This window comes from Harpegnathos saltator, unplaced genomic scaffold, assembly GCF_003227715.2.
Source record: "Harpegnathos saltator strain DR-91 unplaced genomic scaffold, Hsal_v8.6 scaffold51, whole genome shotgun sequence".
Taxonomy (NCBI): domain Eukaryota; kingdom Metazoa; phylum Arthropoda; class Insecta; order Hymenoptera; family Formicidae; genus Harpegnathos; species Harpegnathos saltator.
In genome coordinates, this window is record NW_020230327.1 from 865,001 (window position 1) to 992,896 (window position 127,896).

The 127,896-nt window shown below is 42.1% G+C and overlaps 6 protein-coding genes across 16 annotated transcripts in view; 3 read left to right on the forward strand and 3 right to left on the reverse strand.

Moving 5' to 3' along the window:
• The window catches only part of LOC105189503 (uncharacterized), a 96,635-nt gene extending 67,655 nt beyond the window's left edge, over positions 1-28,980 (forward strand). Inside the window, exon 5 of the mRNA XM_011151627.2 lies at positions 21,212-28,980. Within this exon, the coding sequence (XP_011149929.1) occupies positions 21,212-21,532 (321 nt within the window). The 3' untranslated portion in view covers positions 21,533-28,980. The remainder of the gene's footprint in view (positions 1-21,211) is intronic.
• A 30,551-nt stretch (positions 28,981-59,531) lies between these two features.
• On the reverse strand, positions 59,532-64,384 carry LOC105189500 (E3 ubiquitin-protein ligase MARCH5). 11 transcript variants are annotated; one of them, XR_003113549.1, is made up of 10 exons: positions 64,082-64,384; positions 63,112-63,325; positions 62,941-63,027; positions 62,637-62,802; positions 62,044-62,252; positions 61,526-61,844; positions 61,259-61,424; positions 60,560-60,727; positions 60,448-60,488; positions 59,532-60,099 (listed from the first exon to the last, which is right to left on the reverse strand). XR_003113549.1 is itself a non-coding variant. In XM_025302719.1 (9 exons), the coding sequence occupies exons 3-9, from the start codon at positions 63,284-63,286 to the stop codon at positions 60,569-60,571; spliced, it is 1,281 nt and encodes a 426-aa protein (XP_025158504.1). In that variant the 5' UTR covers positions 63,287-63,325; positions 63,890-64,081; positions 64,171-64,384; the 3' UTR covers positions 59,532-60,568. The 11 variants fall into 11 exon arrangements, 8 of the variants coding, with proteins under 8 accessions (XP_025158504.1, XP_025158509.1, XP_025158508.1 ...); XR_003113548.1 differs by having other exon boundaries at positions 60,448-60,491; XR_003113547.1 differs by having other exon boundaries at positions 60,448-60,727.
• A 2,452-nt stretch (positions 64,385-66,836) lies between these two features.
• LOC105189501 (uncharacterized) lies at positions 66,837-75,572 on the reverse strand. The gene is made up of 2 exons (XM_011151625.3): positions 75,318-75,572; positions 66,837-68,275 (listed from the first exon to the last, which is right to left on the reverse strand). The coding sequence occupies exon 2, from the start codon at positions 68,171-68,173 to the stop codon at positions 67,469-67,471; it is 705 nt and encodes a 234-aa protein (XP_011149927.1). The 5' UTR covers positions 68,174-68,275; positions 75,318-75,572; the 3' UTR covers positions 66,837-67,468.
• Positions 75,573-88,057: 12,485 nt separating this feature from the next.
• LOC112589444 (NADPH--cytochrome P450 reductase-like) lies at positions 88,058-89,599 on the forward strand (the record flags this gene model as incomplete). The annotated part of the gene is made up of 5 exons (XM_025302731.1): positions 88,058-88,157; positions 88,230-88,561; positions 88,650-88,911; positions 89,038-89,266; positions 89,360-89,599. Coding segments are annotated over 5 exons (1,068 nt in total), but the record flags the coding sequence as incomplete, so codon positions are not given.
• Positions 89,600-92,287: 2,688 nt separating this feature from the next.
• On the forward strand, positions 92,288-94,948 carry LOC105180556 (cell cycle checkpoint protein RAD17). Its single transcript, XM_011136694.3, has 9 exons — positions 92,288-92,518; positions 92,968-93,355; positions 93,441-93,597; positions 93,685-93,807; positions 93,922-94,100; positions 94,169-94,258; positions 94,341-94,528; positions 94,596-94,714; positions 94,792-94,948. Exons 1-9 carry the CDS (start codon positions 92,504-92,506, stop codon positions 94,907-94,909), a joined length of 1,377 nt encoding a protein of 458 aa, XP_011134996.1. The 5' UTR covers positions 92,288-92,503; the 3' UTR covers positions 94,910-94,948.
• LOC105180557 (U4/U6 small nuclear ribonucleoprotein Prp31) lies at positions 94,872-97,335 on the reverse strand. The gene is made up of 8 exons (XM_011136696.3): positions 97,122-97,335; positions 96,814-97,011; positions 96,537-96,741; positions 96,249-96,418; positions 96,024-96,181; positions 95,666-95,956; positions 95,349-95,573; positions 94,872-95,252 (listed from the first exon to the last, which is right to left on the reverse strand). The coding sequence occupies exons 1-8, from the start codon at positions 97,237-97,239 to the stop codon at positions 95,148-95,150; spliced, it is 1,470 nt and encodes a 489-aa protein (XP_011134998.1). The 5' UTR covers positions 97,240-97,335; the 3' UTR covers positions 94,872-95,147.
• Positions 97,336-127,896: the final 30,561 nt, after the last annotated feature.

Below are 127,896 nucleotides of genomic sequence, written 5' to 3' on the forward strand. Positions count from 1 at the left end.
GAAATTCAAAATAGCGCGTTTTGCAATTCCCCGACAGCGGGACTTCTTTTCCTTGCCGCCTTGCCCCCAGCGCTCTTTTGCACTCTCGTCGAATCTTTGGCTACACGAAGCTACAAAAGCAATTTTCGCCGTCGCTGACTCGCGCGTATAAAGCTGCGCGCGCTTCCGTGACATCCGATCTTCAACAATATTTCAGTATCCGTAAAAAGAATGGCACGGATTTACATATACATGCGTGCATTGCAATCCTAATATTAGTTTCTTTTAGTCGCTAGACACGTATGTTTACGACACACGCGAATCGTGTCGTAAAAAAAATTGCGATGATATATGTTTATCTGTCCAGCAGCATTATCCATCCACGCACGCACGCACTAAAAATTTCGAGAACCAGGATTAAATGAAATTAGGATTAAATAAATATTTGCTCGTGCCATTTTCTTCAATAAGAAGCAATCGATCGTTTATTTCGTTTTATTTCATTGATGCTGATAGTATGGCAATCTTCGTAAATGTGCGAAAGAATTGTAAGATTAAACGAACTTACAATTCATTCACTTAACAAGTAAAGTTCGATCTTAATTATGCCTGGTGTCTCGTCCGGATGGACTTTCATTTAACTTTTCCCCTGGAATATACTTGCCGATGGAGGACGAATATTCCAAGGATAAAGGGAGACCCGCTCTCGTGAGGAAAAGGGAGAAGAAGTATGCGAGAAAGAGTTACCGTGTGCTCCATCGCGACATCTTCTCAAGTTCGAAAAAGTTGCAGCATGAAAAAGAGGAAATGCCGTGTAAAAAGCGATCCGGTATTATCAAGTTACCGAGAACACAAGATACGCAGCATCACAAACACTTTCCATACACCCATATATACACACATGCGCGCGCGTATGTTGCACATGTATAAAATACGCAGTAAGCTTTGATTAATGTGTGTGGAGTTGATTAATGTATAAAATATCTAATGAATTCATTTGATTAATGTTTCACGTGCGTATCTCGCGAAAACCATGCCTGTCCGAGTTACATTTAATTATTACGCCCCGAATAAATGCTATACAACGAAAATTTGCTTTGAGAGTCGCTATATATTCATGACACTCTGAAATTCGTTATAATGCGGTTGTTGATATATATGAATGAATACGGGCTTTGATTAAAATCTGTAAAACGATAATAATATTCGTGAGCCTTTAAATAAAATATTGCTCAATGAATGACGCTATATATACACATACGCTATGTATACACATACACATACACACACGCACACGAATGCGCCACAGCTTAGCTGCCGGATAAAATGTAACAAAGTAATACACACACACACACACACACACACACATACATCACTATTATTCATTTTCCATCAAATTTTCATAATAAGCAGGGAAGAAAAAGAGAGAAGTACGTATACTTTTTCGGCGTTACCGTAGAGATCCATTACCGCTATACAAGGATACGTGAGACTCCGAAGCTCATCGGAATTTCCATCAATGTGAAACGCATTCATGATTACTACACGCCGTGTGTCGAAAGACGAGCGCAACCGCCACAAAGGGTGAAATGTATGGATCGGCTGATTGATCGTTTGGTTTCGCAGTCGGTTGGCGCGAGGCAAACCGAGGCCGAAGGGGGTGTTAAACGACGTGGCGATTAGCACGTCGTGAAAACGGTTAAGGTCGATCGAGCGTGAAAGGGAGACGGTGCTTTTTGCTAACCGATAAATGGCGGAAAGCATTCGCGACCAATTACGGAACGGATACTTCTTCCTGCGGTCGGACCGACCGGCGCATTCGCCTCTTACCATTGCGTCTGAACGGAAGCAGCTGTTACTACTGTGCCGCGCGTCTCCACCCCGCGTCCGACGAGCCTCTCTCCGCAGTCGACTTATATTTTCGTGGAATATCTCTCTCTCTCTCTCTCTCTCTCTCTCTCTCTCTCTCTCTCTCTCTCTCTCTCTCTCTCATCAAAAATAAAAGCCGCGGGTCACATTTTATTAATTAAAAATTGTCGATAAAATTGCATCTTCGTTCTCGTAATCAACACGAGGAACCCGTGTAAAATCAGAGGATTCTCATTGAGCTCGCATTCGTAACATATACGTTGTGAATGGGAAGTAATCAATTTCCTACCCACGATATAATTAGTGTACTGCAAAATAACGCTTTCCATCCGAAAGATTAATTTTTTGCTTGCTTTTACCTTTTTTCTTTGAAATTCCGTTTTTATCATCGTTATACACGTTATGATTCTCGGTATATTATCAGCAGTTATTTTTTTCTTGATTTTTTTTTTTTTTTTTTTTTTTTTTTTTTTTTTTTTTTTTTTTTTTTTTGTTGTTTTTTTTAATCGCCACAAGCAAGTCAATATATATGAATTTAATGAACGCTCGAGCGGAAGAAAAGAGATTGATTGTTACCGATGAAAATAGCGTCGCTAATAAATAAAAGTGAGGTTTAATGTTTCGTATAATTCAACGCCGCCCGCCTGATAGATTCTCGTTTTGTTTACGGATTATCGAGACAAAATTTCATCGCTCGACATCATCGCGTATTTTCAGTGACACAAGATGAAATTTTGGATTACGATCGCGCGTGCATTATATTTACTTGAGGAAAAGTATCAAGAAAGGAGGCATTTGTGTTTGCGATATTACTATTTTTAACACTTATTCGACAAGCTTATTCTTATTCAAGCTGTACGTGTTAATATTATCGCGCGATGCAAATGCATCGCCGACTGATTTGTTGAAATTGCAAAGAAAGTGGAGGGAAAGAGAGAGAGAAAGAGAGAGAAAGACTGTGAAATAACGTCCCCCAACTTTTCGATATAATTTAACTTACAAGAGCTTTTAGCACGCTGCTATACATATGTAATTCGTGTTTAGCTATCCGCACGTCTCCGAAACCGAAAGGAAGGTCCATTCGCTCGTTGGTGCGTCAAAAAAGAGAAAAGAAATGAAAGAAAAATATAATTTTACGAGGGAGACTTGTCACGCGGCAGAGCGATGAATGGTAATCCATCCAGCGGAAACACGCTGCGAAATGTCCTCACGGCACGGTTGAATAACGTGGCTCGTCGCGTAAAGTTTAACGACGTCTCGACACGTTGAGGTCGTAGTCACGCGCAATAAACGCCTTAATTACGACTATCGCGCTCGCGTTAGATCGCGCAAAGTATTGCCGCACCCCCTCCTCACCCTCTCGTCTCCCCGCCCGTCACGGTGACGGGTCGGATCGATGGATGGATCGCGCAAGAGAAAGCTCGCGAGAAACAGAGGGGAAGAGAGGAGAGGCCGTATTTCTCGTACTTTGCGATCCCAAGCAAGGATCGGGAGAGATCGACGAGCGACGTTGAGCCCCGGAACAGACGAGATTCGCTCGTACGAGCCGCGGCGCGTACGGCGCGCGCTTAAAATCGACGATAAAACGAAGCCGGTCGAGGCGCTGCCGCGGATTTATAAGCCTTATAAAGCCCCATTGATCGAGCACGAGCTCGCAAAGTACCATAAACCCTACCCCATTCGCGCGCTCATCCCTCCCGCGCGCTTCGATCGTCTCCCGGCGCTCGATCTCGCGCATCTCCGCTCTTCGAAAGAGAGAGAAGGAGAAAGAGAGAAAGAGAGAGGGGGAGAGGGAGAGACATTCTCACCCCTTTTGCCCTCTGCTTTTGCCAAGCCTCCTTTACTGCCTCTCCGTGGCCCGCAGAATAAAAGTTTATTTCTTTCATCGCGCTCGAGACAAAGAGAGAGAGAGAGAGAGAGATAGAGAGAGAGGGTGGGGGAGGAGGGAGAGAAAACCGACAAATATAACAATCTCCGATGCGCGATCGCGAGTCACTGTCATTTTATATCACGAACATGAAGATGTCGCCCGCTGCCGGAGAAATTATGCATCTGCCGTCGCATCGGGTCCAGGAGTCGTTTTCGCTGTTATTGTTGTTTTATTGGCCAAGTCGACTGACCGTCGGCCGATGTGACTTTAACGAGTCGATCTCCTCGCCAAGGCGAATTACACGCATAGATGTGTATATCGAAGACACGACTCTCGAGAATATACTGCAAGACGTCTGGATATCTTAGATTTGATTAAATTCGGCGCAGTGATGAATGAAATGAAAGAACCGGCGGCGCATTGCTCAGTTAATTTTACCGCTGCAGCGAGCAACTCTTGAGGTTCTTCTACGATGACACGATTTTGCCCTCGTTCAGGACACGCGACACCTTCGCAACTGTACGCCGTGGCGGCAACCGCCACGGTGGCGTAGAAGAGCGTCGTCACCCAGACAATAATAGGACCGGGTCCTAAATTCGACGACACGCCTCACAGGATTAGGTATCGAATTTCATCCTGCGACATCACCGTGGAGTTCCATCCAAGCTGCGCCGCCGGTGAATCAAAATTCAACCGGTACGTCAAGCCGCCGACCATCGCGCAAATGGCGCATGCGGATGAATTATGCAGTGTGTCATGTCGTGGCAAGCGACTCATCAAACTTACACGCGTGTTCGCACATCGGAGAAGGCAGGGATACATAGAGTGCGTGCTCCGCAGAGGGAATGAACGCGGACGTGCGGGGACGGCGCGAGAGATAGGCGTGGGAACGAGTGCGCCGGGTAAGAAGAACAAGTATAACGCGAGTGCGCGATGGAAAACGAAGGGTGACCAGACAGTGGAGGGTTGGGGGGAGGTAGGTGTGCGGATTGTTGACGCGATACCGTGACCACGCGCGCGCGGGAGGCGTGATTGATTGGTCGGCATCGAGGTTCTACTTGTTGGTAATGTCAATTTGGACTTTTGCAATTAGACGTCCGCCAGCGCGCGAGTGCCGTAATTAATAAATAGAATTCGTGAGTCGCGATTAGCAGCGTCGAACCAATTAGAGAGAGAGAGAGAGGGGGGGGGAGGGGGCGAGTGAAAGACTGAAAAGCGGATTATTCGAATACTTCACATCTTTGAAATCAGTCGCGAAGCGTGTGCCCGTGAAAGCCGTCGCAGCGTCTGCTATTTCGTTGTAATTAACATCGACGATATTATAATCAGAGTAGAATGAATAGCGTCGTTTCGGACGCTGCGCAAATTGGTCGCAACGAGCGGTGTAAAGAGTGATCACAAATTATCGTGTTTTCTAGCGATAGATTCAAACAGAGAATCAATGGCTCGATAGATGAACCAATGTCAAGCCATGATATCGGCGAGGTTGAAGAAACAGCTCGTTGCCGAGATATATCGCTATATTCTTGATCATACAAGTTGAAATATTTTCTTTTTATTTTTTTCTAGCAGAGACTTGTCTATTTATACACTGAGAAAAAAGTATATGATATTTGGAACTATAATGATATAGTAACTAAATTATAGTCCGAAACATCATATTTATAGTGAGTATTACCATAATATCGGTAATAATTACGATATAGGCGTAGTATAACCAACCATATAATATTTTTACTAAGAATTATAGTAAGTTAAAGTAAAATTATTGCATGGATACAAATATAAAATAGTAGGTAAAGTAACTCTTTTATATAGTCGATATCACCAGAATATTTGCTAAATGATGACTGAGATGTAACTATATGAATATTAAATCTCACTATATTTGTGAATGAGAAATTATCATATATGTGGTAAAAGTAACTAAACAATTATTTAAGACAATCATTGACTATATATTTGTGTTTATTCTACTTTCTATTTTGCAGGTTCCACGAACTATAAAAATATGCTTGACACCAAAATGAACTATAAAATATAGTGAGATTATAGTTAATTCAACTATATTTTTTTATCAGTGTATGTGTACGTTGGAGACGGCGAAGCGTGGTTCACGATGAGTTGAAATGAAAATTGGAGATAATAATAATGTAACAACAACAACCGGTGATAACGGAGCGGAGCGGAAGCGAGGTGCGCGAGTGAAAAAGCGTGTCGCGTTTAAGAAACTCGAGTTCGCCATAACGTCCACGAGTCCACAAAGTTTTCACGAAATGATGCTTTGTCAGGCCTCGGACCTGTGTGCGTGACGAAAACGTGAGTGTTGGAGGTAGACGAGAGAAATCGCAAACTTCTATCGCGCTTTCTACCTTCTACTGGGGGGAATCTACCAGCCGATTTTTTCTGGCGGTTCTATAGAGAGAGAGGGGGAGTAAGGGGGGGGTGAAATTAAAGCCGATGGTAAGAGAGTAAGAGAAGTAAAAGAAGAAACGAAAGAAAGAGGAAGGAGGAAAGGAAAGAAAGGAGGGAAAAGAATGCATGAGAGCCTGTTAATGTACGAAGTACGGACCGTCGCCGCCGCTGTTCCACCACTTAATCTTCGTCGTGGCAATGAAGACAGAAGTCTCGTTCACGGCACGGAAGAGGAACCAACCGAAGGTATACGGAGCGATGAAATGAGCGCGAGAAAATGATCAAAGAAATTCTCACTCGTCGGTCAAATGTACTGATTATTTTTTATCGTCACACCATTAATCATCACGTCTCCTGAACAACAGACGTGGTAGTTTTATAATAAGTGTATAAGTGTAAGTGTAAGTTCTTCTTACATGTATGCCAATTTCCAGTGTTGACAATGAAAAGTCTTGCCGCGAGTTGACATTTCGATTCTACAAGCTAATCCTGCAAGTTCTGTCGCAGAAGAATAACAAATTTACGAACAAAGAAAAGAATAACAAAATTAAAAATAAAGATTTAAAACAAATGCGAAGAGAAATAAAAATGTTAATAACTCTTGTGTTTCTTTCAACATGAAGAACACAGAAGGCAGTAAAGAAACATTTCTAGCACCAAAGTTGTACGATGTTATGTTTCTCCTCGATTCTTCAAATTAGTGTCTCAATTGATATTTCATCGGTGCCAAAATTTCGGCTCAGATTCGGCCGGACACGTGAGCCGAGATTTCTTGTATCTTTTATGTTTGTAGAAAGTAACCAGAAGCGATTATCAAATGGATATTTGTCGCGAGTTCGATAGCGGAATTTCAAAAAAGATCGACGACCAATTAACACTAGCGATTTTTAGCGACTACATCAACAACAAGTTAAAACTTGTAATATAAATGTCGAGGGAGACTTTTTTAGTGTTCCCCTACGCGAAAGACTATACGTCGTGCATTTTTGTGTAGCGAGAGAGCAGACGGTAGAAGATCGCTGGGCAAACAGACGCGGTTATTTTTTCCACGGTGGGTCAGTAACGGGAATAAAAGCAATTGCGAAAAGGAAGTGAATGAGAGTCAAGCAGAAGAAGAGGAGACGAAGACTCAATAAAGTGCACGAAACCCGGGCTTGGCTGCGTATAGCAGCCACACCGCTTAATCTCTGCTCTGGAAATGAAAACCTCGAAGGAAAGGGGGAGAGCCGGCGCACCGGAGGAAGAATCAAGTCGCGTGGTGGATGACAATGAGAAAGGATCTGACAGTGCGGAGAAGACTGAATAAAGACAGGGTCAATATTATCGTCATGAAAATACAGCGAATACACGAATGTATTGTCGTTGCGTATAAGCCGTAGCGAGAAAAGACAAGTATCGACTTGATATTGCAGTAATATCCCGGCGCGCTATTGCTTTCAGCATTATTTGCACAACACTTTTAGAAACCGCGGACACGTGGCGAACGTGAAAACCAAAACATACGATCCAACGGGAATCCAATCCGGATTTCGTCTGAATACAATCTAGACGAACCTCGTACCGCTGCCCGTCAGAGTATTCTCTCTACGGTACGGATCCAGAGTTAGGGTTGAATGTAAGGGTTAACTCCGGACGACGTATAGCTTCGATCACTTAATCTCTGCCGACGCAACGGGCACCGAGAAAAAAAAAGAGGATAGACACCGACACCCCGACTAGAGGAAAGGGATAAGGGCGAGATGAGAGAAAAGGGAGGAGACTCTGCGAGAGAGGACACAGGAATCAAACGGGCAATGGTTGAACGACCGCGCAGACAAAAGCTTGCCAAGGCGAGGAGACGAGACGAGGAGCTAAGCCGGAGAGACAAATCTCCAGCGGAAACCTCAGTACGCTACCACCAGCGACTATTCGAGAGAGAGAGAGAGAGAGAGAGAAAGAGAGAGAGAGAGAGAGAGAGAGAGAGAGAGAGAGAGAGAGAGAGAGAGAGAGAGAGAGAGAGAGAGAAGGGGGGGAAGAGGGCGAAAATTAAATTTCGTCTTTAGTGCTGTGGGGTATCGAGATAGTTGGTGAATCGAGAGGAGAGTCCAACTTTTAACGAGTAATCAACAATGGAGAATGAGAAGAAGAGAGGGAGAGATAGACAGAGAGAGAGAGAGAGAGAGAGAGAGAGAGAGAGAGAGAGGGAGAAGGGAAAATCTTGCGGGTGTCCTGCTTTTCGATTCACAACGTCGTCGTCGTTTAGCCGGACGATGCAAGCGGTGCGAGAAAGTCGCGTCCTTGCGAGCAAATAAGAATCTCGAAGCGAAACCGGAAGAAAAGTCGGGAGAGAAGCTCAGAAGTTCGGGGGAAATGGAAGCGGAGGCGATCATATGCGAAGAAGCGATGTACGTATACGTCCGTATCCGCAGGGTAGCAAATCGGGTTTATCGGGTTGTGGAGGATACAGTCAATGCACGTATAGCACGGAGTAGAAGCGAAGCAAAAAAAAAGGGGACAAAGTAGAACAGTGAAGTGAAACATAAAAGAAGTAACGCGTTGCGGGGTGAAGGACGTAATAAGAATACAAAGCGAACAAGCACACGCCAAAATTGTAAAATAATAAACTTGGAGAAATACCCATAAGATATGTGTAACAACTTGTAATTTGAACCACATTGTAATATATATATATATATATATGTGTGTGTGTATGAGAAAAGAAAAGAGGAATAGGAATATAAAACTTTCGATTTGCACAAAAAAGAAAGGGAGAAAAGTTAAGCAGAATTAATATACATCAAAATGAAGTAAAATGCAGAGTAAGTAAAGACGAGACGAGGGCGTACACAGAGAGCGTGCAAAAAGAGGAACGAAGACAACGAACGAAGATAACATATGTACGTCATAAAGTGGATAATCAAAGAGACTGAGAGTTTGAGAGAGGGACCAGAGGAAACGGAAAAAATAGCGGAAGGGACGATGTACCGACTTACCGGGCATATATATTTTACCGTTGAAACCGCAAGTTCGCGCGAGCGTTACTAAGCGGGCGAAAAATGATTCGCATTTTTATTCGCGAGCAGAGAAGACGAATATATAAAGCGAGGCGAATACATTTTTCACATGCAAATACGTCGGAGAGAAAGGAAGGAAACGGACCAGAAAGATTTTGAAAGATATATTCCGTGCTCGTTAAAATTGATCATTGAATTTTTGCAGGACTACCCATCTGAAAAAGATATCCCCTCCGCCCTTTTTGTTTTTGACTCGTGAAGTACGTTGTAAGAAAATTGTGAGAAAGTGACAAGCTGTGAGAAAATATATTTTCGAGATGAAGGCGCATTTTTTCTTGCAACCGTCTTAAATTGTTATTCAATTTCGATCTTGAGTTCTCGGTCTCGTGTTCTCGATCAGAGCGCGCACTTTGCACCAAAATATAAGCGATTATGACATCAAACTATACTGTAATATCTTACATGACAAGATATTTTCTTTGATCTTTGATGAATGTATTTCTTTAAAGTAACAAAAGAGATGATAAACCTTTTGTTAGAAGCAAAGAATGTAGAGAACACAATTAGCAGTCAACAGGATTAACCGTAACGATCGTAAAGCAGAATTGTTTATAACGGGAATCTCCGAAAAATCTAAAGTATTTCACGTCTCAAGCAGCGTTAGTTAGCGTCTTAACGCGGTATGCACGGGACCCGATTGTGAGGGAGACAAATCTTATTCCACCTCCGCTTTTGCTTCTTGGATGTTACACCTTTACTGTGCCAACAACTGTACGGCTTTAAATGAACGTAATATTTCGCGGATACATAATTTTGAAACAGAAAGGTGCACCAAGTTAGGGAAAGGGAGAAGAAGGGGGACTTTGCGGGGGAGGGGCGAGCGTAACATTCAAGATGGAGAGAAAGTGGCAGGTAACGAAAGGAAACGGAAACAGCGATAGACCGCCGGGGGACAGTGGATTAATGGATCGATGCAAAAGGCGAGAGAGTTGAAAGAAAGAGAGGTGTTGAAAAAAGTGAGAACGATAAGGTGAGAGACACACCGGGCGTGCAAAGCGTTGCAGACGAATCCCGTGGTAGGGTGTCGTCGGCAAATTGCGCGTGGGGAAAAGTTTCGTTGTATCGGAGGGAGGGCTACGGAGAGAAAACACGCTGATAACGAAGCGCGTCTCGCCGCGTCCTCGCCGAATCGAGTAGCGCGACTGCCGTCTCGTATAAAGCGCGAGAGAAGCAGCCAAAAGTCCGAGAGGAGATCTCGGGCGAATATCTCATGCATTTGCGGGATGCGCAACTTTGTAAATGCCGCCGGATTTATCCCGCAGTCGCGCATCTCGATTCTCCCTCGTTTCTGTGAGGCTGCTGCGTGAATATGCGAGAGAACCGCGTGCAAATCTTCCGCACGTATCTGAAGAATCTGATCGCGAAATTATCTGCTTGTACGCTGTGGATATATTGACTCCTGATCACACACGTGTGTGCGTGTTCGATATAGCATTGTGATACGGTATCGTGTAAATATTACCGAAAATTATCTTCCCATGTGAGAAATATTTTGCAAATATTTGATAATTATGATAAATTTCTAGAGTAGCTTATGAAGAACATTTCAAATTCTTTCGAGTTATATCTCTTTATACAACCTTTATACATTAGGGTGTCCCAAAAGTAACGGACCACCCTAATAACTCTTTAGTATTGAAGTTTCAAGGAAAATTATCTGAATAAAAGTTGTAGGGATTTAAGTGAGCTACCTTATAACGACCTTGACTTTGATCTTGACTTCTATTTTCAAGGTCATTTGAAGGTCAACTTGCGTTTTTTAAATGGGAACCCTTATTTTTTATTACACTGTTTTTTTTTCTACTAGTTAATTTGAGCAACCTTTGTCTAAAACATTTTTTTATTTGTCTAATATTTTTTGAGATATTTGAGAAAAACTTGATAATTTTTTCAATACTTAATTTACGATATCTCGCTAACTGTTTGTCAGAAGAAAAAGTGGTACGAGATTTTCTTGCTTTATTTAGTCTCAAAAATATATTGCTACAATAGCGCCATGATTTTTGTTAATTTGATGATTTTGAAATTTCCAAAAGCCAGTAAATTAACAAAAGTTAGGGCGCTATTGTAACAATATATTCTTGAGACTAAATAAAGCAAGAAAGTCTAGTACCAGTTTTTTTTCCGACAAATAGTTAGCGAGATATCGTAAGTTAAGTATTGAAAAAGTTATCAAGCTTTCCTCAAATATCTCAAAAATACTAGACAAATAAAAAAATGTTTCAGACAAAAGTTGTTCAAATTAACTAGTAGAAAGAAACATTGTAATAAAAAATAAGGATTTCCATTTTAAAAACGCAAGTTGACCTTCAAATGACCTTGAAAACAGAGGTCAAAGTCATCATAAGGTAGCTCACTTAAATCCCTACGACTTTTATTCAGATCATTTTCCTTGAAACTTCAATATTGAAGAGTTATTAGTGGTGGTCCGTTACTTTTGGGACACCTTGTATATCTTTATATATATATATATATCTTTATAAATACCTTTATATATATTTATATATTATATAGTATTTTACTCCAGGTAAGTAGAAGTAACGATAGACGTTAGACAAGAACAAGATAAGAAATGAAATCACGATTATCCTCGTGCTTTTCTTCAATCAAGGGACACTTCTTGAAGCATCGTTCGGCTGACGCGGCGACGAAACGTCTAATTTCATGCAAAATTGTTTAAGAGACGCGAGTTTCACGGGCTTCGCCACTGAATACGTCGAGTTGAGACGGGGCGTTAAGATGGAAAATCGTCGGAACATTTAAACGCGATCGTGAAACGAAATAGCCGGGAGCGTCGGAAATGAGCGACACCGAGGCTTCCGCGACAACTTCCGAGACTTTACCTCGTCTATTCGCGACAAAGATAATCTCAATCAGACGCAGTTGCTTCTCCCGCGATTAAATCACGCTAGGGGATTGTGCTTTCGTGTTATATATATATATATTTTTTTCTCCCTTTGTCGATTGTTACGTCCCTTCTTTCAAAGCGACGTGAGATCGGCGTGAGTGCGGTGCAGCTCGCTGAAAAATCGCGTCGGTGTGCACTTTTCTATCCGTGTCTCGGAAAAATGAGCGAGGTTCGCTAATTGAAAAGATTCTGATTTTGAAACAAGCTGGCCGCGTTGGCGGCTTTCGGACGTTGCAATTTCGTGATTCTTCCGAGCGATATTTTTCACGACGCCTTCGAGACGGAGACAAAAGTACTTTCTTCGATGACAAAAACCTATATTAGATTTTGCGGGCAATTCGAGCTCCGCGAAAAGCCGGTAAGTGAATTTGCCACCAGGTAACTTAACGAGAACGGACGTTTCATTACTAGCTTCTTACGCGAAAGGAGCTTCAGCGGTTCAAAGAACTTTTGAAAGGTTTGCGCGCTTAATCGATAATCTTATCCATATCGATGCTTTGGCTTATAACGGCATCTCATAAAAGCATTTCAAAGGCAGACTTTATCTTATTACATCTGGATACCTTGAAATCCCACAACTTACATATTACATCATAAATTCGTTTTGTACTTGGTGTCGCGAGGAAAACGATATCGTCGCGTTGTTGTCAATTACCTCTTACCAATGGGCTTGTGCAAGGTTTCGCTAGTTAATTTTGATATTCACGTTATTGATTTATATTGATTTCTCGTTCCTCTACAGAACCAATGCTATAACCAGCAGCTATGTTTTTGCGATCGAGAAATTTACAAATATGGAAAATGGATCGGTAATGTGCCGTTGCATAAAATCCTATCGATATCCCATTAGAATGACAAAAATCGAAGCCTTTTACCGCGTTGATCGGTATGTATAATTCATCGAACGCATCGAAAAGTAGCGTGCTCGTTACGACGGCGTCGACGTCGCAAGATGACGTTCGCGGATTCGGCGCGACTCCGCAGCTCGTTATTCGCGAAATTCGATTCAATATCGCGACACGCCGTTACCGCCGGCCGCCCATCGCCCACCGCCGTGTCCGCGTAAATCAACGATATCAGGCATGCACGAATTACCATTTAGGAGCGATTGTTATTCGCTCCGCGAGACAAATGTCTCGGCCGACGCCTCTTCCTAGCCCCCTCCTCTTCCACCCTCGCGCCCGAATAATGAATGCCGGCTTTAATGAAAACGGCGAAACGCGGCCGTTACCTCGAAAGATCAATCTCGGATAATCCTTTTAACATCGCGACGCAATTGTAGCGCTGCTGATCGCGCAAACGTGGCGAAGGCCACGCAGGAATTGAATTGTGGTGACGGCCGTGAGAAAAAATGGAGCGAAGGAAAGAGAAAAGTGACTTTATTCGCGAGAAGTTCGCGAGTCGGCGAAGAATTATCCCGCCTCTCCCGCCGAAGATGATGTGTCATCGAAGTCGTATGAATTACGACTACGTTACAAGCGTGGGTGTAATTGCACTGATAGAAAAATATAGTTGAATTAACTATAATCTCACTATATTTTATAGTTCATTTTGGCGTCAACCATATTTTTTGTAGTTCGTAGAACCTGCAAAATATAGTAGAATAAACACAAATATATACCGTCAATGATTGTCTTAAATAATTGTTTAGTTACTTTTACCACATATATGGTAATTTCTCATTCACAAATATAGTGAGATTTAATATTCATATAGTTACATCTGTCATCATTTAGCAAATATTCTGGTGATATCGACTATATAAAAGAGTTACTTTATCTACCATTTTATATTTGTATCCATACAATAATTTTACTTTAACTTACTATAATTCTTAGTAAAAATATTATATGGTTGGTTATACTACGCCTATATCGTAATTATTACCGATATTATGGTAATACTCACTATAAATATGATGTTTCGGACTATAATTTAGTTACTATATCATTATAGTTCCAAATATCATATACTTTTCTCTCAGTGTGTCGTCCATGCGAAGCATTCACTCGGTGTGATGCGCGACTCTCGGTCGCGCCCGTCAGCGATACTCGCAACCTCATCTGAGTCGAAATGCATCTGAGACTTTTTTGATTTACATTCTTCGGCGGTAGACGCGACGCATCGCTCGCAACCTTTTGCGAGAGCCTCTGTTAAGCGCCGCGCGTTGCTCGGACATCCTCATGCAAAGATATCGGAAAGTATCAAAAGACTATCAATACGGAAAACAGGTCGAATGTGTGTATGTCTCCTAGGATTGCGAGACGTCAGAAAATTTGGAATAAGTTTTATTTTAAATATATACACACGTTGGCCTTTCTTGAGTTAATATGTCGTCGTCGAAATTGAAATAATACTAAAATTGCGGTCGAAGACATATGTACAAAGTTTTTCACGAATGTCTCCGTGAATTCCTCGGAGCGAGGAATTCACGGAGACATAGAGCGGATTACGATAAATATAAAATTCCCATACTATTTTGCGATATTCGCAGTAACTCTCGAGTTATTAATTATAGGAATGTAACGAATGAGCACGCGCCGTCGTTTTCGTCGTCTTCGTCGTCATTTTCGTCGTCATCTTCGTTGTCTCCGTTGTCACCTTCGTTGTCTTCGTCGTCTTTGACGTCGTCTTCGTCATTGTCTTCGTCATCTTCGTCGTCGTCGTAAAAATTGTTTGGTAACACCCTGTATGCAGGGTGTCTCCTAACAATTATTGCAGAGGTCGTGGAGACATAGAGCGAGTTAATACAAACATAAATGTCCCATACTGTTTTGCGATATTCTTAACAGTTATGCAGTATTAATTACAGAATTCTAACGAATAAGCGCGCGCCGGGATGAATGATTGGAGAAACGTCGCAGCCGTTCGGGTCACAGCGTGGCTGTAAGATTGCGAAGCTATATTCGAATGGTACTTTTACTTTGTCAGAATGATTCATTAACAATAACATATAGAACTTTATTAATCTGTACCTCTTTACATTTTTGAGACACGGCTATCTTCTCCAGTCGTGTGTGAGCCACGTCTGTCAACGGTCACTCAGGCACTCGCCTGACGGTGACCAATGCCCGGCAGCACAGACTTCAAATTCTCCAACAGTCTCGAATCTCACGGATTACAATTACACACCGTTAAATGCAGAGCGCAGCGGACGATGTCAGAAACGTATTAATAATCGCCTATGGTCGAAAGCGCACCTCAATTGGAACGATAAGGCTATACGCCGAGAAGCTAAAGAGCTCGAATAACTCAAAACACTCTTCGATCCAATCTTCGCTAATATAATATCTCAATCACCAAAAGACAAGATAATAAAGATCTCCTCGTCCACTCTCGTCTCCGCATATATACATATCTCTACCTCGTCAGAGGTCGCGCGGTTATTATTGCTAATATTGTTGGGAATGTTGCTTACCACAGATGGCAACACTAACCCGTTCCCGCGATCTGATATCTTACAGTGGCCTACTCGATTCAGCAACTACTGGCGGCGGGCGTGCGTCGAGAGACGTAGGAGCAGCGGAGATCAAACATGAATAGCGGCGTGTTGTCTTTCCCCTCACCTCGCACCAACAATAGTTGCTAGTTGTATTATCATGAGCATAGCTAAAGCAATCGATATTATCATTGCTCCTCAATTACCACCGGGCCCCTCCGGGCCCGCGTGGTTGATACGAAAATTTACCCAGAGCTGTCAGTCTTCATATTACCTCGTCGGTGTCTGGCGTTAAGAAGCACGAGCACAAAGCAACCGGAAGAAACCGTTGCAATACGCGCGATGTTAGCCGGAGGCACCGTTAAAGCAGATATTACGGAAACGTTGTTTTAACGTAAGCTATAATATGTACGAACGGCACAGCTGCCGTGCCGTGTTTTGAGTTTTGCCTTTGCCTCTCGTATTGTGCAAGCGAGTCATCCGAAACAGCGTTACAACACAGAGCATGTTACATTATTTTCCGTGGGTCTAGCGCGGGAAGGAGATGAGCGCGATAAGGCGGCGAAGGATCTTCGTTCCTTCGTGCGCGCGCGAAAAAGGAGCTCCAAGTTTGGGATAATATTATTTTTTGCGAGTTACGTAATCTCTCGAATAAAGATTAAGATCTGAGAAGAAACGGATACTTCTGCTGAAGCTATTTTCTAATCAAACGCTTTCTGCCACGCCAGGACTGCACGTCGTTGTAACATTTTGTAATTTTCATCAGGAAAAAAATAACGGACCGGAAAAGCAATGAGGCGGGCGGCGGACGGGAATGGGAGAGGGAACGGTGCGAAGGACTCTAGTTAAACTGCGAAATATTCCTCTTGAGTAATCTCTCCAAGAGAACTTTGTTAAAAAAATATATATGTATATATATATATATATATATATATATTATATATATATAAAATGTGTATTACACAGCATACATACGCACATACGTACGTAGACACGCCTGCACGCGCGCGCGCAGTCTGCGACACCAACGTGTCCGCGCCGGAAATGAGGATTAACACTGTTCTTAGCCAGCTAGCTAGAATACGTATACATGCGCGCTAAAAATGGACGGAATTACTTAAAAAAAAATACAATTGCGCGCGCATGGCGCCGCGGTAGTACGCAAGCTTCACTATTCTCGCGCACTTTTCACCCTTACCGAAAGTTGTCGTTTGCGCCAGCCTGAGAAACACGAGCAAATAGAAGCAGCGTAAAATCCATTTTTTCTCGCGCCGTCACAACAGTATATCGTCGATGTGCTTTTTAATAATGAAATGTATATATGTCGCGTATATTTGTGATGTTTTTAATTATCGATTGATATGTTCCTTGAGCGAGAAGAAATATAAAGACCAACACACACACACACACACACACACACACACACACACACACACACACACACACACATCTCAACGGGGAAACGTTCGAACTTTTTCGGGAATTACTTCACGCGCATTCCGACAGGAAGGAAAGAAAATTCGCGTTTCTCGATTAAATTTATCTGGACTCTACGGGGAATTAGACTCTTATAGAAATGTTGGACTTCACAGCCGAGACATTTAACGCATTTAATGTTGAATAATACCGCGCGATGGTCACAGCGGTGACTGGTGTCATGTTACTTGAGGTAAACTCGAGAGATTTCTACTCGGCAAGGAGATTCGTTTCCCAAGCCCGTCGGCTCCCGTTGCGACACAAGAGAGAGGGGAGGAAGGAAGAAGAAACAGAGAAGGAAAAGTTTGCCCGGCGACACGTCCCCCTCTTTTCGTCGAATATGATAATTCGATGGGGGCGGGATGTATGTACGCACTTGGGCGCAACTGCGCAACCTAAAAATCCGCGCGGCATGCCAGTGCCCCCCCGTCCCCGTCCCCGTGTTCCCCTCGCAGGAATGCATATTACACGTACGGTTTCCCAATCGCTTCCCATTGTCGCGCGAAAGCGCGCTCGTTCGGTTGGCCGACCGACCGCTCGCGCGAGATTCCGGTCACGATCGGCGATCGAACAATGGATCCTTCAGAAATTGCGGCAAATCGCCCTTATGGCCACGGCGGGCCAGGTCCGCGGGCCGTGGCAAACATTGTTCGACAGGATGAACCGTTCGTGGTGAAAAGGCGGAGCACAATGCGGCGCGTACGACGCGAACGCCGAGAACGACGAACAATGATCTTCCGGTATCCCGTGCGGACGTGCATAAATCACCGATATGACGTCGGGCCAATCGTCGAGCCGTGCGCGGGAGGTCGGTGCTTGTCGCTGGGCCTCGACAACGGCCTTGAAATATCGCTTGCGTCGGCATACCACGACGATTGACTCACGTCGCTGCCGATACAACTGCCTTTCGAAGGTTCAGCGGCGATGGCCGCCGCGGTTCTCATGGTCGGCGATCGTCAACGTACACCGATGAATGCATCTTGATCGCCGTCTTGGTCGCGTCGCGTCGCGCCACGCCACGCGTGCCGTGTGCGATACCTCAGAATCGAAAGCGAAATTAACGCGGGATCTCGTCCGAGATTAAGCTCTCGATATTTTTCGCGATACTTCCTCGCGTGATACGCGGGGCGTAGGACGCGGGGCTAATTAGCGCGCCGTTCTTTTTCGCGTTACGCCGCGCACCCGCGTATTATGTCGGTGAAATTTTCACGCAGGAAGCGAGAAAATGCGAATTTAATTAAACGATATTACATCGCGGCGGTAATTAGTGCCGAGAAAGGAGCGCTTCGCGAATGATGTGCACGGTGCCGAAATCGTATTATAAATAATGTGCACGTCGTAACGAGGGCGCGCTATCGGCGTCGTACGTTAAAATTCATTCAATTATCCCGAAATTCTTCACACTCAATGACCGCACCATAACAGCGGTGATAGCTACGATGTTGTCGTGAGAGAAAGAGAGAGATAGAGAGAGGTAGAGAGATAGAGAGAGAGAGAGAGAGAGAGAGAGAGAGAGAGAGAGAGAGAGAGAGAGAGGAGGGGGAAGGAAAACATTCGCAAAATCGCTTCCGCATTATAAATACGCGTGAGAAAGAAAGCTAATAGGGTCGAAATTTACAAGCGCGTACCGCGCGTTTATGTGTAACGCGTCATACATAGTTATTACATTCCTGAAAAACAGAGCGCTCTTGAAAAAGCTTCGAGGGCCGCGCATCGCAATAAAACGTAATAACGAATAAATCAAAAGGACGCCCTGGCCAATATATTCGATTGAACCGGTTTTGCCGCATCCGTTAAAATCCCACCCCGACTCGTACGCGAGAGACACTCGGACGCGCGACGTTGCGCAAAATGCAAAACACAGAACGATATAATGCGTCAATAAAGCAGACGGTCGTTGCGAGTGCAAGCTGCAAATGCAGTTAACGTGTGTAACTGACATTTTCGAGAAATCAAAAAAGAGGAAGAAAAAAGGGGAAACAGGTCTCTCGGAGGACGGCCGAGATGGTCGCATCATGTTCTGCGACGTACTTTCGATGAATTTTTCATTAATATATCAACGGTATGTATCGCGTGTCTCGGTTATTTTGAGGATGCAGAGAGAGAGAGAGAGAGAGAGAGAGAGAGAGAGAGAGAGAGAGAGAGAGATTGTTTGCGCAACGACCGTCGTTTCGTACGTAAGAATCTCGAGTCACGCGGTGTCCATTATTCTCGCTGCCTCAGTATGCGGAAGTTATTGGTAAGTAAGACGGTTGGGGGAGCGACCGGAGCATTATCTACAAACAGTAGTTCTCCATGGACTAGCTTTAACTTTGGAGTCGGGGCGATCCTCGCCACAAAGCGCGGACAATAGTTCGCTTCGGTTCGGTCCAATGTGCCAGTTCGATTAGTCACATGCTTCGTACCGCGACTTATGGTTAACATCGAACGTTTAAAGCCAAACACCCGCGATCCTTCACCGCATATGTATGCGACTCGGCATTTCGCAGGCGATTCTATGATCTGCCCAAGTCTTCCGAAAACTCTCCCAACAATCGCCCGTCTCACCCGAGCGATCGCCGTGGAAAACTACTGGTAACATATATATCCGGTTTGCGTGACAGTTTACTCATCAACAACATTTGTTCAAGTCCGTTCTTTAGATAGAAATTACCTCAACGACATTCAACGAGGACATGCGATGAGTGTTTAGAAAAACCGTTCTTTTTCACTCTGCGCATTTTGATGCGGAGGAACGATGCATCGCGTGAAATATTGTGAAGAAAGTCAGTCGGTTAATGGCTGTCAAAATTTGGTCAACGAAACGAACAATTATCCGAGTGCCGGATTTATGACGTTGTCAGAAATTAAAGCGGACACGGTACGATTCCTCGGACTCTCATCTCGGTGTGAGCCTCGCCTTTAATACGCGAAACAAAAATTTCAGCTCGTCTCTCATCCGCAGCTGCGGCTTTTCTTTTCTTTTCTGTAGTCTGGCACGTAATAAACGTATCGTGTGTTGTGTCGACCAACACACAGTGAAATTTTTCTCTTATTACCGTCGCACGCGTGTGCGTGTGTTTGCGTACAAATCTAACACTCGCCCTGTACGCCAATTCTAATATATAACGAAAACGGATAATTTGAGCCGACGTTGTTGAAATTGATCATATAAGAGAAAAATAATCGGTTCGTGCCATTTTTCTTTTTTTACGCAATCACATGAAATGAAGAAATTTATATATTTCTTGTTGAATCAATTGTAATTGTAAATTGAAATTGTAATTATATATTCAATGCACAATGATCCAAATTCTCTTGGAGAATATCGTATCTCTTAAAAATATGAGAGTAATTGAGAGAGAGAGAGAGAGAGAGAGAGAGAGAGAGAGAGAGAGAGAGAGAGAGAGAGAGAGAGAGAGAGAGAGAGGGGCGGGAGATAATACAATAGGAGATTCTCTTCCGAAATTAAGTACGGAACGCCTCGACAATTCGTCTCGCGAAATCGTACTTTCATGAAAACGTGACCAGACTTGGTTTCCCGTTTTACACAAGTATACCCATTCAATAAATCCTTGAGAAAGTCCTCCCCTATTCTTCGATTTTCGCTCGCATTAACGCGTATAAAGTACTATATCGTGTATTTCAATATAAAAAAGATCATCGAGGGACCACAAATATTTCTGTAAACTCGCCCGACAAGAACACATGTTACAAGAATATTAACCCGATGAAAAAAAAAGCTAAATTACATTCTGTAACCCCTTGTGTCGTTATAACTCTCTGTAACTTTCGAGTTGCACACCCACGTGTGCATCTGTATTTTTTAATTAAATTTTGCTTGTTCGCCACTGTGCGTTATTGTGATTCCGAGCCGGTAGTAATATCACACCAAATAGTCGGTTTATAACAGCAGTTATTAATAGATCCCCCATTTCTCACGATAGGGACGTTGGCAATGTTTCAAAGAAACAATAAAATATTTGCGGATACAAATTTAACTATTGATTTATATCCTATGCGGGAAGGGGGAAGAGACCGATGCTCGCTGCTTCCCCCGCTGCGTTTTCTTTCTTTTTTTTGCAAAAGCAAAACGTTGAGCTGAGGGAAAGAGGGGTCAAGCCAAGTGAGAGTAAAAATGTCCACGGCGGGTCAGCGGGTATACAACATTCAAGTATCGCCGCTATTCTACCGCTAATTCCGTCGGATCACATCTTTTGCAGGTGCCGCACGAGAACACTGTCCAGCATCCGCCGTTGGCACCCTTCAGCACTGGCGGCATTCCGAACAGTCTCGGGCTGCGACTAGAGGCCGAGCCGCGACACTTTGAGAGCGGCGGCGGTGGCGGTGGTGGCCTGGTGAAGATCAAGTGCTTCGCGGAGGTGGGCTCGCGAGTGTACGAAGCCGAGCGCACGGTGCCGATGGCCTACGTGAATAACCAGAAGCTCAGCGCCGGTGATCACTTGCACGCGGCCGCGCGCAGCGTCCGCGCCGATCTACTCGTCCCGTTCGCAGTCTTCGCGCTTCTACTCCTCACGACGTGACCGCCTATCGCTGCTCTCGCGTGAGTCGGCTTTCTCGGGAATAACGTTCTAGCGGGCGCTCGCGCTAGCGCAACCGCGCGGCAGGTTCAGTGTCAGTTGTCCGATCCTTACGTATAAAAAGTTAGGCTTAGCGCGATTAAGCGACGACACGCTCGGGCACGGCGATCGCACGACCGATCGCCGAGCTCACGTCGGCGGAGAGATCGAGCCGCGACCGACGATCGAGGTTTGCACTCACGATCCGATCGCGCTCGCTCGCGCGCGCGCATCCACCACTCACTCACACCTATCCATGCATACACACACAGCCATAACGAAAGATACAGATTTCGTCGTTCGTTCGCCGATCCCGTAAAATAATTCCCGTAAAAATAAAGTGAAGGATGAAAATCTGGTTGAGACGAGACGATCGTACGTACGACGGTGCGGTGAGGAGGTAAATTCGCGGTCAGTTGCGTGACAGTTGTGTGACTGTGCATTTTAATTATATTCAATTGATTTCAGATTGCGCTGTGTACTCGTACTCGATGTCTGTTATTTTCATTTATCGTCACGTCAATTGTTGAGCTTACGGACGTTGCACCGCATCGATTTCTGGATAAAGAGTCTTTCTCTCTCTCTCTCTCTCTCTCTCTCTCTCTCTCTCTCGCGAGAAATTACGCGTTCGGGATCGATACATAGCGCGCTAGTAATTTTGTAGACAGGAAGTAGTCGGACGAGCGCGCTTCTCCGCATATTTTAAGCGACTTTATAGATCAGTATTCCCCGTTCGTCGGATACTTAGTCGAAAGTTTCCCCGTAATTTTCGCAGCGGTGGCGGCGGCGGCGGCGGCGGCGGCTCTCACTTCGATTTCTCCTTATCATATTTAACTCCCGATCCTTTTAACGAGTTCCAGGTTGGGGGACTCTTTTAAAGTTCCCATCGATTGCGGCTCGCAGTCGTCATTAACTTCTCATTCGAGTTTTAAGATTTTACTGCTAATAGCGAATGTCGCAAGCCAGATAGCAGATAGCACGAGCAGAAAGTTGTCGTATAATAATAACGATCGGCGATCGAATTTGACGTCGACGTCTCAGGCGCATTCATTCGAAAAATGTCACTTCATCTCAAATTTTGTTGAGAAACGGTAGCCTTTACTCAGACTGTACGTTCGAACGTGTAAAAATTGATTTCACGTATCAGACTGCGATGTCGATTCAACAATCAGCATTACTATAGATTCATCTCTGTGCGATTTTGCGTTGACTAAAATCGTCCAACTTGAATAAACTTGCGAAACTGCGATTCATTGAAATTCTTTAACAAGGATATAATTTGTAAATTCGCGCTTGATTCGCGTCCGATTGTCTCTCTTGGTATCCGTTCTGCTTTACTACTCAGCACGACAATTACAGCCGTGGGATTTAGATCGAATCGACTGTACTTTACACGACATACAGCGTCGTACAGCGGGGTTATAAATTCCGGTACAATGCGTGCAAATTCCGTTTTACGGCACGCGTGAGATTAACTACCGAAACGCATATAAGTCGCCGTGGCTGCTATCGTGCGAAACGCGCCTGCGAATTACGCATAAATCGATAAATGGATTTACCGTCCTGTCGTCCCGACAAAGCGAAATTAATATTTCGGATACCGCGCATTGCAAAATGTGATTATGCGACGGTTACAATTACGAATAACAATTTTATCGAGAGAGTGACGAAGAGGGAGACCCTCAGCAGGATCGCATGTATAAATTAAAAATTCGCGATTATTCCGACGAAAATGGTTTTTACGTCGGTTTTCGTGCGACATGAATAATGACTCGGAATAGCGTGGAAATTTTAGTCAGGACTCGATACATTTATTCTGTCATAATGAAAGAATATAAAAGCATAACGTCACGAGGCTCACGCACGAAATTAATATACTAACATATTCATAGTTCAGTGTGTGTATGTGTGTGTGTGTGTGTGTGTGTGTTGAATTGTCTAATCAACAATTTATTTTGTCGGGATTTTATTTCTTTTTGATATTTTTGCAAGTTAAATTGATCACAGCGTATTCGTTATTTCGTTCGCGAACAAAACTTACTCTTTTCAATTCGCGCACGCATGCGCGAGCGTGGTCATTATCACGGAGAATATTTCCACGCGGTTGTGAAACTGTATGGATTTTCCGCAAGTTGAGAATATTCGGCGGAATATTTGGTGATCTTTGAACGCGTCACGTACGATCGTCATTGACGAGTCCAATGGATTTCCACTCCGGCGAGTGTAGCCGGTGCAGTTTCACGTGTCTCGTCGTTGACGACAAAAGGCGTTTGGTTGCGAGAGAAGCGAGCACGGCGAGCGCGAAGAAAAGAAAATCCTGAGAAAAGATTCCACGAGGAGGAGGAGGAGGAGGAGGAGGAGGAGGAAGAAGAGGAAGAGGAAGATGAGGACGGTCCATTCGACTTCGGTGCTTTTCGGTGAGGACGTTATAAAGTAGAAGTAAGCGTGGCAGGAAAGTAAGAGAATGCGAGTGCGAGAGCGAGTGAAACGACGGAGAAAGTGAAACAAAGTTCGTGCGATCGGGGAAAGAAAGAGACGTGCAAGAAGAATAATACAAGAGCGAACAGTAGGGAGACAGAGACACGTTGTGCGCGCGATCCAAGTAGAAACACGAAGTTTGACTTCGAGAATGAAAGTAGGTGTGATATTCTAGTATCTAAGGCGTGACTCATCGGTCTTTCAAAGTGGCCATCTTCGTGTCGAAATCGCGGGATTCCCCTTCCTCCTCAGCAGGTGATTTTTCATAATCGAAAAATTTATTTTTCACGATTTACTTTATTGCTCACACGATGCGCAAATCCATCGGGCTATATCGCGCCGATATCCTATTGTTGTGCTGTTTTTGCCGCCTGCTGCTCGAGAGCGAATTCTTTAACGACGAGATAACGTCGTATGTTTCAATCTCTCAGAATTGTATAAATCTGATCGCATGCGTATTACACACATATGTACACGGAAAACAGACCTTTTTGATCGACGTATAGACACCCAAGGTCCGAAATTACCGAAGATGGCCGACTTTCGAAGAAAGCGAGTGACTATGGAAATAAACGGTAAAACGCGGGGGCGTACTTCAGGTGCGAGTGAAAACGTGAGAATGAACACGACTGGCCTCGCCGCACATATCACATCGCGACGACACGTTAACACATGTTCAACACATGCGCACAAACACACACACACACACACGGACACACACTGCACATGGCCTCACGTGCGCGCACGTGTGTCTGGATTAAGAGATGGAAGGAGGAATTATCACTCCTGCTCCCTCTTCTCCGCAGAGTGCGCAGGATGCGCATATATCACGAGGCAGTTTCCTTTCGATCTTCGCTCTATCGCTCATCGAGCCGAGTATTATTATTTATTATTGACTGTAAAATAATTTACGAGTTCGCGAGGGACTCGCTGCGTGTAAACGTTGCTTCCGGCCATGACTTTCGGTGCGTAGGCGGTGGGTATACGTGCCATTTATCGACCCGCAGAAAATTCCGGCGCGCATATTTGACAGCCACTACGGTAGGGAAGCGCCAACAACGAGACCGACATTTTTCGCACTCTCGCCTGCATCGTTTCTCCGATCGGACCCATTTATGCGCGTGACAGCGTGGCAAGAGGGAGTTTCGTTCATAATAATTGATAAACTGCCACTTCTTTTCGTATACAATCTGTAGTCAATCTCGTTGACAACGATGTCGTGCAACACTTTTAATCTTCTCATGCGATATTTTGTCGAGAGAAAGAGAGAGAGAGAGAGAGAGAGAGAGAGAGCGGGGGGGGGGTACGACACTTTTTGCACGCAAGATGCACGAGACGCAACGCGCGTTCGCGCACTAGACGCGTAAAAGTCGAACAGCGGAAACTCTGAAGGAACGGTAAAATGCGGGGTGACGTTTGTTGTGACGAGAGTCAAATGCCTCGACGAGGTGAGCAAGAATCTTCGAGATATGCTTTTGTAGGTTCGAATATAGATATGCACGTCTCTGTCTCTGTTTCTCTCTCTCTCTCTCTCTTTCTCTCTGGAAGAGGATGTTTCTTCTATCCCTTTACGTGTTACCGCAATCAATAGGCACTTTGCTTTTATAGGTCTATAAAGTTTGACACGGGCGCTGAAGTTCGCGGCGGGTGCAGCTTATTCTCTCACACGCGAGCCGAACGAAACACGGATTTATCGCGCTTGCAGAGCGCTTTTGTTAACGATAAACCATTCGTCGATAAATGGCTCAAGTTTGCAATGAGAGAGAGTTTGCCTAATCGCTCGAAATGTTCGAGTCGGCCCGTGTCGGTCGAATCTTCTTGCAATGGTTTTCTCGTAAAATCGTTACTCATACGCTCTCGACAGGGTGTCAAAAGCGATTTATCGCAAAAGTCGTGCGTTATTTCTCATAATTTGGTCATATTCGAGAAAATTTGGCCCACCGGCCAGTGGGATACATCAGCGAAATTAATTTCTTCGATCAAACAATCCGGAGCGTAACGCCGTATTATTTTGACTAATTCACTCGTATGTTGTACTAATCCGGCTAGTCATTCTCCGAATGAAGTAACCTGTATTCGAACTAACGTTCCTCCTTCGTATTTCAAATACGAAATATCTTATCGTTTTAAATATCGAGTATATAGTACAATTGTGCATATCGCGATTTTATTTCTACTCTAGTAACTTAGTGTGAATACACACACACACACACACACACACACACACACACAGTTTTGGCGTAATTCCGAGTCGAAAGTTTAACTTTACGCATGCCAATTAAGTAATTTACAATTCAGCTATCATTCCTTCCTTTGCGACATATTGGTACGATAATATTCGAAAAATAATAATATATATATACCGCAAATCTAATTTTCATACGCATGTATAATTCGAGCGTAATAATTCCACGATGATACTCGTATCGCGTGAGCAGAAGCATGGCGATATCGAAAGCGTTTGTGCAATATCGGCCGATCGCGAACATAACCGAACGCTCTCATCGCTGAAAGTTCCTATATTTGCTTAACGTTATTGGTGTCGCGAAAATGCAGCTGGTCCCAGGTGAACGTCTAAATCGACACAACGGTAAGAATTTTCTTCGCCGCGACCTCTCGCGATCGATATCCCAATTTTACGGCCCGTCGAATCGCAAAAGCTGGAGGCAGGTTCAAGGATCCTCTTTGGTGCCGCGCGGCTAGATCCCTCTCGCGTTCTCCGGAAAGACTTAAATGGATTCCTAGTGGAAACTTGGATGCAGCAAACGGTTTCCGTTTCGACGACGGAAGATACTGCCATCGAAATTTCTGTGCGGGAATTTCTGTATCTCGTCGCGCGGTTTTCAACTCGCAGTTTCTCAATCGCGTTTGTCATTCGTACGTTCAAATTACTGGCCACGTCTTATCGCGGAAAGGGTTTAAGGTGTAAATCGGAATAACACCCTAAGCTGCAATGGCATAAATTTGCATCCGACGTTAACAATTAATAATCTCGCCTTGCAATAGGAATTTACCGACGATTAATATTTTCTTCAAAATACACATTGTCTGGGAAGGACGCTTCAGTACAAGGAGTGGAAAACTGTAAAATTTATAGCTGCAAAGCTATTTCGGTAGCAAGATCACCAGTTGATATTTCAATTTTACAGTCTGCCGAGCTCCAAAATTCGAAGACGCGCGAGACATCGACTGGAGAATGTCTTCGAGATCCCCTCCGGATCCCGCAAATTTGCGTCTCGTTGAAGAATCCTTCACTGGATTCCTCGAAGAAACTTTGTTACTTCTCTCTCTCTCTCTCTCTCTCTCTCTGCGTTTTTAGATCTCGAGTTTTACGGATAGAGCAAAGCTCAAAATAAAACTTCCGCGCAATTTATGACCCCCAATTCTTTTTGTTTGTCATCAATTAAATATAAACTCATGTAACATTTATATCTCATGTATACGGTATACGATATACTATGTTCTCACAAGATATCCTTATGTCCTTCACTTACTGACCGAACTTTCTTACACGTTCTATATTCGATGTTTTTCGATGTTTTCGATGTTACAACAACGGGAGAAACATGCGTAGCTGAAATCGATTCATTTTAATTATAATATTATACATATACATATATCCTTGGTCAGAGGTATATCAAATCTTTGGCATTCGAACACTGCCACGATAAATATTATCCAGACTGATCGGAAAACATCTTACAAGAATTTTAACACGACTTGCAAGGCGATTCAAACTTCTTATCAGGATTCGTTTGTATCGGAAAACGAAAGAAACATCGGCGCCTGGCATAATCCAACAGTTATATACCTTCAAATTAATCTGTTTGTGAAGGAGAACGAGAGAGAGAGAGAGAGAGAGAGAGAGAGAGAGAGAGAGAGAGAGAGAGAGAGGGGAACATAAACACGCAACTACTTTTTATTCCGGGTCGATGGAACTACGCGCGTTCGCACATATCGTACGGGGTTAACACACAGTCGTAAACATTCTCTCTGTTCGCCAATCTCCAACCAAGTGTGCTGGCGAATCCGATAAAATCGTAGATCGAAGAGCAAAACGGAATCTCTTTGTATGGGCGCGATCGATGCCGCGATTTTATGAGCCGACGACCGACGAAAGCTCGCGAAAGGCTACGTAGTCGAAATTCGCTCTCTACTTCGCACGTTTTGCCGATTCCTTTCGTTACTCGCCGCGCACGAATCCCCGCGTTGCGCTGTAAAATGCGACGACCTTAAAAAGACCGTTGAGAGAGGCGACGATCGTACGTATGCGCGGTTCTCGCGTATCGTTGTGGCATTTTTCAGATCGCGCAAGTTGGTCCACGATGGTTTCGATCGCGACGGATGACGCCTACTATCGATCACGTCGCGTGGATCGCTATTGTAAGGTTTCCTCCTTTTTCTCTCCCTCCTGAGCACCCTGTGGACGCTGCGTGCGTGATGCTTGGCGGTAATCACACTGATACACATTCACAGAAGGTACCTTCTGAAAACATATAGTGCACACAAAATGTACGTTACCGGTCTACGAGAACGTTAGATAGGAGATTAAAAGTCCCTAGCGATACGCGTTTAACATTAATGTATAAATCGTTACAAAAGTATTAATTTAATTAATTCAAGTGTTAATCCCCTTGTAATTATAGAAGCGCACTTGCGAGCCACGATCAAATCTTGTTAGTACATATAGTGTATTCAAAGATATCCGTATTTGATGTAATCGTGGATCGCGAAGGTTCTCAAGCACCTGAAGGAAGGTTCAAGGATTACGATCGAGTTAGATTAAACTTTCCTGGAAAAACTGAGATTCACAATTATCTTTCGTTGCACTAAGAATTGTCAGCTTCCCGAGGACAAAGGGACTTGTCTAGTGAAATGAAATCAAAGTCTCTCTCTCTCTCTCTCTCTCTCCCTCTCTCTCTCTCTCTCTCTCTCTCTCTCTCTCTCTCTCTCTCTCTCTCTCTCTCTCTCTCTCTCTCTCTCTCTCTCATTTTCTTCCGGATAATCAAAATTATATCAATTTGCACCGACCTCGATGAGTTGGGATCGACGAAATGATCTCGATCGATTTCGTAAAATTATTCAATATACGGAAAGATGGATTTAGATATGCGAGTGAGATTCAAGATGAGGTTGACGGAAAATTGTAGGATCTAACGTGAACGAATCCATGAACCTTCGTTCGTTGTCCTTTGTATTTTTGAGCTCATGGGTGCGCTATCAGGATTTATGGCAACTTGGTGAAAATTGTGCTAGGGACATTATAGCTGTCAACGTGATTATGACGAAAGATTAAAGTAAAACATATTACTTAAGTAGCTCACGCGTACTGATACAAGGTGTTCCGTTACATTCGGACGTCGATTGTCCATAGCGAATTTAACGAAAAGTCTCTCTTCGGCGCGAAAAGTAGACGGATGATTCAATCGAGAGAAACAATCTTGCATTAAAGATATTTCCATTTCTCAGTTGAACTTAGTTGAATTCCGAAAATGGACCTTTTTTCAATTTGCTATTTCTCAATTTGAGAAGGGGAGATACAGAGAAAAATTTCAAATCCACGAAGAATTCACTTTAAGCTCAACCAACTCTCTGTTAGCGACGAGACACCTGGTATGTACGTACGCGTGTATGAGAGAGGTGATCTTGTGCGATGCGATATACTTTATTATGTCGATTAAGGACACGCGCGGGAACTAGCGTAACTGACCATATAGTATGGTGCGAGCGTGAGAGACGAAAACGGTAAATATTCTTCGTACAATGTAAGTATACACATGATGTAAGGTGCTCCTACGAAAGGAGGAGAGTATTCGACCGTGTGTAAACGCGCGGGTACGCACGCAATGTGTAGGCGTGTGCCGACGTGCCTGCGAGCGGTTAAGTGTTTCAAATAATCTAAGAACACACGGACATTTGTGTGTGTACGTATAAGTAATATTAATTGTAAAATGAATATATCGATGAAAAAGGAAGAGAAGAGAAAGATTCAAAGATTACACACACATACACACACACACGCGCGCACACACACACGCGCGCACACACACACGCACGCACATACACACACACACACACACACACACACACACACACACACACACACATGTACATATATATATATAAAGATAAAGATAAATATATAAATATATAAATATAAGTATAAATATAGATATAAATATATATATAAATATAAATATATATATTGCAATAATTGCCACTATAAGTTGTCGAGTGTTTTACGCGTACATATATGTGCGAATGTATGTGTGTGTGTGTGTGTGTGTATGTGTGTGTGTACGCGTGCGTGTGCGTGTGCACATACATCATTGAATATATATTTTATAGGTTAGACCACATACGTTTTTGCTAAATCGTCGAATCAAACGACAAAGTTATTACGACAGTATGCTCGTAACGACACTGGATGATTATTGGAAGGGACGATATACCTTTCTGTTTAATTTCTTTTTGGTGGATATACATTTTTCTATGTATTTACTTGCTGCGTTTAATACTGTAATGTAATACGTATCGTTTGTTGACTTTTATCACGATTTATATCTGCATACGTTCTTCGCTCATTCATTCGTTTACGTAGACCCATCTAGATTTATATCGCGTATCGAAATATCTGTGATTAAACGATTGATTTGTAATTTTTATTCCTAGGGAGATTATACGATATAGCATATTAAATAAATTGGATCAATTAAATATGACTTGAGATATCTCGTAAGTGAATCGACCAAATTCACGCGTTTCTTTGTTCCTCATCCAAGTTCTTTCCAAGTTTCGTCTGTACTTTGCACAGCAATTACAATTAAATTTAGAATAATTTTTCGCCCCTTGGACTCAAAGGTTCGGTTAGATTCGAAGATTTAACCGTAGCATAAAATATATAATAAATTTTTTCTCAGTGTACCATTTGTTTTTATTATTTGATTCGAAAACAACATCAGGAAGTACGCAAAGGACATTAAGCACATGCTGCGATAATTCGAATAAATTTGAACTTCGATTATCAAGGAACAACTAGCTTCGTTTAAACGTTTATTGATACCGAATAAAATCCTGCGAAATCCCGGCTTCTCAGCGGCCATGGAAATCACCGCATAAATGCGAACAAAAACGATAAAACAGAATCCACGTGTGAGCATGAGTACGTGACGATGTTACCAAACTCGGTCACTTGCTGTCTCCCCCCAGAGTAGTTGCGGCATTAAGTTAAAAGAGCTGCTTTTACGAGTGAGGCGAGATTTTATTCTTCCGTCATAGTCTCACGTCACGCTCGAATTTTCGTCGGAACAATAACACGATAGCAAACGAAGCGCTGACTGTGCGAGTAAGAGGAAACGCGCATGCATAGGTCAATGTGCACGTATGAGAAGATATAGGATTGATGTCTGAAATAACATACCGATCTATGCCGATAACGCGATTCTTACGAGAGGGATAAAGATTCTCTCCTGCGATTTCTGCGGCTATATGGTTCTCTCTCTCTCTCTCCCCCCCCTCACGAAATATGTAACGATAGAACCTTAATTGCACTTAATTTGCACACATACACACACACACACACACACGAGTCGTCGTGCCTCGAGTTTATGAATTTCACGACTTTGTTATAACACTGCACGAGCAAATAACAGCGCGAAACATACGCGCTTCATAATTATGCAAATCATTCGAAATCAGGAACGAACAGTCGAGCTGAGACTTTGAATTACTTGGTGCGGCGCGAATAAATCATTGTGAGTTATCGCGGTGATACAGTGGCGCGTGCATATTTGATGTGTCATCTGCATACACAATGCTTATTGTCGTCGTTCATTGTAAGAAGCCGAAATACGCTACTTGGGCAAAGCACAAAACGCCGCATCGAGCGGTCGTAAAAATAGCAGACGTGACTGGAGCATAACGCGCGGCGAAGATTACGAGAAGAAAACGGAAGTAGATTCGGCATAATGCGGACTGGCGCAGGCGCTCTCCTGTACGGCACATTATTTTTGCGCTCCGCTCCGCCGCGCCGGGGTCGTCCGGGGAAAGGATGTGCATTTGCATGTAATTCTACGCGTGCGAATACCTGTATACTACATACGTATACCTCGTATACGTACCTCAAAGTGCACGCAGATTCACGTGCGAAGAACGGCACTCGCATCCCAGCTGCACGATACACGCGCGTACGCAATGTGCATACAATAAATGTTTTCCCGTATATGCGTGTATACGCGAGAAATGCTGCAGATCTCTACAGAATGTCCTCTTAATAATAAATGTGAGAAGGCGTGGTCAAGTAAATGGCAATTATTTCGATATTAAAGATGTGAGATAATTTTACTAAATTTCTCGACTTTTTACTCACTCATTCACTCTCTCTCTCTCTCTCTCTCTCTCTCTCTCTCTCTTTCTCTCAATTTTTAAATTATATATAAAGCCGATAAAAGTATGCTTATTGATAATTGCATTTTTATTTGTACTTTACTTTTACGCACAGACACCGCCGATTGTTTAATGACAAAATTATTACAATGTAAAAGAACGAGCGAAATTAGAGCAAATATCAGTTTTTGTCCGTTTTTTTTTTTTTTTAATTTTATTCAAAGTTGTACGGCTATGCAGGAACCATGATAGATTCGCGACACGTGTGCGTACTTATGTGCGGTGAACGATAAAAATATCCGTGATATATCCACGTTTTATCTCGGCGTATCTTCTCGTAGAGTCGACGACGCGCACAATTTCCCCACGCAGTTTGCACGTCGCGGGATGAGCCCGGCCACGATATAATGCACGAGATACTAATTACGAGTCAACTGTCCGACAAATGTCTATTCTTACAATCGTCTATTCTACTACGGGATCCTGATACCTAGAAAGGTATTAGTGATGACACCAAAGATTGGAAACTTAAGGCGCGCGCGATACTCGATATCTCGGGAATTGCGATGCTTGTTTTGAATTGCCGGCTGCAATTTGCAAATAGCCAAGCATCGCACCGCTTCTCTGTAGAACTTATCGGGGAATTTGATCTCGATACAATCTGCGCACAAACTGCAGCTCTCGTCTCACTGTGCACACATACGCATACATAAACGTAATTTATTATCTTTAGAATTCCTTCATAAGTATTAAAATTGTTGATTTACCATAGTTCGATATCAATGTAATCATATATATCTCGAGTACAAAACAAGAGTATAATATAAACTAAAATAATATAGCGCACGCTACTGATGAATATATAAAATATTAATAAGCGTAATAGAAAAGGCGAAAAGAAAAGGCGGGGAGATTGGAGATCGAAGGGCACTCGGGCACTTGGAACAGCTGTAAAATAAGTGTCGTGAAGATTTAGCGTCAAGATAGCTACTTTTTGACAGATCGTTGATTGTATCGTAAGGCGAAATGATACGGTAACATATTTGAAGAGTTACCGCATAGGAGGAAGCGGCATAAATTTTAATGCCGTCGTGCCGTCGTCCGATAGCAACGATGTGCAGAAATAAGAATGGAAACGGAAGAACAACAGAGAATCTCAAACTTGGACGATACGGCAGAATTCGCAAGCGGCGGCAAACTTGAGAGAGTTGAGCAAAGGTACGAAAAACTCTTTGTACCTTAAACTTGCGGAGCGACCGAGAGAAGGGAAAAAAAAACCGCGCCATCGCGCGCGCTGCAAACGCGAACGAAACTTGAAATTTTAAGAGCAAACCATGGAGATTTGCATAACCAGATAAACGTCTCGTTCATGACGTTCGGAACAGTTAGGACTTTGCGCGTAAAAATAAGAGTGACGATGATCGAGTCTGGTACTTGTACTAAAATTTCACAAACGTACTAGGTGCTATCGACATTGACGAGTCGTTATAATAATGGCATACATACCGTTATTGATTTATTAAAATCTACAAAACTAACGCTCTTTCTCTCTCTCTCTCTCTCTCTCTCTCTCTCTCTCTCTCTCTCTCTCTCTCATCGAATCTCGCAACAGACCATGTTACGTAATCCCGAGAATTACCACATCATTTTATTAAGCATAATATTGATATGTCTATGCCTGCATATGTCTAAATAATCATAGCTAATGGAAAGGTAATAAAAGTCTGATTAAACAGTTTGCAGGTGCGTTTGCTGCATTGATACAAAGCACGGGTACAACATATCGTTGCGATCGTCAGGCTTTAATATATTAACGCAAGAAATAACCGTTGGCCGATAAATCGCGGACACAATGTATTACATCCGTCGAATGCACATTGCGCGGATCCGACAAGTAAGAAAGATGAATGTTACAACTAATGAGTCATAACAAGTACGAATGGGGTAACAACAAGTGAAATTGGTCGCAACGACGTTATGTGCGCGGTTTTGTACATCGCGCGTCGACTTTACATCGTGAATTGTACGGTGTTGCGTATGTATACGTGTGTAATCGTACGATCGCGTTTGCGACAGAGAGAGATTAATCGGCGAGATCCGCATCAAACGAACGTTTCTTTGGACGACTTTGGAAACACGTGCGTTGGCACGTCGTTTTATTCGAGATATAACGCCGGTCCCGCCATTATTATCCGGAAACTAGATTAATAAAACATTATTGAAATCGCTTTGATTGAAAAGGAATCGGTCACTCGGTGGAAGACCGAGGAGGTATTCACGATGTGGGTCGAGTCATCGTCCAAATTGTATATGTAAGAGATTAGAGGAATTTAAAGTAATACATATAAATGAAGCGCCGAATACATCCCAAAAGCGCATGACCTTAATTTCAGTGGCAGGTTCTCTCGCCGATCTGGAGCAGATATTTAACGTCGAAACGTCGAGGTCGAGAGAGGTCTGTACTTTTCAGATTGCAAGATAAAACTCGGCTTTTTCGGCTGGCACAAGAATCGTTGGATGTGTGAAATCATACGAAGGGAATTTGGCGAAAGTCGAGCGCATTATCTCATCGCGAAATTTTGTAGAATTTTTTTGCACGGATTATCGTTTCGCTGTCTCGCGGAGTTGACTCTTTGTCGCTTCGGATCGATCCGGTTCCCGTCGCGGGGGAATAATACGGTGGGTTAAAACGGATATCGAGAGGCTTTACGACGATTCTTCTTCCTGCGGCAGATTAACAGATATCGCGGAAGCGATAATTGCGCGTTCGCTTGTGCAAACGTCGTCCAGTTTAAATCACATGCACGGAGAGCAACCGAGAGAGAGAGAGAGAGAGAGAGAGAGAGAGAGAGAGAGAGAGGGGGGGGGAGAAACAAAACGCATGTTCCAAACGAAGCTGGCGTAACACGCGTTACGCCCCGGCTTGGTTGCAATGCTGTATCTCACCGCGATAAAGAACCGCGATTGGATAAAGTCGATAGAGTACAAGCTGGAGATAATTCGTACATATATATGTGTACATGCGGTGTCCCTCCGTCGGAATCACGCGTGACGCTATTAAGGCTCGTTTCGTGCGTCAGTATTAATTTAGCTGACTGATAGCACTAACGGTCGACATCGGAAATTCCGCGTGTTATCTCGCGTTGACGCGATTAGGATTGTTTCGCCATGCATTTTCTCACATAGTTGCATAGTCGCAGAATCGCACGTTCCGTCGCGCGATCGACGTCTACGAATCGATTATAATAAACAATAATGCCCGATGCTGCTGCTGCTGCTGCTGCTGCTCTTGTCGCTCTTTTTGTTGTTGTCGTTGTTGTTGTTGCTATTGCTGTTGTTCGACGATCCGCGATCCGCGCTATTTCGCAGTTGTAACGCAATCCGAACAGTGAACAGAACATCGAATCGATGAGAAAAGAACATTTAGCGCAGTACGTAGTGAAATTTAATTGAAATGACGTACGACGTCTACGACTTTGTAGCCAATCGAGAAATATTCAATATTCAACCATCGATGGAGGAAAGAACGCTCCTGATGTCGAAAATACATTACCGTTATATCGCACAATTCTTGCTCGCGCTCTGATACAACGTTCAATTAAAATTTAAATCAAGCTCCTGTTTATCCATTTATTAACATTTTGTTCCGCGACTTTTATTCTTCATTCGCTTATTATGTGATTCCAGCGGTGCGTTACGCGATACGAAATATTCGGCGATAGCGTGGCCCGAATAATAGCAATGGCGGCATGCAAATTCTGATTTCGCAGGGATGGTGGAGGAGAAGGATGGGGAGGAAGAAGGGGAAGGGGATAGGGACGATTGCACTTTTCCGTGCGTCTCGCGGCTGTGTCATTTAACAACGAATTAGCGCCGTGGTACGGGGGGATCTGTCCGGTATATTTGATAGCGTCACGCGAGATTAAACGATGTTGGCAAACACCTGGGATTATTTGTCCCGGAGAATATTGGATACGTGCCAGCTTTCCCGCGCGTCGCACCCCCTTAGGTCTTATCATCGAGATAAACGCTGCATCCGAGCCGGCTCGAATCGGCTCGAAGCAGAGCGCGGCTTTTTTCCGAAATAACAAATTTTCCCAGGTAAATATTAATCTCGACGTACAACGCCATTGTAAACGGATACACGCGGTTGTGTGTAAGTCTGGCGTAAAAATAAACACGTTTATAAGCGAGAGAATAACGAGAGAGGAAGCTTGTACATACGCACACCTGATACTTACGCGTAAGAAGTTGGCATGCAACAATCGTTGGCTGTAACAATCGAAATTTTGCGCGAACTAAATGCGAACTGTGAAATAATAGAATAGCGGATAACAGATCGGAACGTGCGCGAGCTTCAAATCACTTTGGACGCTCATAAGACTCGGAAAAGTATTGTAACCTCGACATATTTTTTCGCACTACGATTTTTTACTTCAATTAAAAGTGTGCCAGAGAGAGAGAGAGAGAGAGAGAGAGAGAGAGAGAGAGAGAGCTCTTAAGATAAAAGTTGTGCGATAACTTTAGGACGTTACAGCTTTGAAATGGTTAAAAATTCCGCGAACCTCGTCGCAAAGCGACGAAAAAGATATTAACCAAAGTGGGAGATCGTATAAAATATGAAGGTGGATTGCTTCGCTGCAAGTCGCGCGTGATTTGCAGCGCAAACGCAGTTTTGATTTCCTTCCTGCGGGCTTTAATAAATGTTTGTATTGGCCTTCCGTGTAGCGCGCGTAATTTAACGCGAAAGTAGAATATATTCGACGCTGATTAAAGTCGTTAAAAACAATTGCAATGGCAGGATTACGCGGGTCATGCGATAACGCGCGATACGCGCGCCGCGCGTAATAACGTCGTTCATAATCTCTATGTTATATTCGCGTGCGCGCAGAAGTATCACCCGCGTTACAACCGCTCAAACAACCGGTTACGCGAGCCTGGAACAGAAATTTGTTCGACCGGAACCAGTCCGGCAGCGTTGTCGTGTTACGCACAGACCACTCGAAATTTGACGATCGCGCAATAACGTTGTAATTCCCTCTTCTCCGATTACATCGGATTTGATCTTACACAAGGGCTCAAATCGAGCGGTGCGCGTTCTCCGCTCGCGAATTAATCCGCGATCCCCCGCGATCTCCCCGACTTACAGCCCCGTCGGATGCTTATCTATGGTGTAACGATCACAAATGGGAATGAGTTTTGGATGAAGGAGAACACGAATAATGCGTTTAAAATTGATCGTTCCGGGCCAACGAGATGCGAATTTGAAATCCGATTAATAATGAGGTAATTAATAAGGAGATTAACGTGCGATTAACATACAGGCGCAGGAGGGATTTTAGCGCAATTAAGAGGGGAAAAACAAGTGCATCGGCGCATCAGCGATCGGTAATTGCGGATAAAATATTCGAATGCGAGATATATAAAAGTATAATGCGGGCCATTATTATAATTTCGGCACAAACAACTTAAAATTTCATCGCGAGTCGCGAGTATAACAAGACAGTTTTTTTCTTTCTTTCTTTTTTTTTTTTACGTCTACTCGCTGCGGGATACGGGTGCGTGCTCGCCGGATTCGAGATTACATTAAAAAATGTAAACGCTTGATGAGGCCAATGGAATGCAAGTCGCGTACGTAGATGCGGGAAATAAAAATTTCCCGGGTTGATGGAATTCACCGTGCTTTCATTTGCAATGTTCGTCAATTAGACCGGCTGATTTCATTTCTTCTCTCCGCATTCTCATTTCGCGGCTATTATATCGTGCGCCCATCGCATGAAATTGTCCCCGACCGGTTAGTAATTTAAAGGAAAATCCAGTTTTATATCCGGAAATAACTCGTTTTAATACGTAGCGCGTCGCCTCCTTAATCGCGTTTCGTCAAAACACAAAACTGGCGCGCGAGAGAGAGAGAGAGAGAGAGAGAGAGAGAGAGATTTTATCGATCGTCGAATGCACGCCTTTGTTCAACGATACGGAATGATACGAAATGTAGGAAATGTAGAAGGCGGTAGAGCGGTCGTACAGGAAAGCGAGGGAGAAAAAAGTAAATAGAAAACTTGCAACAATTGCAATAAAAGTCGGCGCTGAAGCCTAGATAATAGGACGTGATTGAACTTTCGCGATCCACTTTCTGCCCGTTATCGCGCGCTAGAAATAATAGCGAAAATCTACCGTTACCACTGCTCGTGTCTTTTTCCACTTGGGCTTTCGTGCGGCGCGCGGCTACCGCGTGCTGATGGCTCCAAACGATTGTGTCTAATACCTCGGCGCTAAGATCTTCAGTCTTAGCGCCCCGCTAAAAAGATTTATCGTTAACGACGTTAAGACGTTGCGCGTTGTACCGAAACACCGTGAGCGAGTCGGGTGAAAAATCTCCGACAACGATCGAGCACGAGAGAAATGACGCGATCGCGACGCGACGCGTGTATACTATGCGTGTTGCTGCACGATGGTGCTAGTCGGCACAGCGGAATTGAAGCGGAGCGCAAGAAAAAGTCGAGTGATGAGCGGAAGATGAGGAGAACAAGGAGTGAGTCCACGGGAGGAGGGAGGGATGTGAGAGGAAGGATGAAGCGAATAACTTGGGCTACGTGACTTTCTCGGGCATATCGAAAGATGGATACACTTCTTTCGTCACTGTTACCGCTCGCGAGATGAACACCGGAAGTGCTGAGCCGGTGCGGATGGGAAATTTGCAGTGAAATTTGCGCAGAAATAGCCAACTCGCGCTCTTTATAAGTGCCCCATGTGCTTCGTGCATGCACCCATCACATTGCTTTTTCGATCCCATCGATCATCATTGATGCACCGAATATTCCGAGCGACAGCTCGGAACGCGAGGAGAGTTCAAATCGACCCGAAACATCGATCGAAGAACCGATTCTCGAGATGTTCTCAGGTACGATAATTCAATTTTATTCGGATCTTCCGTACAATTAATTATTCAACGATACTCTTCGTCGAGAACGTTCAATTCTACGCTCATCGTTCCGCTCGCACATTCAATTCGATTGAGATATTACGGACGAGACGATTGTCGACGAGTCCGAAAGAAACGGAGCGACGTTTAAACAATGTCGTGCCTACCACCACTCTCCCGCTCTTTTCCAACGCCAATCCACCTTGGATTTTTCTTATTGATCGTCGGCATTTTTACAAGGAGTACGTGACAGTTCTCGCGAATTGCTGCTCCGTAAGTTGCGAGTTGCATTTCTACAAAGAGCCCTCGCTCCCGCGGACTGGATAACGATCCCTTTTCGCGTGCACGTTTTATACATATCATTGCGCCGCGCCGCGGAATACGACGAAAATACCCGCGAGGATCCTCCAGCGCGTAACCCGTTACTTTTTAGTTTAAATCCTGATAGTATCCTCAAGCTATACGAAATGCGAACGGATAAAATACGATGTACAAGGCGCGCGGAAAGATACGGTGCACGAACATTTTGCCTCTGGGTCTGAGGGGCGCGACCGACGACCTGCACGATAAAAGTATCGGCGGCGAACGCGCGGAGCGATGCTATGTGCTAATTCGCCGTGTATGCTGCCGCGTCGGCAACATTTAAGAAAATGCCTGCAAATCGGAAGACGGATAAAGTCGTCCGCGTTTCACTGCGCTTAATTTATGCGTTCGCGTCGAAATAAACGCGCGCTCGCTTAAATCAAAATCGCATGAAAATTCAGATTACGCCATTGCGTTTTCAGAAAAGCGAGATGTTTTCTGCCCAAGCCCCAAGTTGATACTCCCCATCCCATCTCGTCCTGCTCGGTCCTGTCTCCTCTCACTCTCCACCTCGTCCCGTCCCGTCCGTCTCGCATCCATTTTGCATTGCGACTTTGCGGGGAATCAATTAACTACGTTCGTTACGAGCGGCGCGATTCCTTCTCGCCTCGCATTGAAGGGATGCTTCAAGTTATATAGACGCCACTTTAACGAGGGACTTTTGAGTGTTGGTTTTCTCGCGCAGCGAGCACGAATGAATTATTTATTCGCGAATGTCTAATGAGTCTCGTCGATACCGCGTACCGCGAGTCCCCCAAAACGCGCGCGCAATCCCTCAAAAAAGGGGGATACTACTCTCTCTCTTCATTATTTCATCAAATAACAACGATAAAAACACAATTTTGTATATGGTGGAGAATATTTTCTCGGCGAATAAAAGTATTCTCATGTCGCGAGGAAAGAATAAAGAGAGTATTTTTCTCATTCTCCGAATGTGAGCCGAGTATGAAAGATCATTGATAATTCTAGCCATATAGCTATCGCGAGATACAACTCTGTCGCGCTTTACGCTCCACCTTAATATCCTCGCGTCTTGCGGTATTAAACGCCGCTGCGAAAAAAAAAAGAAAAAGTATCCACGCTGTGCCGTACACCCTTCGGTATTCTTCTGCGGATTCGCTGCCATTGTCTCAAATGAGGGTCCACGGAGTTGGGATAACGCGATGCTTTCGCGAGCATTTATTTTAGGAACATCTGAATTATTTATTTGCAAATGCCTAACGAGCCGTCGCCGGTCGCTCGGTCTCCTCTTCTCTTTCTTCCGTGCCTCGACCTTTCTCCCTTTCTCCGATCGTGTAATTTACGCGCGACCTGGATACACCGCGGTCGGTGTTGCAAGAGGACACAGGGGAGGTTCGCGAAAGGAACACGGGGAGAGCCACGGAACCAAAGTGCAAAGGAAGCCGAGAGAACGAACTTTCGCGTTGCCTGTCCATCGAGCCGTTGCTGTTGCGGCGTAGCGGTCGTTGTTACGAAAAAGAAAGGCAAGCGAAAAGAAAAACGCAAGAGACGGAGACGGGAGGCAAAAACGTGAGAGACAGAAAGACAGGGAGAAGAGGGAGAATGCGAAAAAGAAAACCGAAAAATTGTCTTGATTGAGTTAACAATTGAGTAGGTACTATGCCAAGGTCAAGTTCTAATCACGGCGCAGGAAATATCAAGGTAAGGCGCGACTCTCTTCCGTGTAACTCGTAAATTCTTTCTTCGATCTTAACTTTTACCGTTGATTTATAATATCACCCTCAGTCTTCTGCATTTTCCTTGATAGTGTTTTAACTTTATTCGATAAAACGTCGGGAGGTTGAACTCGATATCACCGGAAGGTATATTCCGTGTTTCACGTTCGGTTATTGCTAACACCAAAGACTCTTGTTATTTACGCTATAAAAATGTGAACGTGAAAAGAAAATAATACGCTCGTTCGTGCGACGTGTCGTTATCGAAAAATTATCGTGTAATTCGTCGTGCCTGAAAAAATACTACTTCGTATCTAGATATCTGTAGCGCTACAAAGAATACATCTCAGTATCGTCGAAGTTAACAATTATTGAAAACTTCACCCCGTTAATGCGAAGGGCACCTTGTGGCATTTGCTATTATCCTATCGCAAGGTATTATCGGGCGGGCATAAGCAACGACTAAATTCCACGGTAACATGCCGGAGGTCGGCGCAATTGTCGGCTTACGATAAGCCGACAATAGAAGAAAAATCGCTGAGCAGCGCGCGGGTTACGATGATGAACGATTCGCACATTCCACAATATCCGATGGTCCGAAATCGTATATATCTGCGCAATCCGTCTAAACACGAGAAGTAGAGAACGGAAGCGGCGATGGACGTCGGTGTAGTAATTAAGTATCTGGCTCAACGCAACAACATTATTTAAATAATATCATCGACGGAAATTCGTCAACGACTTGAGTCGCACCTTCTCTCTCTCTCTCTCTCTCTCTCTCTCTCTCTCTCTCTCTCTCTCTCTCTCTTGAAAAGAAAAAATTACGTGACGCAATCAAATAATTAATTTTATACCATGTAACAGACAACGCAACGCATCCCGTAAACGTGCGAGATCGTATCGGCCTATTTTAACGCCATTATCCGTCACTCTTCGAGCTCGCGCTCTATGTACTAGTAATAGCTTGCAGCTAGCACGCGGCATCGTTGCAACATCTTGACAATCATAAGCGCACGTTTGTGATTCATCCGATTATCGCACGTGTTCCCTCTCCCATCGACAGGTCCTCGTACAGGTACAGTTCTGACTTTTATACGTCCGCTTTATCACAGAGCGGCCTGAACGGTGAGATACGCTCACCGAGATAGCCTCGAGGAAATTGTTTTCGTCAAGCCGGCCTATACACCTACGCACCTGAACACGCGACGCAACGTGTTGCTGCAGGTGCAGAGCCGCGGCGCTCGGGCCGAGTATCGGTGTCTAATGGACTCTTACGAGCGCAGTCTTGCAGGGGCAATTAACGTAAAGCGAGTTTAATGGCGTGAGTAATCGTTATATCGAGGTACGTTTCACTACGTTGTAACGCGACGGTAAGAGTATAACACGCAGCCGCGCAATTTTTATCCACAGCGTGCTAAGCACTCGCCGAGTGCTTCCCCTCTCTTCCTAAAAAGCGACAGATTCAATCGTTTCGCCTTCGTGATCAGCCGCCAGATTCCAACCAAGTTCAATCGACGAACCTCTTCCTCTTTATAGGCGCGCGTGCGAACGACGTGCTTTTCGTGCTTTTCATCGTTTTTTATTGTCGTCGTAATAAACACTTCTTTTCCCTCTTTCCGCTCGCGAACTAATGTCGATAACGACATCGCGGCGAGCGAATAATCGGTTCGCCTTATAAGTGGAAACTTTCGCGAATGCAGCGCGGCTCCTGAATTCCACGAAAAAAAACTTTGCCCTTATTACTGATCAGCGGACGGGCGGACGGTCGCGTCTTAGCTCCGAGAGCCAGCCTTCTTCTTTTTTCCTCCGCCATTCGAGTTGACTCTCCTTTGGTCCTGCTCTGTCCGAAGAAGTTTCGAGTCTCGTCCGAGCAGGAATATTCGAGACACGGCGACCTTCGCCTCGTTCGATGCTACTTGGTGTTTCCGATAATATCCCCTAAAATAACAAGGCGATTAAGAAGAAAATAGACTGCAAGTAAAATCCGAATTGTTGAGGATTGTCCGCGAGGCGGTCGGCGCACACGAAAGCTCTCTCTCTCTCTCTCTCTCTCTCTCTCTCTCTCTCTCTCTCTCTCTAGTTCACGTCGATGGCACTGTTTTCCGAAATATTCCGATGGATCTTGATGAGAAATGGGGATGGAAGAGAGTAGCGAATAGCTAGTGTGGAAATACGTATTTCTTGTATTCTCCCGCGAGCCGAGGGCGTACACGCGACTGTACGCGGCAAGGAGCTTAAAATAATCCACGTTCCGGGAACGAGTAGATTTTTCGCACTGTGACGCGACGCCAAAGTGATCTTCTCTCTGAATAACCGATACTTCGCACCGTGCAACCATCGCGATCGCGATTATTTCCGCAGCAACGGTTCCCGGTAATACACGATTATACCTACAAGGCGATAAGACGCGTTCTCCGAAAATGTAATCACCGTTCGCGTGGCCGTTATTTCTGCTGCGCGGTCCAAAGTCGACAATGTAAAAGTAACAGTGTGGAAGAACAGCTAATACAAGAAATTTTTGTTTAACGCCAAGAGCTGAAGTTACAAACGCACTGCTTTAATTAGTTTCTACAGAGAAACCCTCCGCTAATAAATCACAAAAGGATATAACTCTCGGAGCCGAGTTTCGTGAATTTGACGGTTTTAGCTGTTGGTTATTGCGAAACGTAAACGTACCGGTGAAGTTAAAATAAAATATTGTGTCTCCTGCGTAAAAAGTTTCGCAGCTCGGTGAAACTTCCGCGACGAGAGCGAGTCTCGGTTTACTCCCTTGGATCTTAAATTCGTCGGGAAAGTGTGCCTGACGAGCGCCGCGAATCACAGACGTGTCAAGGTGCATCCGCGTGAAAGTCAGCCTTAAACATTTTGGCGTTAAGTCGCAGATGCATTTTCTCGCTTACTCAAGTTGTTTCTGTCTTCAAGTTTGCCAAGTAGTCACGGGAAATGCCGGACGCGGACACAAAGGCCCTTTTCCGCCACGATTTTAACCGCTTAAATGAATAAAGATCCGAAAGTTTCAGTCCGGCAAAAGTACGATATTTACATATCACGATTCACGCCGCTTAATAAAACCGGAATAGAGGAGCGCGCGAGATAACGCGTATATTACGATAGACGTCGGGGCTGCCGTAACGACGTACATTCAAATGGCAGAAACGTCACGACTATTATTTTGCACGTAGTATAAATCACGGGGCGAAACAGCTTATCAAAAGGCCTTAAATCAAAGGCCAGCTTCGCGCTTTACGCGGTTGTACAAAGGACAAGCAGCGCATAACGATTCGCGGAGAAATCGTATCTCCCAACACGGCGCGGTGTCGAGATTTATCGATCGATCGAGCCGTTTAAGCAGGCCGTGATGTTGCGCACCTTCGCGTACCTTCGATTCAATTTCCCCTCAGCGAAGGTGGTTTATGATTTGTGGCACATATTTCCGAGGCGCTCTCCGTGCACGCTTCGCCGCGATGCGGAATCCTCGCGACGATGAAATTAACAGAACAGCGCTACCTGCGCCATGAATATGAAATAGCTGGTGGTGTGTAGAGAGAGAGAAAGAGAGAGAGAGAGAGAGAGAGAGAGAGAAGCGTCTACCTCGCTGCGAGATTAAAATCCTTCTCGCTCCGTTGCAGTCGTTGTAGGCAAACGGCGGCGCGTCTTGGATTAATCTTTCAATTATCGAATCAAGACCTCCATTCTTTGTGCGCGCGCTCTCTCTCTCTCTCTCTCTCTCTCTCTCTCTCTCTCTCTCTCTCTCTCTCTCTCTCTCTCTCTCTCTCTCTTTCTCTCTCTCTCTCTCTCTGTCTCTCTCTCCCTCTTCCATGTATATCTTTTTCGCGCTTTTATCCTCGTCGTGCCTGACCGCGTCTTAAATCATGCGCGCAATAAGTCCGCACACGATAGCGCAGAGCTCCTAATAACGGAACGGGTTTTGCGATAAAAATGAGGATCACGTTCGTCGAGTTAAACTTCTATAGTCGGCGCGCGGCGTATCCGTAATTTATCAGACGGAAAATATGCTTCGCCGCAAACGGACGTCTTTATTCCCTGCGATAATTTGTTCCCGTTACATGTGCCCCTTTACACGATGTGTCTCTTTGCGCCAGCTCCTTTCCTCGTGCTTGGATCTTACTTTTTTTACCGAAGATTCGTTTTGTCGTGATAGAACACGATCCTGAAACAATCGGATCGTACTTGCGGGATGGATTCTCCTCTCGAGCTAGTTGCAACAGTAATTTTATAAATTTAACGAGAATGTCGAGAATACATCCCAACAAGTCTTTGCGTGTAAATTTAGTCTCAGAGCTGCGAATACCGGAACTTTTCGAGTGTGTTGTTTCAAGTCCTATTTTAGTAGAATTTTATCTTGCAACCTACTTGCAGCCAAGATATTCAACATTGAAAACTGAAGAGATTTCTCGTTTGTGCAAGCTTCCAATTACAGCGATATTCTCGTTACGGAAAAACCGTCCACAGACCGTCGAGAGGAATTCATTTGAAAAAATATGAGAGGGAAAGAGGGAAAAGGAGGGATCTCTCTGCAAGTTTGTGAAATACACGATACGACGGCGTCGTAGCCTTCGATCGCGCGTCCCATCTCGTCCAATTCTCTTTACATCGATCCTGATAAAATGCTTAAACAATGTCTCCCAGTGGGGGAGACGAAATCGCGTGGGAACCTGTTGAGAGGCACGGAGAACACCAAGTTCGCGAAAGAATGAAGACGATGTCTCCGCTTCGTCTTGGAGAGACGCTCGTTCACTCGCTTCCACGTTGCACGCTTATACTTTGCTTTCTTGCTCTTTTTCCCTGCGTCGAATATATTTCACTGCAGATCCGAGGGAGAATGAGGGATGAGTTGAAAGCTTTCGTGTGTCAGACGTCAGACACGCTGATTTCCCCGGTAGTTCATTTTCTATTTCTATTTTTGTATTCTTTTTTTTTTCACTCACGTCACTCATCTCTCGTATTGCGCGATCTTTCTCGCGATTATTCGCGATATCACTTCTCGATGTGACAACGACGTGTGTTTTCGTATATTGCGTAAGGCACCGATGCACACAGGGGCAAATATCAGCGTCGAATAATATAAAATAAAACATTCCTATCGGACATACAAACGATTCTACAAACGAATCGCGCGAACTTTACTCGACCACCAAACACGCCAAAGAACTGCAAAAAGCCGAGCGTTTCACATTAAATAACAATGCTCTATGCATCGATATAGCGAGCTCGACGAACTTTATGCGAAACCGCGTTGTGAAATGCGAAAATAGTGTTTTATATTCAGTCGTGAAGACAGTAAATAATGCGGATATGAAGAGAAGAAAAGATAAAAGGACGCGATCGTTAACATCGATCTGCGTGAATTGAACTCGAGAAATCCGACCAATATGGAGCAATATGGAGTGCAATCGCGCAATGCCCGTATAAATTATTGCTCTCCGTTGCACTCCGTATAAATTATAAGTAAATTACTCAAAGCTGAGGTGTGTCGTCTCTCTTACATCCTCGCGAATTATTTTCATCCGCTGGATTTTAGATCCAGAGAAGAAACATCAGACGCGCGCGTTCCCTCCTCTCCCACAGATTTATATTGATCATAATTTATCACGAGTCTTGTCTAGCATGCCTCCCTCCTCCACACCCCAGTCCATTCTTCTATGCTCTTTAACGCAACCTTCCGTCCTGGATGAAGTTTACGGCCTTGAACGGCCTCTATTGTTCCTAAGTTTTCCGGCCATCGATCATCCGTCCGAACACACGGCAGCTCTCTCGAATCCATTACCGGCTAAAACGTACGTAGCCGGTGCGCAAAGATGGATTAGACAAATTAGTAGTTATCTTTCTCACAGGCGATCTTCGAGATACATCAATCCTCCCCTCCTCCCCGCGTATTTTCGAATGCTCCACGTTCACGAACGCTTCTCTCCTCGATGCCAGAAAAAGAAAGAAATACCACCGCATTATCTGTGCGACCGTAATCGCGAATAGATTTATGATTCCTGAAAATCTCTCGACAGTAGACTTTCATGCTCTCGGCGCTTATATCTCAATTTTAAAGCGAGTTAGTATATATTTCGGCGCAATTTTAACTTGCAAATGTAACTCGAATTTATGCTGTTAAAATGTCACGCGGCGGCGTGACGTAGTTATTAATCGAAACTCTCTCCAAGTTCGCGCAATAACGTTCACACGTGCATTTCAGCGTATTCGTCGGTATATAATTAAAGGAAAAAGGAAACAAAAAAGAAGCAGACCGCTATCAACGCGGTCGTCCGAACAGGCAAACGACAGGCAAACGACGGGTTTTATGACGTCACTTTACGACTTGGTGTTCTTGGTTTTAACGAAGTTTTAACGTCTCCCCGAGAAGTTGTGATGACCGCGGGCATCTTGTATGTCCCAGATGATCTTCTTCGTGGTTCGTCTTCGTGTCACCGGCGCTGATGTCACTGGCGTAAATTTAAGAGGTTCGACAAGGAGAAAAAAAGAGAGAGAGAGAGAGAGAGAGAGCCGTCGATAGACGCGCAGGACAAGGCAGCTTCCTGATGTTCGTACTACCCTACAGGGAAATCAAGACGGGTCAACTTAGCCGCGCGACTTATCCTTCTTCCCCCGAAGCTACGTAGCGTGCCGCATCAAGTTGCGTGGCGGCGCATTTCATATCGCGAGACGAGAGACGGAGACACGGATTTCGAAATGTACTGGCAAAAAATTATGCGCATTCTTTTTCGCCTGCCGGATGATATGCGTTTGTTGTGTATAATCGCACATAATTTCCGTCTCACGAGATCTGTGTGTAATGACATGCGTATCGAACACGCATCAATCGCAATTTGTCGCAAAGTAGTTAATACGGAGAGTCAATGATTAGAAATTACGTGATTATGAAAATGATACAACGTGAAGAAGGAACATTGAACTGGAGGAGAATATATCCAAGTTGGGAAAATTAATAACTCCGTGTATATGTATCCTTCATCAATTTCTCAAGTGTAAAGGTTCACGTGCACATAGTTGGGTTTGTCTTTAGCAACGTACGAGTATTATGATATCATTGTGCAGTCGATACTCAATTGACTATAACTGGCTTATTATTATTATTATTATTATTATTATTATTATTATTATTATTATTATTATTATTATACAAGTGGTTCAGAACGATAGCGCAAACGGTAAGGGCAAGAGCACAAGCTTTTGCATAACACATAATACATAACGCATAAGAGAATAAACCAATTAATTTTCTTCATTTCCCTCCTCAAGATAGAAATGAAGAACTTTGATTGGTTGATTCTCTTATGCGTTGTGTATTATGCGTTATGCAGAAGTCTGCGCTCTGGCCCTAGTCGTTTCGTGTCGTTGACGTTTCCAGTAGACTTGGAACAAAATGACTCATTGCAAGCGAGACGCAAAGTTCTCCAAGCCCCGAGGCATTCTAATTAAGTTTCCATCCTAATGAAAGTGTTTCGCCGCAAAGTCCGTCGACGAGGCGTCGTTGAATTACTTCACTACTCTCCCGAACGGCACAAATCTTTTCTTAGGACTTGTTGGAACTTTACGACCGAAGGTGTCTGCGAAAACGATTAAACCCGGCCACTTATTCAAGCGAAACATCAAAGTCGACCGATCTCAATTTCGTTCCTACATTGTTCAAATCAAGTTCCATTGTCCACCGATAACCGAAATGTTGACGCAAACATGTATGTAGAGCAATTTTTCAAAAAATATGGAAATTGCTGTTATTTAATTTAAAGTTATTTTTCTTAAGAATCTGTAGAGAATAAAAAATGTCCACTTCTCTTACAATGTTGATCCGTTGTCTATGAATGAAGAGATTAGATGACGATGGACACGGCGGATAAAGACATTCGATGATGAATAGATCTCGATATAATTCTTCCTATAGCCAATGGCTCAGTGATTCTGTGCGTCAGAGAAAGAGTCGCCGGAAAGAAGAGACAGAGAAACCGAGAGCAGAGAGAACAGAGGGACAGAGAATACGATAAGGCGGCGGTGTTAGACGGCTGAGATAAGCCTGAAGGATCAAGGACGGAGGCGCAAAGACGGAAACCCCCGTTGGCCAAAGCTTCCAAATCTGAGGGTTGCTGATCCTTGAGCAAACTGGATTGCTATTTACATAGAATGCTGAGCGGCGTTTCAGGAACGTCAGCGTTGACTTTCGAGCTCCGTGCTCTCCTTGATCTTGCCGAGCGTTCGAACTAAAGGTCTGAGTACATTATGCCGCGACCCTTCGAGCGTACACATTGTCCTCGGGACTTCGTATGCACGGTTAATTATGGATCGGGCCAACGAACTTGGTCGCTCGCGTGTCTGCAATTTTCTCGGACGCGGTCTGGCATGATGCGCCGCCGCTGCATCTTGCGCCAGTAAAGGATGGAACAACGCGCGAAGATTGCGCCCTAATTTCTAGCCTACTGAGCCGGCCAGTCTTCGCGCCATTATCCGAAGCGGAGGAATCTACAATTTTATTCATAAATATAATATATATATATATATATGTATATATTATATCGTTTCTAGTTGTCAAGATGCGCTCTGCGCGCAGCTGGAACAGGGACAATATATACAGTCCACATGGTTGCAATTTCGCGGATGCCACGTTTTGACTTTTAATCATTTAAATAAAAAATGTACATGACATGCAAGAGGTAAAAACTGTTAAAAATAATTCGCGTAAAAATATACATAAAATCGTGCAAAGTGGAAATCACATAGCACAGATGAGTACTAAGTTGGGACACGATAGGATTCAGACAGCGATGAGAATCGCGGGAACTCGTGCGAGTTCACTCGAGAGATGTTCTCTCTCTTTCTCGTCATACGACGTGTCGTAAATGTTAAAGGCGCAACATTGCATCGTTGATACGCTATTGAAATATTTGCGAATGTTCCCCAAGCAGACGCAATAGATGAGACAGTGATAAATAACGCGTTCCAAACTCCCAATAAATTACCATAAATCCCACAACAGAGAATAAATTGTAAAATATGCTCGCCATTATTATACACGCACACGCGATCCGCGCCGCCAATAACTGCAGCCGTCCTCTCGAGCTCGCAATAAATCTGTCAGGTGCGTCACTACTGTGCGTTTCATCGCCGGCAAAAAATGATTACTGCGCGCGAGCCAAGCGTTTTCGTATAAATCCACCCTCGATCCTTCGCACGAGTGACTCGATAGCCGAGGCTGTCTACCTTGCCACGATACGTGCAGTGAGCGCTTTCGACTGCGCCCGACACAATCCGGATCGGCTTCGTTCGGATATCCGAGTATCCGGATATCTGACTCGTGCGCGCGCGTGCAGTATATACATATACGCATATCGTCACGTAAATTCGCACGAGGGGTAAGAGATTCCAGTCGCCTCGCGCCATCGACTCTCATCGCTCAGCCCTCAACATTCGGTGCAACTGACACATCCTTCGCCGAATTGGTTGCACGACCGTTAAGGCCCATTTTCTCGTGACGGCGAGACGCTACCGGTGCAGACGAACCGTATTTGTATTTGTTGTTACGTGTTATGTGTGGTTGCGCATTTGCAGGCGGAGGAAACAACGCCGTCGTTTTATCTTGGGAAGAACGGAAGAAAGAATGCTACTTTCTCATTGAACGGAGAAAAACTGCGAGAATTTTCTCTGAGCGTTACTTCCGTATCAGTTACTTTCGTAATCAGAATGAATAATCAGGCTATCCGATGTAAATATGACAAAATATCCATCTCTTTGATGGATAGTCCGTAATCATGGACCGGTGAAAGAAATAAGGTGACAGTGACGTACTCAGATTTATTTGAATCTTTCGTCTCTACCGACGTCACAGATTGTCCATTTACTTGTGTCACGACGCGGAGTTGCAAATCACGTTTGTTATATTTTGAACTCGATTTTATATGAGTCTTTGGTCCGTGTCGTAGTGTTATCCGGCTGCAATGGAGAGAAGACTTCGAACGGTGGGTTGTCGTGCGGTGAAGATTGGAATTGTCTAAACTGGAGGTATCGTGCGGGTAAACGGGACAATCGATCAGGCCGATCAATTGGTGTTAGCGAAAATCAATGGTGTAAATCAAATTTCAGACTAATTTAGTCGCTGCGCAAATCAAGCCTGATTCGATCGCTTTGACACTAATTCAGCCGAGCAGTCAAATTTTCGCTGTTGAGATGCCGCGACGTGAAATTTTGTCACGATTTGTTGCGAATGACTTGCAGCATATTAACTAAATGTTACCTCTGCGGCGTATCGCCGCGGCGATGTATCGAAAATGAGGAGGATCTTGTGTTGATTCCGCTAACTTGGCGATATATTCCCGCGTTCTACGTCCCCTTCTCCCTATTCATCGACGAAGATAGACTGTAAGACATGTGCTTAATTAGCGCTTACACGAGGATCAGAGGAAGAGCTGGGGAGGCGGAGGGTCCACGGAAGAGAGGAAGACGTAGCGATGGTGAATATTTGCATATTGTCGAGGAGGATGGGCAATTACGGTAACTTCTCCTCCCTCCTCCCATCCCCGGTACGGTAGGATCTTTAATTCTATGGGCGATTAATTTTCCCGAAGCCGGTAATCCCGCGGTCGTGTCCGGACTTGCCCTCCTCCTTCGCGTATCTGTATACTTTTATCTTATTTTCTTGCTGGTTCTCTTTCACGCGGATAGCCTCCTCCTTCGGGAGGACTTTTGGGAGAAAGCGAGTTCTCTCTCTCTCTCTCTCTCTCTCTCTCTCTCTCTCTCTCCCTCTCTCTCTCCCTCTCTCTCTCCTCTCCTCTCCTCTCCCTCCCTCTCCCTCTCCCTCTCTCTCTCTCTCTCTCTCTCTCTCTCTCTCTCTCTCTCTACTTGTGCGCGGTATGGTCTTTGTGCTCGGGAATTGTGAGAAAGGAGCGTTACTTGAAATAGTGACTGATGTGGCATGGCCGCGACTCGACGTATTTCCTGATAAATCTGCTCCCTAACGAATCTACGGCCCCGTCGTTGACTCTTTCAGCCACAAAACTTTTGATACATCGCACTTGTGCTCGCCGACCACACGCGTGCGCGCGGACACGAGTCCGAGGAAAATTACATTGGTCTACAAATTTGTACCGCATGTATTACGTTCATCGCGCTCATTAATTAACTGCTCGGTATTGAAAACACATGTGCTATTTATTATTTATATATTTTCAAGCAGCGTAGATTACTTTCGAAATAATATGTTCCAGCGTATGTACGCCATTGGGGCGCTCCCTCAAATTAATGTTTAGTGTTTACTGACAAGATATCATCTCGTCGTCATTAATTACGGATGAAGTTGAAACGTGTTGCAGTTGGGCTATTCGCTCAGGTTTAACAATGCGCGATTCGCGTTGTATTCGGACAAATATTATATTAGTGCATCAGGATATATATATATATATATACGCGAAGAAGTTTGTGTCGGTTATAGCAAACATATGACGCACTTATGTGACATGTTGCTGCGGTGTAATTGCTACAACTATATGTATTTACAGTCTGTAAAGTAAGAGCGTGTACGGCATAAATGGCAGTTGGCTTCAAATATCGTCCTAGTTTTTTTTTAGCCGTATTGTGAGGCATATCTCAAGCACAAGCTTCGAGGAAAAAAAGTGTGCACTTTGAAGCAGCTGACACGACAAATTCGTCTCATTTGGAGATCTTTACCGAACGAATACGCAGTCAACTTAGTGGAAAGTATGCCTCGGAGATGCCAGGCAATTATCAATGCCGGTGGTGACTGGACTCATCATTATTAATGGTATAGCGTTTTTCTTCTCATGGAGTACAACAAATCCATGTACTTAAAAATCATTAAAAATAAATTTTTCTACACATTAACCTGTACACGCTCTTACTTTACAGACTGTAGTGGAAAGTAGCCTCGGAGATGCCAGGCGGAGATGCAATTATCAATGCCGATGGTGACTGGACTCATCATTATTAATGGTATAGCGTTTTTCTTCTCATGGAGTACAACAAATCCATGTACTTAAAAATCATTAAAAATAAATTTTTCTACACATTAACCCGTACACGCTTTTACTTTACAGACTGTATATGTAAAAAACGATACAAGTGCTCGTGGCTCTTTAAGGGCGTCGCAACGTTGAACGGTGGTCTTCTACGCTGAGGAGTACATCGAAAGTTTGCTTTTTCACAGAGTGTCGTCTCCTCTCCTCACTCACGTAGCCGACTTTCACAAGATATATCCGAAGCGGACAAGTCTACGTGACCCTTGAACCTGTACGAAGCAGGAATTGTAGGACACAAGGACCTACTACGCGTGGACATAGAGAGCTAAGGACTTTCCTCACCACTACATCAACCTCGATTACTCCTTCCTCTACACTTACCCGGTCTTCGTAGTGGCGACCGTCGTGATACTTTCGGAATTCCCGGTCAGACCTTTATGTCTCGATACTCGTTTTTCCGCGACAGAATAACAGATCGCACCTTTCCGGTTGTGCAGCGCGGATACAGCGACTTTTCTCCGACCAACTCTCTTGATTCTCTATTCAAGCCATCGGAACGAAGTCAATAGGTTGGCTTGGCAATATTCCTTCAGCATTCGGTAATTCTTAAATTATATGTGTTATACCATTTATATTAATATGTATTAAACTGACCAGATTATTGCGCGGAGTGGGGGCACTCTATATTCGTCGTGTATAACGCGTGTAAAGTACGAAATTGCGAAAAGAATTAAACTGAATCAGGAATTCTCGTATTCTTTTGTTTTTCTTTTGTTTTCATTTCTTTTTCTTTTTCTACCGCGGATAGAATCGAAAATTCCGAACGTATTGATTTAACCCTGTCGTATAAATTGTGTGGCTCTATCTTGTTTCGATATAGATATATTTGTCTCGCTGCAATATATCACGTACGGTTTATGTTTTATAAGAACTTTATTTTATGGAATACTATTCAAGTATTCAATCATGAAGAAAACAAATCAGACGAGTAATTTGTCGCCCGAGCAGTAAAAATTTATAAAATGTTTTTAACTTTTCGCACTTTTTTCTGATATATAAGAGTACAGTTAGTTATTTGACGTGTTCGAAGAAAATCGAGAAATATAAACCGCAGGCGGAACATTCTCCATCGATATTCACGATAATATCCGACTTTTCCGCGATTCGAACGTCGCTTCGAGTTATTCCGACTCATTAATAGTGACGATAATTATTATAGCCGCTCTCGTTCTATGAGAAGTGATCGATCATTCCCGTGATGTTAATTCCGACCTTTTCCCGTCGCTTTTTAATATCGATTATCGCTAGCCCCAACTTGGTCGAGCGAGGTAAAATTTTAAATGGTAGTACTAACTAAATTACTCTTGGAGTAATGCAATCAGCTCGCGTGCTTTGTCAATTTAGGATTTAACAACTTTAGCACACTTCGTGAAAAACGCGGTTAACTCATACTCCAAGTTCGTTTCTTTACACATTTTTTCGACAGGACAGATGAAAATATCGATGAAAAACGCGTACAAAGTGAATGTAACATATGCGGGTTATTCTGGTTACCGTAGAAAAGAAAATATATGAAGCAAGAACGAAAATGTATATTTTAAAGTGTAGTTTATTATGAAATAAAAAAGAAGGTAAATATATGTATAAATTATGATTGTGTATAATCTACATGCCCGTCATAAAATTAAAACTTTACACTCGGATGTCTCTTCTAAGGGGACACCATAAGACAAGCAAACCATTCGGATATCCCCTTTAAAGAGATAATACAGATTTTATTAGTGATTATACATGATTTATACTACACTTTACATGATTACTACACTTTAAAATATACATTTTTGTTCTTGCTTCATACATTATCTTTTCCACGGTAACCAGAATATGGTAACCCGCATATGTTACATTCGCTTTGTACGCGTTTTTCATCGATATTTTCATCTGTCCTGTCGAAAAAATGTGTAAAGAAACGAACTTGGAATTTATATGAGCGGAAATTTTTCAAAAATACATGTTTCCTTGAGGTATTTACTCAAATGTCTCGAAAAATCAAATCAAAATACGTCTTCATCGTCTTCTTCGTTGTCGTCGTCGTCGTTCTTTGTCGTTCTTCGTCTGATTCTTTTTTATAGCATATTTACACTTATTATTAATTATACATAAATTTTCAATATTTTTTAAAAATATTGAAATTAAACTAAAATTATATTTTGTATAGCTTACTCTCGATTTAACCCTTTGAAGTACAGCGGCACTCTGGTGTGCCACCTTTTTTGTTTCATTTTATTACGTTTTTCAGGTATAAAACACTCGATTTTTTTTTTGGGTTTTCATTCGAGTATTATGTTATTAAGTATGTTATAATGTGCAATTCTCATAAATTGTTTATGAAATTGTTTATATAAATAGTTAAAAGCAAAAAACAGTGTTTTTGTACAAAAAATTCGTGTCAGAGAGAACAATTATAGCTATATGGCTGACAATTGATACCCTAGGGTTTTCGAGGTCGCCGATTACGAATCTGGGGTCAGAATTTCGAAATTCAAAATGGAGGATCCAATATGATGAACAAAAATGTTCAAAATCCTTCGATCTCGACAGAAATAGATACGTGGAGGTTTTTTGGGTCGCTAACTACGAATTTATTATCAAATTTCCGAAATTAAAATTCATAATATCATATCAAAGTTAGCCATTTAAAGTCGCCATATTGGATTCGCTATTTTGAATTTTTTAACTTCGACTCTGTATTTGTCATCTGTGATCGAAAAAACATATATATACTGAGTTTGATACATATCCATAATATCATATCAAAGTCAGTCATTTGAAGTCGCCATATTGAATCCGCCATTTTGAATTTTAAAATTTTGACTCCGGATTCGTAATCAGCGACCCAGAAAATCTGTATATACATAATAAGTTTCTTTTATTATTGCATAGAAAAATTCGTGCTTCAAAGGATTAAAACGGCTTTTGGCTAACTAAATTTGGGTCACAAACTTTCAATAAATTTTAACAAAATATTGCTTTTTAACGCGATTTACGCATATTTCTGAGTTTCTCATTATGACCGGGTCTCGGACGATCTATGGTATTCTACGGCCTTAGCTGGTCCTATCTTTTCTAGCATTCTTTGATTTTACCATATGTAGGGTGTATAAAAAGTACCGGGACGGTGAAATATTACAAAAACTAAGCATTTTAGAAAAAAATGTTTTAAATAAAAATTGTAGGGTTTCAAAAGATCTATTTAATGACGTTATGAGATTGACCTTGGGTGGCGTCGCTAAAGTCACCTTGAATTTTTTTAATCGGACCACTCACTTTTTAATGCATATTCTTGTAGCCTTTCTTCAGACCTTTTCAAAGTACTATAATTTTTTCACATTGCGCCATTTCGAAGTTATCGGGCTTTTTGTGATAAGATGTTTAGACAGCGGTTGGAGCAATTTCATGATTTGTATTTCAGACACATGTAATCAATGATGGGCAAGATACATTTCAAATGTATCTCGATACGGAGGTACATATGAAAAAATGTATTTAGATGCAGATATATAAATTAAAATGTATCTAGAAAGAGATACTTTAAAAGTATCTCAGGCGCATATCAAATACTTTTAAATTATATTTTATCGTAGTAATGATATTATGTACAAGGTGGGGGGTTATAAGTTTACAACCCGAAGTGTGAAGGTAAATTGGGTTAAGACAAACATAAAAGTTCGATACCGTTTTGCGAGATTCGCAATAATTATCGAGTTATTAATGACAGAAATCTGAGGTGTAGGGGCGCGCCAGCGTAGATGATTGAAGAGGCGTTGCAGCTGCTTAGGCCGCAGCACGGCCCAGAAATTGTTGCCGGTGCGCGGCGAAGGGAAAGACAATGCGCCGCTATTCGTTGTTTTATCTCGCCGGACCTACGTCTCGCCTCACGCCGCCAACAATTGCTTGGTCGAAGTCTTTTGTTCGCCTCCGTGGCGGGTGGATGTGGTTCTTGTAACTGCGCATATTTTTTGATCGTGGGGACAACGTACACGTTGTCCTTGTTTTTCTTTTACCTCTTTTATCGAGAAGAATGGCGTAGGGGCCTACTCCCACAAGCCTAGAGCCATATATTGAAGGAAGGAAGTTGCTTGGTCGAGTGAACCGCGTTATGGCCTGAGTAGCTGCAACGCTTCTTCAATCATCTATGTCGGCGCGCTCCCATTCCTCAGATTTCTGTCATTAATAACTTGATAATTATTGCAAATCTCGCAAAACAGTATGGGACTTTTATGTTCGTCTTAACCTAATCTACCTTCACACTTCAGGTTGTAAACTTAAAACCTACGTTTGTCTCACTTTAACTTGTTGCACCAGTTCAGCAGTGCAGACAAAACGAACTGGCCTATTGGAACATAACCACAGTGACGACACTTTCTAAATTTCGCGTCTCCAAAAATAAAATACACATGCGCTGTCGTGTTACCAGGAAGCGGTTTAATTACACACGGTTCATTTACCCACCACCAATCACAACTGCCTATGATCTAGAGGTTTTTTAGTGTCGGCCAGTTGCTATAGCTCGTGGGCAATTGATACCCTCTTGTGTTACCTAGCCTAACCAATAATGTTACAGATATCTTTTTCTATCTCACTTTCTCGCAGAAAAAATATGTTATGGCCGCATTCAGCAGAGAAAGCTACTTACTAAGCGCTTAGTGATAATCGTTTCTGATTAGTTCATTACCCTGGATTTGTTAAAGATCTAAAAGAATCTAAAAGAATACTCCAATCATAGATAATAATCACTAAGCGCTTAGTAAGCAGCTTTTTCTGCTGAACGCGGCCAATATAGGCCTGTTCGTTTTGTCTGCACTGCTGAACTGGTGCGTTAAGTTAAAGTGAGACAAACGTAGGTTTTCTTACTTCAACTTGTTGCACTAATTCAGCAGTGCAGACGAAACGAACAGGCCTTATGTCTCACTCTAATTTACTACACTTAGTTCAGCAGTGCAGCTAAAAAGTGCAGACCGTCTTTCTGTTACAATCGTTAACTTAAATTTCTGCTCTCTCTTTCTCTCTTTTCATCTATATATATATATATATATATATTTATTTAAATTTTTATTAAATCATATAGAGTATGACTCATTAAATGTTGCAAATGCTTTGAACACCGTATAATAGCCTCCCTGTTAGTGTTCAAAGTGTTTGTAGTCTTAAGTAGACCCTGCTTGCTATTGATTAGGTAACAAGGTTGCGCATGTGCAATTCACTTTTGGAGACGCTAACATCAAAAGTGCTGACAGAGAGTGTCGTTATTTTGGGTGCGTTCCGTTTTACGCATATGCGCGCATTTATCTATAGTTTATGTCACGTATATTATAAAAAATGCGCGCATATGCGTGAAACGGAACGCACCCTTTGTATATTGTTTTAATACTATACTATGACGACGACGACGACGATTAAGGCCGGTATTCATAGTCGGATCTTATATTTAAGACCATCTTATATTTAAGTTCATCTTCAGATACTGTATAAATTATTTCATTGCCTATGGGATATCTGAAGGTGAACTTAAGACTATCTTAAATATAAGACTACGACGACGATTAAAAGTACGATGACGACTACGATAATTAAGACTACAACTTTGTTTCCAAGAGCGTTCGCGTATGAAAAATACGCTAGGATTTCACTTTCCGCCAATACTGTCATTAAAATAGAGCTATGTTTCATCTTTATCAATTTTTATAAGGTTCCTCAGTAGAAACAAGCCTACTGGGGAAACCACTTAAAGAAAAAGTGCATCAGTAATAGTATCTTACGAGTAATGTGGAAATCTACTGTCAAAATTCTACTAATGGTTTGGCGATTCCACCATATTTTGCATACGCAAACACTCCTGAAAACAAAGCTGTCCCGCGCGATTGGCGGCTCGGCCATCAAGCCAAGAGCGATAGTAGGGAGAAAGTAAACGTCATCTCCGACGTTTGGCCAATCTAGCCGAAGTGAACACTCATCCCTCAATACTCCTATAATGACACGTATCAATATCATATAGACTCACTGACACCTGTAATCAGTAAGAAGAAAAAGACAAATATAAATTTATGTTCTTTCTTAATGTAAAAGACTGAAAAACGAGACAAACATGAGGCAGATATGAATTTTATTGTTATAGATAAAATGTAAACATTGTTGATTATCGTATTTATATTGACAAGCTTCTTTTATATTTCCTATAGTTGTTTTCCTATAGGTTGTTTTATATTAGCATTTACATGTGAAATTAGATTACAAAATACAACTTACGAATCTTACCCGTTGTAAAATACAATAGGCTCTTATATTTATATTACACCAGATTCTAGAATCACCCTTACAAATTACGGATAACAAGTATTTGTCACAACGATTCGTCGCGTTAATTTCTCTTTTCCTGCAGTATTCCATCTCCCCTATGAGCAATATTAATATTCGATCCATTGACTTGAACTACATAACTTTAATAATATAAAGAAAGAAGTTATGTCTGTTATTACTCCCATTTTTATTTACTATACAAGGAAGATTGGGAAAAATATTCCATATTACGTGTATATGTATATATATATATATATATGTGTGTGTGTGTGTGTGTGTGTGTGTATTCGTGTCTCATACAATTATGTTAAAGATGTTACCCCGTGCTTCCACACATTGCTCAACACCCTTCACCTCCTTGAAAAATATAATCTTGTATTAATTTCTGACAATGTTTTTACGTACGAAATTTTAATTTTTATATGGATATATACAGATTTCGTTATCCTACGGTATAACCAGAACGTATCCAAGGTTATCACTGAAAACATGTATGACATTGAAAGTTATTACAGCGAAAATAAAAAAAAAAAAAAACACCCGCATATATTCATTTTTCTTAGATTAATCTTGCATAAACACGAAATGAAATGTATTGGTATATTGATATATTTACCAATATATTTTATATGTGTGATATAGAAACTTATGTTACAGTGTAATATTTTCTGTGTACATTTGTCTAAAAAGGAATCAACTACGTACGTTTTTTCATCCACTGTATATCCCCCAACGATTGCCTGATTCTACTGTAAAGTTAACCCTTATGCTGAACAAGTTATACATTATATTCGGTACTTTGGATATCTATTTTAACCTTTCATTTTTAACTCGTCTGATCGCTCTCAGAATTTTGCTGCCTCTTGTACAGCGCCACGTTGCTCTCTGTGTAATCCATTACACGACGCTGACACTGTCTCATGTATTGTTGTTGCTTGTGGTAAATCTTAAATGCACCCTTTATCGTTAGGAACGCCGCACCACCCTGCGTATAATAGACAACGAATGAGAGATAAATTATTATTATTGTTGTTGCTGTTATTATTATTATTATCATCGTCATCATCATCATCATCATTATTATCATCATCATTATTACTATGAGAAACTTATATTATTATATTATTACTATGAGAAACAGTTATTCTTGCCTGTCCTCTTTTAACTTTCTCCAATTGTAATGACTGATTGATCGATAGCACACAAGGGACGATACAGAATTTCTCATATTCTCGAGATGACACCCTGTCCGAATGACGCGTTTCGTTATATTATTCAATTATTGTGTATAAAACATTAAATTGCAACCTTTCAATTTTATTCAACGTTCTGTGCCACTTGTTCGATATACGTTTCATCACAATAATCTGATATCCTAAATTACAGCGAAACAAGCCTTGAAAGCGCATCGAATTTTCAACTTTTCATTTTCACTTGTGCGATCATGTACCCTCCTTCTCTGCTTACAATCGTCTCTTGTATACATACGAACGGCGATGATATATTTAATACGTACAAGCAGCGTTCTCTGAAAGTTGGAACTTATACTTTCAAAGAACAGCTTTCCGCATATACTGGCGATTGTTGGCAACAAGAGCGCACCGCAAAGCACGCGCGTCGCAGACACAGGATCGTTCATCGGTGGTATATCCTCCGATTGCACTGTATCCTCGCTGGAATAACTGCGATAATAATTCGAGATATATTTCGAGTTGACAGACGCGCCATTTCTACCTTCTTACTTCTTACTTCGACTGACGGAACGACATATCGATGTACGAACCTACTCGGTAAGAAGTGCCTCAGGATAGGAACTTTACAGGCATGCCGCCTCAAGAAACCTAGAGCCTGATCTTCCCATCTGAGCATTTTCCCCAGAACCAACATAATTGGAATAGTCGGTAAACCAACGAGCAAGACCAAAGGATCGGCTTGTTCCATCATGGTAAGACCATCTTTGTGACCCACTACTTGCATAACGGTTACCGCACCATAAGTTACAGCTGTCCAGTATATGGATCCGACGACGATACCAGCAGCGATAAAGGGACACACCCGGAAGATAACAGTGTCGATCGTGTCGAGTATTACCACTAGTGGACCTGCGATCAATTTCGCAGCATGTTATACGAGACATTTTTGCATTGTTTCGCAATGACAGATTTATCGATTAATTTAGAGATCATCTTTTCTTTCCTTGCAACAATCGACAATTACTTATGTTTATGTCTCAACCTTTTATAATTGTACCGCTATCATCATAGGGAAAAAAACATTATGCTATTAGCTGATGCGACTTACCCATATTTGGGTAAACTATTATGTATTCCGTGTTGCACTGTGGACAGGCTACAGCATGTTCGGCATGACCTTTTTGCTTCTCGTCGACCCATCTTTGTATACAACCTTGATGAACCCATTTTGTAGTGCCTCTACAGTGGCATGGTTTGACCCATGCTGCAGTAGCATCATCCTCGTCTGTTGCGAAGCACACCCAACAATATCGCTTGCTGTATATACAAAAAAAATTCACATTATATAATGTTTTCGCATACGCGCGATATTAATAATTATATATAAAATAGTTGTTACAAACTGTTAGGAAACAGAGGAAAGTTTTTCCTCAAGTGTGTGGGTGCATGGATATGTGTTTGTGAGGGGGGGATTGTGTGGTACATCTTTAATGTACAAAAACGATTGATTTCAAATTCGTACGAAACAGGAAATTAAATAATTTGCGTCATTTCAAAAATTGTCTATTACGCATATATTCCATGGAATATATAGAATATCGGTGATTTTATGATCGTCCACCAGAGATATTGTATGAAATTATCAAATTAATTGCTTTCGTCACAACATATGTAATATACAATTGCTCCATATTAGCTTACTCTTCATCCATACTCAATGATCGCATACTAGACGTTGTATAATTTGGAGAAGACACCCCATCGGTGATATCAATGGATAATTCACGATCTGTTATATCTTCGGATATGTTCTGAGAAATTTCTTCTTCTGATGATACCACTTGTGCTTGAAAGTCAGAAGTTCCAGCTGTAAAACATATTAATAACATCTATTGAATGATTGATATGCGATCAGGTTGATGTAACAATATATTCACTTATCTACATTTCTGCACACAGTGTAACTATCCTTTTTAGAAAGACAGAGTTAATACTTTTTACGTACGTAAAATATATGACATCGGAATTAGTAAAATATATGACACATTCCTAAAGTATATGACACTCAAGTATTGACTAATGTATGAAACATCTAGATCGGAATAAAATAAGAAGTAATAAATCGGTATTGACTTTATACACGGCAGATTCAAAACATTTTTATATTGTACGTTACCGTTCGAATCATTGACTTGTCTGTCGACTCTCAAGTTTGTACTGAATCTTCTTAGAGCTTCTTCTATGCTTGGAAGACGCCTGATGTTTGCTCTCGTTATACCAGACTCGATACGTACTATTCTTCCACGGCTATCAAGCCCGTACGAAATATGTGGTAAATTATCTTCTGACATTGTCTCAGCGAAACAGAGCGCCTATGAACTCATCGTCATCTTCAAGATATAATATTATTAAAACTGTATTGCAATAATAGCGTTATCGATATATTACTGTATGCTATAATGATGTCAATATATTATTGTTATTATCAAATAGCTGTATATTGCACCGCGTATAAGTTGTGACGATAGTAAATTAAAATCGTACGGCAAACCCCGTCAAGTTCCAGCGAATCCATCGATTTTGACTTTTATATATGCAAGAGTTGAAACACAATTGAGACACTGTTGACACAAGCTATGTGAATATCGTGTTCATTTGCGCACACAAAAATTAACATCATTTTATACGTTTAACATTTTGTCAAAGTATATACTTGTTACTGAGATTCTCTAACAATATTCTACGTCGATGACGATTGCATGACTGACACGACTGTCATCGGACTTTTAACCTTGATAACAAAAATGTCAATTCGCGATATGTCGAACAACGTACGTAACATACGTCAGCGTGGCGGCGAATCGAATCGTGAATACGCGTGGTAGCGATTCGCTCACAATCTGAAATATGTGAATGCGATACAACGCACAGATTGTGAAGCGAAATTCACTTGCTTGTTATTTGCGTTGCAGCATTTTCATTTTAGCATCTTCAGATTTTCGTGACAAGCGATTCAGAGCCCCGTATTTAAATGCATTTGACAATATTGGCCCTAACGATGCGAGTCTCTCTAAGACGATACGAACTAAACGCTGCGTCCAAGATAGCATCAAACTGAAGCTGAAGAAAAGGATGTTAATTTGTACCTGCAACCGTGACGATCTTTGTATACATCTCACCGAATGTCGATAAAGAATGAGACGTTAATGAGAATCTTGTTAATAACATATCTCACTGATATCTTGCTTGGTATTTAATGACGACTTCATACATTTCGTTCGTCCTTCCATCCATTTATTCATCCACCTTATATATATATATACGCACAGTTGCCGTAGTGTTTACGAGCGACTTAATTTCTCCAACGTCCAGTGTGAGAGCGAATTTGTTGAGCCACCACGTCCGATCTGAATCTCAATGTGTCGTATATTTGATAATTCGTAGCACACACACTGCGAAAGTAAAGGTTGATTCATATCGCACAACAGTCAGCCAGAGAGGAACGTGAGAGCGGCCACAACACGGCGTTTTCGATGACACCGACTTTCCACACTGGGAAAAGGCGCCATCTGCAGGGGAAACGCATCCATTTTGAGAGGGGAACTATGATGCTACATCCACTTTCAGGTTTCGGCGGTAAAATCTGCATATGGTGGCAGTCCGTGCTACATCCACTTTCAGGCGATTTATGTCCGTGCTACAACCATAACAGCATACTTGACAAGCACGGTCCCGCACATTGGCTGCATTCAGCAGACTCAACAGTTGGACAACATTACTAGATTTTTCACTGAATCTCGCTCCTAATTGGTAAATACTTCTGGGTCTATGAAGAATCTTAAAGAATGCTCCAATCACAGATAATAATCACTAAGCGCTCTCTGATCATTTTGTTCTACTGAACACGGCCATTGTTACGCGTTTATATAACACTAGAACACTACGCGCACGCGCTACGCGCGCGCCATTTTAGTTTATTCTTATTAAAGTTTAGAATAAATATTATAAATCATAAAAATAATCCCTGTAGTGTAATATAAGTTTAATAATATCCGACTCCAATATACGATGTATTAGGCCCAGTTCCACAACTTGCTTTAAACGGAGAGTTTAAACGGAGTTTAAAGCAAGTTGTGGAACTGGGCCTTAGGCGCATACGGTTTGAAATTCCATGACATATTTTCTGCATAGTAACGCGTAACCATATAACCAATGAATTCCGACGTTTAACATTTCTATTTCAGATCATCTTAAGTTTATCTTTAGATGCTATATGCATCGTTCTATAGGCTAAAAAGCATTTGAAGATGAATTCAAGACGGTCCTGAATATAGAAGTTGACTCCCCCTTCCCTCCTCCTCTCTCCACCCTCCCTCACCCCTTTCTCCTCTCATTCTATCTCTCTCCTTCTCCCTCCTCTCTCTCCACCCCTCTATCCATCATTCTATCACTTTCCCTCACTCTTTCTTTCTTTTTAACTCTCATCCTCCCCCCTCTCTCTCTCTCTCTCTGTCTCTCTGCCTCTCCCTGTCTCGCCCTGTCCCTCGCTGTCTCTCCTCGTCTCTACCTATCTCTCTCTGTCTCTCCCTGTCTCTATCTGTCTCTCCCTCTCGCTCTTTCTCTCACACTCTCTCTCTCTCTCTCTTCATCCGCTTCGATATATTCGAGATCGAGGTTTCACGCGCCTTTTTTTGTTTTAAAGAAATCCCCTGATACAAAAACTGTTAAAAAAAGGGATGAATTAACATGTTAACATGTACAAAAAAGAAAGAATTGACATTGTATATGACTAATATCATGAAGATCATACGAAATGTTCGGTAATTAGCTGCCAACCCGAAGGATGTGAGGGTAGATTGGGTTGAGAAAAACATAAAAGTCCCATATCGTTTTGCGAGATTCATAATAATTATCCAGTTATTAATGACAGAAATCTGAGGAGTAGGAGCGCACCGACATAAATGATTGAGAAATGTTGTAACTGCTCAGGGCAGCGATCATTAATCTTTTTTCTAGCGTGAACTAGTGAAAAGTGAAAAACTTTGTGAATTAGTGAAAAATGAAAAATTTTATGAATTTGTGAAAATCAGAACATTTCACGCGACAACTGCATCGTTCAACATGACAGTTGCGTTCTGGATAATTCTTAATAAATATCAAAGAAATCAAAATGATCAAAATAATAATGTCCGTGTAGTCAGAAGGACATTACGTGACACGCAAAATCCGTTTGATATATCTAATATCCAAAGAAAATGTTTCAAAATATGTATGTACAGGTAATACATGCATGTACAGGTAATATAAACCTTATGCATCGACAAGATACTATAAACTTACATTTTTTAATTTTAAGCTGAGGCCAGATTTCGATAAGATTAAAATAAAGAGCTCATTCGGTGGCCCTGACCAGTGACTTCCTTTAAATGGTCTTTTGTCTCTTGTCGGAGGTTCGGAATTGGCCCTCACCCACGTCTACTCTTCACGGTCGTCAGTCGCTGGAATTATATGGCCAATGACACCCCAGTGGTATCCCTTGAAGAGGTGAAGTCCACTGTTCTATTTCCGAAGCTGCAGATACCAGAGGCCACTGGAACCGTACGGTTGTTAAAGGATGTGTGTCTGTTGTCAAATGCGATCGTAGGTTTACCAGTGACCGTAGTCACGTCGATTATAGTACCAGTCAGTGGTGTTAAACTGGTCATATCTAGTCATATCTAGGAGATGCCAGTGAGTTGTGGTCAGATGGCGCAAGGTACCAGCGAATGGTATCGGTAGCTTAAGTTACAGTTAAGGTATAACAAAGAAATCGACTGGGTTTCTTGGCGCGAGCAAGACTTATAGGGATAGAAATATACGTAGGCTCGAATGAGAGACAAACAACGAACTACCAATCGGTGGCAGACAATGGAAATTTGTTTATTTAACTGTAAAAATGCACAACCGACTGGGATTTACAGGTTTGTTCGAATTATAGGGATACAATGAACTGCAGAATCATATAAACTGGACAGTTAAAAAATGAAAATTTATTATTGAAAATAATTGTTCTTTTTACCTGAATGATCAGGATTGCTTGCCCTGTCTTTAACACAGTCAGGTTCGACTTGTGTTCCAGTTATCCAATTATCGATGCAATATCGGTTGGTGGGGTTAGGTTTTTTATATGTATGTGGTTTTGTGTACCCATCCCTGTTTTTACGAGTAGATTTGACCCACCCATATTGTTTCTTTGAAGGCGTAAGTGCTGTGAGACGCCTTCTCGTTTTTACCGTGACGAGTATCTTACAAACTAACCTATGCTAGTCTTAAACTAAGTAAGTATCACATAGGATACTTGTATATATGTGTATGAGGCCTTTTATATTTTATTACGGCCTTAAAAAAAGGAAGCTAGGCAACCGTGTAGTCACACTGCCTCCGTTAATAGGGTTATAAACTAAAATATAACTCGGGACACATTGCCTCCGTTATAACAAAAACAAAAAAAAGCATCTTGCTTTATAAAAAGTTGGCATATTCCTGTCGAATGTCTACAGTTGCTCTCGGGGTCGTTTCGCCTGTAGGTGTAGCTCAGCAGATGAATCGTAGTCGTCCTGCTGTATTAGAGCCTCCGTTGCTTTATCAGTTGTTTGCTCCGGAGGATCTTGTGTTTGAACCGAAATGAGACGATTTTCCTTCGAGTCGGCAGATACATCGCAACTGCCCGTATGGTGGATGTTTTCTTCGGCAGTTGAATCGTCGCGACTTGCCTGTTCGGTTGTATGTTGGTGTGTTATTGTCCCCGTTGTTGTATTAGTTGTTTGCTGTGGAGGGTCTTTGTTGTGGAGCGACCTGTAGTCGTTGTGACCGCTGGTTTCTTCGCCCCTGTTGGTTTGTCCTTGGGTAGTAGCCCCTTGGGTAGTAGCCCCCGTTGTTTCGGACTTATCTGATTGTGATTCGATAGAGTGTTCATCCTCACTGTTGTTTGGTGAACCTGTTGTTACCGCTTCCTGGTAGTTCCCTTCCGTGTCGACTGGTCGACTTGGTCCTGGAACTGGATCTTCGACTGTTTCGTCGTACTGTTGCATATACCGTCGGACATATTTGAGAGAGCGTTTGAGCTGCCGTATGGTGAACAGTTCAACCTCCAGTTCCCTTTCTAGCACTTCTTGAAACCGATAGGCTCTATCTTCCAGTTCTTCGCGTCGGTTATGCGCCTCCTCTAACTGCTCTATGAGCTTTTCAATTTTGTTCATGGCGATGCTGCAGCTACCTGTTGATGGATCTCTATGGTCCTCAGGGTTTTTGCCTTGGCTGGACTCGTCTTTGGTGTCCCGGTCCTCTGTCAGTTAGTTTACCTGCGAATGAGAAACAGATTTCTCTTTTTCGTTCACTGAGGATGTGGGTATCCAGGATTTGGACTCGGAGTTTGGAGGTTCTGAGTGTTCATCATTTATTTCCTTTTCAAGAATTATATTTATTAACTCTGACACCTGGAGCTGTAAGCCCCGGATTTTTGTCATTATAAGTTTTATTGTAGGGGATTGATTTATTTGTTCCCATATCATTGATATTTCGGCTGAGGCCAGAGAGTCCTGTGGTGGTGCGAACTCACCTGTTACTGACCAAAAGTGGGCCTGTGGATTTTCATCCGGTACTCTTGGACTTACCGAGGTTCGTGAGTCTGGAGGTTCTTTTTCCAGTTTTACCTGTTTTTTGCTATCTGAGAGACTACGATGTTCCTCCCATAAGTGACGGATGTATTTATTTATACAGGGTGATCCGAAATTCCCGCATTCTGAGTATAGGACATGATACTTTATGCTAAAACAAACAACTTTTTCCTTTAGCAAAATTGCGTCCGACAAGTAGTTTTTGCAGGAGAGCGTGTTAAATTTAACGAATAAGTGCTCTTGTCTATGTAGCGCTCAGGCCGGCGCGTGCGCCTTACTCGCGTGTACCTAGTCCGTGATTAGTAATCATAAGTAGTGTCTTTTAAGACGCTCATACGATTCTGTTGTGATTAGTTTACGACATTTTAAGACTGTGCTTAAGACAATTTTAAATAATAAGAATCAATTATGAACAATACCGAGATTTGACCTGCTTTCGTATTTGTATTGTTCAAATAATGAAAAGTTAATAAAATAAGTACTGCCTTTATTTCTTACGTAATAAATAAATAAAATATTGTCTGATTGCACAATATTATCTGAAAATAAAGACAAATATAAATAGTAATATGTTTTGCGAGCTGTGAGCGTTCTATTATTTCAAATATTGCATAATTACCTGATAATTAAATAGTATCATTAAACTCAAAGAATACGTAATTTACTGATCAAGCGTATACATGCGGGAGCAGGTATTAAAATCTCAAGTACGCCTACTCCTCCATGTTGTTCTCCCTCTTCCACGTTTCGTCCTCAGGGGCGTACTTGAGATTTTCGTACCTGCTCCCGCATGTATACGCTTGATCAGTAAATTACATATTCTTTGAGTTTAATGATACTATTTAATTATCAGGTAATTATGCAATATTTGAAATAATAGAACGCTCACAGCTCGCAAAACATATTACTATTTACATTTGTCTTTATTTTCAGATAATATTGTGCAATCAGACAATATTTTATTCATTTATTACGTAAGAAATAAAGGCAGTACTTATTTTATTAACTTTTCATTATTTAAGCAATACGAAAGCAATACGAAAGCAATACGAAAATTTAAGCAAATACGAAAGCAGATCAAATCCCGGTATTGTTCATAATTGATTCTTATTATTTAAAATTGTCTCAAGCACAGTCTTAAAATGTCGTATACTAATCACAACAGAACCGTATGAGCGTCTTAAAAGACACTACTTATGATTACTAATCACGGACTAGGTACACGCGAGTGAGGCGCGCGCGCCGCCCCTGAGCGCTACATAGACAAGAGCACTTATTCGTTAAATTTAACACGCTCTCCTGCAAAAACTACTTGTCGGACGCAATTTTGCTAAAGGAAGAAGTTGTTTGTTTTAGCATAAAGTATCATGTCCTGTACTCCGAATGCGGAAATTTCGGATCACCCAGTATAGTTCGCTTTTGTTTTCACGAAATTCTCTTTGAAACTCGCCCAGCGGTTTCGTTATGAAGCGTCACGTTCGCGGGAAATAATATTTCATGATAGGGCGGTTACCGTATTGAATCATTTGGCGCAAGAATTGAAACATTAAGACATAATTTTGTCTACCGTCGAACACTACGGGCTGTTCTTTTACCGTTAACGTGTCTAGTGAAAATTGAAAGATACGATCGTATCCCTCCTTTTTGTAAATGGCGATTTATATCGCGTATGGTATCACGTAAATTATTTTTTATGACGTCTTTGCTGGTATCTTCGAACCAAGCGTCGTTGAAATTGTAGCATAGAATCTGGCAAATTTCGCGAGTTTGATTGTCTTTGACTATTTCGCGTGGTGGACCATGATTGTTTGATTTATTGGACGGCGCAAACTCGTCTTTCTTATCAGGTAACTTTTGTTCGGCCCGAGTGCCTGTGTATGCTACAGATGGTTGTTTAGGGGGATGACGAGCATCGTACCAATCTAGGAAGGGATCGCGGGTCGATTTCGTGTTATTTGAAATATCTCGTATCTATTCAAAAGTAACTCGTAAACTTCTGGAAAATGATCAGAAGCGTCCTCCGTGTTTGCACTTCCTTCAATGTCGAGGACTATTTTGTTCCCCGATAGATCCATTTCTACCATATATTTCCTTATGAAGTTATATCCTAATATCAGCAAGGGTTGCTGAATATTTACTACAAAGAGTGGTAACTCGAGTTTTGTATTTATTTACGGTAGCTAACTCCGCTGTAAGTTGGGTTTTGCTTTTTGCTACCACCATTTGTTCCCCGAAGGCTTCTCTCAATTTTTTGCTTTAATGCGAGTGATAGGATAAAATCCTTCGGGTGGTGTTTCACACTCTCGTTCCATTATCTCTTTATATTTTTGCAGCGACTTCAAGGAGATTATCGATACTGTGGCTCCAGTGTCTATCACTGCGTTGGCTGGACAGGTCGTGTCTCTATTTACCAGTTTTAATGGTAGAATCGGTTGGCTTTTGTCGTTTCTGCCCAGTTCGAATGCGTATGCTTGTTTTTCCTCGTCGCTTGCCTCCACTGTTTGGATGACAATAAGCGATATTGGTGGTCAATAAGCGATATTTGCTCACTATTATGGTGTTTGTGACTAAGATCGCGATCTTGAAACTGTTCGAATTGGTATTCACCCACCTCTCTCTCTTCGAGTCTGTCGTATCGTCGAGACAGCGAACGGGATTGACTTTTCTTGTTATCCTCTTCTGCTTGTCCTCGTTCAGGAGTTTTGCCCTTCGAGTTCTTTCCGCTATCGTTTTGTCTCGAGTGTTGTCTCTTGTGTTCAGAAAGCTCCATTCTCTTCCTTAGACTGATAAGTCCGTTTTTCGGTCCATGGTTTTTATTCGCGTGGGCCTTCATATCTATCACGAAGGGATTGTCGCTCAGACCTTTCTGCGTTCATTGTTTTAAAGAGGTCCATGTCGTCTAATATTTTTGTTAATGCGTTGACGTCTGTTAAATCTCTATCCATTATTCTTTGTTGGATTGGTACGTCGAAGTGTGACGACATGACGTTTACAAAATCTATTTCAGACATCGGGTGGTTCAACATTTGAGACTCCTGGAAGAAGAGTTGTATATAGTCGGACTTAGCCTCATTATATTTACCTGAGTATTTGCCTAGCATTAACCGCTGATGGGCATGCGTTTGTAGCCTTCTCGACCAGTATTTTTCCTTGAATGCTTCTCTGGCCGTTTTCCAGTTTGTGAACGTTTTTGTACAGACCACCATATCGCGGCTTGTCCTCTCAATGCTTGACCAAAATGGTAAAGGTGTTCTTCGCTCGAAAATCCTTCGAACTGACCTATGTTGGCGAACCTTTTGAGGAACACCATCGGATGTGTTCTATCCGAGTGTCCTGAGAACGTCAGGGTTTGCAGTGTACACGGCGTTTCTAAACGCCCTTCGGGTTAACTCGCTTAACGGCTCTTCCTCGCCTCTCATGGCCTGCGAGGTATTCCCTTTGGATGTTCCCACGCCCTGGCTAGCTCGGCTTCATCAAACCTCATGGGTGATTCTCCCCTTGATTGTGCCATGTTGTCCTTTGGGTACCGATCTGTGGTGATGGCTGTTTGTTCTAGGTTGTCAATATACGGATTTTCCGTATGTTTTATCTCTACTACGGGGGCCTGGAATCTTCATCACCTTCTGGAGGTGACGGGTTACCCCTTAAATTATACCTGGTTCCTAACCGTGTGATCGACGCACCTGCTCCCGGAGGAGTTCGATACAACCTCTCTATTCGTGGTCCTAACTAGTTCGCGAATGTGTCTTCCGACGTCTGAGGGAATCGTGGTATCTTTGTGTCGTCTTTACTCATTTCTGAGTTTAGCGTCAAGGATTTTGTTGTCCAGTTAAGGGTAGGTGTTGGATCCGATTGTTTTGTAGAGAATAGTCAGTTTTCAGAGAGACCAAACTTCTCTAGAGTGGACTGTTGAATTTGTCCGTCTGTGTCTATGTTACCGCGGACTTGTATCTTAGTGGTTCCTATTTAGGACCTTGATAAGTTGAAGCATGCACGTTTACGCGTCTTGGGCCTCGTTTTTAGTCTTTTTACCAGTTACTGGTATAAACTGGGTAAAATTTGACGAGAGTTTCACCTTATAACTGGTGTTTTTGACAAGGTTTCCCTATGCCTATTATCTAGACTGGTGGCGCGCACGGGTTTCTACCTATCTTATGTTAATGCGTTGGAATCTCGTCCCTAGCAACATTTGTCGACGCGGTCTAAGAACAACCGACGCGCGGTTAAGCGAACCAGTGTCCTTTTAACTGGTAAGAACGAACGATGCAGTTAATTCTCACCCTCCCCAAGGTTTGCAAGTCCTCGGAGGTTTTTAGTATCAAATGCCGATATTTTGGCCTATAGACACGACTGGACCTGACGTTGTCAAAAACTAAATCCTAGCTAATGTCTTCTCCCGGATGTAACAAAGATTTCTAATTGTCGCGCTGATGTTTCTCACCATGAATCCTATTACACCAGTAATTGCCAGTGAGTACAACTATATGGTCTTTTCTTATTTACCCCCACGACTGTTAATTACGCTATTGACGAGTCTTACATCTAATGCATGCACGCTTATATCCTGTACGCGATCGCTTGTCTCTCCTCCCTAAGCGGATATGCGAGAATCGTGAACAGCCTCAGCGGAGATGTCACTTTCGCGAAGTCACGCACGACTGGATTCTTGTGTCGGTGTTAGCGATAAGATGAGAAGGACATCCACAACAAGAGTCTTGTTACAGTCGCCACGTTCGAGTTTTAGCTCACGTGTGTGCGAGTGAGTGAGTGAAATAATCTCGAGTGGACGACACGTTTAGTGGCACAAAGTCCTGTCACGGTCGCCACTTTTCGAGTTTTCGACTCACCGCTGTTGAGGAAAGAATACGAGAGGAGGTTCCTTCGACGATTTGGAAGATGTGAGATCTCGAATAAGAGAGGTGAGTGAGGTGCTGGCTTATACGTGTGACCGGGTTTCGATGAGATTAAAATAAAGAGCTCACTCGGTGGCCCTGACCAGTGACTTCCTTTAAATATTCTTTTGACTCCTGTCGGAGGTTCGGAACTAGCCCTCACCCATGTCTACTCTTCACGGTCGCCAGTCGCTGGAATTATATGGGCAACGACACCCCAGTGGTATTCCTTGAAGAGGTGAAGTCCACTGTTCTACTTCCGAAGCTGCAGATACGGCCACTGAACCGTACGGTTGTTAAAGAACGTGTGTCCGTTGTCAAATGCGGTTGTAGAAGATTTACCAGTGACCGTAGTCACATCGATTATGGTACCAGTCAGTGGTGTTGAACTGGTCTTATCTAGTTAAGAGATGCCAGTGACTTGTGGTCAGATGGCGCAAAGTACCAGTGAATAGTATCGGATTGGTAGCTTAAGTTACAGTTACGGTATAATAAAGAAACCGACTGGGTTTTTTGGCGCGAGCAAGACTTATAGGAATAGAAATATATGTAGGCTCGAATGACAGACAAAGAACGAACTACCAGTCGGTGGCAGACAATGGAAATTTGTTTATTTAACTGTAAAAATGCAAAACCGACTGGAATTTACAGGTTTGTTCGAACTACAGGGATACAGTGGGTAATTATTTAGAAGACGGGCTTCACCTTAGATTTTGCTCAAACTCACCTATCTTGTATATTTTGACGTGTAGAAGCCGAATATGCAAGTAAAAATGATCGCTCGGTTCTAGTTTGCGATAAATAAATAGTTAAAAAGTGACACATGCGAGATTAGGAAATCTGTCATGTCGGTAATACAGAGACTTATGGATATAACTTCAATGCACAACGAGAACGGGGAGGGTGCGGGAGGGGGATATGTAACAAATGAAAAAGTCTCAAACATGTATATATATACAGTACCAACATATGTACACACACACACACCGCCAAAGGCCCCCCTTGCACCCCCGTGTGTGTGTGTGTGTGTGTGTACATATGTTTGGTACTGTATGTATACATATGTTTGAGACACTTTCATATGTTTAATATTTGAAAATGGCTTTGGGGAGAGGGCTTCGCCTCTCCCCAACATGTACTATTTTACACTTTTCGAGTAAAAAGAACAGACCATCAGTCTCTGTATTACCGACATGACAGATTTCCTAACCTCGCATGTGTCACTTTTTAACTATTTATTTCTCGCAAACTAGAGCCGAGCGACCATTTTTACTTGCAGATTTACCTTCTATACGTCAAAATACACAAGATAGGTGAGTTTGCGAATTCAATGCGAGAGCGAAATTCAATGCGAGGCCCGTCTTCTAAATAATTACCATACAGTGAACTGTAGAATCATATAGACTGGACAGTTAAAAAGTGAAAATTTATTATTGAAAATAATTGTTTACCCGGTACATGCACAAGAGTCTATCCGCTATAGTATGTGTGTCTCTACACTACGGTATATGCTACAGTCTGCGCGATCTATATTCTCGTAACGGACAAAGGAAATTTCCGTGCGCGGACCCAAAATGGCGGCGGCTTCTTTTCGACGTGTCAAGATGGCGGCGGCTTCTTTTCGACGTGGCCAAGATGGTGGCGGCGCTTTCGTTACCGGATATCCGCAATGGCAGGTCCGGTAACAAGTTCGTTAATATTAACAACGCTACGCGGTAATTAACGCGAATTACGCGACGGGAGGAGGACGATGCGATGACGTTACGCTGTCTCGTGATATCGCGATGCTAACGAATTAACGGCCGGGATAATTAGTACGGCTACGCCGCACTTACCGCTATCTTAAGGAGGAGGTAGCATTCCTTGAGCGGGCCTGGCAGGTCTTACACCAGCATCTACGGCAGCTCGTACAGCCTCGATTGGCAGCTAATCCAAATATGGCACACTAGCACTAGCATTTAATCATCAAGCGTAATTACGCTCGCGTTACGCAATATTCTTTGTTCGATCGCGCGGTTTTAAGTGGTACGAATTCGATCTATACGCGGCGATTGCCGCTGTCCAACTCTCCTCGAGTTTTGTCTCGCGGTTCCTCTTATACCAGAGAGAAGCCTAAAGTTAGCGGCACACGGTGCTTGTTTTCGTGCTGGATTGCTTGCTGGATGAAAATATTGCGTTGTGATTGGTACATTTCCGAAGATGGATGGAAATGCACCAATCAGAACGCAGTATTTTCATCCAGCAAGCAATCCAGCACGAAACAAACACCGTGTGCCGTTGGCTTTAAAAGCGGCCACGCTGGCATTTTTGGCGACATGCATTTTGATGACTGATTTTAACGCCATCTGCGCCCATTTATAACTGGGAACTACGTTGACTACGCCCATTTGCAGACGCTGCCGGTAAAGTCTCTATTTGGTGCGTGTCCGTTCTACGCCCATTTAAGCCCGGTTCCATAACTTACTGTAAACGAAGTTTAACTCGTTAATCCTAGTTTAGACGAAAAATTGCGTTCCACAACTGCCTTAAACCATGGTTAACGTTGATTTCTCACAGTTAAAGTTAAACCCTAAACTTTGGGCGTTTAATGAATTTAAACAAAGTTTAACACTGTAGTACCATCAATTTGAGAAAAAAATTTATGACTATCCCGGTTTTGGAGTTCAGTTGACAAATATTTTGAACGTTTGAATACCAAAGAGATTTGGCTTTAGAATACATATTATCTTCATCTAAAGATGAAGATTTTGAAAACTTAATTTTGTCGACAGACAAGAAATATAAGAATAAGACGACCATCATATTTGGAAGAATTTGATAATGTCGATTTTCATGTACGATTTAGATTATCAAAAGAATCTGTTATTGCAGTTCTAGCAGAAATCGAGCAGGAAATTTCTCATAAAACAGAACAGTAAGTATATAAATTTAATATATAAATATATAAATATATAAATTTAATTTAAAACATTGGGTTTTTTGCTTCGATAGATTAAATTCTAAAACAGAATATAAAATTATATATAAAAGTCAATTACTATATGATAAATGCAATCAAATCAATAATATAAACTAATTGATTATTATTAACACCAGACTTCCACCTTTTAATAAATTAATACTTATATACAAATACAGCAAATGTTAATATTGGTTAGTGTTTACTTCATACAAAACAGATATATTGTTCTCTATTAGATGTCATAGCATCCAACTTATTTCAATTTTCCCTCTTTTCACTATTAGCAACAACCAATCATACTCTACGTTTGAAAAGAAAGAGAAGTCTTTGACAGTTTCTTCATACAGACTATAGGTTTAAGTAAACTACAGTTAAAAACATGATGTGGAACGCGATATAAGTTTTACCATGCCGTTAAATGTAACGTCAGTTCAGATAATCACGGTTTAAACTTGATTTTGTGGAACTGGGTCTTACTGGTAGTTCGTGTCTGTGGTACGCTTATAATTACGGGTTTGAGAAACATGGCATCGCGCACAAACTTACACCTCGTTCAACAGCACATGATTCTTTTTCTGTATATATGCATTTCTATACATATATTTATGTAAAAATTTGCATCTTCTAATTATTATTCGAATTATTATCTCTTATTACATTCGTAATTCGTAACAAGAGCAGGCGGTAATTCCTAGTCGACACAGAGCATTATCAGAATTTTGCACTCAACATGTCGCACTGTACTCCCAGTAGAAGCGGAGATATCAAAGGAGAAAGGTTGGAAAACTATAATCTTCGATATCTCCTAAACGGTTAGAGATACAGGCCTGGATCTGGCACCAAAATAAAGTCCTTTCAAAACTCTACATTTCCGACTATATTGACGACTCTCTACTCCCAGTAGAAGCGGAGATATCAACGGAGAAAGGTTGGAAAACTTTAATCTTCGATATCTCCTAAACGGTTAGAGATACAGGCATGGCTCTGGTACCAAATTAAAGTCCTCTCAAAACCCTACATTTTCGACTACATGGACGACTCTCTACTCCCAGTAGAAGCAGAGATATCGACGGAGGAAGGCTGGATATCGACGGAGAAAGGCTGGAAAACTTTAACCTTCGATATCTCCTAAACGGTTAGAGATTCAGGCTTCGGACTGATACCAAATTAAAGCCCTTTCAAAACCCTACATTTTGAACTACATGGACGACTCTCTACTCCCAGTGGATGCGGAGATATCGACGGAGGAAGGCTGGATATCGACGGAGAATGGCTGGAAAAATTTAACCTTCGGTATCTCCTAAACGGTTAGAGATATAGACCTGGCTCTGGTACCAAATTAAAGTCCTCTCAAAACCCTACATTTTCGACTACATGGACGACTCTCTACTCCCAGTGGATGCGGAGATATCGACGGAGGAAGGCTGGATATCGACGGAGAAAGGCTGGAAAACTTTAACCTTCGATATCTCCTAAACGGTTAGAGATTCAGGCTTCGGACTGATACCAAATTAAAGCCCTTTCAAAACCCTACATTTTGAACTACATGGACGACTCTCTACTCCCAGTGGATGCGGAGATATCGACGGAGGAAGGCTGGATATCGACGGAGAAAGGCTGGAAAAATTTAACCTTCGATATCTCCTAAACGGTTAGAGATACAGGCTTCGGACTGGTACCAAATTAAAGCCCTTTCAAAACCCTACATTTTGGACTACATGGACGACTCTCTACTCCCAATGGAAACGGAAATATCGACGGAGAAAGGTTGGAAAACTTTAACCTTCGATATCTCCTAAACGGTTAGAGATACAGGCTTCGGACTGGTACCAAATTAAAGCCCTTTCAAAACCCTACATTTTGGACTACATGGATGACTCTCTACTCCCAGTAGAAGCGGAGATATCGACGAATGATAGCTGGATATCGATGGAGAACGGCTGTAAAACTTTATCCTTCGATATCTCCTAAACGGTTAGAGATACAGGCTTCGGACTGGTACCAATTTAAAGCCCTTTCAAAACCCTACATTTTGGACTACATGGACGACTCTCTACTCCCAGTGGAAGCGGAGATATCGACGTAGAAATGTTGGAAAACTTTAACCTTCGATATCTACTAAACAGTTAGAGATACAGGCTTCGGACTGGTACCAAATTAAAGCCCTTTCAAACCCTTCATTTTGGACTACATGGACGACTCTCTACTCCCAGTAGAAGCGGAGATATCGACGGATGAAGGCTGGATATCGATAAAGAAAGGCTGGAAAACTTTAACCTTCGATATCTCCTAAACGGTTAGAGATACAGGCTTCGGACTGGTACCAAATTAAAGCCCTTTCAAAACCCTACATTTTGGACTACATGGACGACTCTCTACTCCCAGTGGAAGCGGAGATATCGACGGAGAAAGGTTGGAAAACTTTAACCTTCGATATCTCCTAAACGGTTAGAGATACAGGCTTCGGACTGGTACCAAATTAAAGCCCTTTCAAAACCCTACATTTTGGACTACATGGATGACTCTCTACTCCCAGTAGAAGCGGAGATATCGACGAATGATAGCTGGATATCGATGGAGAACGGCTGTAAAAATTTATCCTTCGATATCTCCTAAACGGTTAGAGATACAGGCTTCGGACTGGTACCAAATTAAAGCCCTTTCAAAACCCTACATTTTGGACTACATGGACGACTCTCTACTCCCAGTGGAAGCGGAGATATCGACGGATGAAGGCTGGATATCGCTAGAGAATGGCTGGAAAACTTTAACCTTCGATATCTCCTAAACGGTTAGAGATACAGGCTTCGGACTGGTACCAAATTAAAGCCCTTTCAAAACCCTACATTTTGGACTACATAGACGACTCTCTACTCCCAGTGGAAGCGGAGATATCGACGAAGAAAGGTTGGAAAACTTTAACCTTCGATATCTCCTAAACGGTTAGAGATACAGGCTTCGGACTGGTACCAAATTAAAGCCCTTTGAAAACCCTACATTTTGAACTACATGGACGACTCTCTACTCCCAGTAGAAGCGGAGATATCGACGGATGAATGCTGGATATCGATAGAGAAAGGCAGGAAAACTTTAACCTTCGATATCTCCTAAACGGTTAGAGATACAGGCTTCGGACTGGTACCAAATTAAAGCCCATTCAAAACCCTACATTTGGACTACATGGACGACTCTCTACTCCCAGTAGAAGCGGAGATATCGACGGATGAAGGCTGGATATCGATAGAGAAAGGCTGGAAAACTTTAACCTTCGATATCTCCTAAACATTTAGAGATACAGGCTTCGGACTGGTACCAAATTAAAGTCCTTTCAAAACCCTACATTTTGGACTACATGGACGACTCTCTACTCCCAGTGGAAGCGGAGATATCGACGGAGAAAGGTTGGGTATCGATAGAGAAAGGCTGGATAACTTTAACCTTCGATATCTCCTAAACGGTTAGAGATACAGGCTTCGGACTTGTACCAAATTAAAGCCCTTTCAAAACCCTACATTTTGGACTACATGGACGACTCTCTAGTGGAAGCGGAGATATCGACGGAGAAATGTTGGAAAACTTTAACCTTCGATATCTCCTAAACGGTTAGAGATACAGGCTTCGGACTGGTACCAAATTAAAGCCCTTTCAAAACCCTACATTTTGGACTACATGGACGACTCTCTACTCCCAGTAGATGCGGAGATATCGACGGATGAAGGCTGGATATCGCTAAAGAAAGGCTGGAAAACTTTAACCTTCGATATCTCCTAAACGGTTAGAGATACAGGCTTCGGACTGGTACCAAATTAAAGCCCTTTCAAAACCCTACATTTTGGACTACATGGACGACTCTCTACTCCCAGTGGAAGCGGAGATATGAACACTTAAATTCAAATTTCAATTAAAATTAACTTAAAATTAAAAAATGTAACCTTCGGTATCTCCTAAACGGCTCAAGATACAGGAACGCGCTTTTGCCTCAATATAGTCTTGTATCAACCCTATTCTCACCATAAACTTCGACACTCAATTCCCAGTGGAAGCGGAGATATGAACATTTAAATTCAAATTTCAATTAAAATTAACTTAAAATTAAAATATGTAACCTTCGGTATCTCCTAAACGGCTCTAGATACAGGAACGCGCTTTGGCCTCAATATAGTCCTGTATGAACCCTATTCTCACCATAAATTTCGACTCTCAATTCCAGTAGAAGCGGAGATATGAACATTTAAATTCAAATTTCAATTAAAATTAACTTAAAATTAAAAATGTAACCTTCGGTATCTCCTAAATGGCTCAAGATACAGGAACGCGCTTTTGCCTCAATATAGTTCTGTATCAACCCTATTCTCACCATAAATCTCGACTGTCAATTCCCAGTAGAAGCGGAGATATGAACATTTAAATTCAAATTTCAATTAAAATTAACTTAAAATTAAAAATGTAACCTTCGGTATCTCCTAAATGGCTCAAGATACAGGAACGCGCTTTCGCCTCAATATAGTCCTGTATCAACCCTATTCTCGCCATAAATTTCGACTCCCAATTCCCAGTAGAAGCGGAGATATGAACATTTAAATTCAAATTTCAATTAAAATTAACTTAAAATTTAAAAATGTAACCTTCGGTATCTCCTAAATGGCTCAAGATACAGGAACGCGCTTTGCCTCAATATAGTCCTGTATCAACCCTATTCTCACCATAAATCTCGACTCTCAATTCCCAGTAGAAGCGGAGATATGAACATTTAAATTCAAATTTCAATTAAAATTAACTTAAAATTTAAAAATGTAACCTTCGGTATCTCCTAAACGGCTCAAGATACAGGAACGCGCTTTTGCCTCAATATAGTCCTGTATCAACCCTATTCTCACCATAAATTTCGACTCTCAATTCCCAGTAGAAGCGGAGATATGAACATTTAAATTCAAATTTCAATTAAAATTAACTTAAAATTAAAAATGTAACCTTCGGTATCTCCTAAACGGCTCAAGATACAGGAACGCGCTTTTGCCTCAATATAGTCCTGTATCAACCCTATTCTCACCATAAATCTCGACTCTCAATTCCCAGTAGAAGCGGAGATATGAACATTTAAATTCAAATTTCAATTAAAATTAACTTAAAATTTAAAAATGTAACCTTCGGTATCTCCTAAACGGCTCAAGATACAGGAACGCGCTTTTGCCTCAATATAGTCCTGTATCAACCCTATTCTCACCATAAATCTCGACTCTCAATTCCCAGTAGAAGCGGAGATATGAACATTTAAATTCAAATTTCAATTAAAATTAACTTAAAATTTAAAAATGTAACCTTCGGTATCTCCTAAACGGCTCAAGATACAGGAACGCGCTTTTGCCTCAATATAGTCCTGTATCAACCCTATTCTCACCATAAATCTCGACTCTCATTCCCAGTAGAAGCGGAGATATGAACATTTAAATTCAAATTTCAATTAAAATTAACTTAAAATTTAAAAATGTAACCTTCGGTATCTCCTAAACGGCTCAAGATACAGGAACGCGCTTTTGCCTCAATATAGTCCTGTATCAACCCTATTCTCACCATAAATCTCGACTCTCAATTCCCAGTAGAAGCGGAGATATGAACATTTAAATTCAAATTTCAATTAAAATTAACTTAAAATTTAAAAATGTAACCTTCGGTATCTCCTAAACGGCTCAAGATACAGGAACGCGCTTTTGCCTCAATATAGTCCTGTATCAACCCTATTCCACCATAAATTCGACTCTCAATTCCCAGTAGAAGCGGAGATATGAACATTTAAATTCAAATTTCAATTAAAATTAACTTAAAATTTAAAAATGTAACCTTCGGTATCTCCTAAACGGCTCAAGATACAGGAACGCGCTTTTGCCTCAATATAGTCCTGTATCAACCCTATTCTCACCATAAATTCGACTCTCAATTCCCAGTAGAAGCGGAGATATGAACATTTAAATTCAAATTTCAATTAAAATTAACGTAAAATTTAAAAATGTAACCTTCGGTATCTCCTAAACGGCTCAAGATACAGGAACGCGCTTTTGCCTCAATATAGTCCTGTATCAACCCTATCCCACCATAAATTTCGACTCTCAATTCCCAGTAGAAGCGGAGATATGAACATTTAAATTCAAATTTCAATTAAAATTAACGTAAAATTAAAAATGTAACCTTCGGTATCTCCTAAACGGCTCAAGATACAGGAACGCGCTTTTGCCTCAATATAGTCCTGTATCAACCCTATTCTCACCATAAATCTCGACTCTCAATTCCCAGTAGAAGCGGAGATATGAACATTTAAATTCAAATTTCAATTAAAATTAACTTAAAATTTAAAAATGTAACCTTCGGTATCTCCTAAACGGCTCAAGATACAGGAACGCGCTTTTGCCTCAATATAGTCCTGTATCAACCCTATTCTCACCATAAATCTCGACTCTCAATTCCCAGTAGAAGCGGAGATATGAACATTTAAATTCAAATTTCAATTAAAATTAACTTAAAATTTAAAAATGTAACCTTCGGTATCTCCTAAACGGCTCAAGATACAGGAACGCGCTTTTGCCTCAATATAGTCCTGTATCAACCCTATTCTCACCATAAATTTCGACTCTCAATTCCCAGTAGAAGCGGAGATATGAACATTTAAATTCAAATTTCAATTAAAATTAACTTAAAATTTAAAAATGTAACCTTCGGTATCTCCTAAACGGCTCAAGATACAGGAACGCGCTTTTGCCTCAATATAGTCCTGTATCAACCCTATCTCACCATAAATTTCGACTCTCAATTCCCAGTAGAAGCGGAGATATGAACATTTAAATTCAAATTTCAATTAAAATTAACTTAAAATTTAAAAATGTAACCTTCGGTATCTCCTAAACGGCTCAAGATACAGGAACGCGCTTTTGCCTCAATATAGTCCTGTATCAACCCTATTCTCACCATAAATTCGACTCTCAATTCCCAGTAGAAGCGGAGATATGAACATTTAAATTCAAATTTCAATTAAAATTAACTTAAAATTTAAAAATGTAACCTTCGGTATCTCCTAAACGGCTCAAGATACAGGAACGCGCTTTTGCCTCAATATAGTCCTGTATCAACCCTATTCTCACCATAAATTCGACTCTCAATTCCCAGTAGAAGCGGAGATATGAACATTTAAATTCAAATTTCAATTAAAATTAACTTAAAATTTAAAAATGTAACCTTCGGTATCTCCTAAACGGCTCAAGATACAGGAACGCGCTTTTGCCTCAATATAGTCCTGTATCAACCATAAATCTCGACTCTCAATTCCCAGTAGAAGCGGAGATATGAACATTTAAATTCAAATTTCAATTAAAATTAACTTAAAATTTAAAAATGTAACCTTCGGTATCTCCTAAACGGCTCAAGATACAGGAACGCGCTTTTGCCTCAATATAGTCCTGTATCAACCCTATTCTCACCATAAATCTCGACTCTCAATTCCCAGTAGAAGCGGAGATATGAACATTTAAATTCAAATTTCAATTAAAATTAACTTAAAATTTAAAAATGTAACCTTCGGTATCTCCTAAACGGCTCAAGATACAGGAACGCGCTTTTGCCTCAATATAGTCCTGTATCAACCCTATTCTCACCATAAATCTCGACTCTCAATTCCCAGTAGAAGCGGAGATATGAACATTTAAATTCAAATTTCAATTAAAATTAACTTAAAATTAAAAAATGTAACCTTCGGTATCTCCTAAACGGCTCAAGATACAGGAACGCGCTTTTGCCTCAATATAGTCCTGTATCAACCCTATTCCACCATAAATTTCGACTCTCAATTCCCAGTAGAAGCGGAGATATGAACATTTAAATTCAAATTTCAATTAAAATTAACTTAAAATTTAAAAATGTAACCTTCGGTATCTCCTAAACGGCTCAAGATACAGGAACGCGCTTTTGCCTCAATATAGTCCTGTATCAACCCTATTCTCACCATAAATCTCGACTCTCAATTCCCAGTAGAAGCGGAGATATGAACATTTAAATTCAAATTTCAATTAAAATTAACTTAAAATTTAAAAATGTAACCTTCGGTATCTCCTAAACGGCTCAAGATACAGGAACGCGCTTTTGCCTCAATATAGTCCTGTATCAACCCTATTCTCACCATAAATCTCGACTCTCAATTCCCAGTAGAAGCGGAGATATGAACATTTAAATTCAAATTTCAATTAAAATTAACTTAAAATTAAAAAATGTAACCTTCGGTATCTCCTAAACGGCTCAAGATACAGGAACGCGCTTTTGCCTCAATATAGTCCTGTATCAACCCTATTCTCACCATAAATTCGACTCTCAATTCCCAGTAGAAGCGGAGATATGAACATTTAAATTCAAATTTCAATTAAAATTAACGTAAAATTAAAAATGTAACCTTCGGTATCTCCTAAACGGCTCAAGATACAGGAACGCGCTTTTGCCTCAATATAGTCCTGTATCAACCCTATTCCCACCATAAATTTCGACTCTCAATTCCCAGTAGAAGCGGAGATATGAACATTTAAATTCAAATTTCAATTAAAATTAACTTAAAATTTAAAAATGTAACCTTCGGTATCTCCTAAACGGCTCAAGATACAGGAACGCGCTTTTGCCTCAATATAGTCCTGTATCAACCCTATTCTCACCATAAATCTCGACTCTCAATTCCCAGTAGAAGCGGAGATATGAACATTTAAATTCAAATTTCAATTAAAATTAACTTAAAATTTAAAAATGTAACCTTCGGTATCTCCTAAACGGCTCAAGATACAGGAACGCGCTTTTGCCTCAATATAGTCCTGTATCAACCCTATTCTCACCATAAATCTCGACTCTCAATTCCCAGTAGAAGCGGAGATATGAACATTTAAATTCAAATTTCAATTAAAATTAACTTAAAATTTAAAAATGTAACCTTCGGTATCTCCTAAACGGCTCAAGATACAGGAACGCGCTTTTGCCTCAATATAGTCCTGTATCAACCCTATTCTCACCATAAATCTCGACTCTCAATTCCCAGTAGAAGCGGAGATATGAACATTTAAATTCAAATTTCAATTAAAATTAACTTAAAATTTAAAAATGTAACCTTCGGTATCTCCTAAACGGCTCAAGATACAGGAACGCGCTTTTGCCTCAATATAGTCCTGTATCAACCCTATTCCACCATAAATTTCGACTCTCAATTCCCAGTAGAAGCGGAGATATGAACATTTAAATTCAAATTTCAATTAAAATTAACTTAAAATTTAAAAATGTAACCTTCGGTATCTCCTAAACGGCTCAAGATACAGGAACGCGCTTTTGCCTCAATATAGTCCTGTATCAACCCTATTCCCACCATAAATTTCGACTCTCAATTCCCAGTAGAAGCGGAGATATGAACATTTAAATTCAAATTTCAATTAAAATTAACTTAAAATTTAAAAATGTAACCTTCGGTATCTCCTAAACGGCTCAAGATACAGGAACGCGCTTTTGCCTCAATATAGTCCTGTATCAACCCTATTCTCACCATAAATCTCGACTCTCAATTCCCAGTAGAAGCGGAGATATGAACATTTAAATTCAAATTTCAATTAAAATTAACTTAAAATTTAAAAATGTAACCTTCGGTATCTCCTAAACGGCTCAAGATACAGGAACGCGCTTTTGCCTCAATATAGTCCTGTATCAACCCTATTCTCACCATAAATCTCGACTCTCAATTCCCAGTAGAAGCGGAGATATGAACATTTAAATTCAAATTTCAATTAAAATTAACTTAAAATTTAAAAATGTAACCTTCGGTATCTCCTAAACGGCTCAAGATACAGGAACGCGCTTTTGCCTCAATATAGTCCTGTATCAACCCTATTCTCACCATAAATTCGACTCTCAATTCCCAGTAGAAGCGGAGATATGAACATTTAAATTCAAATTTCAATTAAAATTAACTTAAAATTTAAAAATGTAACCTTCGGTATCTCCTAAACGGCTCAAGATACAGGAACGCGCTTTTGCCTCAATATAGTCCTGTATCAACCCTATTCTCACCATAAATCTCGACTCTCAATTCCCAGTAGAAGCGGAGATATGAACATTTAAATTCAAATTTCAATTAAAATTAACTTAAAATTTAAAAATGTAACCTTCGGTATCTCCTAAACGGCTCAAGATACAGGAACGCGCTTTTGCCTCAATATAGTCCTGTATCAACCCTATTCTCACCATAAATTCGACTCTCAATTCCCAGTAGAAGCGGAGATATGAACATTTAAATTCAAATTTCAATTAAAATTAACTTAAAATTTAAAAATGTAACCTTCGGTATCTCCTAAACGGCTCAAGATACAGGAACGCGCTTTTGCCTCAATATAGTCCTGTATCAACCCTATTCTCACCATAAATTTCGACTCTCAATTCCCAGTAGAAGCGGAGATATGAACATTTAAATTCAAATTTCAATTAAAATTAACTTAAAATTTAAAAATGTAACCTTCGTATCTCCTAAACGGCTCAAGATACAGGAACGCGCTTTTGCCTCAATATAGTCCTGTATCAACCCTATCTCCACCATAAATTTCGACTCTCAATTCCCAGTAGAAGCGGAGATATGAACATTTAAATTCAAATTTCAATTAAAATTAACTTAAAATTTAAAAATGTAACCTTCGGTATCTCCTAAACGGCTCAAGATACAGGAACGCGCTTTTGCCTCAATATAGTCCTGTATCAACCCTATTCTCACCATAAATCTCGACTCTCAATTCCCAGTAGAAGCGAAGATATGAACATTTAAATTCAAATTTCAATTAAAATTAACTTAAAATTTAAAAATGTAACCTTCGGTATCTCCTAAACGGCTCAAGATACAGGAACGCGCTTTTGCCTCAATATAGTCCTGTATCAACCCTATTCTCACCATAAATCTCGACTCTCAATTCCCAGTAGAAGCGGAGATATGAACATTTAAATTCAAATTTCAATTAAAATTAACTTAAAATTTAAAAATGTAACCTTCGGTATCTCCTAAACGGCTCAAGATACAGGAACGCGCTTTTGCCTCAATATAGTCCTGTATCAACCCTATTCTCACCATAAATCTCGACTCTCAATTCCCAGTAGAAGCGGAGATATGAACATTTAAATTCAAATTTCAATTAAAATTAACTTAAAATTTAAAAATGTAACCTTCGGTATCTCCTAAACGGCTCAAGATACAGGAACGCGCTTTTGCCTCAATATAGTCCTGTATCAACCCTATTCTCACCATAAATCTCGACTCTCAATTCCCAGTAGAAGCGGAGATATGAACATTTAAATTCAAATTTCAATTAAAATTAACTTAAAATTTAAAAATGTAACCTTCGGTATCTCCTAAACGGCTCAAGATACAGGAACGCGCTTTTGCCTCAATATAGTCCTGTATCAACCCTATTCTCACCATAAATCTCGACTCTCAATTCCCAGTAGAAGCGGAGATATGAACATTTAAATTCAAATTTCAATTAAAATTAACTAAAATTTTAAAAATGTAACCTTCGGTATCTCCTAAACGGCTCAAGATACAGGAAACACGCGCTTTTGCCTCAATATATTCCTGTAAATNCTGTTAACAATGCGGAACTGGTTAATAAAATCGGCGAACAGTGTGACGTCGACTTGGACACTGTCATCACCCTTACAAATACGGACGGTAAGTTTGCTTTGTTACCGTTATTATCCGTTTACTGTTTTGCCTTCGACTAATTCGCCGCTTCCTTGGCAGAGGAGTCTTCGAAGAAGCATCCGTTCCCTTGTCCTTGCAGCTACAGGACAGCGTTGACACATTATTTGGACATCACTAGCAACCCACGTACACATATCCTCAAGGAATTGGCCGAGTATGCTACTGAACCCACGGACAAGGAGAAACTCAAATTGATGGCGTCCACCACTGTAGAAGGCAAGGCAGCTTATCAACAGTGGATAGTTCAAGAGAATCGCAATATCGTGCATATCCTGGAGGACATTCCCAGCTTGAAGCCACCTTTGGATCATCTCTGCGAAATCCTGCCGCGATTACAATGCCGATACTACTCCATATCCTCATCCCCGAAGGTACTTAGCTGAATCTGAAAATGAGATTTCCCTCAGAAAATGATCGTCTCGACTAGACTTTATGAAAACAACAATTCTCACCTCGTAGCTTCATCCGACCTCGATCCACATCACGGCAGTGGTAGTAGAGTACAAGACTCCGACTGGTAGGATAAACAAGGGCGTCACGACCAGCTGGTTAAAGGAAAAACATCCCTCCGATCCACCTTGCCTCGTCCCGATCTTTGTAAGGAAGTCTCAATTCCGTTTGCCCATACGTACCTCCACTCCTATCATTATGGTCGGACCAGGCACTGGTTTAGCACCATTCAGAGGCTTCATACAAGAACGCGACTTGGCGAGGAAGGAAGGTAAGAAACTGATTACATAATATGCGAGGCATGTAAAAAAAATGTATAGATTTTCATTATCTCACGCTACGACGTTCTTGATTTTGTGATGCGAAACACCAATGTCCTCAATGTCTACTTCCTCAGGTAAAGAAGTAGGCGACACGATACTCTACTTCGGCTGCAGAAGAAGCAAGGAAGATTTTCTATATCACGATGAGTTGGCACAATATGTAGAGAACGGAACGTTAACGTTACACACTGCCTTTAGCCGAGAACAACCTCAGAAAGTTTACGTCACACACTTGCTCGAGAAGAACAAGGAAGAAATATGGCGAGTGATCGGCGAACAAAACGGACACATTTACATTTGCGGGTTAGTCGCAATTTATGATCTTTCCGCTGCAATATATAATCATTTTTCGAATTCCATTTCTTCGTTTCTAAAATATTTTTATCTTCTCTTCAGAGATGCGAGAAATATGGCGCGCGACGTGCATAATATATTACTCAAGGTGGTGATGGAACGAGGAAACATGTCAGAACTCGATGCTATGGATTATATTAAAAAGATGGACTCACAGAAACGATATTCCAGTGACGTCTGGAGCTGAGCAGTAACTCGAGGCATAGAGAAGCACAATTTCCGTCAAAATCTGAAAATTGAATTCAATTCAATTTGTCAGAACGCCAGGTCGATCGACAGTAATCACACGTTTCACGAAGCCACTTGACTTTTCATCCTAGTGGATGAAAGAACTATAGTTGAATTATCGCGCGATAATCAGTACTGGCATTATTCACGTAATCCCTTTCGCAATTCCTACACCTAGTCGTACATTTCGATCATTATGTATAGTTAATTGTTTAAATATGGTTTAATATCAAAAATTTGTTTAGAAAACTTGATTTTATATTAGACAGAAGATGTATAAATTTGTATAAAAAATATATGTAATGTGTTTTTAATTTTGTTGCTCTTACGAAAAAAGTTCAATATTTTTTTAAATGAAATTAATAAGTTTTTTACTTGAACGATAAGACAAATCAGCTTAACTTATTTTCTAACATGTGATTTTCTCGCAATCTTTTAAAACGATGAGCGAAGTACCGAGTTAGTCCTGGTAATATCGCGACGCCATAAGCTTTGACGATGATACAATTACATAAAAGACTTCATTCAAGTGCTACTTCTCATTGTAGTTTACTATTTCTTGCTCATAATGCATGAAACTAAATAAAGGCTTATATGATGAATATATTATTTTTTTACAAAAATAGCATAATCGCGGTGTATAAATAATTGTTATCGTGTTGTTCAATACTGTAGGAGAATTCCGTGATCATTGAATTTCATGTACGAGGCTCTTTCTCCAAGTTTCATGTTTCGTTTAAAGATAATTATGTTGATTATATTCTAGGCACTATTAATTCATGAATGTATAATTAACATACATATCAACATATTGCGATTACATTTTATGTGATGTTTGAGAAATTTACAGCAATGTTAAGCAGTATCCGCATTTTATTTTTAATCTTGCAATATAAACAAACATAGATTCGATTTATTTTTCTCACTTTTTTTCATTTAAGGGGTTAGGGGTAGTCAGAGGCGTGAAAAAATGAGTATTTTAAATAATTTATTTTTGACAGTAATTAAATTTATTTTATAAAACTAATAATACAGAGTTATTATATTATGTTTTAACTCTACTTGACCAAAATTTCAAAAAAAAAATATTAATTGTAGATGAAGTTATCGCCATCTTTGTTGGATGCCGTTCCACAAGTAGTGTTTTGCGGTGACCATCAGAACATTTTACTGGTTCATCTAAAATCAATGAAACAAAAAAAATCATTCAGTCAAGTAAAGTTAAAACATAAATAATAACTCTGTATTATTAGTTTTATAAAATAAATTTACTGTCAAAAATAAATTATTTAAAATATTCATTTTTTCACGCCTCTGACTACTACCCCTAATCCTTTATGCCGGTTGAAACCGGTTATTTGCAGCTGCTGCCAGCTACCTGCCGTCGAGGGTCAGAAAGCCCTTCAGTAAATGTAGGATATCTCAAAAACTATTCGTTGGATTGACTTGAAATTTTCAGGTAATATTTTCAAGACATCATACTTCAAGAAAATGCAAAAAAATCGATTTTTTGAAAATTCTGACTACCCCTGACCCCTTAATACTTTTTCTCATTTTTTTGGAAAAAATTCACTTTTCTCACTTTTTCTAATAACTGAATCGTACTCATGCGAGGAATCAAGAAGCCCAGAGTTAGAAAAAGTGAGAAAAATGAGTTTTTCTAAAAATGTGAGGAAAAGTAATAAGTGAAAAAAAATGAGAAAAATTAAATCCATGCCGGATCCTGTATAAATTTCTACCATCATAAACTTTTACATTGGAAAAGTAAACATAAAATAATAGTTATGTGATTCAATTTAGTATATGATTCATCCCTTTTACTGTCAGACTCAAATATGCGATACATGCGAAAAATACCACAGTCATTTTGATATGTATGTGCCATTTGATATTCAGAGAAAAGATAATCCGAACGTAAACAAATAGGGTCGAATAACGAGCGGTAAAAGCGTTAATATATTAAATTTCAAAACGGTTTGAATATTTTTTCTCCAATGTAATTCAGTACATAACTAATAGTTCGATGAAAGAAGTTCTGAAATTTATTAAAAATAAGTTCTCTCTTGGATTATCAGCTACATTCAAAACTATATCGAAGAGAAAGTGTTCAAACTGTTGAAGTGTTGAAATTAAATATATTGGAAAACAGAATTCAAGATAAAAACACAGTAAGAATTAGAAAGAAGATATGATTAATAAATATCAATCCATATTCAGTCATTGTTCACTTGATCATAATTGCATTATAGCAATTACATATTGACTAGCACTATTGATGCTATATTAAATATTTGATCTTTGTTTAAAAATTGAATTAATCGGGAGTATCGATTCATTTCATCACCGATTTTACAATGAAATAGATAAATAATTATATGTAAATTATATATCACTGTGACAACTAATACTTATTTATGTATATTTTAAGTTTAAGATTTTGCATTGTATTAAAAGCTATATCTTATAACAGAGATGTTGAATCAAAGACAATAATATTTTTACATCATGCATAGGGTTGGTAAATAAAATAAAGATGACCAATTTATACATGAAAATAAGTTTACATTATTGTTTTAAACAACTTTATTAATATGAGAATGCTGATATATTTCTCTCCCTGATTAAAATTATCGAAAGGGCAAATAGGCAAAAACAAAAAATGGAAAAAAAATTATTTAAAAATAAAATTAACTATATAAAAATATTTAAAAAATGTTAATAACTTTTCTTACGCGCAATATTATAAATATTTTGTTATTTTCAAAACTTATTTTTAAACTTATGAGTTATAATCTTATTTTTGTTAAAAAAAAATATATTAGTATATATACGATTTTGACGTATATCATTACACTCAAAATCCTGGCACAAGGATAAGTAAGATTAAAGAAGAGAACGATCAAATTTATAAAAAAGTGTAAAATTTTATTACAATGTGACGATTTATCAAGAAGAATCATGGCATGTTCAAAAGTACGTTAACATATAAAAAATATATATGTATAAAAATCATTTTGAGAATTCTATGGATATATCGTAACATAACCTAAATTAACATAATACAAACTAACGTAACATATAAGACGTAATGGCCAACAAACATTTCATTTAAAACAATAAATGTTTTTTTGAAAAACAATATTCATAAAAACTCAATAATTAATTCTGATTTATTATATTTATTATATTTATTATATATAGGGTTGGTAAATAAAATAAAGATGACCAATTTATACATGAAAATAAGTTTATATTATTGTTTTGTATGTGAATATTATTTTGTGATTTGTAAATTATATGTTATTTTAATTAACTGAATTAGCTTTAGCTTGCATTGTCATATCCTGTGTGAATATTAATGATATTAAGTATTTTATACATTATATTTTAATATAATTGTTTCCCGATTATTTTCTTGTTAGAAAAATAGCTGGTGTGTGCCATCATTCGACAGTGCCGTCATAAATAAGCCTGTGGTAAAGCGTACTAGTTCAGTAGCATTAGAGAATGATATATTGGACAGGTCATTTACGCAAAATAAATCTCAACGGAGACATGAGACCAGTTTATCTAAACTGCTTGAAGCGTGTGAGCCACGTAAGCTCTCTGACTTGGCAATCAGCAAGCAAAAGCAAAATGAAATTTCTGTTTGGCTTCGGTATAGAACTTCGAAGGCACAGCCTTCCATGCTAGTCCTTTCTGGTCCTTCTGGTTGTGGCAAAACAGCAGCTATAAAACTGCTTGCTCAGGAACATAAATTCGACATCATCGAATGGATTACCCCACTTGATCCAGTTGAGGATGAAAACAGTAATAACAATAAATACTACATTGTTTAGTACAAGATAGAAAGTAATATTGAATGAGTTTTATTTAGTAAAGTCTTAAATCTTAGAACGCGTGATGCGACAAGGAGACCGGTTTGAGGACCATTTAATTCGCGCGACACGGTATCACACAGTACTCGGTACGTGTTCCAAGCAGTTACTTCTCATTAAAGACCTTCCAAATGTCTATCAAGAGGACCACAAAAGTTTCTTCTCACTTCTGGAGTAAGTAATATTTTATATAAATCATTTAACGCAGCTATTTAAACTTTTTCAGAGTTTGTGACATTTTTGACGAGTATCTTCTTGTAGAAAATATTTCCAAATAGGTAGGGAGCCTATAATATTCGTGTGCACGGAGGCTAGTAACTCAAGGCTGGTGCAGACCTTGTTTGCTCCAACTATAAGAGAAAAGTTTGGTATTGATTTCATTAAGTGAGTAAATCGTCATCCTTCTTGGTGGACTTGGTAATTAAAGATTATCAATCTACTATATATAATTTCACATGTACATATAATTTCAATCGTAATTATGATTTATCGGTGTAGCGTGAACGCGGTCACACAGACGGCGATGAAAAACGTGATGAAACGCGTGTCCGGTATACTGAACTCCATCGCCAGCGACATGCTGCATATTTCCCAGCAGCACATCGACGAGACGTTGTCCAATAGTATCGGCGATGTACGCAGTGCCATGTTAAATCTTATTTTTATTTCTCTCAGAGGTATATTCCTTATAAATTAAAACGATCAACCTCAGAGAACTTCTCGGCATTATTTTTACGGTTGTTAGTGCCTGAACGATGGTCGAAGAACGAGTGTGGAGTACGGGAGGAAACCTTGGGTTTGCTGCATGGCGTCGGAAGGGTCATTAATCCAAAAAGTAATTCAATTTTACACTTCGACTTGCAGATCGAATTGTATTTTTTTACTTTTTGTGAATCGACTGCAACTTGTAATTCTAGGGGACCCAGATAATCCGTGCAAGTTTGCACATGATCCCGAAGAGATAACCGGCTTCTTCCAGTCGCAAGCGGTGATATTCGTTCAATTTCTTCAAGAAAATTATCTGAACACTATAAGAACTATAGAGGAAGCCACGATGGCCTCTGATATCTTAAGCTTAGGTGACGTTTTGAATTCCGAATGGCGGGTGAGTTTAATTGGAACGTCGAATTTGCTGCTTTAAATGTCCTCTTGAATTTTCAATTTTTCTACAGGATCGTAACTTAGGTAAAGTTGCGCTTCTGTACTGCATTCGCGGCTTGATGTTAGCCAATGAGAAGCCAGTGTCTGGTTGGAATCCCACGAGAAAACCGCGGGATAACTACAGTAATATGTGAGCATCAAGACAAATTAATAATCATCTTATTCGTTCTTCTTTTAATCAATCTTTAATAACGCGTTTACTCGTAGACGTCGGTGCTTGGCGAAGGCAGAAACAGAGTGGTACGAGTCGATGATCAAACCCGTTTTGAAGGAAACGAACGAAGTGGTCGATGACAACGTCGAGATATTTATTGAAGATGATTAAAGAACAGGACGTGGAATTATATCAACATACGTTCCTTTCGTAATTACCTATCTCTCTTTTCACACATCTCATCCGTTTCCTCCACGCTTGTTTTACCAGACTAATATAAATAATTAAAAACTACACGCGCACGCGCGCTAAGAATAAAAAAGATAACTGAGTACCTAAATTCATATAGTCAGGATAATAAATACACAATGATTTCCTCTTGCTTATTTTTACATTAGACATTTCTTCTCTACGTTTTCTTGACTTTCAGGAAACCGGCTGTATTGGAGAAGTATTTTGCGTTTGCCTCGTTCACCTTTTTCTCCGCAGCTTGTGGATTGACAATTTCGAGACCCTGCAAGTCGTCATAATAAAAATAAAGTTTTGAACGTGTTATCTTAGTTACATTTTACATTACATAATTACTGTTTAAAGAATCATAGATATGAACCTGTAAAGGAGTAAAAGCTACACTGGAGGCGGTGCCAGAGACTTGTTTCTTGACGGTGGTACTGCCTCCCCATTGCTGCTGCTTCTGCAGATTCTTCTGCAATGTCTTTGATATTCTGACCTTCGTCTTCTCGTCGATCTGTGGTAACCTGATTCGCCCCGTGCCGGCCTTGCCGATTGTACCTCGCGAGTAGCCCAGGTCCTCTTGATAAGCGTCATTCTCGATCTGCAGTTAAACAAACGTGTCTCTTAGCCATTGTTAAATATCGCAAAATGCAAAGAATTTAATGTACATGATTGTACGTTGCAATAACTTACGTCCGCGAAATTCATCCTGTTGGCGTGTTTCCTGAATTCCGTAATCGCATAACGTTCCTTCATCTTACGGACGCGTTTGCCACCACGTTTCTTCCGGCCAGGGTCGATTGGCTTCGGCAGCGGCTTCACGAACTTCACGGGCGGTGGCTCCTGCAACTTGTCCAGCTTCTTCTCAATCTCCTCGCGCAGCATCTGTCCGACGTGGCCGTCCGTGCTCTCATGGCAGGCATCCACTCTGGCTGCCAACATGCTTTTAGCAGCTACCAGTCTTGCCGCTTTCCGCCGCAAATCCTGCAACGTCGTTATGTTAGTTTTTAGGATTTCTTCGTTATACTTATTATACAAAAGATAATCTTACAGGAGGTGTCTCTTGTACAATATCAGAATAGTATATGAAGCCTGTATGAGGCAGAGTGGTGACTTGCGAAAATCCAGAGAGTGTGGTTTTCTGGGATCCCAGGACTAGAACATTACACGCTGGCATCTTGGAAAGTTTTGTCAGACCACCTGCGACACCTGAATAAAAAAAATATCATACAATAAAAATTTTGTATTTCAATTCGTGTGATATAATTTTACATACCCATAATCTTAGCAGCCGTCGATGCACCGACAATTATCGACAGATTTGGTGCAATAAATGCCATTCTACTTTCTACATATTCAAATATCTTTAATTTACAATTATTCAATTCTACTGCCATGTCACATGCTTCACAAATAGCTTCCTTTTCTTCTTCTGTCAGCAACTGGCTATAATATAAATGTACAGATATATATATAATGGTAGAAGTAAAATTTATATATTTACATATACTCATACACAAATATTTATATACAATAATTATAAAGATTAATATTTGAAAATTACCCTTGAGTTGTTGATGCAGTCACAGATACTACCATAATTGTTGCCTGTGTAAGAAACTGTTGCAAAATCTCATTATTTTTTGCCCTGTCCAAATCATTGCCCAATTCCCTAACGGTCATTACATATTCTAATGGTCCTACTACCAAAGATTCCAATTCTGGGAACCTTTTTGAATACTTATCTCTTGTAAATCTATGAATAGTAGCTGAAAAATATCAGTTAGTATTTATTAGTTCATAAAGGAAAAGTATATACATAATCAACTACAGTTACTTACCTATTTCATCATCAATGTCTACAGCCATATTATTAGCTTCAACTATCAACTGATATTCTGGATCTGATTCTACAGGTCCTATAATATCGGCTGACTTTCTGGGTACTTTGCTGTACTTTTCAATCTGTGATATCACTTTCTGCAACTGTTCTGAGTCTCGTAACTTAGCTAACTCTCGCACAGAGGCTACTTTTATTTCTGCAAGGAGAAATAACGAACTATAAAATTTTATTTTGAATGTGTAACATTGATAATTAATTTCTCTTGATAAAATGTAAAATAAAATTGTGAAATATCTTAAACCTAACCTTCTTCTATGACTTTGGATACCGAAGTCGGGATAAACTTCGGCTCCGGTTCTTCCATAGGAACGTCAGAGTCATCATTTTCTTCAAGATCAGCAAGAAGCTCGTCTGCTAAAGACATGTTTGTTTCTCAAATTTACTATAAATCACTTATTCCAAATAGGAACCTAAGAACGGCTAACACAGTGTTTTCGACCGAATTTCCGCACTGGGAAAGGGCGCCATCTGCATCCATTTTGAGAGGATAACTACGAGGCTACATCCACTTTCAGGTTTCGGCAGTAAAACCTGTATGTGGTGGCAGTCCGTGCTACATCCATTTTTAGGCGGTTTATGTCCAAGCTACAACCATAACGTACGTAACCATGACGTACTTGACAAGCACGGTCTCGCACTTTGTTACGCGTTTATAACATGAATTAACATATTAACATGTGCAAAAAAAAGAATTGACATTGTGTATGATTAATATCATGAAGATCATACGAAGTGTCCGGTAATTAACTGCCAACCCGAAGTGTAAGGGTAGATTGGGTTAAGACAAACATAAAAGTCCCACACCATTTTGCGAGATTCGCAATAATTATCGAGTTATTAATGACAGAAATCTGAGGAGTAAAAGCGCGCCGACATAGATGATTCGAAAAGCGTTGCAGCTGCTCGGGCATCGATCATGAATCTTTTCCCTAGCGTGAACTAGTAAAAAGTGAAAGACTTCTGTGAATCAGTGAAAAATGAAAAATTTTATATGAATTTGTGAAAATCGAAATATTTCACACGACAATTGAGTCGCTCAACATGGCAGTTGCACGTCCTGGATAATTCAATGAATACCAAAGAAATCAAAATGATCAAAATAATAATGTCCGTGTAGTCCGAATTAAGGATATTACGTGACACGCAAAATCCGTTTGATATAATATCCAAAGAAAATGTTTCAAAATATGTATGTACAAATAATATAAACCTTATGCACCGACGAGATATACTACAAAGACTGATGGCCTGATGGACGGGATTTAGCGCACCAGAGAAATTTCTCTGGTGAGGCACCGGGCGAAAGAGACCGTCTCGCATTTAGCGCAGTAAAATTTAATGGAAACTAATACTTTTCAATCCTTTTCTTCGGGTCAAAAAGATTCAGAATTCAGACATATTCAAAATGTCAATACTTTTTAATACGTTTCAATTCGACATTTTATACAGGGAAGCAGGAAGAAGGGAATGCGATGCGGGCAACGATACATCATGCGTCTTCAGACGTATCAAATCGTTTATTATAGAGGAGACTTTGATACGGCAACATGTATTCGAATATTTAATCGTCCCATGGACCACTTATATATAATAAAGGAAAAAAAAATTAACGCGGATAAATGAACGATTCGTATCAATTTTTCCTTCTCTTATAGAGCAATAAAAGAGTAAATCAGTATCGAAAATCGATACTCTCTCTCTCTCTCTCTCTTTCTCTCTCCCCTTCTCCCTCTCCCTCTCTCTCTCTCCTTCTCTCTCTCTCCCCTCTCCCCCCTCTCTCTCTCATCCCTTTATACCTCCTCCTCCTCCTTCTCGCCCCCTCCACTCCTCCCCCTCTCTCATCCCCCTCTCCTAGTATCATTCTATCACCTATACCCATCTCTCTCCCTCTCCCCCCCATCGTGCACGATCAATATTTAATTTATTCATCAAATTAACGCAGATAAATGAACGATTCGTATCAATTTTTTCTTTCTTATTGTACAATGAAAAAGTAAATCAGTACCGAAAATTGAATATTGATTAATATCATAAATCAGTGTCAGAAAATTGTCCAAGTGCCATGACAATTTGTTCTTATTTTTCAGGTACATACCCCTCTAATCCTATTCAACAAAGATACTCAGATAAACTCAGATAAACGAACGATTCGTATCAATTTTTCTTGTCTGATAAAAAAATGAGAAAATAAATCAGTACCGAAAACTGAAGACTGATCAATATCATTAAAAAATGTCAAGAAAATTGTCCAAATGCAATGACAAGTTGTTTTCATCTTGCATGTACTTACCCCACTAATTTACTGAACAAATTAAGTCGGATAAAAGAACGTTTCGTATCAATTTTTATTCTATTATAAAGAAATTAGAGAATCAGTCAGTACCGAAAATTGAAGACTGATCAATATTTAATTTATTCATCAAGGTAACGCGGATAAATAAACGATTCGTATGAATTTTTTTCTTATAGAGAATGAAAGATTAAATCAGTACCGAAAATCGAATATCGATCAATATCGTAAATCAGTGTCAGAAAATTGTCCAAGTACAATGACAATTTGTTCTCATTCTTCAGGTATTTATCCATCTAATTTACTCAACAAATTAACTCGAATAAACGAATGATTCGTATCAATTTTTCTTATCTTATAAAGAAATGAGAGAATCAGTACTGAAAATTGAAGACCGATCAATATTTAATTTATTCATCAAATTAACGCGGATAAATGAACGAGTCGCATCCATTTTTTTTCTTGTAGAGAAATGATAAAGTAAATCAGTACCGAAAATCGAATATCGATCAATACCATAAATCAGTGTCAGAAGATTGTCCAAGTGCAATGACAATTCGTTCTCATTTTTCAGGTACTTGCCCCTCTAATTTATTCAACAAATTAACTCGGATATATAAACGAACGATTCGTATTAATTTTTTCTTCTGTTATAGAGAAATGAAAAGGTAAATCAGAACAGGAAATCGAATACCGATTAATATCGTAAATCAAAATTTATATTGCTGTTTAATTCCATTGTCGCAAAAGATTTTACGTTTTCTCTATCCTAGTCCTAACTTGTCGAAAATTTGATACTCATCTCTATTTGACAAAAGTACGTCGGACTTTCTGTACTAACTAATATAAAAAATTTATTTTCATTCTTACTTTTTCTACGTCTAATATTTTAATACCGAATCTGTCGAAATGGACCTGCAGAAATCCTGGCAAGATGTTTCTCTCTCTTTCTCGCTCTCCTCTCTTTGTCCCTGAATCGCCACTAACGATCGAAAACCGCAAGCGGAAAGTAACGAAAATTTATTCATCCAACTAAAACGTTCTCCGTGTTATTTTTTAAGCGTTGGATAAATACCGATCCGGCGTTTTGTCAAATATCTAACAAAAGTATCTCCGTTTTTTTCTTGCCGACATTCAAATCGATAATTTTCTACAAGTTAGGATTTGATAAAGAAAAAGTCTTTCCCGAGTCGAAATATTAATTCTACATTGATCCTGCAAATTGCATCCAATTTGAAAAATCAATGCAGAATATCTAGATGCGCAATAGTGAACAAGCTTTGTCCTACCTGAACGTTACATCTGGCTACTCTCGCAGTCTCGCCCATGATGAGCTTCAACAGCGACGTATTCCGCAGTTATTTAATACTCGTTTATCTCGATAATGTATATATACTTAATCCTTATATTCTTAATTTAAATGATTTTTGTTGATATTATATATTCGCTTAACAGCGCAAGAAAGAGAACAAAGATAAAAACGTAAATAGAACTGCCTTTGTTAGAACTGCGCGTGAGATAAATATATAAGGATTAAATAATCATATAAGAATTAGAGGAAATGGGAGATGAAAAACACTTTTTATTCTCATCATTCTTAAAGTTCTTTTTTCCTTTTTTCTTCTCTTTTTTTTCTTTTCTTTTTTCTAATGAGAATGATGAGAATTGTAGCTCTCAAAAGAGCTGAAGCTGCAAAGGCACAACGTCTAACTATAATGCTGTTTCACTAATAGAGATTTTAATTCAGATTCGGTACAATAAGAAAGATAAACAAGAATGAGAAACGGACATTCTAGCAGATTCTAAACGAAAACAGCAATCTGAGCATTATTAGACGAATAAAAATCAACACTTGTAAAATTTATATCAGATTCTAAGATCATTATTCATAGTTTTCTAAATTATGTGCAACTTTTTATTGAGAACATAATTAAAAATTTGTATTCATAAACCTTAGCTTGCCTCAGCAACCTTGCTTGAATAGACATTCATATTTTATGAGAAAAGAAAAGTAGAACTCATGTTACGTGAAATTAGGTTAACGAATAATCAAATCTCAAGCTATTTTATCATTTTTCAGATGATAAACTATGAATGCTGATCTAATTTCGACTCGGGTATGTCCTTACTTCGAGTAAGGTCCGTTAAAATCAGAAAAATCCTGCGTAATAATAATTACTCGAGGTACCTCGAATACCATACATGATGTATCGCTGTCCTCCACGTCTCTCGGCGCGCTCCAAGTCCTCTCTCCATCCTGACTTCTCGATCCGACGTCCTCCTTCTGGTTACTCCGTCGCAGCACCCCCGGATACTCCATCGTAGCACTGGCGACGACACTGACTCTAGCTCTAACACTCGCGCAAGTAAGATTCGGACAAAGAAACGCGTATTAACCGATACTCTCTACTCTGCGTCGCGGTATGCGCGTCGTTCGTCGGCCCGAGGCGCAATGTCCTTTCCGCAATCACGGAGTCATAATAAGCGTACGAAACAAACAATCGGGAAGGCACGGTTACCCCCCACCTTGCCGATCAGTGTTGATGCCTGCGTCGTCCGTTAGCTGAAAATGAAAACAACTCGTGTTTTCAAAGCATGCCTGTGAGAGACTCGCTTCAAACTTCACAATACTTATTTACGTCTGTTCCAAGAATCATATTACGCCGAATTCAAACTGTCTCTATTGACATGACATACACGAGATCTGCGATCGCATCATTGATCTTTCTTTGGACAAGAAAATCCTGAGAGGAACGCTGTTCGAGAATATCACATTTTATGTTTCAGGTGCCTTGCAGATTATCGAATCCTGTAACGGTATCTCCTAAACGGCTCAAGATACAGGAACGCGCTTTTGCCTCCAATATAGTCCTGTATTCAACCCATTCTCACCATAAAATCCGACTCTCAATTCCCAGTAGAAGCGGAGAATGAACATTTAAATTCAAATTTCAATTAAAATTAACTTAAAATTTAAAAATGTAACCTTCGGTATCTCCTAAACGGCTCAAGATACAGGAACGCGCTTTTGCCTCAATATAGTCCTGTATCAACCCTATTCTCACCATAAATCTCGACTCTCAATTCCCAGTAGAAGCGGAGATATGAACATTTAAATTCAAATTTCAATTAAAATTAACTTAAAATTTAAAAATGTAACCTTCGGTATCTCCTAAACGGCTCAAGATACAGGAACGCGCTTTTGCCTCAATATAGTCCTGTATCAACCCTATTCTCACCATAAATCTCGACTCTCAATTCCCAGTAGAAGCGGAGATATGAACATTTAAATTCAAATTTCAATTAAAATTAACTTAAAATTTAAAAATGTAACCTTCGGTATCTCCTAAACGGCTCAAGATACAGGAACGCGCTTTTGCCTCAATATAGTCCTGTATCAACCCTATTCTCACCATAAATCTCGACTCTCAATTCCCAGTAGAAGCGGAGATATGAACATTTAAATTCAAATTTCAATTAAAATTAACTTAAAATTTAAAAATGTAACCTTCGGTATCTCCTAAACGGCTCAAGATACAGGAACGCGCTTTTGCCTCAATATAGTCCTGTATCAACCCTATTCTCACCATAAATCTCGACTCTCAATTCCCAGTAGAAGCGGAGATATGAACATTTAAATTCAAATTTCAATTAAAATTAACTTAAAATTTAAAAATGTAACCTTCGGTATCTCCTAAACGGCTCAAGATACAGGAACGCGCTTTTGCCTCAATATAGTCCTGTATCAACCCTATTCTCACCATAAATCTCGACTCTCAATTCCCAGTAGAAGCGGAGATATGAACATTTAAATTCAAATTTCAATTAAAATTAACTTAAAATTTAAAAATGTAACCTTCGGTATCTCCTAAACGGCTCAAGATACAGGAACGCGCTTTTGCCTCAATATAGTCCTGTATCAACCCTATTCTCACCATAAATCTCGACTCTCAATTCCCAGTAGAAGCGGAGATATGAACATTTAAATTCAAATTTCAATTAAAATTAACTTAAAATTTAAAAATGTAACCTTCGGTATCTCCTAAACGGCTCAAGATACAGGAACGCGCTTTTGCCTCAATATAGTCCTGTATCAACCCTATTCTCACCATAAATCTCGACTCTCAATTCCCAGTAGAAGCGGAGATATGAACATTTAAATTCAAATTTCAATTAAAATTAACTTAAAATTTAAAAATGTAACCTTCGGTATCTCCTAAACGGCTCAAGATACAGGAACGCGCTTTTGCCTCAATATAGTCCTGTATCAACCCTATTCTCACCATAAATCTCGACTCTCAATTCCCAGTAGAAGCGGAGATATGAACATTTAAATTCAAATTTCAATTAAAATTAACTTAAAATTTAAAAATGTAACCTTCGGTATCTCCTAAACGGCTCAAGATACAGGAACGCGCTTTTGCCTCAATATAGTCCTGTATCAACCCTATTCTCACCATAAATCTCGACTCTCAATTCCCAGTAGAAGCGGAGATATGAACATTTAAATTCAAATTTCAATTAAAATTAACTTAAAATTTAAAAATGTAACCTTCGGTATCTCCTAAACGGCTCAAGATACAGGAACGCGCTTTTGCCTCAATATAGTCCTGTATCAACCCTATTCTCACCATAAATCTCGACTCTCAATTCCCAGTAGAAGCGGAGATATGAACATTTAAATTCAAATTTCAATTAAAATTAACTTAAAATTTAAAAATGTAACCTTCGGTATCTCCTAAACGGCTCAAGATACAGGAACGCGCTTTTGCCTCAATATAGTCCTGTATCAACCCTATTCTCACCATAAATCTCGACTCTCAATTCCCAGTAGAAGCGGAGATATGAACATTTAAATTCAAATTTCAATTAAAATTAACTTAAAATTTAAAAATGTAACCTTCGGTATCTCCTAAACGGCTCAAGATACAGGAACGCGCTTTTGCCTCAATATAGTCCTGTATCAACCCTATTCTCACCATAAATCTCGACTCTCAATTCCCGCTAGAAGCAGAGATATGAACATTTAAATTCAAATTTCAATTAAAATTAACTTAAAATTTAAAAATGTAACCTTCGGTATCTCCTAAACGGCTCAAGATACAGGAACGCGCTTTTGCCTCAATATAGTCCTGTATCAACCCTATTCCCTCCATAAATTTCGATTCTCAATTCCCAGTAGAAGCGGAGATATGAACATTTAAATCCAATTTCAATTAAAATTAACTTCAATTAGAAAATGTAACCTTCGGTATCTCCTAAACGGCTCAAGATAGAGGAACGCGCTTTTGCCTCAATATAGTCCTGTATCAACCCTATTCCCACCATAAATTTCGACTCTCAATTCCCAGTAGAAGCGGAGATATGAACATTTAAATTCAAATTTCAATTAAAATTAACTTAAAATTAAAAAATGTAACCTTCGGTATCTCCTAAACGGCTCAAGATACAGGAACGCGCTTTTGCCTCAATATAGTCCTGTATCAACCCTATTCTCACCATATATCTCGACTCTCAATTCCCAGTAGAAGAGGAGATATGAACATTTAGATTCAAATTTCAATTAAAATTAACTTAAAATTTAAAAATGTAACCTTCGGTATCTCCTAAACGGCTCAAGATACAGGAACGCGCTTTTGCCTCAATATAGTCCTGTATCAACCCTATTCTCACCATAAATCTCGACACTCAACTCCCAGTAGAAGCGGAGATATGAACATTTAAATTCAAATTTCCATTAAAATTAACTTAAAATTTAAAAACGTAACCTTCGGTATCTCCTAAACGGCTCAAGATTCAGGAACGCGCTTTTGCCTCAATATAGTCCTGTATCAACCCTATTCTCACCAAAAATCTCGACTCTCAATTCCCAGTAGAAGCGGAGTTATGAACATTTAAATTCAAATTTCAATTAAAATTAACTTAAAATTTAAAAATGTAAGCTTCGGTATCTCCTAAACGGCTCAAGATACAGGAACGCGCTTTTGCCTCAATATAGTCCTGTATCAACCCTATTCTCACCATAAATCTCGACTCTCAATTCCCAGTAGAAGCGGAGATATGAACATTTAAATTCAAATTTCAATTAAAATTAACTTAAAATTTAAAAATGTAACCTTCGGTATCTCCTAAACGGCTCAAGATACAGGAACGCGCATTTGCCTCAATATAGTCCTGTATCAACCCTATTCTCACCATAAATCTCGACTCTCAATTCCCAGTAGAAGCGGAGATATGAACATTTAAATTCAAATTTCAATTAAAATTAACGTAAAATTAAAAATGTAACCTTCGATATCTCCTAAACGGCTCAAGATACAGGAACGCGCTTTTGCCTCAATATAGTCCTGTATCAACCCTATCCCCACCATAAATTTCGACTCTCAATTCCCAGTAGAAGCGGAGATATGAACATTTAAATTCAAATTTCAATTAAAATTAACGTAAAATTTAAAAATGTAACCTTCGGTATCTCCTAAACGGCTCAAGATACAGGAACGCGCTTTTGCCTCAATATAGTCCTGTATCAACCCTATTCTCACCATAAATCTCGACTCTCAATTCCCAGTAGAAGCGGAGATATGAACATTTAAATTCAAATTTCAATTAAAATTAACGTAAAATTTAAAAATGTAACCTTCGATATCTCCTAAACGGCTCAAGATACAGGAACGCGCTTTTGCCTCAATATAGTCCTGTATCAACCCTATCCCCACCATAAATTTCGACTTCAATTCCCAGTAGAAGCGGAGATATGAACATTTAAATTCAAATTTCAATTAAAATTAACTTAAAATTAAAAATGTAACCTTCGGTATCTCCTAAACGGCTCAAGATACAGGAACGCGCTTTTGCCTCAATATAGTCCTGTATCAACCCTATTCTCACCATAAATTTCGACTCTCAATTCCCAGTAGAAGCGGAGATATGAACATTTAAATTCAAATTTCAATTAAAATTAACGTAAAATTTAAAAATGTAACCTTCGGTATCTCCTAAACGGCTCAAGATACAGGAACGCGCTTTTGCCTCAATATAGTCCTGTATCAACCCTATCCCCACCATAAATTTCGACTCTCAATTCCCAGTAGAAGCGGAGATATGAACATTTAAATTCAAATTTCAATTAAAATTACTTAAAATTTAAAAATGTAACCTTCGGTATCTCCTAAACGGCTCAAGATACAGGAACGCGCTTTTGCCTCAATATAGTCCTGTATCAACCCTATCCCCACCATAAATTTCGACTCTCAATTCCCAGTAGAAGCGGAGATATGAACATTTAAATTCAAATTTCAATTAAAATTAACGTAAAATTTAAAAATGTAACCTTCGGTATCTCCTAAACGGCTCAAGATACAGGAACGCGCTTTTGCCTCAATATAGTCCTGTATCAACCCTATTCTCACCATAAATTTCGACTCTCAATTCCCAGTAGAAGCGGAGATATGAACATTTAAATTCAAATTTCAATTAAAATTAACTTAAAATTTAAAAATGTAACCTTCGGTATCTCCTAAACGGCTCAAGATACAGGAACGCGCTTTTGCCTCAATATAGTCCTGTATCAACCCTATTCTCACCATAAATTCGACTCTCAATTCCCAGTAGAAGCGGAGATATGAACATTTAAATTCAAATTTCAATTAAAATTAACTTAAATTTAAAAATGTAACCTTCGGTATCTCCTAAACGGCTCAAGATACAGGAACGCGCTTTCGCCTCAATATAGTCCTGTATCAACCCTATTCTCACCATAAATTTCGACTCTCAATTCCCAGTAGAAGCGGAGATATGAACATTTAAATTCAAATTTCAATTAAAATTACTTAAAATTTAAAAATGTAACCTTCGGTATCTCCTAAACGGCTCAAGATACAGGAACGCGCTTTTGCCTCAATATATCCTGTATCAACCCTATCCCACCATAAATTTCGACTCTCAATTCCCAGTAGAAGCGGAGATATGAACATTTAAATTCAAATTTCAATTAAAATTAACTTAAAATTTAAAAATGTAACCTTCGGTATCTCCTAAACGGCTCAAGATACAGGAACGCGCTTTTGCCTCAATATAGTCCTGTATCAACCCTATTCTCACCATAAATTCGACTCTCATTCCCAGTAGAAGCGGAGATATGAACATTTAAATTCAAATTTCAATTAAAATTAACTTAAAATTTAAAAATGTAACCTTCGGTATCTCCTAAACGGCTCAAGATACAGGAACGCGCTTTTGCCTCAATATAGTCCTGTATCAACCCTATTCCCACCATAAATCTCGACTCTCAATTCCCAGTAGAAGCGGAGATATGAACATTTAAATTCAAATTTCAATTAAAATTAACTTAAAATTTAAAAATGTAACCTTCGGTATCTCCTAAACGGCTCAAGATACAGGAAGCGCTTTTGCCTCAATATAGTCCTGTATCAACCCTATTCTCACCATAAATCTCGACTCTCAATTCCCAGTAGAAGCGGAGATATGAACATTTAAATTCAAATTTCAATTAAAATTAACTTAAAATTTAAAAATGTAACCTTCGGTATCTCCTAAACGGCTCAAGATACAGGAACGCGCTTTTGCCTCAATATAGTCCTGTATCAACCCTATTCTCACCATAAATCTCGACTCTCAATTCCCAGTAGAAGCGGAGATATGAACATTTAAATTCAAATTTCAATTAAAATTAACTTAAAATTTAAAAATGTAACCTTCGGTATCTCCTAAACGGCTCAAGATACAGGAACGCGCTTTTGCCTCAATATAGTCCTGTATCAACCCTATTCTCACCATAAATCTCGACTCTCAATTCCCAGTAGAAGCGGAGATATGAACATTTAAATTCAAATTTCAATTAAAATTAACTTAAAATTTAAAAATGTAACCTTCGGTATCTCCTAAACGGCTCAAGATACAGGAACGCGCTTTTGCCTCAATATAGTCCTGTATCAACCCTATTCTCACCATAAATCTCGACTCTCAATTCCCAGTAGAAGCGGAGATATGAACATTTAAATTCAAATTTCAATTAAAATTAACTTAAAATTTAAAAATGTAACCTTCGGTATCTCCTAAACGGCTCAAGATACAGGAACGCGCTTTTGCCTCAATATAGTCCTGTATCAACCCTATTCTCACCATAAATCTCGACTCTCAATTCCCAGTAGAAGCGGAGATATGAACATTTAGATTCAAATTTCAATTAAAATTAACTTAAAATTTAAAAATGTAACCTTCGGTATCTCCTAAACGGCTCAAGATACAGGAACGCGCTTTTGCCTCAATATAGTCCTGTATCAACCCTATTCTCACCATAAATCTCGACTCTCAATTCCCAGTAGAAGCGGAGATATGAACATTTAAATTCAAATTTCAATTAAAATTAACTTAAAATTTAAAAATGTAACCTTCGGTATCTCCTAAACGGCTCACGATACAGGAACGCGTTTTTGCCTCAATATAGTCCTGTATCAACCCTATTCTCACCATAAATCTCGACTCTCAATTCCCAGTAGAAGCGGAGATATGAACATTTAAATTCAAATTTCAATTAAAATTAACTTAAAATTTAAAAATGTAACCTTCGGTATCTCCTAAACGGCTCAAGATACAGGAACGCGCTGTTGCCTCAATATAGTCCTGTATCAACCTTATTCTCACCATAAATCTCGACTCTCAATTCCCAGTAGAAGCGGAGATATGAACATTTAAATTCAAATTTCAATTAAAATTAACTTAAAATTTAAAAATGTAACCTTCGGTATCTCCTAAACGGCTCAAGATACAGGAACGCGCTGTTGCCTCAATATAGTCCTGTATCAACCCTATTCTCACCATAAATCTCGACCCTCAATTCCCAGTAGAAGCGGAGATATGAACATTTAAATTCAAATTTCAATTAAAATTAACTTAAAATTTAAAAATGTAACCTTCGGTATCTCCTAAACGGCTCAAGATACAGGAACGCGCTTTTGCCTCAATATAGTCCTGTATCAACCCTATTCTCACCATAAATCTCGACTCTCAATTCCCAGTAGAAGCGGAGATATGAACATTTAAATTCAAATTTCAATTAAAATTAACTTAAAATTTAAAAATGTAACCTTCGGTATCTCCTAAACGGCTCAAGATACAGGAACGCGCTTTTGCCTCAATATAGTCCTGTATCAACCATATTCTCACCATAAATCTCGACTCTCAATTCCCAGTAGAAGCGGAGATATGAACATTTAAATTCAAATTTCAATTAAAATTAACTTAAAACTTAAAAATGTAACCTTCGGTATCTCCTAAACGGCTCAAGATACAGGAACGCGCTTTTGCCTCAATATAGTCCTGTATCAACCCTATTCTCACCATAAATCTCGACTCTCAATTCCCAGTAGAAGCGGAGATATGAACATTTAAATTCAAATTTCAATTAAAATTAACTTAAAATTTAAAAATGTAACCTTCGGTATCTCCTAAACGGCTCAAGATACAGGAACGCGCTTTTGCCTCAATATAGTCCTGTATCAACCCTATTCTCACCATAAATCTCGACTCTCAATTCCCAGTAGAAGCGGAGATATGAACATTTAAATTCAAATTTCAATTAAAATTAACTTAAAATTTAAAAATGTAACCTTCGGTATCTCCTAAACGGCTCAAGATACAGGAACGCGCTTTTGCCTCAATATAGTCCTGTATCAACCCTATTCTCACCATAAATCTCGACCCTCAATTCCCAGTAGAAGCGGAGATATGAACATTTAGATTCAAATTTCAATTAAAATTAACTTAAAATTTAAAAATGTAACCTTCGGTATCTCCTAAACGGCTCAAGAGACAGGAACGCGCTTTTGCCTCAATATAGTCCTGTATCAACCCTATTCTCACCATAAATCTCGACTCTCAATTCCCAGTAGAAGCGGAGATATGAACATTTAAATTCAAATTTCAATTAAAATTGTAACGAGGAGTTTTACCCCCGTTACCATCGTGTGACGGCGACCACCGATCGTCACACGATCGCGAGAAATCCTCGCTAAGCACCCGGCAACACCTAGGCCGCGGCAACCCGCCAGACCGCCGGGAAAGGCCGAATTCTCCGAAGCGGTCGGGGAAGATCGGTCCCCCCAGAAAGGGGTAATTCGCGGAAATCGCATGCGCGACTTTCCGGGAAATCGGGGGAACTAATCCCCCGATTATCGGCCACCGATCGTCGAGAGGAATTTAGGGTATAAAACCCGCTCTCGACGAGAGATCGAGGCAGACCGTGAGAGACAGTCAGTCAGTCAGATCATCCTACCAAGGAGAGCTCCAGCGAGAATCGTGAAGAGAAGTCGACGAGAAGGCAAGGCATCCGCCGGTGAGTAAAGCTTCCACACCGTACCGAACCACCGGGAACTTTTACAAGACCCGGCAGCCGAGCCTCGTCAATCGACCGGCTTCGCGAATTTACCGTAATCGTCCGTCTGTGTCGGCAGCAGTTAGCCACCGACACGGAAGATTTCTAAGTATCCGTTCGCGAATTTACCGTATTCGTCCGTCTGTGTCGGCAGCAGTTAGCCACCGACACGGAAGATTTCTAAGTATCCGTTCGCGAATATACCGTATTCGTCCGTCTGTGTCGGCAGCAGTTAGCCACCGACACGGAAGATTTCTAAGTATCCGTTCGCGAATTTACCGTATTCGTCCGTCTGTGTCGGCAGCAGTTAGCCACCGACACGGAAGATTTCTAAGTATCCGTTCGCGAATTTACCGTATTCGTCCGTCTGTGTCGGCAGCAGTTAGCCACCGGCACAGCATATTTCTAAGTATCCGTTCGCGGATTTATACGTGCTCGTCCGTCTGTATAGGCAGCGGTTAGCCACCGACACAGAATAAGATTAAGTATCTGTTTCCGAACGAACGGCAGCAGTTAGCCACCGTTCCGCGATTTCTAAGTGTTCGTCCGTCGACGTTAGGCAGCAGTTAGCCGCCGCGCCGACATAGACTAAGTATCTGTTTCCGAACGAACGGCAGCAGTTAGCCACCGTTCCGCGGTTTCTAAGTGTTCGTCCGTCGACGTTAGGCAGCAGTTAGCCGCCGCGCCGACATAGAATAAGTATCTGTTTCCGAACAAACGGCAGCAGTTAGCCACCGTTCCGCGATTTATAAGTGCACGTCCGTCTACGTCGGCAGCAAACAGCCACCGACGTAGAATAGTCTCTAAGTTCCTGTGCGCGAATATAAGTGTTCGTCCGTCTGTGTCGGCAGCAGTTAGCCACCGACACAGAATATTTCTAAGCATCGGTTCGCGGAATTATCGGTGCTTGTCCGACTTTGTGTCCGTGATAAGCTTCCGGAATAAACCACCTCTCGCTTATCCGAAAGAACAGCTGGCGTAAAGCGCCCTCAAACAGGACTCGTGGCCGAGGACGTCGGACTGCCACGAGGCCGCGGAACATCCCCTCTGACCCCGCGGATAGGGGACCATCCTTGCGGCTAAGCGGGGAGTCACGAGCACCGAGGAACGGGCATCGCCGACGCCACACCGAGCCAGCGAGCCCGCCTACATACGTTTATATATATATAGAACCGAATACCTTATATATATATATATATATATATTATATAGAATCAAACGTCTTTTGAATAAACGGGGCGCCTTGCGGGGCGCACCAAACTTGTGAATACCGAAACACTGAACGCATCTTTCTTCCAAGAAGCTACCTTGAACCTGCCCTTCACCCGAGTAACGCACCGACGCGGCGGCGAGCGAGGCGTCGCGGAAGCGGCGAGCCGGGCGCGACGGTGGGGCGACCGATCGCACCGAACCCCGCGGGCGTTACCGTTACATGGCGATCCTGCCAGGATCGGTCAACTAGGGTGAAGAGAAAGGAAGAAAAAAAAAACTGAGGAAACACAGCGAAGAAAATGTCGAAGGCGTGGATACAGGAGCTACGCAAACCCGAGATCGCCCGAATTCTCGGGGAACATGGGCTCGAAATAGAGGGGTCGATCGACGACCTGCGCCACCGACTGCGGAGGTTCGTGGACGACCACCCCTCAATGTTCGAGGCCGGGCCGCGGAGACGGGTTATCCCGGCCCCAGTGTTGGCGGATGAAGAGTCCTCCCGAGGAGGCTCTGTCATGGGGATAGATCCCCCCGTAAGGATCCCCACCGATGCGCAGGCCATGATGTGCGTCCACAAATGGGACTGTCGATTCTCCGGAAAGGACCCGCTGGACTTCCTGGAGCGAGTGGACGAGCTCCGGACCTGTTATGGAGTCACGACCGCCCAGCTGTTGTGGTGCATTCCGGAACTCCTGCGCGGAGATCCGCTGCGTTGGTACCGAAACCACCGGACCGCCTGGACAACCTGGGAGGACTTCTGCGCCGCTTTCCGGAATCACTTCCTTCCGCCGAGATACCGAGGACAACTGCGGCGGAAAATATTGGAGCGCCGCCAGCGCGCCGGGGAGGCATACCGGGAGTATGAGACCGCCATGCTCACGATGATGCGCCGTAGCGGGGATGATGATTACCTGGACAACGCCATACCGCTGCTCTATGACAACCTAGATGCCGGCTACAAAATGTTCATAGGCGCACACGAGATCCGAGATGTGGCCCACTTGGGACAACTAGCCCGCCAGTATGAGGATATCGTCCAGCAGCGCGAGGAACAGGGGCGACCGATACGAACCACCGGCCCTACGGTCGCCGCGCTTCTATACGACCGAGCAACGTGTTGCTGGAAATGCAAACAGCCGGGACATCATCGCCGAGCTTGCCGACAACCAGCCGTAAAATTCTGCTCACGCTGCGGCAAGGACGGCGTATTAACCCGCCAGTGTCATCCCACGGCGGGAAACGAGTCCGCGGCCGGGAGTGGCGCCACCACGACCCGGCCCTCCGCATAAAATATCAGCCCAGACCGTACCTGACCATCCGGTACCAGCAACGCCCATTAAGGGCACTAATTGACTCTGGAGCAGAAACATCCTTAATCGATATTCGATCACTACGCGACGAAGATCTCCCACGAGGGGAAGCCGGCCGGATCACGCTGGCAGATGGAACCGGCAGCCCGACATACGGTCGGACTTGGCTCCACGTAGAGGTGGGACGGCAGAAGTACCGCCACCAATTTACCGTGATGGCCAACCTGACCACGGAAGTCATCATCGGGGTGGACCTCTGGGCCCGGCTCCAGATTGCGCTGCCGCCGCCACCAAGGAAATTCCGGCGATTACAACCACCCCGCGTGGGGGTCATAGAGGGGGGCCTGACGACCAGGACGGACGAAGAGGAAGCCAGGTTCAACCAATTCCTGACGCGCGAACTGGCTCTCTTCGATAAAGTCTCCGGGCCGACCCCATCGATCCGCCACCAGATTCGGGTGTGCCCCGGCACGAGCCCCATCAAGCAGCGCTACCGACCGCGGAACCCGGCTATGCAAGCCATCATTGATGAGGAGGTCGCAAAGATGGAGGCAGAGGGAGTGATTGAGCCCTCGTCTAGTGCCTGGAGCTCCCCCGTCGTCCTCGTCCGGAAAAAGGACGGCGGATACCGCTTCTGTATAGACTTCCGGAAGGTGAACGAGGTAACCGAGCGAGACGCCTATCCGCTACCGCAGATAAGTGCGACGTTGGACCGACTACGCGGGGCGCGCTACCTATCCTCGTTAGACTTGAAGAACGGATATTGGCAAGTTCCATTAACCAAGGACAGCAAGCCAATCACTGCGTTCACCGTGCCCGGCCGGGGTCTCCGCCAGTTTACCGTCCTCCCGTTCGGCCTGCACTCCGCGCCGGCAACCTTCCAGAGGTTGGTGGACACCGTGTTGGGCGCTGACCTGGAACCGCACGTATTAGTGTATCTCGATGACATTATTGTGTTAAGCACTACACTGGACGAACACATGGAACACTTACGAGAGGTATTCCGGCGGTTGCGGGAAGCTCGATTACGCCTCAACACGGAGAAGTGCCACTTCTGTAGAAGCGAGCTGCGCTACCTCGGACACTTGGTCACTCGCGACGGCATACACACCGACCCGGCCAAGGTAATCGCCATTACAGCCTGGCCAGCTCCGAGAACGGTGAGGCAAGTCCGTCAATTTTTAGGCCTCGCCTCCTGGTACCGGAGGTTCGTCAAGAATTTTTCCGCGATTGCGGCACCGCTGACGGAGTTGACAAAGAAGAAAGTGAAATGGAAATGGGGATCAAAGGAGGAAGAGGCCTTTGAACGACTGAAAAAGGCTCTTACCACGGCTCCAGTGCTAGCATGTCCCGATTTCCAGAAACCATTCTCGTTGCAGACGGATGCCAGTCAGCACGGCCTGGGAGCAGTGCTAACTCAGAACCTGGAGGAAGGCGAGCGCGTAATCGCCTATGCTAGCCGGACTCTCAACCAGGCGGAAAAGAACTATAGCGCTACCGAGCTAGAATGCCTGGCTATTGTGTGGGGCATTCGTCGATTACGCGAGTATTTGGAGGGATACACTTTCACCGTGGTGACCGACCATCAATCTTTAAAGTGGCTGCAGAAACTGGAAACCGCCACCGGCCGGCTAGGGCGGTGGAAGTTTGAACTACAGCAGTACACCTTCAATGTCGCATACCGGAAAGGCTCACAAAATCGCGTAGCAGACGCGCTGTCGCGCGACCCCGCAGTCTGTGAAATCAGGGAAGCCACCGGATGCTCGTGGTACGAGCCGCTTAAAAAACAAGTCGCCGCTCGGCCCCACGATTTCCCCGACTACACCATTCGGGATGGCGTCCTGCACCGACATTTCCTCCACACGTTGGACTTCCGCGAAGTACCCGCAGAGAATCAGTGGAAAAAGTGTGTTCCGACCAACGATAGAAAGGAAGTATTGAAACGCTACCACGACAGTCCTGCCGCAGGCCACCTAGGAATCGCTAAAACGATTGCTCGACTCGCCGAGCAGTACTATTGGCCGGGGATGGCTCGAGACGCCGCTGGGTACGTCCGGAACTGCCAAAAATGCTTAGCCTACAAGGCTAATCAACGGAAGACGGCCGGCCTCCTCCACGCCACCGCATCACATCGGCCGTGGGAGCATGTCTCAATTGACCTGATCGGGCCACTGCCCCGATCACGACGAGGATTCACCTGGCTGCTGACGATGCAGGATCGTTTCACGAAGTGGCTCGAAACTAAGCCCCTGCGTCAGGCCACTACACCGTCGGTAATCAGCGGGATTAGTGATCTGGTGATTTACCGACACGGCTGTCCAGCCGTGATCACCACCGATAACGGGACGCAATTTACAGCAAAGGAATTTGAAACATTCTTAACAGACCATGGGATCCACCACCGCACGACACCAAGCTACACTCCCCAGTGCAATCCCGTTGAGCGCACGAATCGGACCATCAAAACGATGATCGCTCAGTTCGTCGATAAAAAACACCGTCATTGGGATGAACAGCTCTCAGCCCTGCGTTTTGCGTATAATACCGCTCAACATGCCTCCACACAGTTCAGCCCGGCGTTTCTCAATCACGGGCGCGAGCTCGACCGACCGCATCCCGCCGACCGCAGTAGTACCAGGGCGGGGGCGAATCCGCAGGAAGTCGAGAAAATACTGAAGGAAACGTACGAACTGGTGGGAGTGCATTTGGCACAAGCGTTTCAAAAACAAGAAACATATTATAATCTGCGTCGAAGAGCTGGCGACCAGAAGTGGGAGACACGGTCTGGAAACGAGAACACCCACTATCCGATAAAGCTAAAGCGTTTAACGCGAAGCTAGCACCGAAGTACAAGGGGCCGTTGATTGTAAAGAAAATTATTTCTCCAGTAATAGTAGATCTGAAAGATCCACGCGGAAAGTGGCACCGACACGTACACGTGAGAGATTTGCGAACCGGTACAACAACAGACGAACCGTGTCAACAATAACCGAAGACAATAGCATCAAGATCAGCAGACCGGTAGGTATTACGCAAATCATGTATCAAAATGTATACATTAAGTATAACGGCCGGTAAACGGGAGCAAGAAATCAAAAGCCCGAGATTACGCGAAATTTCCCGAAAGATAAACTATAAAAGCACCGGTCGCGTAATGAGCGAGATAGTCCCAACGCCGAAATGGAACTGGGAAACTACGAGGAAGAACTGCGGGAAATATTAATCGCCAGTGAGGACGAGGCCCGTATAATATGGGAAAGGTTGGCGCGACCGTTCCGACCATCGCCGTCGGAGACGATCGGCCATACAGCCGGACCGGCCAAGGGAGGGCCGCTACCGGAATTAGGAGGGCCGCCATCACCAAAGGCAGAAGAAACGACAGTAATGTTGACCGAAATTAAGAAGATCCGACGCGAGCCGGCCGCGAACACCTGCGGCCGGATACAGCGGTCGGACCGCCAAATACGGCAGAAATGGGCAAGTCTCTCCGCGCCGCCGCCACCACGACCGGGGCGCGGGCCCTTCCGCCAGCGAGGCCTTCGACCGGTCCGCCCGGCACCAGCTGCCCTAGTGCCGAAGAGGACCGAGGCGGATGACCAGCGACCGCCGTCACCGACACCGACGAGCAGCAGCGAGACCACCGCAGGAAAGATCGGGCCGAGAATAAGGGAGATCTCGACCCCGCCAGTGCGAGTGGTCATAAGACGGGAGACCGCTACGCCAGCCGAACAGCCGCTACCACCGCTACAATTCGGGCCTGCTCCACCGCCACCGGTAGGCATAAGGTTGCCCGACGGGACGACCGCGGAGATCCCATATTTCTCCGCGGTCGTCAAACGCCGTTACCGGCTATATGCCGCGGGGGCTCGGTGGAATCTCTGGTTCCACCGGGACGGCACCCTCCGCAGTGCACATCGCGTAGGGCAAAAATAGGCCCTACGCTGTTAAAAAGGGGGGGGTAATGTAACGAGGAGTTTTACCCCCGTTACCATCGTGTGACGGCGACCACCGATCGTCACACGATCGCGAGAAATCCTCGCTAAGCACCCGGCAACACCTAGGCCGCGGCAACCCGCCAGACCGCCGGGAAAGGCCGAATTCTCCGAAGCGGTCGGGGAAGATCGGTCCCCCCAGAAAGGGGTAATTCGCGGAAATCGCATGCGCGACTTTCCGGGAAATCGGGGGAACTAATCCCCCGATTATCGGCCACCGATCGTCGAGAGGAATTTAGGGTATAAAACCCGCTCTCGACGAGAGATCGAGGCAGACCGTGAGAGACAGTCAGTCAGTCAGATCATCCTACCAAGGAGAGCTCCAGCGAGAATCGTGAAGAGAAGTCGACGAGAAGGCAAGGCATCCGCCGGTGAGTAAAGCTTCCACACCGTACCGAACCACCGGGAACTTTTACAAGACCCGGCAGCCGGCCTCGTCAATCGACCGGCTTCGCGAATTACCGTATCGTCCGTCTGTGTCGGCAGCAGTTAGCCACCGACACGGAAGATTTCTAAGTATCCGTTCGCGAATTTACCGTATTCGTCCGTCTGTGTCGGCAGCAGTTAGCCACCGACACGGAAGATTTCTAAGTATCCGTTCGCGAATATACCGTATTCGTCCGTTCTGTGTCGGCAGCAGTTAGCCACCGACACGGAAGATTTCTAAGTATCCGTTCGCGAATTTACCGTATTCGTCCGTCTGTGTCGGCAGCAGTTAGCCACCGACACGGAATTTCTAAGTATCCGTTCGCGATTTACCCGTATCGTCCGTCTGTGTCGGCACAGTTAGCCACCGCACGATATTCTAAGTATCCGTTCGCGATTTACGTGTCGTCCGTCGTACGGCAGCAGTTAGCCACCGCGCCGAATAGACTAAGTATCTGTTTCCGAACGAACGGCAGCAGTTAGCCACCGTTCCGCGATTTCTAAGTGTTCGTCCGTCGACGTTAGGCAGCAGTTAGCCGCCGCGCCGACATAGATTAAGTATCTGTTTCCGAACGAACGGCAGCAGTTAGCCACCGTTCCGCGATTTCTAAGTGTTCGTCCGTCGACGTTAGGCAGCAGTTAGCCGCCGCGCCGACATAGACTAAGTATCTGTTTCCGAACGAACGGCAGCAGTTAGCCACCGTTCCGCGATTTCTAAGTGTTCGTCCGTCGACGTTAGGCAGCAGTTAGCCGCCGCGCCGACATAGACTAAGTATCTGTTTCCGAACGAACGGCAGCAGTTTAGCCACCGTTCCGCGGTTTCTAAGTGTTCGTCCGCGACGTTAGCAGCAGTTAGCCGCCGCGCCGACATAGAAGGGAAGAGAGGGGCGCCGGCGGAGGAGGGGTGGGGGCGAGGCGCGGTCGGGGGTGGGACGCGGGCGTCCGGCGGTATGGCGGGTTTGAGCTGTTGGGTGTGAGGGACCAGATGAGCCGAAGGCGGTGTAGCATGTTTAGTTAAGAGTTTTAGGAGTCTTGAAAGGTTGTTGAAGTTTGGGGGGAGAATCTTGGAACTTTAAATGTTCATATGCGCTCGCTGGTGTAGTGGGGGAGTGGAGGGCGCATTGAGAGTCGAGGATCTGTAGGATGGTGGGGGAGAATAGGGTTGATACAGGACGTGATATTGAGGGCGGGAAAAGCGGTTGGTTCCTATATCTTGTGAAGCCCGGGGTTTAGGATGATTAGCCGATCAGGGGTGGTACGACTTTTAAATTTTAAGTGTAAGTGTTAAACGCAGGAGATGGGGTGTGGGAATGTGTAAATGGTGGATCATATGGATACCCGCTGGTCTATGGGAGGCAGTCATGAGGGGGTCAGATGTGTGCCGTGAGTGAGAATAGGGGGTGTTGATACAGGGACTTGGATAGTTGGAGGCAAAAGAGCGTTTCCTGTGGATCTGAGCCGCTTTAGGAGGGACGATAGAGGGCGAGAGAGGTACAGTTTTTAAATGTTAAGTTTAATTTTAGATTGGAGAGAGGGGTTTCGGGTGTGACAGCTTTAAATGTCTGATAATCTCACGCTCTCCTACGTGCGGGAATGACGAGTTCGAAATCTTTATGGTGAGGGTGTAGGGTTGATACAGGAAGCTAGCATGAGGGCAGAGAAGGCGCGTTCCTGTATCTTGGAGAGCGGCGTGGTGTAGTGAGGGAATACCGAGCGAGGGTTAGCGTCATGGATTTGAAACTTTGTGAAGTGGTGGATTTCTTGTTATTGAGGAGAGTTGAGAATTGTGAAGCAAGTGTTCATATCTCCGCTTTCCTGACGCCTGGGAATTGAGAGATCGAGATTATGGGGTGATGGAGTGAGGGGGTTGTGAGGTACAGGGACTGTGTATTGAGGCGAGGAATTGAGCGCGGGTTGTGCTTGTGTGATCCTTGAGCGTTCGGGTGAGGAGAGGTGAGGCCGAAGGGGTTGCGTCGTCTAATCTTAGAGTGTAAATTTCTGAAGTGTGGGGAATTTTGGAATTGGTAGGAAATGTGCAGTATGCATTGCGGCGTGGTAGGGTCTACTGGTGGCGAAGGGTGGTGGGGAGAGGACGTGCGGAGAAGTTTCTATGGGGAGGGTCGAGGGGGGGAGGGGGGGGGAGGGGGACGGGGTTTGATAGGAGAGGGACTATATTGAGGGCAAAGGAGAGATGCGGGCGGAAGGAGCCAGGGGTGATCTTGAGCTTGTTGGGGGATCGAGGAAGGATTAGGGCGAAAGGGTTACTAAGATTATTAGACATGGTTGTGGTAAGGCTGGTGTTATGGTGTTGTTGGAGATTGGGGGGGCTGTGGGGGAATGTTGGTGGGCAGAATTTAAAGTGGTATATGAATACTGTCCGCTTGCTAGTGGGAGGGGCGGGGGGGGGGGGGTATTGAGAGGGGACGGGTCGTCAAATTATGGTGAGGGGTAGGGTTTGATACAGGACTATCATCTGAGCGGCAGAAAGCGCGGTCCTGTTATGCTTGAGCCGGTTTAGGAGGGATAACCGAAGGTTACTTTCTGTTGAATTTTAAGAATTTTTAATGGATAAAATCTCATGGGATTTGATGATGGTGTGCATATCGTGCGCGCTTCTCGCTCGGAGAAGGTGTGAGTACGGTGCGGCGGAATTTGAGCATGGCGGAGGTGGAGTGGTTGGGAGGGTTGAGTACAGACTATTAGAGGCAAAGAGCGCGGTGTGGTCCTGTATCTTCGGGATGCGCGTGTTAGGAGATACCGAGAGGAGTTAGCAGTGTGTTTTAATGTGTAAGGTGTAAGTTGTTAAGTTGCAAGAATGGTGTGAAGTTTAATTCTACTCTACGCTTCTGACTGGGAAATTGAGAGTCGAGATTTATATGGTGAGGGTAGGCGTTGATAACAGGCATATTGAGGCAAAAGCGCGTTCCTGTCTGTAGCCGTTTAAGGAGAGTGACGAAGGTGTGTACTTTTCTTTGAGTGTTTAAGTTAATTTTAGATTGAAATTGAGATTGTAAATGGTGTGATATCGTGCCGCCTTCTACTGTGGAATGTGAGAGTCGAGATTATGATGGTGAGGGTAGGGTTGATACAGACGTGATATTGAGGCAAAAGGCGCGGTTCCTGTAACTTGAGCCGGTTGTGAGGAGCATACCGAAGGTTAATTATTAAAAGTGTTTAAGCTCTCATTTGTGATTGAAATTTGGAATGTTAATGTCATACTCTCCGCTGTCGTTACTGGGAATTGAGAGTCGAAATCTTATGGTGAGGGTAGGGTTAGACTACCAGGGGACTATATTGAGCAAAAAGCTCGTCGCTTGTATCTTGGAGCGGTGTGTAGGAGATACCGAAGGGTTAGCTTGCTTTCAAGTTGTTTAGGTTTTAAGGGGGGGGGGGGGAGGAGGAGGGGGCGGAGGGGGAAGGCGACGAGAGCAGGGGGTGTGGGGGGGGGGGCAGGCTGCGGGAGTGGGGCGCGGGCGGAGGGAGGGGGGGGGGGGGGAGGGAGGGGGAGGGCGCGGTGGGTGGGGGGGGGGGGGGCCGTGGGGCGGGAGAGGGGGGGGGCGTCGGGTTATTATTGTAGAAGTTTGAATTTAAATGTTCATATCTGCCGCGTTCGGTATGGAATTGAAGTCGAGATTTTAGTGGTGAGAATAGGGTTGAGTGCGAGGACTATATTGAGGGGCACAATAAGCGCGTTCCTTGTATCTTGAGCATGTGTAGGGAGATACCGAAGGTATATATTTTTAATTTTAACGGGGGGGGGGGGGGACGAGGGGGTATCTAAGTGTTGGATTAAATAGAATTTGAATTTTAAAACATGATCGGAATCGTCCTTCTTCTACTGGGAATTAGAAGGAGTGCGAAAAGTGTTATGGTGAGGGGGGTTGATACAGGACTATGATCTGGAGGCAAAGCGCGTTCCTGTATCTTGAGCCGTTGTAGGAGATGACGCGGAAGGTTTTACATGCTTTATTTTAAGTTGAGTGTGTTAATTGAAAGGTTTGAATTTAAGTGTTCATATCTCCGCGCTACTGGAGGTTAGAGAGTCGAGATTTATGGTGAGGGGTAGGGTAGATTACAGCACTATACTTGATGGCAAAAGCGCGTTCCTGTATTCTTTGAGCCGTTTAGGAGATACCGCAAGGTTATAGTGTTTTAAATTTTCAGTTGAATTTGTCATTTGGAAAATTTGAATTTAAAGTTCATATCTCCGCTTCTGATGGTGGGAATGTGGAGGTTCGAGGAATTTGCTATGGGGTGGAGCGGTAGGTTGACTGACAGGGGACTACTTATTTGGAGCAAAGGGCGTTGCCTGTATCGTGGTTGAGCCGTTATAGGGGATACCGAAGTTTACTTGCTTTTAATTGATTAGATTTTTTGAAATATTTAAATAGTTCAATCTCCGCTTCTACTGGGAATTGAGAGTCGAAATGTTATATGGCGATGGGATAGAGGTGTTGATCACAGGACTATATTGGAGGCAAAAGCGTCGTTCCTGTATCGTGAGCCGTTGTAAGAGGTAACGAAGGTCATTGTGGTTGTAAATTTAAGTTAATTTTAATGAATTGAATTTAAATGGTCATGTATCTCCGCTTTTACTGGGGATTGAGAGTCGAGATTTATTGGTGGGGGAAGAGGCTTGAGACAGGACATATTGAGCAAAGCGAGCGGCGTTCCTGTATCCTTGAGCCTTTGGAGAGTCCGAAGGTTGACTTCTTTAATTTAAGTTATAGTTTAATTGAGAATTTGAATTCGTAAATGATTCATATCTCCCGGCTTTACTGGGGAATTGAGAGTCGAGAATTATGGTGGAGGATAGGGTGATACATGGGACTATATTTGAGGCAAAGCGCGTTCCTGTTATCTTGGACCGTTTTGGGAAACCCGAACGGTTACATTTGTGTTAATTTGTTAAGTAATATTTAAATGAAATTTGGATTTAATGTTCATAATCTCGGCTTCTACTGGAATTGAGGAGTTCGAGATATTGATGAGGTCGAGGGTAGTGCTTCCGGATTAGAGGAGCATATATCGTATTCGCAGCAAAAGCCGCGTTCCTGTATCTCTTGTAGGACACGTGTCAGCGAGACCGAGGGCTTTAGTGTTTTAATGTTTAAGTTAATTTTTAATTGAAAGTGGCTTAGAAGTGAAATGTTCTCAATATCTCCGGCGTGTCTACTGGGGATTGAGAGGTCCGAGACTTATGGAGAGTAGGGTTGATGCAGGAGTTATGAGCAAAGGCGGTTCCCTGTATCTTGAGGCCATTAGGAGGATACCGAAGGTTAATATTTTCTAAAGTTTTTAGGGTGGGGTGGGGGGGGGGGGGGCGGTGGCGGGGTGGTGGGGGCTGGGATTAATTATTAGAATTTTGAATTTAATGTTCATATCTCCGCTGTTCGACTGGGAAATTGAGTCGAATGTGAGGAGGTGGGGTTAGGGTGGTGAGTGAGACGGACTATACATCTGAGGGCAGAGAACGCGCGGGTGTCCTGGTAGTGCTTGAGCCGATTTGGGGAGGAGATGACCGGGAGAGGTATTATCATTCTGTTATGTTTAAGTCGCTAATTTAATTGAGGAATTGAACTCTTAAAGATGTTCCAGTACTCGGCGTTTCTACTTGTAAGTGACGAGTGCGCGGAGATGTTATGGTCGAGGGTAGGGTTGATACAGGAACTATATTGAGACATAAAGCGCGTCCTTTTATCTTGAGCCGTGTTAGGAGATACCGAAGGTTATTTTAAGTTTTTTAAAGTTATGTGAGAAGGTGTCATATTGGTGGAAATTGTAGAAATTTAAACTGTTCATGATCTCCGCCTGTGTACTGGAATGAAAGGAGTCGAGATATGGCGGGATGAGCGGGTGGGGTTCTGATTACCAAGGACGTATATTGGAGCGGGGCGCGCGGGCAAAAGCGTCCGCTTCCTGTATGGTTCGACGCCGGTTTTACGGGAGCATTAGCTCGAAGGAATATCTCATGTCGTACTGAGCGATATAAGTTGTCATTAGTTAATTTAATTGACAATTTGACATTTAAAATGGTGGCTATGCTGGCCGGCTTCTACTGGGGAGATGGGGGAGGCGCTCGACTGTGTGTGAGTTGGTGAGGGGTCAGGGGTGGATACAGGACTATATTGGTTAGGGTGAGTGGGGGGCCCAGAGCAAAGGGGCGTTCTCCTGCTATCTTGAGCGGCGGAGAGAGTTCGAGGTTTAACTTTCTTTCAGAGTTTTTAAGTCGTAATTCTAATTGAATTGAGATATTAAATGTCTCACTATGCTCGCCTATGTACTGGGATGGAGTCGAAATTTTATGCTGAGGGTTAGGTTAGAGTAGTGGACAAGCGCCGAGGGGGGGGGGCTAACTGGTTTAATATTTTTTTTGATGGCGCAAAAGCGCGTTCCGGTATTGTGAGCGGGGGGGGAGGAACGGGGGGTAGTGGGCTTTAGGGGAGGGAATATTTGGACGAGGGGGGTTATTTGGATGTGTGAGGGAGAATGTTGTGTAAGGGGGGGTTTAAGCGTGTAATCTTTACAGTGTGGGAGATTGTACGGAATTTAAAGGGGATGTTCGGTAGTCTCGCGGAGGCAGGCTCTAGCGTGGGGAATGTGATTTGTCGGAAATTATGTGGAGGGGTGAGACGGCGGGTGGGATGACAGGAGGGGGGGGGGGGGACGGCCTTGAGTAACTGTGGGGTGAGGGGAACAAGGGCGGCTGTGTGCGCTGTATGCCGGTTTTAGCCGTGTGGGTAGGGGAGCAGGAGTGGGCGAAGGTTAGGCCTGGGGTCTTTAGATTTTCGCATAGCGGTTAATTTGTGAAGATTGAGAGAGTCTTTCGAATTTGAAGGATGGTGTCCGGAGAGGTGGATCTGGCCGCTGGTGCGTAGCTGGGTGGAATGGGGGAGGGATAGGGCGAAGTGGGATGGTGAGGGGGGCGCTGGGGGATGGGTTCGGGAAGGGTGGCGATGGGAACGGTGTATTGAGGATGGGGCGAGAAAGGCGGGACGGCCGTGTCCCTGTAGGTCTTGGAGACGCGGGGGGTGTAGGAGGATACCGGAATAGGTGAGTGGGGATTGTGGGAAAGGTTTATTAAAGTTAGGAGGATTTACATTGGAATTATTGCAATTTAAATGTTCTATCTCCAGCTGGTCTACTGGGGAATGTGGAGGGAGTTCGGAGAGGATTGAGTGGTAGCGGGTAGTGGTGTGTGTGGAGCGGAAACTCCGTGGAGGGGGACTGAGTGTTGAATGGGGCAGGGAATAGACGCGGCGTTGCCGCTGTTGCGGACGTTCTTGTGAGGGCCGTTTGAGCGAAGATTAGGCGAAGGTGGTTAGGCTTTGGCTTTAAGTGGTGTGGTAGCAGGGGGTTGAGAGCCCGGCTGTTTAATGCTGAGAAGATGGTGTGAGAGTGCGTGTGTCGAATTGTTCCATGATCTCGCGGCTTCTACTGGACTCGCTGAATTGGATGAGGTGTCGACGGCTGCGATAGTTGGTGATGCGGGTAGGGCTACGGTGGGAGGGGACGGGGGTGGGGGGTATTGGATAGCCGGAGGGACGATATAATTGATCGGGGGCGCGGAAACAGAGGGCAGGGAGGTTCCTGGGATTGTCCTGCTTGTGGACGGCCGGGAGCGGGTCCAGGGTCGGTGGGGTGAGGGGGGCTCGGGACGGTGGGGCCGGAGTGCGGTGTGTCACGGCCGGCTCGGTGCGTTCGGGCGGGGCGGGGTTTAGCGGCGGGGTCGTTTAGGGGGAGGGGAATGGGGACCGGGTAAGGTGCGTTACAGTGTCTTCTGAGGATGGGTGGTGGTGTGGGGGGTGTTGTAGAGGTGGGTGTGGAGATTTGTTGAGATTTGAGACAATCTCTGCAATAGAAGGGTGGGGTTTCGAGTATTGCTGCGCTTGCTGTGGCTGAGTGGGAGGATGGGGTGAGGAGGTGTGCGAGTGTTAGTGGTGGAGGGGGGGTAGGGGGGGGGGGTTGGATAGCAGGGGGTGGGTGGAGGGGCGGCTATATTGGGAAGGAAGACAAGCCGGGGGGCGTTCCGTGGAGTCTTGAAGACCAAAGCGCGGCGGGGCGTGTGAGAGACGAGGCCGGAAGGGGTGGTAGGTACTTTGATGAGAGGGTGTGTAAGGTGTGAATTTAGATGGGAGATGGTGAGAAGTTGTGAGTGATGTGGTGTCCATGGGAAGCTGCTCGGGCGTCTACTGGAAGGGGTTTGAAGAGTAAACCTTCGGGGGTGATGGTGCCCTAAACCGGGGTGCAAGATACAGTGGAGACGCGCCTTTGGCCCTCAACTTATTGTCCTTGTATCAACCCCTGACCCCACCATTAATTTTCGAACTCGTCAATACCCAGTTAGAAGCGGAGATAATGAACATTTAGAGATTCAAATTCAATTAAGAAGTTAACTTAAAATTTACAAAACTTAACCTTCGTATCTCGCTAAACGGTTCAGATACAGGAACGCGCTTGTGCCTCAATAATTCCTGTATAACCCATTCTCACCATTAAATTCGACCTCTAAGTTCCCAGTAGAGAGCGAGATGATTAACATTTTAAATTCAAATTTCAATTAAAATTAAGCTTAAATTTAAAGAATGGTAACCTTTCGGTATCTCCCTAAGACGGCTCACGATACAGGAACGCGGTTTTCCTTAATCATAGTCCTGCTATCAACCCTATATCGCTCACCAGTAGAATTCGACCCAATCCATGATGGCGAGAAGGGAGATACTGGAACATTTAAATGTTCAAAAATTTCAATTAAAATTAACTTAAAATTTAATAGTACTCATATCGGGTAATCGTCCTAAAGGCGGCTCAGAGATGACAAGGAACGCGGCTTGGTGTGCCTCAATATAGTCCTGTATCAACGCCTTATTCTCACCATAAATCTTCGACTTCTCAATTTGCCAGTAGAAATGCGGAGGATATGAACATTTAAATTCATGTTCAATCTAAAATTAACTAAACATTTAAAAGATTGTAGACCCTTCGTAATCTCCTAACGGCTCAAAGATACGAGGCAACGCGCGCTTTTGCCTCAACTATAGTCCGTAAAACCCTACTCGCGTCACCATAAATTCTCGAACCTTCAGAGTTCCCGAGTAGAGCGGAGATGATGAACATTTAAATTGTCAAATTTCTATTTAAATTTAACTTAAAGATTAAAAATTAACCTTCGGCTATTCGCTGAAAAGAGAACGGCTGCAGATACGGAACGCGCTTTTCTGCTCAATATAGTCCTGTCATCAACCCTATTACTCACCATAAATCTCGAGCTCTCAGGATTTCCAGTGAGAGAGGGAGATATGAACATTTTAAATTCAAATTCAATTAACATTAACTGTAAAAATTAAGAAATAAACCTTCGTATCTCCTTAAGACGGTCGGCTCAAGATACTAGGAACCGGTTTTGCTCAATATAGTCCTGTATACCTATGCCTCACCATAAACTTCTCGACTCTCAATTCCCATAGAAGACGAGAAGTGAACATTTAAATTCAAAATTTCAATTCTAAAATTAAGCTGTGAAAACTTCAAAACTGATAACCTTCGGTTATCTCCTGAGACCGGCTCTAGAGTACGAAGGAACGGCGCTTTTTGCCTCAAACTATGTCCTGTATGAACCCTATTTCCTCTCAACCTAAATCTCGACTCTCAATTCCCAGTAGAAGCGAGATATGAACATCTTAAATTCAAATTCAATTAAATGTAACTTAAAATTTTAGAAATGTAACCTTCGGTATCTCGCTAGAACGGCGTCAGAAGAGTGACAGGAACGCGCTGTTTGCCTTCAATGATGCCTGTATCAACCTATACGCTCCCATAAATCTCGACTCGTGCAATTCCAGTTTAGAAAGCTGGAGATAGATGAACATTAAAGATCAAATTTCATATTAAAATTAACCTTAAAATTTCGGAAAAATGTAGACCTGTCGGTATCTATCCTAAAACGGGGCTCACAGATGACAGGAAGGCGCTTTTGCCTACATATAGTCCATGTATCAACCTATCACTCACCATAAATTCGACCCTCAATTCCAAGTAGAAGCGGGAGAATATGACATTAGATTCATACAAATTTAATTAAAAATTAACTTAAAATTAAAAAATGTAAACCTTCGGTATCTCCTAAAACGGCTCAAGAGTACAAGGAAACGCGCTTTGCCGTCAATAATAGTCCATGTATCAACCCATACCCTACCATAAATTCGACTCTCAATCCAGTTAGAAGCGGAGATATGAACATTGTTAAATTGCAGAATTCCATTAAAATCTAACTCTAAAATTGTAAGAAATATTACCCTCTCGGAATTCACTAACGCTCAAGATACGAGGAACGCCGCTTTTTGCTCCGAAGTTATAGCTCCTGTGATCAACCCTGACCCTACCATATAATTTCGACTCT

What these genes read in the sequence shown, in the direction of transcription:
- LOC105189500 (XM_025302719.1), bottom strand. Translation starts at nt 63,286, where the DNA reads ATGTCAGAAGATAATTTACCACATATTTCGTACGGGCTTGATAGCCGT. An exon ending in TCATTGAGTATGGATGAAGA is followed by an intron (nt 62,253 to 62,636) that starts GTAAGCTAATAT and finishes TTGTATATACAG; the next exon opens with CAAGCGATATTGTTGGGTGT. An exon ending in AATAGTTTACCCAAATATGG is followed by an intron (nt 61,845 to 62,043) that starts GTAAGTCGCATC and finishes AATTGATCGCAG; the next exon opens with GTCCACTAGTGGTAATACTC.
- LOC105189501 (XM_011151625.3), bottom strand. Translation starts at nt 68,173, where the DNA reads ATGAACAAAATTGAAAAGCTCATAGAGCAGTTAGAGGAGGCGCATAAC.
- LOC105180556 (XM_011136694.3), top strand. An exon ending in TCCAGTTGAGGATGAAAACA is followed by an intron (nt 93,356 to 93,440) that starts GTAATAACAATA and finishes CTTAAATCTTAG; the next exon opens with AACGCGTGATGCGACAAGGA. An exon ending in AAGGGTCATTAATCCAAAAA is followed by an intron (nt 94,259 to 94,340) that starts GTAATTCAATTT and finishes TTGTAATTCTAG; the next exon opens with GGGACCCAGATAATCCGTGC.
- LOC105180557 (XM_011136696.3), bottom strand. Translation starts at nt 97,239, where the DNA reads ATGTCTTTAGCAGACGAGCTTCTTGCTGATCTTGAAGAAAATGATGAC. An exon ending in AGACATTGATGATGAAATAG is followed by an intron (nt 96,742 to 96,813) that starts GTAAGTAACTGT and finishes GATATTTTTCAG; the next exon opens with CTACTATTCATAGATTTACA. An exon ending in TAGCTTTTACTCCTTTACAG is followed by an intron (nt 95,253 to 95,348) that starts GTTCATATCTAT and finishes GACGACTTGCAG; the next exon opens with GGTCTCGAAATTGTCAATCC.